The sequence below is a fragment of the Antechinus flavipes genome, chromosome 4 (assembly GCF_016432865.1).
Source record: "Antechinus flavipes isolate AdamAnt ecotype Samford, QLD, Australia chromosome 4, AdamAnt_v2, whole genome shotgun sequence".
NCBI lineage: Eukaryota > Metazoa > Chordata > Mammalia > Dasyuromorphia > Dasyuridae > Antechinus > Antechinus flavipes.
The window spans coordinates 130,751,991-130,895,838 of record NC_067401.1 but is presented as its reverse complement, the minus strand read 5'-3'; the positions used below and the strand labels follow the sequence as shown (position 1 = coordinate 130,895,838).

The window sequence follows — 143,848 nt, the reverse complement described above, 5'->3', positions numbered from 1 at the left end:
CAGTTTCAATAGATCAAGGATGGACAGAAGCAGCTACACCCAAAGAAAGAACACTGGGAAATGAATATAAACTGCTTGCATTTTTGTTTTTCTTCCTGGGTTATTTATACCTTCTGAATCCAATTCTCCTTGTGCAACAAGAAAACTGTTCAGTTCTGCACACATATATTGTATCTAGGATATACTGTAACCTATTCAACATGTAAAGGACTGCTTGCCATCTGGGGGAGGGGGTGGAGGGAGGGAGGGGAAAAATCAGAACAGAAGTGAATGCAAGGGATAATGCTGTAAAATATTACATGGGTTCTGTCAATAAAAAGTTATTTAAAAAAAAGATTTTATTTGGATTTGCTGTGAGGCTGATTTCTTTCTATAGGTTTGCCCCTTAGGCATCTCGGTCCAATGTATTTTCTCATAGTATCCCATGTAATCCCAAATTCTTTCTTTTGCTCATCTTAGCAGCTTCATTGTCTAGGTTGCCTATACTTAGACAAGTTCAAGTTTTGCATTCCTAAAGAGAATGGACAGGCCCTGCCTGGTTCTGAGTATGGAGGCCAACAAATCCACACACAAAGAACCACATGAACACATTCACAAAATGCAAATGTAAGCAATTGGGAGAGCTTGATTACTCATAGTTGAGCCATACCAATATAATAAAAATGACAATACTGTCTATGGGACCTAGCTCTATCCCGTGTTGCTCCAACAGACCTCAGCCATGACCAGAGAGGGGATTTTCCCAGCCTTTATTACCATGATGGTCGATGGTCTCCTCATCTTGCAATACTCTTCCATGGTGCTGGATTCAGTGGCTATAGAAGGGTGTTATCATTTCTCTTTAGTTTTCTTTATCATTTTCCCATCTGGTGCATTTTTAGAACTTTGCTAATGTTTGTGAGAGAAATAGGCTCCTTTGGAACCTACCTTTCATGATAGCCTCCAATAAAAAAGTTTTTTTTTTTTGTTTGTTTGTTTTTTAAATAACTTTTTATTGACAGAACCCATGCCAGGGTAATTTTTTACAGTATTATCCCTTGCACTCACTTCTGTTCCAATTTTTCTCCTCCCTCCCTCCACCCCCACCCCCAGATGGTAAGCAGTCCTTTACATGTTGAATAGGTTACAGTATATCCTAGATACAATATATGTGTGCAGAACCGAACAATTTTCTTGTTGCACAGGGAGAATTGGATTCCGATGGTATAAATAACCTGGGAAGAAAAACAAAAATGCAAGCAGTTTATATTCATTTCCCAGTGTTCTTTCTTTGGATGTAGCTGCTTCTGTCCATCCTTGATCAATTGAAACTGAATTAGCTCTCTTTATCGAAGAGATCTACTTCCATCAGAATACATCCTCAAACAGTATCGTTGTTGAGGTATATAATGATCGCCTGGTTCTGCTCATTTCACTTAGCATCAGTTCATGTACATTTCGCCAATCTTCTCTGTATTCATCCTGCTGGTCATTCCTTACAGAACAATAATATTCCATAACGTTCATATACCACAATTTACTCAACCATTCTCCAATTGATGGGCATCCATTCATTTTCCAGCTTCTAGCCACTACAAACAGGGCTGCCACAAACATTTTGGCACATACAGGTCCCTTTCCCTTCTTTAGTATCTCTTTGGGGTACAAGCCCAGTAGAAACACTGTTGGATCAAAGGGTATGCACAGTTTGATAACTTTTTGAGCATAGTTCCAAATTGCTCTCAATAAAAAAGTTTTTAAAGCCATTATAGAAGCATAGTTTATCTAGCCCTTACATGGCCTTGATGACAATCATTAATATGTTCACCTCCCTTTTTAATGATTTCATTTCCATCATGTAACTGTTTTTGAATACCAACCCATTTCTCCATGTATCTCCATACTAGAAGACTAAACCTCTGAATTGAGGATGATGTAGCAAAGAATTCCTCTCTAACCCTCTACTGAAGGAGAGCACTCAGACCTAGGCCAGCCATCTTTTCATTTCCCACCTGAGTACACACTTTTAGACTCATATTATATACCTTTTTTCCTCTTTGTTTCCCCTTTAATATAGCAATAGCAACTGGAAGCACATGTATTGTACCCTGGAAGTAGAAGAGGCATTTAACATATAGGTAGGGGTCAGATAATTTATTCCTAGATGCAAAAAGAAATGATCAACATAAAGAATCACAGCTAACCTTAGCAAAACTAAGAGAATTCTTTAACTATTTATAACTACAGTTACAGTAAACTGGAAGGTTCATAATTCTTATTAGAATTATGTTCTTATCAGAACAAAAAGCAATTAGTAAGACTGCTTATTTGACATTTTATATTTTAGCTTAGCATTGCACTATCCAATCACTCTCTGCACTTGTCTTCTGAGAAAACAGGCCATATTTGGCCAATCCCTTTCTAAAACAAAGTACTCTTGCCATCAGCTCACTTCTGCTCCTGCTGTAACTTACTACCTCAGTGATCTCAGGAGCTCCAGACCTTTCAAACTCACAAAGTAAATGCCAATTCTAGATAGATCCATTACGGAATCTTAAGATCAGGAAAGAAGAGTCACAAAAAATGCAAAGGTGGCTCACTGCTAAATGGAAGATGGATGGAAAAAAGGATGATCACCTTTCCCCCAGCTGACTTAAGTCACAACCAAAAAGAGTCCTCATACTTTGCTGCCAGAAAGGAAGTAGCCTTTATTCAATCATTAAGCTAATGCTCAATTATTTCTCATTGTAAAACCCTCAATATTGTTCTTCATTTACTGTAGTTACTATTTTTGATTCTGTTTTCTTTATATCACTTTATACAAGTCATCCCATGCTTCTAATTTTTCAAAGGTATCATTTTTTTTGTGTGTGGCCCAATAAAATTCTATTAACATTCACATACCACAACTAATTCAGCCATTCCCTAATCACTGAACACACAATTTGTTTGCAGCTTTTTGCTATTTCATATAGTGCTGCTGTAAATAGTTAAGTACTTATGAGACCTTCCTTTCTGTCACTGACCTGCTTAGTGTATAAATTTAATAGTAGGATCATTGGATATTATGAAGAGTTTATTTTTTTTGCACATTTCCAAGTATGAATTAAGTTAGTGCACCTTTATTGCTACCAGCTTTTCAATATTAACTTTTTATTTCTTTTCCTACATATGCCAATTTGATGGTACCTTGTATGACATTGTCCTCCCTCCCAATTGGGAAATGGTAAATCTAGGTTTTTGCTTCAGATAACATTCCCCTCATAATTCAATTCAATAAATATTTATTAAATATCTGTAACATGTAAGGCACTGGTACAATGAGATTCAATGAACTTAAGAAGCTTCTTTAAAAAAATTGTAGAGAAAAGATATGTACACAGTTAAAGAATATAAAGGAGAATTCAATTAGATATTAAAGGAAAAGTCCAGGTAAAATGATATGAGAAATCTGAGAAAGTAAAGTTCACTTTTACGTGGTCATGTCTTAGTATTCCTAGAGGAAATAGTATCTTAAAATATCATACAGATGCCAGTTATTTTGATAATTAGTAATATAATAGACATGATGGGTCTTAAGTGCCAGTGGAATAATCTGATAGAAATAACTAGCACATAGTAGAAAATACAGAACTCTTAGAAATTGGGAGTAGAAGAATAGAATTTGGGAGTCACCTGAAAAGATATAAATGAAATCATGGGAATGAGTTTGAAGAGAGAAAGGAAAATGTCCGAGGACATAACCTTAAGAGAATATTATCACAGAGTGTCAGGAAGAAAATAAAGAATCAGTCAAAGAAAGGAGTGGGAAGAGAACTAGAGAAGTATGTTAGAGAAAAAGGAACATCCAGGAGGAGGCAGGCAGTGCTTGATCACTCAATATACATTAAATAATACTAACTGTGCTAGGTGCTAAGGATACAAAAACAAAAAATAAAATAATTCCTATCTGGGGCAGCTAGGTGGTGCAGTGGTTAGAACACCAGCCCTGAAGTCAAGAGGACCTGAGTTGGTCTCAGACACTTAACATTTCCTCGTTGTGTGACCCTGAGCAAGTCACTTAACCCCAATTGCCTCAGCAAAACAAAAAACAAATAATTCCTACCTTAAGGAACTTATAATTCTATTGCTGCTTAAAATTGCATCAAGACTTTTGGATCTTGTTCTATATGAAGAATGTAACAATAAGGAACTACCACCTGATCCAGGAATGTAGCACTTTGTACCCTCTTCCTTTTTATTTTATTATGGGGACCCTCTGATCTAGAATCACACATGCAGTGATCTGATGCTGCTGGTGGAGTCTAGCCTCTAATTAGAGAAGTTAGATTCCTTTTATTACCCTCTTTGGATTAGGTTTGGCGCCTGTCCAGTGTCTTCCCAAAAGGCAGAAGTAGAAAGATGTTCAATGTACAATATAAATGACCTGTAAAACAGGCACTCATTACTTCCATACAAAAGGGACTTACACAAATGCATTGACAAAGACTCAAAACAAGATATAATCATTTAATTTTAGATAATTACTATTATTTAGGAGATTGGACCACCAAGTCATAAAGCATTCTGTGGGAACCAGGAGAATCATTATATACCTCAACAACAATACTGTTTGAGGATGTATTCTGATGGAAGTGGATCTCTTTGATAAAGAGAGCTAATTCAGTTTCAGTGGACCAAGGATGGACAGAAGCAGCTACACCCAAAGAAAGAACACTGGGAAATGAATATAAACTGCTTGCATTTCTGTTTTTCTTCTCGGGTTATTTATACCTTCTGAATTAATTCTCCCTGTGCAACAAAAAAACTGTTCGGTTCTGCACACATATATTGTATCTAGGATCTACTGTAACCTATTTAACATATAAAGGACTGCTTGCCATCTGGGGGAGGGGGTAGAGAGAGGGAGGGGAAAAATCGGAAGAGAAGTGAGTGCAAGGGATAATGCTGTAAAAAATTACCCTGGCATGGGTTCTGTCAATAAAAAGTTTAAAAAAAATAAAGCATTCTGTGGGATTGCTAACTTGGCATTTTACATTGCACCTCAGCCACACAGTATACAAACTCATTTAAAGTACATTATCTTCTAACTAACTAGTCCAGAGATCGAGCGCCTCTCTATTGGTGATTATTTTCTCTGAAAAAGAAACTTTCCTTGCTACAGTTGTAACCAAAGGATCCAGGATTTCCAACTTCTTGATCATGCAAAGTTATAGATCTCACTAACATATATATATATATATATATATATATATATATATATATATATCTCACAATTGCTATTCAAAGATGTGAGCAGAAAGAAAACTTATGCATCTAGGAGATCTAAAGTCAGGCTCTGTTTGCCTAGTCCAGACCCTGCTTTAGCTGTCACTATGATGCCTGCTTAGGTGGCAAGGCTATTGAGGGAAAGTTACTTGCCACGTATTCCAGAGACAGGAAAAAGGGGAGCTAGCAGGAAGCTATCTTTCCTTTTTAAACAGATGCTTCCCCTATTTACCTCATTGCCATTAACAGGACTCAGGAATCAATAATGGGGTTATTACATTACCCCAAAGCACCAAGTCCTTCATTTTGAGCCAGAATATGTGGTTAGTCAAAAGCAGATAGGGCTGTGATCATTCCATGGGGTACAATCCCTATTATAGGTAAAGAAGAAATATAAATATAAGGAAGTTTGGGAAGGAGGTTACTGGTAGTTGGGAGCATTAGGAAGGGTTCTGAATAGAAAGCACTGTTTTGAGAGGCATCTTGACAGAAGTCAGAAAGGGATTCTAAGAGGTGGAAATGATGAAGAGTGAGTTAGCAACCTGAGAGACCATTAGTACAAAGACGCAGAGATGAGAGATAAATCTGTGGTGAACAGAGAGAGGGAAGACCAGTACGACTGAACCACAGAATGGTATCTAAACAGCTAAATGCTGTTAGATTAAATTGAATTGAAGCACTATTCCATTGTTAAGGATTGGGATATTACACCCTATCCATAATGAATAGAACCTCATATCCCACTGTCCTTACTCATAAGGAATAAAAGTCTCCCTCTACTCCAACCCATACTTACTAGACAGAAATCCAATCTCACCTACATTGGACTCTTATTGGAGAGAAGACTCTTAAATCTCATACTTATTAGACATAAATCCCATCCTACCCCATGTGGATACAATCTCCCATCCCTACTTATACTAAAGAACCCCTACTTCTACCTAAAAAAACTAGAGATCCCTCCCATAGTCCCACATTTCCTAGACAGAGACCCAATTGAACAGAGCTCTTCATCCTACTCATACCTGAAAAAGAGGAATCCCAAATTCCATTCATATAGAACAGATATCCTAGCTACTTCTCTCCATCCCAAACATGCTAGAAAGGCCTTATTTCAGCTATAGTGACCTGAGAGGCTCCCCGACTCCATCTACATTGGGCAGTTAGGAGCTATTTCTACCTCTTCATGATAATCCAAATCAGACACTATATACAGGAAGATTTTCCCCTGCCTTTCCATTTCTCTGCCCTCTTCTTGGGTATATACATATTTTCCTCAGACAGGTAGAGGCAGTGAGGGCCCAACACTCACTTGTGATCACTCCCACACCCAATGGCAGAGCCACTGGCTGTGACACCTCTCTATGGCTGACCACTTTTCAGTTCCTGGTATCTTTACAATATTCCAGTCTTGCTCTGACTGCGGAAGAATGGAAAGTGTAAAAATGAAAAGGAGAATTGGGGTAGGGGCAGAGAAAGAAGGAAGCAGACACAAATATATCCTCATCTCTTCCTCCACTTCTTTGTACCAAGATGAATCTTTTTTTCTATTCACTATGGACCGGGATGGTGGGAGAAGGTGGAGAAGTAGAAAGGGAGGAATTGAGGAGAAAAAAACAGAGGGAGAAAGGAAAATTCAACTCTCTGGTTTGTCCTTCATTTCTTATCTTATATCCACTATGGAGAGACTGAGAATAAGAAGGCAACAGAGGCCAAAAAGAGTCCTCATTATCTTGTTAAAAAAGAGGAGAATGATTTTGCCTGGGATGATATCCTCAGTAAGATAACAGGGTCAAAAGATGCAGAGACCTTAAGGAAGATGAAAGGAAAATGGCAATTAACACTTAGGAGTTCATCTTTAACAACCTTAGAAATTGCAGTTTCATTACATTTGTGGGAACAAAAATATGTGACCTTAAGATTTTTGGGTAATTCTATTTCAATACAATTGATTTTTTAAAATAATCATTTATGTTTTATTTTATGCATTTAAAAACATTGTGAAAAGGGATTCATAGATTTCACCAGACAATGGGGTCTATGACAAAAAAAGGTAAAGTTTGGTTGTAAGAAGGAAGAGAGGATAATAATCTTTTTTTTTCCCTTGAAGCAATTGGGGTTAAGTGACTTGCCCAGGGTCACAAAGCTAGAAAATATTAAAAGTGTCTGAAATCAGATTTGTACTCAGGTTCCCTGAGTTCAGGGCTGGTGTTCAATTCACTGCGCCACCTAGTTGCTCCAAAAGGATAATATTTTAAAGGAGTAATAGTAAAAGGAAGGCGTTTTGAGATAGAAATTATATAAGTATGTTTGTAGGTCAAGATTGGAAGTGGTAGAAGATAAATATTAAAGATGTAGGAGAGAAAAGGAATGAATGATGGAAGAAAATAATGAAGGAGATGGAGAAGGGCAGGATTCTCCTAAATTATGAATTATTTTATTAAAGAACAAGGACAAATAAAGACAAGTCTAACAAGTGGAGAAATACTGCAAAAGAACTTATGTAAAACAGATTGAATAAAAAATTCTCAGTTTCAGACATGCAGTGACCTCTGTCTGAACTTAACCACCGTTATGAGTTAATTATATAACACCCAAGTGCTAAAGCGTGTGGGTGACACCTGTTGCAAGGTCCAACTGAGGAGATGGTTTCTAGACAAAGAAGTCAATTTCAGTAGAAAGTATTGTTTTGGACTAACGCAGCCAAGCTGATCAAGCCTGATCAAACCTATGATTCTGGGAGTTCCTCATCTGGCCATCCGGTCTCTTCCTCAAGTTGTGATTCTAAGTTCTCTCTGACCAACAAAATTATCAACCACAATTACAGAAAAATCATGATGAAATCTTCTGTCTACCTTAAGATAGAAAGCTGGTGGACCAAAAGTATGGACAAACAAACAAAATATATATATATATATATATACACACATACACAGGAAATGAAATTTTTGTTGTTTGACTATATATATTTTTAAAGGTTTTGTCTTTGTTTTTTGCTTTCTCAATGGGTGCAGGAGAGGAAATGGGATTGAAAAAATTTATTTGAAAATATAGTATAATATACTATTTTAAAATATACTATAATTAAATAAAATAATAACATTAACAATTGTATATAGGCTATATTTACTCATCTGTCAGCATGTTGTATTCCCCAATAGGAAATAAAAATAATAAAATTGATTTTTAAAAAAGTATAAGCACCCCACTTATCTTTTCTATTGTATGATAAAACTTTTTTTCTATGACATTGTAGTTAGAAGCAGCAAGGGTGGCAAAGTGAATAGAGTGCTATGTCTCAAGTCAAGAAGACCTGAATTCAAATCCCACCTCAGACTCTAACTATATGACCTTAGAAGCAAGTCATTAGCCTCTGTCTACCTCAGTTTCCTCAATTGTAAAATAAAGATAATAATAGAACCTGCTTCCCAGAAATGCTATGAGCTTCAAATGATATGTTTTCAAAAAGCATCTGTCACTTAGTAGATGCTATATAAATGTTAGCTATTATTATTCCCATGCCATAGTGTTTTCCACTACCACTATGCTCCTCTGTAGTTAGCTCCTCTGTAGTTAAGAAGTATCTATGCTGGAAAAAATAAAAAGAATATTGAAGGCACATGTTTTTCAGTCTGTATGAATTAAGAGTCATAGACTATTAGAGCTAGGAAGGATCTTCAAGGTCTCTCTTCATTCATCATCTATGTGTGTGTGTGTGTGTGTGTGTGTTGTGTGTGTGTGTGAGAGAGAGAGAGAGAGAGAGAGAGAGAGAGAGAGAGAGAGAGAAAGAGAGAGAGAGAGATCATACCAACATGAAATTCTGCAAAAGAGTTTATTTATGTAAAGCAGATTGGACAAAAAATTCTCAGTTTCAGACATACAGTGACCTCTGTCTTCATAATCTGGTTCCAGTCTATCTTTTCAGAGTGATGACCCATTTTTTGGTAGGCTCAAAAATATTTTATATTGTCTACAGTTATTTTATTTTTTATTTTCCCCAGTTACATGGAAAAAACAACTTTTTTTCGGTTATACATGTACATTCATTTTTTATATATTTCCTTATGAGAGAGAGAGAGAGAGAGAGAAAGAGAGAGAGAGAGAGAGAAAGAGAGAGAGAGAGAGATCATACCAACATGAAATTCTGCAAAAGAGTTTATTTATGTAAAGCAGATTGGACAAAAAATTCTCAGTTTCAGACATACAGTGACCTCTGTCTTCATAATCTGGTTCCAGTCTATCTTTTCAGTGATGACCCATTTTTTGGTAGGCTCAAAAATATTTTATATTGTCTACAGTTATTTTATTTTTTATTTTCCCCAGTTACATGGAAAAAACAACTTTTTTTCGGTTATACATGTACATTCATTTTTTATATATTTCCTTATGAGTCATGCTGAAAGAGAAAAATTAGAACAAATGGGAAAAACCATGAAAAAAAAACCAGAAGAAAAAGGAAAAAAATGAACATAGCATGCATTGTTTTACATTCAGTCTCCATAGTTCTCTCTCTGGATGCAGAGGGCATAAGAGGTTTACTGGGATTGTCTTGAATCATTGAACCACTGAAAAGAAGCAAGTCTGTCATAGTCTAGATGACCCATTATTTTCACTCTTGAATCTCATATTTCAGTACAGAGTAAAATAAATCAATGCATGCATATTGTAATCAAAGTAATTTCCCATCAGGGCACTAACAATTGGAGAAATTAGAATAGATCTCATAAAGGAGATGGCCCTTGAGGTGAGCTTTGTGGATGGGGTTCCATTAGATCATTGGAAAAATCTGAAAAAATCAGATTGTAAAGAATTAAGAAGACTGTGAAAAAAGAGAAAAACGCAGGTCCCCGTTGTAGATGGCCTTTTTTGAAAATTCAGTTACAATGGGAAGAAGAGATCAAGAACTATAGTTAGCAGGGGTAGAAGGATACAGTGAGAATTTTTCAGCATGTGAGATGTGGGGCATCTTTTAATTATTTTCTAATTATCCTGTATATAGCTGGCTTTGTAGATTGTATGTTGTTTTCCTCATTAGATGTAAATTCCTTGAGGGCAAGGACTGTAGTCATTTAATAAAAGTTTATTGATTGAAAAAAAAAATCTGTGTTTTATCTTCAGATACTTAACACTTCCTAGCTGTGTGACTCTGGTCAAGTCACTTAACTCCAGTTGCCTGGGCAATAAAAAAAGATTAAGTTGGAAGAAGTAGTTCTGGAGGGGTAGATTGTAATACCATTCTTCAAGACTCAATCTATAGGAATTTATGACCAAAGAAGAACTAGAGAACATTACAAAATGCAAAATGGACAGTTTTGATTACATTAAATTAAAAAGGTTTTGCACAAACAAACCCAACAGAAACAAGATTAAAAGGGAAGTATAAAGCTGGAAAAAAATCTTTATAGCCAGTATTTCTGATAAAGGTCTTGTTTCTAAAATATATAAGGAACTGTGTCAAATTTATAAGAATACAAGCCATTCCCCAACTGGGGGTCAAAGGATATGAACAGACAATTTTCAGATGACAAAATTAAATCATCTATAGTTACATAAGAAAATGTTCTAAATCACTATTTATTAAAGAAATGCAAATTTAAACAACTTGGAGGTACCACTTCACACTCTCAGATTGGCTAAGATGACAGGAAAAGACAATGATAAATGTTGGAGGGGATGTGGGACACTAATGCATTGGTGAAATTGTGAAACTCCATTCTGGAAAGCGATCTGGAACTATGCCCAAAAGGCTATAAAACTATGTATACCCTTTGACTCAGCAGTGCCATCACTGGGTCTGTATTCCAAGAAAATCATAAAGGAGGGAAAAGGACCCACATGTGCAAAAATGTTTGTAGCAACCCTTTTTGTGGTAGCAAATAAATGGAAAATGAGTGGATGCCCATCAATTGGGGAATGGCTAAACAAGTTGTGTATATGAATTGTTGTTTGATTTTAAAAAATGATGAACAAGCTGATTTTAGAAAGGTCTGGAAAGATGTACATGAACTGATGCTGAGCAAAACAAGCAGAACCAGGAATTCATTGTACACAGTAACAGCAAGAATGTGTGATGATCAACTGTGAAAGGTTTGGTTCTTCTTAGTGATTCAGTGATCCAAAGCAATCTCAAAACACTTTGGATAGAAAATGCCACCTTGCATACAGAAAAAGAATTAAGGAGACTGAATGTAAATCAACACATGCGATGGTCACTTCCTTTTTCTGTTTTTTTTTTGTTTGTTTGTTTGTTTAATCTCTCCTATAGTTTTTCCCTTTTCCTCTGATTTTTCTTTCCCAACATGACTCATAAAGCAATGTGCATTAAAAATAAACAAATTTACTATAATAAAAGAAAAAAAAAGACAAACTAAGACCCATATCTTCCATAAAGCGCTTTTAATTACTTACTGATTTCTCTTTTCTTTGAAACAACTTCCTTTTGTGAGTGAAAGTGGCTTTTAACATGTATTTTTAGGTTGAATTGAAGATTACTCTACTGTTAAAGCAGTCTCCAGTAGCTAGGTGGTACAGTGGATAGAGTGCTGAGTGTAATCAGGAAGAACTGAGCTCAAATTCAGCCTCAGATACTTATTAGCTGTATGATCCTAGGCAAGTTATATAACTCTATTTACCTCAGTTTCCTCATTTGTAAAATGAGCTGGAGAAGGAAACAGCAAATCACTACAGTGTCTTTGCCAAGAAAATGCCAAATGGAGTCATGTAGAGTTGGATATGACTGAACAAGAAAAAGTAGACTCCAAAATAGTCACAATGGAAACTGCTGAAAAATTTTTGCAACCAGATTTTGATATCAAAACTGCTGCTGAAGGCTAGACTCTTCAGTGCTACATTTATGCATCCCACTGTAATGGAACTTTTGTTCCTATGGACTTTGAAGCAAAAGGATAGTTTGATTGTACTATTAACCTCTCCCCTAGCCAAAAGAAGAGGATGGGGTATTTCATGGTAGAGACTTTATCCTGAAGTAATGTCTATCATTCCCTGGAATAAAACACTACTCTTTAATTCATTAGTTAAAGATTAACATCCTCGAAGTAACTGGCAATGTTTAGCTTAAGAATGTGAGAAACGTTATTAATCCTAATAGTCCTAATTACTAATAACTTCCTACCACTATAGACACAAATATGCTTTTAAAAAGTTTCTAAAAATTATTTTAAATTCCAAATTCACAAATATATTCTGTAAGAAGGCATTTGATGAATGTGCATCCTGACAGATGAAATACCTACAATAACTGATGTACAAATTGTTATTACTGATGACATTAATGTTCTTTATATTGGTATCATTATTTGCCTTTTGTAAGGTAATAAATAGTCCCAGAGTCCTGACAGGATGAGTTAAATGGATCAGTAGTACTTCTTATTCAGAATCTAAAATTGGGAAAGAGAAGGTAAATAGGTGTAAATATTGTATTAGGGATTTTTAAAAATGACCCTTTCTTAACAACCTGTTGCTCTCTTTTTGTTTTAAAAGGACAGCTATCTGATTGACATTAACTTAGACACCTAACACTGAATCCCCGGCAGGGGTCCTCAAACTACGGCGGGCAGGCCAGATGCGGCAGCTGAGGACGATTATCTCCCTCATCCAGGGCTATGAAGTTTCTTTATTTAAAGGCCCGCAAAACAAAGTGTTTGTTTTTACTATAGTCCGGCCCTCCAATAGTCTGAGGGACAGTGAACTGGCCCCCTATTTAAAAAGTTTGAGGACCCCTGGAGGGGGTAAACAAGTGTCTTTACTGTTTTGTAGAGACCATGCAAGATTTAATAGCCAATACTGCAATTTCATTCTGGAATATACAGAAATACTGCCTAATACAATTAGAAATGCCACTGTCCTTAGGACGGCAATGTAACTGAATCAGCTCCAAATGTAAATTTTTTTTTAATTTTTAAAGATTTTTTTCTTTATTTATTTTACAAAGTATATCTGTCCTTCCCATTGTCCTTCCCCACTGAACTCAAAGAAGAAAAAAAAAAGAAAAAGCATCATAATCATGAAGAGTCATACAAAACAAATCCCTACATTGTCCATATTTGAAAGTGAATGTCTCTCTCTATTTCAAGTTCATCATCCCTCTGTCAGGAGGTAAATGACATGTTCATCTTCAGGTTTTTATTTTGTAGTTGATCACTGAATTGGTTTTAAAGGATTTCAAAATTATTTTTCCTCTACAACTGTATCATTATGAAAATTGTTTGTTCTACCCACTTCTCTCTGACTTAGTTTGTAAGGGTCTCTAGTTTTCACTTATGTTCTCTATTTTATAATTTCTTATGATAACAATAATAATTCATTACATTCACATACCATAGTCTGTTTAGTCTGTCCCAGCAGAATACCCTCTTATTTTCCAACTTTGGGCTTTCCCAAAAAAAGCTGCTACAAGTATTTTTGAACACACACATATCCATTTATCTTTTTTCTTTAATTTCTTTGGAATATATCTCCAATAGTGAGCAAGTATATCTAAGCTGAAGGGTATATAGATTTTGGTAATTTTCTGGCATAGTTCCAAATCGCTATCCAGAATGATCAGATCAATTCATAGTTCCATCAACAGTATACTAGCATGCCTGTTTTTTAATAGCCTATCCAATATTTGTAATTTTCCTCTTTTGTCATCTTCATCAGTCTTGATAAGTATGAAAAAGAATCTCAAAGTTGCTTTGATTCACAAATCTCTAATTATTAGTGATCTGGAATATTTTTCATGCTTGTTGTTGTTCAGTCATTTCAGTCATGTCTGACACTTTGTTACCCTATTTGGGGTTTTCTTGGTGAAGATACTGAAGTGATTTGTCATTTTCTTCTTCATCTCATTTTAAGGGTAAGGCACACAGAGGCAAATGGGGAAAGCCCCCCCCCCAAGGTCACAAAGCTAGTAACCGTCTGAGGCCAGATTTGAAGTCAAGAAAATGAGTCTTCCTGAATTCAGTTTAGTACTATCTACTGTACAATCTTGCTGCCTTCACCCAATTGCAGGGTACACAAAGATTAGAGATGAAGATGTGATTGCAATATTATCTAATGGATCAAAGAACAGAAAGTACATTTTCCAGATAAGAAAAATATTAGAATATTAACATATGCATCAAGAATATCTATTTTGTTAAAGCTATAGCTAAGAGCTATACAAGTACAAAAGGGAATGATTCAAATGTATACAACTAATAGTCATTCCCCAATATATCAGTGGTCAAAATATATGAACAAAAAGTTTTCAAAGAAAGAAATCTAAGCTATCAACAATTATTTTTTAAAAATTCCAAATAAGCAATAATTAGGAAAATGCAAATTAAAGCAACTTTGATGTTTTATTTTACACAATCATACCTGCAAAGATGACAGTAGAGGAAAACAGCAAATGCTGAAAGGCTGTGAGAAACAGAGTGAATTGGGTTAGCCACATCTGGAAAGCATTTTGGAATTATGCTCAGAAAGTTACCAAACTGTGCAAATTCTTTAACCTAGGCCTACAACTACTAGGCCTATATCCAAAAGAAATCAAAGAACAATAACAGAATCTATATGTATAAACATTTATAGTAGTTCTCTTTGTGAGAGCCAAAAATTGAAAAAGAAGGAGGTTTCCCCCTATTGGAGACTGAATAAACAAATTGTGGTATATGAATAGATTGAAATAGTATTGTCATAAAAATTATGAAATGAACAACATCAAGGAAACAGGATAAACTTCTATGAACTGAATCAGAGCAAAGTGAATAAAAATAGAATAAGTATACAATGATAACAACATTATAGAGAAAAATAACTCTGAAAGATTTTAGAACTCTGACCAGTACAATGCTAAGCTAAAAGTTCAAGAAGACTAAAAATAAAAGATGCTATTACTCCCTAACAGAAAAGTAATAATGTTAAAAAGCAAGAGATGTACATTTTTTTTCCTGTGGGAGTTCATTTTGCTGGACTGTGAAGTTATGTATTGAGAGCTTCATTCTATATCTATCCATCTATCTATTTATCTATCAGTTAATTTTTTAAAAATGAAGAAAAATAGCTAATTTGCCTTAAATCAAACCACCTTAATCTCAGATTGCTTTGTATCAGTAAAATTTTTTTTTCCTGGTTACATTCATTGCTTTTATTTTTAGTTTCTAATATATCACAAGTAAAAGTTTTCAGTTGATTGACTGAACTTTGGACTGAATTCTTTTTTTTTATTGATAGAATGCATGCCAGGGTAATTTTTTACAGCATTATCCCTTGCATTCACTTCTGTTCTGATTTTTCCCCTCCCTCCCTCCACCCCCTCCCCTAGATGGCAAGCAGTCCTTTACATGTTGAATAGGTTACAGTATATCCTAGATACAATATATGTGTGCAGAACCGAACAGTTCTCTTGTTGCACAGGGAGAATTGAATTCAGAAGTTATAAATAACCCAGGAAGAAAAACAAAAATGCAAGCAGTTTATATTCATTTCCCAGTGTTCTTTCTTTGGGTGTAGCTGCTTCTGTCCATCTTTGATCAATTCAAGCTCTCTTTATCGAAGAGATCCACTTCCATCAGAATAAATCTTCAAACAGTATCGTTGTTGAGGTATATAATGATCTCCTGGTTCTACTCATTTCACTTAGCATCAGTTCATGTAAGTCTCGCCAGTCCTCTCTGTATTCTGTATCAGCAAAATTTAATAACCTTCTAGTTCAAGAGATTCAAGGTTTTTAATAATATATATATATTATTTTATTAAATATTTCTTAATTACATGTAAAAATGTTAACACTAATTTTTTTTAATTGAATTCTGCATTCTCTCCCTCCCTTCTAACCCTCCATCCATTGAAAAGGCAAAAAATAAGGTAGAGTCAAGATAGCAGAGCAAAGGTAGGGACTCGCCTAAACTCTCCCCTAAACCACTCCAAATTCCTTTAAATAATGACTCTAAACAAATTTTAGAGCATCAGAACACCCCAAAAGACGAACTAGAACATTTTCCAGCCAAAGGCAACTTAAAAGGTCTGTGACACAAGGGTGATAGTCCAGCTTGCAATCCTGGTACAGCCCCAGATCCAGACTTATTACAGCCTCAGACCCAGTCCCAGACTGGACCCAGACTTGTCCCTGGCCTCAGACCCAGTCCCAGACTGGACCCCAGCATCAGCAAGGTGGAGCCTCTGAATCAACAGCTGTGCTGGAGGCTTGTGGAAGTCTCTATCCAGGGACATCAGGGAGCACCTGGAAAGTCAGTGGAGAGGGTCTGTGGCAATGGGGTGGGAGTCTGGTGTGCAGTCCCAGTGCAGGCCTTCCCAGCACAGTCCTAACCTCAGTGGCCCCAGCAAAGCAGGGCTCTTGCTTTAGCATACCAGATCTTGCAGGGACATACCTAACAACTCCAGGGCAGAAAAGAGTGCTTGTGTTCAGATTTCTAGAAGGATCTCTGAAAACAACTGCACAAAACTCCTGAAGCTTGGGACAATGCACCTTCCACCATGGAAACAGGACCTTACTTCAACAAAAAGGTATAAGCCAAATAATAGACAAGGAAAATGAGCAGAAAACAAAAAAGTTTCTGACCATTGAAAGTTATTGTGTTGACAAGGAAGATCAAAACACACTCTCAGAAGATGATAATAAAGTCAAAGCTCCTACATCCAGAGCCTCCAAGAAAAATAAGAATTGGGATCAAGCCATGGAAGAGCTCAAAAGGGATTTTGAAAATCAAGTAAGAGAAAAAGAAGAAAAATTAGGAAAATAATTGAAAATGATGCAAAAGGAAATAAATAAGTTAATGAAGAAAAGAATGCTTTAAAAAGCAAATTTGGCCTATTGGGAAAGATACAAAAGCTCACTGAGGAAAAAGTCCTTAAAAATTAGAATGGAGCAAATGGAAACTAATGACTTTATGAGAAATTAAGCTACAATAAAGCAAAAACAGAAAAGGCAAGCAATATAATATCAATTATACATGTGAAATCATGCAAAACATTTTTCCATATTAGCCACGTTGCAAAGGAAAACACATAAAAGCAAGAAAAATAAAGTTTAAAAAATATGCTTCAATATGCACTCAATTTTAGTGATTGCACTCAATTGAGTTCATCAATTCTCTTTCTGGGAAGGGAAAACACTTTTCATCACTCATCCTTTGGAAATATCTTGAATCATTGCCTTTATCAGAGCAGTTAAGTTTTTCATAGTTGATTATCTTTACAATACCGCTGTTACTATGTACAATTGAACCCTGTGTTTTTGTCCCCACCCACTGCATAGCTTTCTTTATCTGTGTCTATTGATTATTATATATGTAAGACAATGTCTCCAACCCCATTGGCATTCTGCTATAGCTTCTGGAATGATTTTTGTCTTATTCATTATATTTTGTTATATTCATTATATTAAAGGTAAAATACTAAGGATTTCACACTTATAATGGACCAACTAGAAAAATGGATCTTGATCCTGAGGTATAAAATGAGATCCTAGAATTAAACAATAAGCCTAATGGCTTGAGATAAATTTATGCTGGGAACAAAACAGGGAGAATTGGAAGCTAACTCTTTCCTCCATGCCTGTTCCCTCTAGTAGGAGATGCAAAGAAAAACATTTTTTTTTTCAGTAACTTAGTCTGAAGTCTTTAAACTAACCATAAAAACCTTATCAATCTTTCTTTAGTTCTCAATTCTGAAACAATGTCTTTGAAATCTTTTTCTATCATTCTTATCAAAGGCCTAACTAGTTTCTAATGAGATCTTTCTAGATCAGCCCAGGGAGACCACCTACATAAAGTGATTAGGACAATGAGCAGCTTAAATAGGGGAATCCTTGGAAGGAGTGGTTGAAGAGGGATTAAATAGTTTTAGGAAAATTATTCTCCAAGGACGTGCCCAAAGTTAAGAAACTGTTTGTTCTGTTTGACCAAGCAAAATGCTAACTGAACTTTTACCTTAAAATTAAAATTACTTTAAAAAATCATTATGGAAATTTGTCTGTGTGAGAATACTATCAATTTTATCAGAATGATTTTTTTTTTCAAAGCTAAGTGTCCATTTATGGACATTTCCAAGCAAAACATGTTTAGAATTAGGTCAATATACAACAAAAATTTTTTCTGTCAAGCTTGTGACTACAACACACAGTACAGAATTTTCTTCTCACATGGCTAATTGAAAGTAGCTAGGGAATATCTGTCTATGCTACAGTGAATAGCTTTTTAAAACAGTTTTCCACATTAGGTTTGTACCTTTGAGTTCCCTTAACACACACACACACACACACACACACACACACACACACACCCTCAATTTGAGAAGAGATATAACCTGGATAAAAAATCTTGAAATCAATATAAAAATTTTACATTGCTCTTATATGTTTTAACTAACTTTGAAAATAGAATATAATCTAGACAAAGAACAGGGGTAAAGATTTAGAGTTGCTACTATAAACTATACAAGACACAGGATCCTAAAACTTAAAGAATTGAAAATTATTTCAGTGACTATCTAGTCCAATTCATAAGAAAAGTAATTCCCACTATACCATCTGGACTGTTAGGGGGCCTTGTGAATAGAGTACCAGAACTGAAGTCAGGAAGACTCCTCTTAGGATGCTTACTAGTTACCTAACTCTGGTGGCCTCAGTTTCCTCATCTGTAAAATGAGCTGAATTGGGAAATGGCAAACTAGTATCTTTTCCAAGAAAACCCCAAATGAAGTCAGGAAAAGCCAAACATTCCTAAAAATGATTGAACTGTGAAAATGGTCATTCTACCTCTTCTAAAAGGCTTCCAAGAAAAGAAAACTCATTCTCTCATGAGGTGCCCTGAATTATAGCCCATTCCATTTTTAGACAGGTCTCATTGTTAGGAAATTTTTTTCCTGACATTAATCCTAAATTAGTCTCTTTACAATTTCTAACCTTTGTCCTGATTCTGTCACCTGGGGCCAACAAAACAAATATAATGTTTTTTCCTTTTCTATAAAATAGCCTTTCAAATACTTGAAGAGAGTTTCATGCCCCTCTAGGGTTTTCTCTTTGCCAAGCTGACCATCCCCAGTCTCTTTAACCCTAACCTCATAAGGAATGGTCTCAGTGCCCTTCCTTATCATGGTTGGCCTTCTTTGTAAACTGTCCAGCTTGTCAATGTCCTTCTTAAACAGAACCATGCAGAACTGAACATGATATTCCAGATATGGTATGTCTGGGACAATCTGAAATGGTCACCCTACACTCATATCTGTAAACTGTGACTTCCTGTAGCCTAAGATCATATTTGGTTTATGGACTGCCAAGTCACATCAACTCATATTAAACTTGAAGTCCATTAAAATCTCCAGGTATTTTTCAGACAAATTGCTGTCTACTAGTACATCAAATATGAGGTGCTGATGGAAGGTGAGGTTTAGAATGTCAGTAGATGATAAGATGGAACTGATGTTCACAAGAGAGACAATGGACTTGATATATAGTCATCTGCCTGGAGATGTTAACTAAACACATGAGGGCTAATGAGGTCACAGAGAGCAGAGAGTAGAGACTCTCATCTTGTACCTTTTTCTTCTCGAAATCACTATAACTAACACAGTAATCTATTTATTCCCCTCATGTATCCATCCTCTCTGCCCTCTGGCTTACTTAGAATTTAATCATTGCCTGATCATTCACTTAAAAGGATCTGTGATCTCATTTTTTTTGGAAATGCCCTCCAGGGATGAAGACCAAGAGCCACCTATATTTACATCCTCTTCAACTCCTGCCAATGTTCTTCAGATTTGCCAAAGGGGATTCAGACAATGATTTGAGGCCTTTCTCCTGACACTGCAAAGGTATTAGCAGAAAACTCTGATTATTCACAGATCAGTGACCCTGTCTTCTCCATTTGACCAGCCCTTCTTCTCTTGATGACATTTTTATTCCTATTCTGTGGAGTTCTTTACTGTCGTAAAACCATTGTATTCCAAATCCTTATGCCATTCAGCAACACAAGTAGATTACTGATATTATTCCAAAGAACCCTATGAATTATTAAACAACTTTTTCAATTTCTCTAAGCAAGCTCTCCCTTGCCTTTCCAACTCTGTGTAAGAGACAGTGCTAACTATGTGCTCAGGAGATTTTAAAATATTATCAAATTTTCAACAATCCTGCAAAGTAAGTGCTATTATTATCCCCATTATATACTTGAGAAAAGTGAGGCAGACAGAGGGTAAGGAGCTTTACAAAATGTCATCAAATTTGACTCTTACAAAAACCTATTTTACAGATGAGAAAACTGAAGCAGACAGAGGTAAAGTGACTAAAATTAGACCACTAGTAAATAAATATCTGAGGTGGGATTTGAACTCAGATTTTTCCTGACTTAAGGCCCTATGCACTATTCACTAAGCTACCTACTTGCCTCTAATCCTTTTTCCCTAGAAGCTTACTGATGGACAATTTCTCATCCAATTGCATGCTATAATTGAGGCAAGAAATATTCTCCATTCATTTGTCTTTGTTCTGTAGATTGTCAGACCAGATTCTTGACTAATTAAAACTCTCTTTTGAAAAACTTTTCAATATTCTTTTGGAGCTTGATGCAATCAGTATTATGTCTTTGACAAACTGAAGACATTGGAAGATCTCACCATCCATGAGGAATCCTTCAACCTACACTCTGTCTTGAACCCTTTCTTCCCTTACAGTATTATCTGTCAAGCATATATCATCCTGTTTTTAGCAAATATTTATTATCATTATTATCACTGTAATACCTGACAATCAAATAGCCCAGGAAATAATGCTTCTTGTTGCTTTTAGGCATGAGACAAAACTCATGCTGACAGTCCTTTTCTTTGATTCTCAGCAGTGTATATGAATCATGCTTCAGAGTAGTTAGAACTTCCTTATTTCTTCAGATTCCATTTATAGTAAAAATATGATAGGATTTCAGTAGCACTGTCCACTCATTGGAATAGTACCTAACATTTAAAACATCAATAGCCAAATTAAGATTTATGGATAGTCTTAAAACTGTTGATTCTTAGAACTCTGCTTGATTTCTTTCCACACTGCCATTGTCACTGCAGATATGGAGATGGGAGAATAATGAAAACCAAGCATTACTTTAATTTTTGTTCTGTTTCATTGGCTGTGTAGTGTTAGGCTAAGATTTATGATTTGCTCTACAGAATGGCTCGCTCCCACAACAAGACCTAAGATACTAGGTTGTATGAAAATGTTTAATAACAATGAATTATAAAAAGGAAAACAAGAATTGACAGTGCAGTTCTTACAACAAAAGCACTTAATGCATCTTACGATTAATATAACTAGTACAATACAAAGAGTTAGACTAGTGGAGGAGAGAAGAAAAAATATATCACTCATTGATTTGGGGAAGCCCCAACTTTACAGACGTCAAGCTGGGGAATTCTGGCTTACATCCTGCAAGTCCCAGGCAGAGTGTCCTATCCATGAGTGAGATTCCAATTTGGTTATTGATCTATCCTGATTTAAATAGCCCAGGGAATAAAGGTGGCTAAATGTCAGCAATACTGACTTCACTTTCTTGAGAGAATCCAGAGCGGGGCCAGTCCTGCCAGAGTCTATCAAGAGTGAAGCTTTACAATTTGGAACTATGCTAAAAAAGCTATCAAACTGTACATACCCTTTGACCTAGCAGTGTTACTACTGGGCTTATATCCCAAAGAGATCTTAAAGAAGGGAAAGGGACCTGTATGTGCAAGAATGTTTATGGCAACCCTCTTTGTAGTGGTCAGAAACTGGAAACTTAGTGGATGCCCATCAATTGAAGAATGGCTGAATAAATTGTGGTATATGAATATTATGGAATATTATTGTTCTGTAAGAAATGACCAGCAGGATGATTTCAGAAAGGCCTGGAGAGACTTACATGAACTGATGCTGAGTGAAATGAGCAGGAGCAGGAGATCATTATATACTTCAACAAAAAATACATCAATTATAGATGATCAATCTACCGGTGAATTGCTTCTTCATACTTAGCTAAAGTTGGTCTTCAAAAAAATGAATGGGATCATGATCAAAAGCCTTTCCAGAATGGTGGAAACTGCTGGGATTTATTATTGTTCATCCTTCATTTTTGAAGAGGACCAATGACATCATGAAGCTGAGTTAAAATAGTGGATGATGGATGATATCTGATTTGTTTGTGAATAGAATTTAAGTGATATAGAGCTTCAAAAAATGATCAGCTTCACTCTCTCTTCCACAGTCATTGAAGTCCAATGGCAGAACAAAAGTCAAAACAACTGGAAGTGGCTCAGTATGCATCGAATGGCCTAAATGTCTTTTCTGGCAGAGGTATTAAGAACCTAGGGTCACCTCTGTACTATAAAAAGACATTGGATTTGAATTATTTGGAGGGTATTCATTATGTACAAGATAAAATAAAAATTGCTACTTGGAGTTTAGGCTTTGTCAAGCAATAGCATCTTAAGATAAATTCTATTCTTGTTTTTCCTAAGGAGCATGCAGACTGTATACATTTGTAACCTAATTAAAATATAGCAAAATGGCCCATTGGTGCTGTAAAGATGTGAACAATATTATCACATGACTTTCTGATTTCTATAATCAACCAAAATAAGTGATTAGTGATAAGTGATTGATAAAACAATTCATATTTATGTAGGGAAATAATAAAGAAAAAAATATACCTTAAAGCTAATTTAACTGTATTTTCTCCAATATTTGTGATACATCTAATTCTTATAACTGTATGTATAGCCCACATGATTCAGTATTATATAGGAATAAGTGTCATTTAATGCCAGACAAGGCTAGAAGTACTGGGGCACCCCCTCCCCATTTCATTCATGGGCTCATTTCCTTTCTAGGTCTCTCTTTTCCTAGATTCAAAGGCAATCTAGGGTATGCTCTGTAATAAGTTCAGAAATTACCAAAATTGCAGAATTTAGAAATTACTCTCTAGTGGTCATATAGTTTTCACTCTGGATTAGGATTAGGGAAATTTTCTTTTTCCACTGTTATCATTTAGTTTACTGTATCATCAGTATCAATTGCATAGAAAGTATAGATAGTAATACATTAGGCTACAATAAAAGTTGAAGTCAGTTTTTATTTTTTTTCCTTTCCTTTCTACTTCCCCACTTCCCAATGATCAGAGGAAGAAAGGAAAGGAAAGTAGAAGTAGGGTAGATAGAGAGCTTCCTTAGTGCAGCATTCCATAAAAGCAGAAGTGTGAAGTAAAAGCAGCTGTGGATCAGACTTTACTCATTTCACACACTATGTTCTATTTTTATTTTTATTTTTTTACCAATAGAGCTATTCTCTACTTCCAGTTTACCTGCTCATATCTGCTCCTGCTTTTGTTCTCATCTCCCCTCTTCCTCCTACCTCAATCACTAAAATCTTCTCTTGTCTCTTGATTTTACCTGGTATATATGCTTCTGCCCCTATATCATTACCTCTAATTATTCCCTTCCTTCACGAAAGCATGACCATGTGACATTGAAAGCTCTCTGCTGGGCTTGGCAAATCATTCATGGTACTAGACTTGGCCATATTAAGTTCATCTGTACAGTTTCTTGCGTCTGTACAGTTTCTAAAACAGAAGGTTATCCCACTAAGGCCAAAAGTTCTGAAATCTTGGCAAACTCTGGGTAATATAAATGTCATCCCATGTGTCACAGGCCAGTTCACTAAGTCTCCATGATGCCATCTCTAGGAAGAAAGGTTATATAAGTTCATCAAGGTTTTTGCAATCTGCTCTTTGCCACTAAACTCCTACACTTAGGAGTAATAAATATAGATATGCATTTATTCAGATATATCTGATATCATTTGGAATGTACAAGCTTAGGTCCAATAAATAAATTAAGGATTTTGAGCTAATTTTTACTTCTCGTTAAGTGGTTAGAATACTGATTCTATTCCATTAAATTTTGGCCTTCTAGGTGACTGTGATGATAGGTAATCCAGTTTGTATGTCAGTCTAAATATGGAACATAGAAAAATATCTTTTAATATTTATTCATTCAGGCATAATAATACTTCAAGCTCCTTTTTTGTAAGCTCTTTGAGGACAGAAACTATACCATTTTTCATGTTTCTGTCCCTAGTTATTTAAATATGTTGCTGTTTAATAAATGTTAACTGAGTTATTGATCAATTTCAGCAGATAAGGCTATAATAGATATTTGGGGAGAAATTCTGACTTCCATGAAAGGGATGATGGACCCTATGGCTCACAAAAAGATGATTTTAGATAAATAAAATTTAAAATTGATGGAGTTTTATTGCAGTTCTAGATCTATTTCAATTGATGTTATGTAATGTACACCACCTTGCAGCAGAGGGCACTCAGGGATTTCAGGCAGGTTCTCTCATGCTCTCAAGAGTAGCTGGTTGTCACACTGGCTTTGCCAACACATGGGTAGAATACACACACACACACACACACACACACACACACACACAGAGCAACATCCTGAAGTTCACTTCTCTATTGCTCCTAGCTCGGGGTAGACCAAAAATTGTACCAAATATTGACTTTGTTTCTAGGAGATTGTAGCTCTGCTCCCTATTTCCATCTTTTTTTCTCTTTTGCTATGATGTGCATACATTTACTTCTATCTCTGTCCCTTTAACATAAAGCAATTTGGGGAGGGAGGGAGGGAAGATGTATTTCTCCATAGAACATGCTTAGCTAGCTATCATACACAGTTCCATCAGGGGAGCCAGAAGGAACAATGAATGGGCTATTGTGAGCAGGTTGTCATTTATCCATGTCTTTTCATGTTCAAATTCAATCTTTCATTAAAACAAACAAACAAATAATCTATTCTATGCTTCTGACCAGGGTTCTGTGGGAGGAGTACCAGTGGTACAGTTGTAACATGCTGGTTATCTGAAGGATCCTAATCTGGCAATTCTAAACAAATGGAGAACAGCCAAGACAGAAAGAAAAAAAGAAGGCCTATGAGCAACCCAAATAGATGTCACAAAGCACACGTGCCAAAACTCATGCACTTTACTCATAGGGAAGTCCCTCAGGCCTTCACTTAGTACCTGTTTTATAAACAATTCTAATAAGCTTGATTATCCAGTTTACCAGCCCACAGCTGTTTGAAGCAGCCAATTACAAAGTTAAGGAGGAAATAGAAGAAAACTAAGAAGTAGGTATGGTGATAATAGTCATAAGTGGCAAAGAAAAAGATATAAAAGACAAATATAGCATCCCCTTATGACAAAAACCTGAAGTATTGGAAGAGTCTCACTCCTTCCTAGCACCTGGTATTCAACATGCTATATACAACACAACATGTTCATAAATAAGATCCTGAATCAGTTTGGTTCAACAAAGCACCTAAATATGTACAAGACACTATATTAGGTACTTTAAGAGATACAAAGATGAACAGAGAATAGCCCTTACCTTTAAAAGCTCATACTCTAGTAGGGGAGAGAGGAGATGTATGCAATTTTCTTTACAGGTAATTGGAGGAAGGAGAAATCTAGAAATGAAATCTTTTTTCCTTGTATCCCCAGTGCTTAGCATAATGCTTAATAGTAGTGCAATAAATGGTACAAAATATGAACTTAAGTCTTGTTGACTAACTCAGAACTCAACATAATAGAGTACAAATCTAGAAAGAAGACTTCATAAAAGAGGTGACATTTCAAATGGAATTTGAAGGGTTGGTTAAGATTTGAACAGGCTGAAATATATGGAAAGAGTATCCCAGGTATAGAAAACAGTAGGTATAAAGGTAGTAAGTTAAGAAAGCATAAGAATCATAATCCAGCTTGGTTTGAGTACAAGGTGAATGAGGGAAAAGGAGCAGAAGACAATGTTAGAAAAGTGTGCTGGGACCACATCATGGATCTTTGAATACCAGGTTGAGATATTGCAACTTTATGTACTAGATAATGAGGAATCACTAAGGGCTTCTGGGCAGGAGAATGATGTAACTGAACTTATTCAACTTATTTTTCTTGTATTTATGATTTCTTTATTTTTCTTCCCCCTCTTCTTCCATTCAAATGTGAGCATTTTGTGGGCAAGAACCATTTCTGCTTTTTCTTTTTTCTTTTTTGCTTAGCATAATGCTACATAGTAGTACAATAAATGGTACAGAATACGAACTTAAATTCTTGTTGACTGATTCAGAACTAAACATGATATAGTATTCCATATGTGTTATAACTATGTAATTGTCTCTTCCATTAGAATGTAAGTTCCTTTCAACATACTTCTAATTCACTGAGTGACATGAAACCCTTTTCTTTATGTATCAATTTTCTGTTTTTAACTCAAAAGTAGGAGAAAAATGTTATACAAATAGGAAATCAGGTCATTCTCCAGGGGTTCCCTAGAGATAGAATCTCATGGACAGTTACTGTGTTTGAAGTGACTCTGGAGAAGCAGATGACTAAATTTGAAGCTGGAAGCCTGAGAGTTCACTTTTCTTCTGTTTCTCAGATTTCTATTTCTAGGGTTCAGTGATTCCTTAAAGTCAACAATTCTTTTCTTCTGAATAGTTCAGGAGTGTCAACCTGGATATGAAAAGTTCAAGGATCATCCTTACTCATTCTACCTTCTCCAAGGAGCTGGTCTAAACACACTGAATAAGGTGTGTGTGTTTGTTTGTTTTTGCTTAAAAAGTCCCTTTTATTATACTCATTTCAATAATACTTTTCTAGACATTTGTAGTTTTTCCAGGAGCTATTTGGTTATGATCATGTCATGCATTTAAAAACATAACACATACTTTATAGAATAAAATTTCTCTCTTTTTATAATGCAAAAAATCCCAGGCAACTTTCCTTGTCATAGTCTATATGCTTATCATATTGCCAAACTTTAATTTAATTCAGGTTATTCTTGAAAGCTAAAATATGTAAATATGTAAAATGTAGCTCAAATACCTTTACAAAAGTATGAAACTAATTTATCCAAGGGGAAATGCAGTTATCATTTTTATTACTCATGTTGAAGAAAGAAAACATCCTCAAAATTCCAAATACATAACAATGATAAAAGAGTATGCAAAAATGTCCTGTTTATAAACTTAACTGTTGGTCTCAGCAACCATTTCATTTCATTTATGGGTAAAGTCTTCCATTGGTACTCGAAATTTTCTGTCTTTTTGGTACTATTGCCAGACTTTATGCTCTCAGATAAAGATTTAGTACAAAAGTTGACAAACAAAAAAAAGTCTTTTCTTTGACATTAGGAATGTTGCCTGTATTTCAAAATAAAAAATCCATGTGTATGCTGTACATTTTATTTTCTATTGTGGGCCAATTTTTATATTTCAGTTTAAGATCTACTAACCAAATCAACAGTATTACTGATGTTTGACTAATTCACAGTTTAATTATGAAGACTGTATTAAACTAGTCAAAGTAAAATCTTCTAAACAATTTTAAAAGCAAAAATAAAGAATTTTCATAAATACAGTATTTTTCAAAAGTATAAATTGTATCTGATTGGATCATCTGCAATTATGACAACAAAAGATGTCCTATTGTCTTTCTAAGTATATAAAGGAGGTTAATTTACAGAGGCGTAGAAAACCAAGACTTGACACAGTAGACTTGGTAAATGCTTAGTTACTTATAATGCATACTATGATATCACATATTTAAGTTTTTGGTATTCAGCTAAAAAGGTGTTTCTTTCCAAGAAATTGAACTTTTCTGTCAAATGCACATGACCGAATGGATGAATTTGGTTCATAAAGTGGATTCATTACAAATTTTATACATAAATCATATATATCACTAAAAAAGTTCTTTATTCCATCTTATTGTCTTACATTATGAAGTATAATAAATCTTACATGGCTTTCAGCAACAAAAGCAGAAACAACCACTCAATGAATTTGTCCACAGTTTTCAGAGACATATTGGACCCTAGGATGGCATTAACTATGAACTGGTTCAGATAACTATGATTATTCTTAGATTTCACTTTTCTAGATGGTAAAAATTCCATTTCAAAACCTGAATTATTAGGATAGCCTAAAATTACAAAGTAGAAGCTTCCAGACATCAACTTTGGTATAGGTCCTGTTGGTAGGATGTGGCACCTATGTTAACCTTAGCAGCCAACTTCTTTACTCAGCTCAGTGTTTTCTTGTAACAGGAAATAGGCAGTTTGGTGGCATTGTCCTATAATTCACTGATCACTCTCAAGCAATTAAATCAAGGCAGACTGTACAATCTGTTTGGTGAACACTGGGAAAGGAAGACAGGGACCCTCATTATTCCTCTCACATTTTTATTATATTTATCTTAAAATAGGAGTTTGTAATCTTTGCTGAGAAGCCACTTTTAAATATTATATTATGAGGGAAAAGGTGAGCTCTCAATGATATGATTACACAGTGTACCACATTTTGGTCACACACTGGCATTAGTCTCACCTTCTCAAGAATTATACCATCTTCAAGATCCTGGCAACAATTTCCTTTTCTTCCACCTTTCCCAGTCCTTCCCTCACACTAAAACTACTGTTTATCTTTATGAGATCTTTGGCATCTAATGTTTTTGATGAATGATCATCACTGAGTTACCACACCCTATTCTCCAAGTCCATCACCACCACTCTGGCTTCATTTTACCCCTAAAGCCAGTCTTTGTTCCAGGATGTACTAATTATAATGATTGAATAGTCACCACTGTAGTAGTTTTCATCCTCTTACCTTATATTCCTGATAAATCCTAAATTCTTCATGACCCTGTAACTATGATTTTTTTTTTTTTTACTCCTGATCCTGAGCTGGTAAAGGGCTCTGGAAAAGACAAATAGAGCTGATTGCAGCCATGTTAAATATATGGTGAATAAATTAGCTAAGTGCTAACTTCTGCCTGGCAACTTTAAAATTTAATTTTTATTGATGTGACCCACATGTGAAAAGACCAGGGAATGTAAATGATGAATGACTGAAACAATGGACTTGTTCTTGATATAAATAGGATGATGGGACAACCCCTAGATAACTGGTTGGAAGAGAGAAAGTTTAATTGGAGAAGAGAGGAGAGAAATATACATTTATTAAGTAATCAATTACTAAGTACCAAGCACTGTGTTAAGCACTTTACAAATGTGATCCCATATGATCACTCAAAGTAGGCTCTGCTGCTGAGACTTCAAGGGAACAGAAGTGGGGAGGTTTTCTGATTTTCTGTTGGCAGTCCTTTACTGAAGGATTTCATGTGAAACTGATGCTGGAGATAAAGGAGACTATACCCAAGTAGTAAAGCAAATCAGAGAAACAGTGAAATGAATGAATGAATGAATGAATGAAAAAGCACTTAAATACTTAGTATCGGCAAAATTCTGTGCTAAGTGCTGGTGATATAAAAAAATGCAGGATAGTTCCTGCTCAAAAGGAGTGTATATTTACTGTGTCCAGAAAGGAGACACCAGGATGTTGTAAGAAGGCATCAGGGGTCTGCTGTTATGCTTGATCTTTATACTTGTTTACTCTCCCCATTGATGATATGAATGTTGTAGAGAGAATGTGCTCCAGGTTTTAGAGGATGGTGTTCTAAAATTATGACTCCAGTATGTCTAATGGCTCTCTGTGAAATGTTAAAAATAGTGGGGACTCATGATTTGTTATTTTAGGAGTAGACCCACAGAGTAGCTTGAACCTAGGTTTATTATCCTTGACAAAGGGGAATGACATTGATTTCATTGATATTATGAAAAACCTTTACTACTGCTTCGAATGTAAATTCAGAAAAGTCTAGTTTCAATCATAACTTTAGTTGGAGGGAAGAGGAAAAAAAATTAAAACTTTGCTTTTTGAAAAGGATTAATCTTAATTAATTAATTTTCTAATTAAGTAAAATACCCAATTTCTAGGAAACTATTTTCAAGTAACACTAGAATCGAAGAAAAGGAAACTACAATGATACTTATATAAAGTGGACAACTAAATTATTTTAGTCTAATTAGAAAGATGAGTACTCATATATTCAATAACAGTACATAAGACTTAGGATGAATTTTCTGAGTAAAGTGGAACTCATTTTGTTTATCCCAATTTGTGCATGGATACCTGTTAGAAGTCCTGCTCTTAGTATGCCTAAATATTTCAAAGTTGTATCTACTAAATTAAAACTAGCTTTTCTCCTTCTCTGTTTCTAAACAGAGAACACAGTACCTTATACAGTGATTTCAAAATAAGAGGAAAAAACATACTTGACAACTTTATAATTTCAGTGCAAGTTAAGCCACTATCTTGATGCTAGATAAATTGAAATGAACTTTGCCTTTGGTTCATTAATAAAGAACTATCTTGAATTCCTTCCTTTTCTTTTCTGGTGCCCTTTGATCTGGGGTTGTTGCTAAGACTAGCAACAATACTATATATAATTCAGCTTCTGTGGATGACATTTTTCTTTGAAGAGGGGACATTCTGCTTTAGTGTTACACCACTCAATGCTATACTCCCAGCAGAACAGGTAGCCACAGCATGTAGCCATTACATATCTTTGCTTCTCTCTTCAAAGAGTATAATTCCAAATTCCTAGAAACAGATTTCTCTTCCACACAGCTCCTCTGGTAAGAGAAGTTGCAGTGTGGTTTTTATTCTTTCCATGACTGTGCCTCTTATTGAAGTCACAGATTTGTACCCTAACTAAAAGCATCAGACGGAGCAAGGATACCAATCAATCAGCCATAAATATTTGTTAAGCACCCACTTGCCAGGCACTGTTCTAAACATAAGAGATATAAAAAGAGAAAAAAGACAGTCCCTGCCTTTCAAGGAGCTTTCTGTCTAATGGAGGACACAATATGCAAACAAATACATAATGTATATAGGATAACAGAAAATAATGACAGAGAGAAGGCATCCAAATGAAGAAGCACTGGGGAAAGCTTCCTATAGAAGGTAGGATTTCAGCTGAGATTTAAAGGGATCCAGAAAGGTCAGTAGTCAGAACAAAGGAGAAAGAGCATTTCAGGTATAGAGGACAGCTAGAGAGAAGTCCAGATCTGAAAGATGGCGTGTCTTATTCATGGAATAGCCAGAATATCTTTTTCACTGGATCAAAGAATAAATAGTGGGGAATAAGGTGTAAGAAGACAAGAAAGGTAGGAAATAGCAGATTATAAAGGGCTTTGAGTGCCAGAAGATTTTGTATTTGTTCCTAGAAGCAATAGGAAACCACTGGAGTTTATAGAGTATGAGGATAACATTATTAAACCTGTGTTTTAAGAAAATTACTTTAGTGGCAGAATGAAGAACGATTGGAGTGAGAAAAGTTTTAAGGTAGGTAGACTCACCAGCAGGCTATTGCACTAATTCAGTCCTGAGATGATAAGGATCTATACTAGAATGGTCAGAGGAGAAAAGGGAATGTATTTGAGAGATGTCATAAAAGTAAAAATCTTGGCAACAGTTTGGAAAAGGCAGGGTGAAGATAGTGAGGAATACAGGATGGCTTCTAAATTGCAAGCCTTGGGGACTGGGAAGATGGTGTTGCCCTCTACAGTAACAGGGAAAGTGAACTGGGAAAAGGAGGAAAGATAATGAATTCTGTTTTGGACATATTAAGTTTAAGATGATTATTGGATATCCAGTTCATGATGTCTGAAAAACGGTTAGAGATGGGAAATAAGAGATCAGGAGAGAGAAGGGGCAGACTAGATAGATTTGAGAATCATCAACATAAATATGGTAATTAAATCCGTGGGAGCTGATGAAATCACCAAGTGAAATAGAATAGAGGAAGAAAAGAAGTAGAAGAGGAAGAACTCTGAGTAATGCCCAAGGGTTAAAATGAATGGTCTGGAGAAGCCAGCAAAGGAGATAGAGAAGGAATAGGCTGAATAGGGAGGAAAACCAGGAGAGAGCAGTGCCCTGAAAATTCAGAGAGAAGAGAGTATCAAGGTAGAAAGAGTGATTGACATTGTCAAAGGCTGTAGAGAGATCAAGGAGATGAATGGAATGGGATCACATGAACAAGTAAAGGAGTTAGCCCTGGTAAAAAGTAACGATTCTTCATGTAATAGAAACAAGGAGATAATGGCAGAAGGCACATGGGTGATAGGAAATGAGAAAGAGAAGAGGGACTTTATGGCGAATGGACTCCATTTTTCCTGTGAAAATGAGGCATGATTCTTAGAGTAGGGGGAAGAACAGTAGAGAAGGGAGGTTTGAGGGATGAAAAGATTGGAAGATATGCTATGGAGAGTGGGATATTGAGTTGATAAGAGAGGTATAATAAAATTGCCTGACAGCAATATAGACCCTGTTAAGGCTCTGCAATGTAAATTTTTATTGGACCCAGTTAAAATCCTGCATTAATTTTTTTTTCACCTTTATTCAATAGAAACACGTGTAGGTGCAAAGGCAACAAAGAGTGGGAATGATCTGATGCTGAGGTTTAGCTGGGTGTAGATTTGAATTGGTTCACCAAAGGATCAATACAGAAAGAAGAGAGAGTGACTAGTATGGTTTAAGATGGCCTCAAAAAGCTTATTACTTGAATGAATATCATGGTCATCTTAGAGAAATGTGCACATAGTGATAAATTATTCCCATGAGCCCTTTGACAAGGTGACTGGAGATGTAATTGATGTAGAATATGGATGCAAGATGATGCTTTGTAGTGAAATGCTATACTGCATATACTCGAGTATAAGCCGAGTTTTTCTGCCCAATTTTTGGGCAGAAAATCCCCTCCTCGGCTTATACTGGAGTCACTAGATAAAACATGTGTAAATATCCCTTTGAATGCCCCCCTGCTGTGTAGTATACAGCGCGAGTGCCGACTGTGATACTACAGGGCTGGCCGTTGCTACGGTGATGCGGCTGTTCCTGAAGTATCACAGTCGGTAACCGGACTGTATACTACTGCTGGCAACCGCTCTATATACGTATACCGGCACCCGCTCTCCTCCTCTGCGGGCACCGGTGTGCTACCTAACTGTCAGCCTCCTGTCTCCTCCTTTCCTGCTTCGGCCCATGCCACAGGATCAGTGATGGAGTGTACCTGTAGCCAGGAAGCTGACAGGCAGACCCATGCGGCATTGCGACTACCGGTAAATGTTCAAAAACCTACTGATATAATAAGTTTTCCCAGATTTTTGGGTTAAAATTAGGGGCCTCGGCTTATATGCGGGTCGGCTTATACTTGAGTATATACAGTAATTTAGTTGCTGTAGATGAACCTTTGCAGAGACATTTTGCCTTGATGTTAGACCAATGAGTGACTATTGCATTGTTCAGTCATTTGAGATGTGTTTGACTCTTCGTGACCCCACTTGAGCTTTTCTTGGCAGAGATATTGGACTTGTTTGCTATTTCCTTCTCCAGCTAAGTTGACAGATGTGGAAACTGAGGCAAACAGGATTAGATGATTTAATCAGGGGTTTACAGAACTATTAAGTATCTGGGATCACATTTGAACTCAGGTCCTCCTAATTTCTAGGAACTCTATCCACTGTACTATTTAGCTGTGCTATTAGGTGATACAATCCTACTAGAACAGGCGGCCCCACAATATGTGATTGTCACATTACTATGCTTGCATTTTTAAGAAGTATAAGAAGGCATGGAAGTGTCTTGGTCATGCACTGAAAATGTAAAGGTAAAGTATGCTATGAGTGACAACTTTCTTTCTTTCCTCCATTATAGTCATTTCTTGGCACCCATCAGGCTTTTACTGTGCTGTAACCCTATTGTTTTTCACTCATCATATACCAAACCATTTAGGATTATGATGAATGATCATTCAAAATATATTATGATATTTTAATAACAAAAAACCTACCAGAGTTTTACTCTGAAGGCCAGCTTGGGAATTATCATCCTTCTGTTCTGTTTGGGTTACTTCTGGTTGGGTGACAGGTGCCAAGGCTATGGCCGTGGAATTGCTCACAGATCTGCAAAGCTGTCTTGCTCTAATTCATGCCCACCAATATATTTCATCTTCCTATCACCTTTATCTCCACATATATCCCCTCTCCCAATTAACAAGTCATCCTTTTTAATGAATAATTTTTATAACAGGGGAAAAATTAGTTCGGAAAAACTAAACAACAAACATCAAAAAAAAGTACAAGTTTTTGCTGCATGGTCCTTCATCTCTGTAAAGAAGGAAAGGAGCTGTATTTTTTTCATCCCTTCTCTAAAATCAAACTTGGTTGATAAAATTGTATCATGTTCAGGCTTCTTTTATTTTATTCTTCCCATTTAAATTTTTGTGTCAAAATTGTTTTCGTGGTTCTGTTTACTTCACCTTGCATCAATTTATACAATCATATGTTTCTCTGGGTTCTTTATATTTTAAAATTATCTGACATTATTGTTTTAGTCTTTTTCTCAGATAATGAACATTTAAAAATTAATTTCTCCTCCCCATTTTCCCTCCCCCCCCATTTAAAAAATTATTCTCCTGTATCTGTAGCCAGGAAGCTGACAGGCAGACCCATGCGGCACTGTGACCACCAGTAAATGTTCAAAAACCTACTGATATAATAAGTTTTCCCAGATTTTTGGGTTAAAATTAGGGGCCTCGGCTTATATTCGGGTCGGCTTATACTCGAGTATATACGGTAATTTAGTTTATGTAGATGAAACTTTGCAGAGACATTTTGCCTTGATGTTAGACCAATGAGTGACTATTGGGCGTTTAATGTCATGTTTCATCTCTATTCTTAGAACTTCTGTTTGATCACTGGGAGATCAGAATTCTAAAGTTTTTCAAAGGTGTTTTTCCTTGGTAATGTTTTTATCACTGGATAAATTATTCTCCTATTTCTATTCCCTTTGTTCTGCATGAGTTCATAAAAGTCTTCTCTTTCTTTTGAAATTATTTCTTGTGGCACAATTATACTCCTAAAACATTCATATTCCACAATTTGTTTAACTACTATCTAAAAGAACACTACATTAGTTTCTAATTTTGCATTACTATGAAATAAGCTGCTATAAATATTTTTGTACATATAGATTCTTTTCCTTTTTCTTTGATTTCTTTGGCATATAGGAATGGGATATAGGTATAGCTGAATCAAAGGGTATGTAACTTTGTGGCAACTTTTTGGACAAAATTCGAAACTGTTTTGCAAAATAGTTGAACCAATTAATTCATAATTCCACCAATAATATACTAATATGCATCTTTGCCCAAAACCCCTTCAACATTTCATTTTCCTTCTTTATTCCTTAAAAATCTGATGGGTGTGAGGTGGATCCTCAAAGTTGCTTTAAATTATAGTATCTTAATTATTAATGATTTGTATTTTTATATGATTGTTGATAGTCTAGATTTCTTCTTTTGAAAACAGCTTATTCATGTCCTTTGATTATTTATCAAGTGAAGAATGTGCGGAATTATAAATTTGAAACAATTCTCTATATATGTTAGTAATGAGATCAGAGACCTTTTTGTTGCAGGTTTTTTCCCCAGATATCTGCTTCCCTTCTAATTTTTAATATATGAGAAATTTATGGAAAAAATTTTTATCATACATAATCATAGTTGTCCATTTAATCTTGTATGATATTATCATTTGTTTAGTTATGAACTCTTCCCCTTATCATAAATCCAATTACCAAAAGTTAATTTCTTCTTTGATCTTCTAATCTGTTTATGATGTGCTTTTGTTTACCTAAATCACAAATCCATTTGGAGTTTATCTTGGCATATGGTATGGTGTTGATCTGAAACCAATTATTGCCAAACTGCTGCTGTCAGTTTTCTGATAGCTCTAATCAAATATTGAGTCTTTTCCCCAATATACAGAGTCTCTGTGTTTATCAAACACCAAGATACTATATTCGTATGATTCTGTTATGTGCCTAATCTATTCCATTTACTGACTTGTCTTTTGTTGTATCAGTACCAAATTATTTTAATAATTACTGTTTTGTAGTATAATTTGTAATTTGCTACTGATAGATCTCATTCCTTCTGACTTTTTTCATTTTTACCCATTTTATCTTTACCTTTTGTCCTCTAACTAAATTTCATTCTTTCTTTTTTTTTTTTAAGTGACTTGCCTAGGATCACACAGCTAGAAAGTATTAAGCACAGCTCATTATCATATTTCTACCTCAACTATACATTATTTTGAGAATTTTGAATTGGCAAATTAATTTAGGTAATAGTGTCATGCTTACTATATTTGTTCATCCAGGTTTCCTGGGCGAAACTTGTATTTTCTAACTTCTGCAGTTATTTTGAATGGAATTTCTCTTTCTACCTTTTCTTGCTGGGTTTTGCTATAATATAGGAATGTTTACAGTTTGTGTGGATTTGTCTTATATCCTGCAACTCTATGGAAGTTTTAATTATTTCAATTAATTTTAGTTGACTTTCTAGAACTAAGTACATCATACTATCTGCAGAAGGCATTTATTTTGTATTCCAGTTACCTATGCTTATTCCCTCAAGTTTTTTCCTTATCTTACTGTTCTATCTAGTATCTTAGCACTATTTTAAATAGTTGTGATGATAGTGAGCTTGCTTTCTTTAGAAAGGCCTCTAACATTTCTCCATTATACAAAATATAATTTGCTGTTGAGCTTGCTTTCTTTAGAAAGGCCTCTAACATTTCTCCATTATACAAAATATAATTTGCTGTTGAATTTACACAAATACTCTATACTATCTTAAGGAAAGTTCCATTTATTCTTATGATTTCCAGAGTTTTTAGTAAAAATGAGTGTTGGATTTTGTTACCAGTCCTTTCAGTGCCTATTGATATTTATATATAATTCTATTATTATTTATTAACATGACTTATTGTATATGTTTTTCCTCATGTTGGACCAACCCTGTTTTCCTGGCATAAACCCAAACTAATTATAGCATATAATCTTTAGAATATATTGTTATAACCTACTTGCAAATCTCTAATTTAAAATGTTTGCATCAATATTCATTAGTGATCTAAATTTACAATTTCCTTTCTCAATTTTGTTTCTCCCTGTTTTAGATATCTAGATTATATTTGAATCATAGAAAGATATCGAAATAGTGCCTTCTTTTCTTATAATTGCAAATAATTTATGTACTGAATTTAATTGTTCTTTGAATGTTTCATAGCATTTAATAGTATTCAACTTGTATCTCATTCTGCTCTTTTTTTTATTATGATAGCTTTTTATTTACAAAACATATGCAGGGTAATTTTTCAATATTGACCTTTGCAAAACCTTCTGTTTCAACTTTTCCTCTCCTTTCCCCTACCCCCTTCCCTAAGTGGCAGGTAGTCCAATACCTGCTAAATATCTCATTCTGCTCTTAAAGTTATTTTCTTTTGGATGTTCATTTACACCTTGTCCATTTATTTATTTATTTTGCATTGATTTATTTCAATAGTATATTTCCTTTTTTTGTTATCTGGTTTTTTATATTTTTGTCAGTATTCATCTAGTTTTTCTAAGTGGTCAGATTTTTTAGCTGATAATTGAGCAAAAGAATTTTGAATAATTTCCTTTATTTTCTCTTAAATTGAATTAAGTTTTCATTTTTAATTTTTTAAAAGCTTTTTATTTTCAGAACATATGAATAGACAGTTTTCAACATTCACCCTTGCAAAACCTTGTGTTTCAAATTTTTTTCTCCCTCCTTTCTCTCCTTCCCTTCCGCAGGCAGCAAGTAATCCAATATATATAAAACACCCTCAGTCCCCACAGATCTCTCTCTGGGTGCAAATGGCTCTCTCCATCACAAGACCATTGGAACTGGCTTGAATCACCTCCCTGCATCCATTCATGATGCGTAATTGAAACATGCTGAGTACACTAAAATCCAACTAGAGAGCCAAATTTTTCATGGATTCAAGCAACCGTACTTCCCTCATATATAAGAAACGATCACCAGGATGATTTCAGAGAGGCCTGGAGAGACTTACATGAATTGATGCTAAGTGAAATGAGTAGAACTAGATCATTGTACAAGGCAACAGCAAGATTATACAATGATCTATTCTGATGGATGTGACATTTTCCAAAATGTGATGACTGAGGTCAGTTCCAATGATCTTGTAATGAACAGAGCCATCTAAAGCCAGAGAGAGGACTGTGGGAACTAAGTGTGGACTACAACATAGCATTTTTACTCATTTTATTATTGTTTGCTTGTATTTTGTCGTCTTTCTCATTTTTTCCCTTTTTGCTCTGATTTTTTTTGTGCAACATGGTAATTGTAGAAATATATATAGAAGAATTGCACATGTTTAACATATATTGGATTATTTGACATCTGGAGAGGTGGTTGGGGGAAGGAAAAGACAAAAATTTGGAACACAAGGTTTTGTAGGGGTGAATACTGAAAATTATCTATCCATATGTTTTGAAAATAAAAAGCTTTAATAATTTCTTAAAATTACATTAATTTCAAATTAATTTTAAATTCTGTGAGGACTCTTTACTAAACATAAATCTTATTGTATTATAATCAGTAAATAGATGTGCTGTCATTTCTTATAGTTCATTAATATTAAATTGTTTCCAAAGAAAGAATGATATTGATTGAATACAGACTGAAGCATTTTTCACTTTCTTTATTTCATTCATTCTTTTTAAAATTCAACTCTTTTTGTACAAAATTACTAATATGGAAATATTTTACATGATTGCATAGGTATGACCTATATCTGTTTACTATCTCAGGGAAGGAGGAGGAAAGGAAAGTAAGGAAGGATAAAATTTGGAACTCAAAACTTTTCTTAGAAAATGCTTTAACATTTAATTGGGGGAAAATAAAATATTATATTTTTAAAAATAATTTGCTTTTGTTTCCCCTCCATTCCTTTGAATATTCTTTCCTCCTTTGGTTTCTGAGACAATACACTTTCTTGGTTTTCCTACTTTTCTACTTTAATGGTTCCTCATTCTCTTCCTAGCTTCTTAAGGTAAAGGTTTCCAGGGTTGTATCCTCTTGTTACTTCTGGGTAACCATGAAGATGCATCATGGTTTCAACTAGCATACAGACAACGCAAATTTATATCTTCATCCTTCTCCAATTTGGGATTCACGTTTCCAATTCTTTATGATATCTATATGTTGTAGAGACAGTTAAAATTTAACCTGCTTAAAGTCTAGGCTACCTTTAGTTTTTATTAGTGACATCATCATTTACCCTATATCCTATGTTCAGAATCTTGATAATATTTTTCACTCTTTCCCATCATTTTTCATGTCCAATAAGTTGTCAAATCATGTTGGTTCTATCTCTACAATATCTTTTACAGTGTTACTTTTTCTTTAACTATAACAGCCTTCATTACCACCTCTCTAGACCTACTACAATAGTCCACTAACAGGCCTTCCCCTTCACTATTCTTCTTCCCTCTTCCAATTTATCCTTCACACGCCTTCCAGAATAACTTTTCTGATGAATTGATCTGGTCAAACCTTTCGATTTTCTCCCTAAGTTCTATGTGGCTTACAGCTGTAAAGTCAGCATCCTCTTAGTTCAGGTTCAATATTGAACAAAATGAGACACTTGTAAGTTCCTAAAACAAGGAAAAGTATTTTGCTTTAACACTGCAGGGATACAATGAGTACCATGGAGCTTCTCTGGATGAGTTCTTCCTCATCTCCAGTGGAAACATTTCTGGTCAGTCAGTCATCAGGGTTTAGTGACTCACTAGTCTTAGGCATCCACTATCTCTGAGAGCAAGGTCAGAGAAGCTGCATCAGAAAATCACCGGTCCTACAGCACTTAGGGTTATTCTTTTTAAACTCATCTTATAATTCTTCTGTGGTACTTTATTTTCCAGGCAAACTAGGCTATTTAAGGTTTCTAGTACATGACCTATACTTCTATTAATTACTTTATTAACACTATTACTTATGCCTAGAATGTCATCACTCCCATCTTCTCCAACTTTCTGCCTATTTAAATACTACATATTCTTTAAAAGTCCAAATGAACCGCCATCCCTTACATAAAACTTTTCCTGATCCCTCAGTCAATAATGACCTTAGTCCTCTTAGGCAATATATAGTACTTTGTCATACCTCTTCTTATGCACTTTTGTGTTATTTCATATGACATTTATATATGTGTGTGTATATTGTTATATATATGTATGGTGAATATTATACATTATATCTAGGACAATAGCTTCTTTGAAAAGTGGGGAAAAGCAATTTAGAAACTTTTTGATAGTACAGGCAATATTTCATACCCATAATATTGCCAACAAGAGAAAGAGGTACATTTTCTCAAAACTTCTACTCTATTAGTAGTTTGATAGTACCTGTTTCTTTTGTGATTATTCTTTCCTGAATTCTTTTGAATTGAATTTTGAATTTGGAAGCCTATTCAGGGCTAAACTCAATCAAATTATGACACTGAATTTCAAAGAATCATATGAATTATAAGAAACTCCCTCAGCAAACGGAGTCAGCAGCAGAGATCACTGGTATCAGTGAAAAGTGTTTCAGTTCAGGGAGGAATACCCTGCTTGATCCTGCCCAGCAACAGGTTAGCCCATTAAAAACTTCCTGTGCATCAATATGTTAGCCCAACTGTGTAAGAGAGCAACTTATTCATTTACACTGCAACCAGAAGTGAATTTGTGTGGTGAGGAACATCAAGACACCTCTCACTCACACATGTTCTTTGCCTATAAGCTTTGTGTTTAAATCTCCTCTCCTCTGGGGAGACTGAGCCTTTGAAACGAGGGGGAAAAGATATTTTAAAACTTCTGTCCTTGCTACATCTTTTCAATAAATATTCTTTTATGAAAACTAATTGATATTGAGGGAAGTACAGCAGATTAAAGTTCATGAGTAGAACTATTGGAAATCCCAACTCCTCAGGGTTATCCCTATAACCATGAGGAGAGCAGTAGTCAACTATTCTTTGAAGTCTTAATCTATCAGCCCAAATAGGAAGGGAATATATATATTTATTAAACCCCTACTATGTGCCAGACATTGTGTTATGCATTTTATAAATATTAACTCAGTGAGTATTGAGAGAATAAATTCAGAGTGGGATCTTTGGCAATTGATTAAATGTGAGGAAGAAGGAAAGGTCAAGGAGGATCGGGACGTTATGAACCCTAGGGTAATAGTGCCCTTGGTAGAAAAAGGAAAAAATTGAAGGAGGCATGACTTTTTTGGGGGAGAATGAGTTGTGTACTTTGCACATGTTGAATTTAAAGTCCTGACAAAACATCTAGTTAGAGATGACACTGTGGTACAAACACTGGCATTGGAGTCAAAGAATCTGGCTTCAAATCTCACATCTGTCACCTACTACTCACTACTTTGGGTAAATCTCAATCTACCTGGATCTTAATTTCTTCATCCAGAAAATGAAAGGGCTGGACTCAACAGTTTCTGAGGTACCTTTCAGGTCTAGAAACAGAATTCTATTCTCAAAGGTTAATCTCTTGTTAAGCTTCCATCTCTCTAGGAACTCCCTGTCCCTCAGCATTTTCAGGAGATAATGTGACTTTCAGTCAAATTTATTTTCCCCACCCCATCTTCTCTGGCTTCTTCCAAGATCAGTACTTAGAAGAAAGTGCCTGAGTAAACTTCCAATTTAAGCCTACTTTCTTCTGAGAAGACTTGAAATGAGGGAGAGACGTTTTCAAAGTTTCATCATGTGACACTTTCTCTGCAAATTTTCTTTCATAAAAGCTAACTGATGTCAATTAGTTAACTGATACTTGCGGGGAGGGGTTATACCAGATGGGGATTCATCAATAGCAGTGTTAGAAATCACAATTGTTCTTTCCCTCACTCTCCTAAGTCCCTCTTTTTTCTTCTGCCTCTAGAACCCTGATGGATAACTGGGCTTAAAGGGGGAAGAGTAGGAAGAAAAGGGAAGTTTTGGTTTGCTGGATGATGACACTAGGAAAACAATCCCCTCCCTCGGTCAAGCCCATCCTTTCTCCCAGGGGACAAATTATAGTTAGTATAAAACAGTGTTCTTCACATACTTTAAATAATCTTCCTCCTTACCAACCTCTAACAGAGAGCCAAAGGACACAGGGAAAATATGAAGCCCATTATTATAGCCCCTTACAGTAACAAAAAACCTCATGGAAAGTTGTGGATAGCCTTGAAGTCAGTATGTAGTCTGTCCACTCTGGGGACTAGCTAGGAGTCATGCAATGGTACATGTAGGTATCCCTCTGCATATGTGTATTTTTTTTTCTGGTATATATTAGCTATATATTGGCCACTCTAGACTACTTCCATATCCTGATTCTGCCCACCAACTCACCCAAGTTCCTAAAAATCTTCAAGTGATCTAGGAATGAAAATATACTTTCTACCTCTGAGTGAGAACCAATAGGTCATGGCTTCCAGTGAAGATAACTAAGAAAGTGTCCTCTAAATCCAGCAAAAGTGAAAGAGTGCCAGATGAAACAAAGAATCAATAAAATTAAAGAAGAATACCAGGAAGCTTCTCCACCCTATTCAAGACAATACAAGAAGACAGCCTAAACTTGTAGATATTTGGTCAGAGCCATTGAGGCCACCTGGATGTCAGTCTGTATTTATAAGAGAAACAGTTGAGAACAAAGCTAACTCTCAGTAGAAAACTGTGCCTCAGGGAAATCTAAACACAGCAAGATCTTCCTTATGACTTTGACTTGTTTGGGTCAGGAGAGATGAGAAAGCTAACTCTGTAGAATACTTTGTAAGGTTACTGAGACAAAGCAGAGACTATCTTACAGTGAGGCTATGAGGAGCTGGAGACAGAAGGCAGAGAATAAGGCAGAATATGAGCCTTAGTTCTAGCTCAACGTATACCTACCTCCCCATGCCTAATCAGGTGTGTTGAAAAGAGTGGAGATGAAAAAAGAAGGGGATGCCTTTCATAATTATGAACAGGAGATTTTGTAATCAAATATGTGATTGAAAAGAGAATAGGAAATGAAATGAGCAATTTGATTACACAAAACTTGAAAGATTTTGCATATACAGACATAAAAATGCAGTTAAATGAGAAGGAAGGAATAAACTGAGAGAAAATGTCTGCAGCACATTTCTCTGATATCTCCAAAATATATGGGGAACTGATATGCAAATATATGTGTTCAAAATATTCCTCAACAGATATATGGTCTACAGAATATGAGCAAATAAAAGCAAATATGTGAATTTTGTGTGAATTCTACAAAGTTGAAAGTTGGAAGAGGCAAAGGCAGAAACATTGAAATGTAAAGGGAAACTAATTTTAGGCATAAATGAAGAAAACTTTAAAAAGTGTAATGCCATAACTCAAATATCTATGGAAAGGCCAGCAGAAATAATGAACTTCCAGGGCATAGATTATTTCGCCATACTTTTGAGTCCAGCCATTCATCTACCTAATATCCAGAGGAAATCTGAGAAGACTATTTGGAGGGATTTTCATAAGTAAAGGTGGAGTCCTTCAACAAAGGAAGCCACTTCTGAACCAGGAAGGATTGCCAAACAGGAGAGACTAGATCTCTTCCATCTCCTGCCTAGAGGTGACAAACCTCAAAAAAGAAGGTTCTGCCAGCCTAAGTTGAAGGCAACATTGCACTTGCTTTTTAAAAAAGAGCATTATAGCACCCAGCTGAGCCCAAAACTTGAAGTAGTGAAGACTGACGTTGTTCACCAAAGAGGACCCAATCTGTAGAAATACTACACCCTGTAAAGAGCCCAGCGGCTAGGCTAAGCAAATTGCCAAGCCCACTAAAGAGACAGCTCAGCAGATGAGCAATCTGACACAGCCCAGCAGCAAACTGTCCCATCTGGCTAGGATGCCACACCCTACCAGGAGCAAACCCAGCTCAACTACCCACTTAGCAGAGATGCTGTGCCCTGCAAGGAGCCAGCCCAGTCTAGCAGTGGAGTGACTCATACATCACTGTCACCAATACCCCACCCCACCATGAACTTCTCCATGAGGAATATCTGGAGAGATAAAAAGGCAATGATCCAGAACAGTGGATTTCCAGTGCCAGGGGAATTGGGGAGTGAACCCAGACAAGCTGCTACCCAAGTTAGCAACATATGTGTGAAAAAGGTCCAATTCACTAATAAGAGACATACAAATTAAAGTCACTCTGAAATTCCAGCTCACATCCATTGGATTGGCAAAGATGACAAAAACTCCAAAATGACCATTTTGGATGGGATATGAGAGAACAGACCCACTTATGCATTCTTGGTGGAGCTCTGACTTCATTGAGCCATTTTGGAAAGTATTTTGGAATTATACTCCAAAAGTTACTAAATTTATGACCAATAAATGCCTCCATGAGAAAGATATACCAAAGAGAATGAAGAAAGAAGGAATGAACCCATAGGCATGAAAATGTTTATTAATGGTACTTTTTATTGTAGCAAAGAACTGGAAATGGAGGAAGTGCTCCTCAAATGGAGAAAAAGCTGAACAAATTATGCCATATAAATGTAATAGGATATTATATACAATAAGAAGTGCTAAAATGGATGAATTCAGGGGAACCTCTGAAAAATAAATAAGGAGAATAATTTATATAAGGACTATTGTGAAGAATAACAATGTTTAAGAACTGTTGTCAATGTAATGGCAAATTACAATTCTAGAGGAAAGAAGTTAAAATATAGTTCTCATACCTTATTGGAGAGATAATAGACTAAGAATGTAGTGTGGGAATTTGTTTTGCTTAATTATTCTTGTTAATAACAAGGAAGAGGGTTTTTTTTTTTCATTTTTTCCTGCTGAGGGAGAAAAATAGATTTTTTAAAAATAGGGCAATGATAGTGATGCAAAAAAGGATAAAACCATAATTTTAAAAAAAATTTAAAGCACAGAGAAAACTGGGTCTATATCCCCAAGAGATAATAAAAAAGGGGAAAGGACTCATATGTGCAAAAAATATTTATAGAAGTTCTTTGTGTAGTGGCAAATAACTGGAAATTAAGTAGATGGCCATCAGTTGGGGAATCGCTGAATAAGTTATGGTATATGAAGGTAACAGAATATTATCATTCTATAACAAATGATGAGTGGGTTGATTTAAGAAAAGCCTGGAAAGACCTACATGAACTGATGCTGAGTGAAGTGAGCAGAATCAGGAGAACATTGTACATAGACTTGATTCTTCTCAACAATTGTTGATTCAAGGCAATTCCAATAGACTTGGGATGGAAAATGCCAATCATCCAAAGAGAGAACTATGACAATGTAATGTGGATCAAAGCATTGCATTTTTACCTTTTTGTTTGTTTGTTTCTTCTTCCTAGTGTCTTTTTTTTTTCTTGGTCTGATTTTTCTTACACAAAATGACAAATAGGGAAATATGTTTAAAAGAATTGCATATATTTAACCTATATTAGATTGCTTGCTGTTTTGGTAGGGGGAAGGTAAGGGAGAAAGAAAAATTTAGAACACCAAGTTTTACAAAAATGAATGTTGAAAACTATCTTTACATGTATTTGAAAAAATAAAATACTATTGGAAAAAAAAAGCACAGAGAAATCGAAATACTCTGAAGTTTCATTTCACATTCAACAAACTGGCAAAAAAGAGAAAAGATGGGAATACTCTATATTGGTGGGACTGTGGAAAGGCAGGCATACTAATGTATTGTTGGTGGAACTGTCCATTTCTTCAATCATTCTGGAAAAAAAAAACTGAATTATGTACATAAGGTAATAAAACTCTTTGTATCTTTTGACTGTTAGGCAAATATTTCCAGAGCTTAACATAGTAGGTGCTTAATACTTAATAAACGTTTATTTAATTTAATTGATCTTCAAGGAGATTATTGAAAAAAAGAAAGGCTCCATACAAACCATAATAATCACAGCATAATTTTTTATAGTAACCAGAACTGAAAATAAAGTGGATGTTCATTAATTAGGGAACAGCTAAGCATATAATGGAATAAAATTGTGCAATAAGAAATGATAGGTATGATGAATATAGAGAAGCCATATAAGACTTATATTAACTATTACAAATTGAAGTAAGCAGAACCAAGAAAACAATCTATAACGAAAACTTGATCAATGGAGTCCTACTCTCTAAGGCTGCAGAATGTCCTCTGCCTGTTACCCATCCAAGTGGAATGGACTTGGGAGACTTTCAAATGCTTATTATGTATAATCTTCACTCAGTAGAATATAAACGCAAATCAATGAGTAGAGGGATTGATTTGCATACTTGCATTTGTATCCGCAACATTTGCAAAGTACCTGACACATAGTAAGTGCTTTAAAAATTTTTATGCAAAGAATGGTAATACATAAACTCTAAGAAGATATTTAGCAGTACACATAGATAAGAATTCCAAAGTAAAGAGAAAAACAAAAAAAGCCATTTGTATAAACAAATGGAAAGAAAGGATTGATGCTGCCAGATTCCATACACAGGATCACAGACCTAGTTAGAGCTGGGAAGGGCTTCAAAGACCACTCAACAGGTAAAGAAATTGAGGCTCAAAGAGACCTGTTTAAAGTCATAGGTACCAAATATCAGAGTTTGGGGTTTGAATACAAGTCTTCTGATATTAGAGGACCATGTTCTTAACACTCTTTTTAATTATATCATGAAATAATCTTACTCAGAAGTACAACATTTTAATGTTAATGGAAACAACAACAAAAGTAAATGTAATGTAACTATAGTAACCAAGCTTGATTGTAGAGAAGATGAACAAATAACTTTCCTTTCTTCTTGGGGGAATGGGGGTTGGAGGGAGAAGGGGAAGGAGAAACACATGTGTGGAATATTTCAAAGTACTGGGTAGCTTTGTTGAACTACTGTTATTTTTATCCTTTTAAAATTTGTGTTGCAGTGATGATGTTATCTAATGTTCTTAGTTAAGTACTCCTATCTGTTTTTCTCACTTTAATACTGACACACTGATTAAATGGGATTTCCCAGTATATAAACTCTTCTATTCTGGGAAATTATACTAAAGGATCACCAATATTCTGTCTCTCCTGCTCTCTCCCCTACATATTCACACACAAATATGGAGCCCCATATACATGTATATACATAATATATGCATAAGCGTGTGTATGTGTGGGTGTATGTATGTATGTATATAGCTCTGAGCTCCTAGCCTCTGGGGTTGTTTCTACCCTTAACTGTTTTCTCTCAATTGAATTTCCAATAAACATATCCAAATAAGCAAAAGCTTGTGGTTGATACTGTTTATAAAGAGAAAGTAAATGTTTAAAATGAAGAAAGATAAACAGACTTTGGCCAGGCTCAAATGGAAAGATTTCAGGCTTCCATGAAAGAACCTAGGAGATAAAGGAGATACAGAATCACTTCCTTTGGGGTCTTTAGGTGGGGGTGGTTAGTAGGTTTCAGCAATACAGCATCTGCCTAGTACTCATGTATTAAATCCTATACATTCTTAGTTCCATAGTTCTGGTCTCTTTGTGATGAATATGTCTGACCTTCCTTTCACTCTCCCAAGTCCCTGTGGAGCTTCTCCTAACCTTTCTCTACAGGTCCCTGAATCTGCTATGTGTTTTGTCAGAAGCTAGGTTCCTCTTGAAGTCTGACTCAGTTCAGAACTAGCTGAACTGATTTTTAAAGGTTATCTGGGGACACAGCTGATCATTGAGATAATATATGTCTTTGCAAATGTGAGCTTTGCAAATATTAAAGTGTCTTATAAATGCTAGCTATAATTATTATTATTACTATCATTGTTTATCATGTGTGCCCTTTTCTAATTTATTCAAGGAACATGTTTCCACTTCATAAAGATGAGATTGGATTTTTGGGCTCCTTTTTTCTGATTAGAACCTGGGCTTTCAAAGATCAACTCTGTTACATTTGTTACAAAGTTCCTTAGGTGGGGGGTTGTAATCAATAAAGATTTTAAATCTGAAAAAATGGATATAATAGAAAATTACATGGGGAACAAAACAATATTAAATACCAATATTTAATTTTATCTTTATTAATCAATTTAACAATATACTTAAACTTATAAATTTTACTGATAGTCATTAATAACTCATTCTATAATCTTTCTAATCTCTATGATTATACATTGTGATTTGTATAAATATCAATATTAAAATAATTATTTTTTATAATCTACCAAAGATTTTTATTAACTAACTCCAACTGGCCTAGAAAAGCTACATGTTTTTCATAGAGCACAAATTAGCATCAAATGAATCAAAATGAACATACAATTTCAATATAAATTGCAAGAGTATGGTTCTAAAAATTGATGAAGGCAACAATTTTGGACCAAATGTTTATAAGAAGATATAAGAAATGATAGAGGATATCAATTTTCTATCTGAAACAATTTTTTAAAGAAAGAAAGCTATGAGAGTTTTGTGAAAGAAATAACAAAATTATAAGATAATTCAATCATGAAAAGTTATTTCAAAACTATAAAACAAAAATATATTATGAACTAACACAAAACAAAGTTAAAAGGGGAAAACAATATATTTAATACAAAAGAAAGGTAAATGAATGAAAAGACATTTATATTTATATATATCATATACATATTTATATTATATATTTATGTTGTATAATTATATTATATATATGCTTATCATGCGCCAGGTACTATGCAAGCATTGGGCATATAAATACAAAAATTCTTCACCCATAAGAAATTTACATTCCATTAAGGGAAAAGCAGAGGAGTTATGGCAAGGAAGGGTATTTTGGACTGAAAAATTAGATGATGAGGGAAGAGGAGAAAGGGAAGGAGGGTATTTGGTCTTTGGTAAGGCAGAAAAATGGCCTGATTATAGCATAGTATAACATATAAATAATTGGAGATATAAATAAAATTAAGTGGATTATTATTTCAAAACTGCCACCTCAAAAGATTTTCATTTAAGCACAATGTAGATGATACATTGGACTGAGGTCCAAGAAATATAGGATCTAGACCCAACTCTGCTAATAAATGAGCTCTCTAGGCCTGATTAAATCAAAATCTTTTGGGGCCACAATGAAATGAAAATTACTAATCCAACTCATTTCTATAAGCTCTAAAATTTTAATTTAATTTAGGTTCCAGCTTAAAAATAAGATTCATAAGTCATAGTGATTTGAACAAGAAAGAACCTTAGAGATGGTCCATCCTACCCCTCCCTTTTTATAGATGAAAATTTCAAGGCTCATTGAATTTAAGTGATTTATCTATAGGCCTAAGCAAAGAAACCAGATTCATACCCAGCTTCTCTAACTGGAAATCCATTGCTCTTTCCACTATACTATGCTATATAATAATTTGAGGTAAATATCCTCCCTTTCAATTCCTTAATACATAATTTTAAAATAATTAAACTATGTTTTAAGTGAAATATCACACAAACTTAATATATTTCTGGTTAGACTATAGATACTGGCTTTCATTTTGAAACTTAAACTACATTAAGTAGTAAATCAATTATCATGTAACTAGTTTTCTTCCCATGATGTTTATTTTGTTTCTAACCCAAAGTTATACTTTCATTGTGCCATCTCTCCCACATATTTATTTAGTGGTGGGAATTTAATAAGAGTTATCCTTATATTTTGGGTACACAGAATGCAAATTACAAGAAATGTTAAATAAAAGGTAAAATGTCAGGAAAGTGGGGGAGTCAGGTGATCACTAAGGAGATGATTTTCAACAGCAAGATTTTATGATCCAAATCCCAATGTAGTTTTACTTTAAAAGACCAGGTAATCCAAGAGATTCTAAATGCAACTCTGAACAAATTAAGTGAAGCTTATAACTATTAAAATTTGATCACAGAATTTTAGATATGGAAGAAGGCCAGAGAGATCTATTCGCACTAATCCCCTGATTTTAGAAATGAGGAAACAGAAGCTTTAAAAGCTTAAGTCAGGTGTCAAACACAAAGCCTCCACAGTACAGCTTGAACTAGATTAAAATGTTATTGGGAAATATTTTAATAAAATAAATTAAAATACAATAAAACATAAATAATGTTAATCTGTAGTTTTTTAAGTCAATATACGCTTGCAAGGAAGCAGGTTTAGAGGTCCCCATTTCTTTTTGAATTTGACATTATTGGTTTAAGTGACAAAGGTTAAGTTTAACTTGATGTTAGTCAGAACAAGGCCTCTCAGTACTCACTCCAAGTAGATTACCAAATAATTCTTGCTTATAAGTAAAAGGGATCACTACATACTAAGATAAGACTCACTGTACATTTTCTGGGTGGATAACCTATAGGTACTTCAAAATTAACATCTCCAAAAGAGAGTTTTCTTTCTTTTTGTTAAAATTCTTTTTGAATTTGTTATCTTCACCGCCCCTACCAAAGTTTTTTGTGACTTCTCTGTTTATCAGAAGGCATCATTATACTTCCAAATCATATAGACTCAAAATCCTGAAATCATCCTGCTCTTTCAACACCTATATCCAATCATTTACCAAGTGTTGTCAATGATAATTTCATAAAATCTTTCCTATCCAGATCTCTCTTTCCACACACCTAGGCCAGGTCTTTCAACTGGATTATGACAAGAGACCCTTAATTAGACTTCTGGTTTCCAATTTTTCTCCTTTCTTCCCTTTAAGTTTGACCACATTCTTCCTGCTATTCAATGAAGAAATACCTTAAATGACTCCCTATTATCTAAGATGATAATAATGAGCATTTATATATCACTTTAAGGTTTGCAAAGTTATGCTTAATAAATGCATTCATTCTTATTATTCATTCATATTATCTCATTTGAGCCTCACAAAAACCCTCTGATGGTAGGTACTATTATTATCCCCAATTAACATGAGGAAACTAAAGCCCAGAGAGGTAGAAAGACCTACTTAAGCTCATGGCTGAGTTAGGATTTGATCTTAGAATTTTATGATCCCAAATCCAGCTTTATATTCACTATGCCCCATCAGCATGCCTTTACCTTTATAGGCTCACTGAGTATAATCCTCCTTCACTCACCCTCTATTCCAGTCAAACTGTTCCCCATATTCAGCATTTTATCTTCCACCTCAATATTACTATATAGACTGTGCCTTGTGACAAGAATAAACTTTTAAAACTTGCTTCTGTTTCTTAGAATCCCTAATTTCTTTCAAGGTATAACTAATGAACCACTTGGTATGGTAAACTTTTACTGTTCCTAGTTGTTAGAATTCTCTCTTTCCATTCAAATCATCACACACACACACACAAACACACACACACACACACACACACACACACACCTGTTCATGTGTTTTATCTCCTTCCCTTTCCAAGTAGACTATAAAATTCTTGAAAACAAAGATACTTTTTTATCTTCTCTGAATTCCCAGGTGGCAGTTAATAAATAAATGCTTATTGGATTAGATGAATAGAATACTATGATTTGATTTGATTTTTTTTTTTTGCCTATAAGCTGTTACTAAAAATATTCGTATTCTTCTTAGAACATGGAAAAGTTATGATCATAAGGCCCGAAAGATAAGGAGGCAATGTAAGCATCAATTAATTCAATTTTCAGTCCTATTATTTATAAAATGAGGATAATACATAGGCTGCTTTCTTCACAAGGTTGGTTCTTTATAAATGTTAAAGCTCTATACAAATTTGAATCATTACTTTTAAAAATAATACTCTTGACACTGAAAATCAGATATTAAGGAAAAATTATTAAAGAATCTGAAGGAATCATCTTAAAGGTTTCTGGCTAGAAGCAGGCCCCACTCCTCTAAGGGAAGAGGGAGCACTAAGTACAGAAGTGGGGGAACCTTTTACTTGCTCAGACGCAGCTCCTCTCTTCAGAGAAGGGATTGCTTTGTTTTATCCTGGTCATAGTCCTTCTGATACGCCCATTATATGTTTCCCCTTAATATGTATAAAACATGTTCCCTCCCTCATCATACAAAAAATAGTGAAGTCTTATCTATTCACACCAAAGTTCAAATTATATAATCTTCCTTTGAGATGACAATGTCCTATTTCATGTTTGTATCCCCAATACTTAGCATAGTGCCTTTCTTGCACATACTTGGAGCTTAATAAATATTTTATACATAACAACTAGAGCCATTTCCCAATAGATAAATTGGTTAAGTGATATGAACAGAAATTTTCAAAAAAAAAAAAAAGGCAAGCTACCAACAACCATTTGGAAAAGTTGCTCCAAGTTACTAATAATATATTCCAAGTAAAACAACGCTCCATGTCACATCTATTAGATTTGTGAAGATGACAAAAAGGAAAGGAAAAGCATTTGTAAGAAGAATTGCAGAGAACAGGTACATGAATCCTCTGTTGCTGGAACTATAAATCAGTTCAGCCATTCTGGAAGGCAATTTGGAACAATACCCCAAAAGTTACCAAACTCTTCATAACCTTTGACCTAATGACTAGGCAAGAAATCAAAGAAGGAAAGGTCTTATGTATACTAAAATTATCCATAGCAATACTTTTTTTTGATAAATTGAGGAAGGCATCAATTGGTAAATGGTAAAACAATTGACATATGAATGTAATGGAATATTATGGTACAAGAAATGACTAAAGAAGTGAACTCAGACAAACTTGGAAAGTTTTATATGGGAACTGATATAGCAAAAAGTGAGCAGAACCAGAACAGCTAGAAGAAAGATAACACTCAAGACTTTCCCTTAGAACTCTAAGGAGAGCAATAGCAGTTATTCTATGTTTATAGCATTGTAAAGGAAAACAACTTTGAAAGATTTAAGAACTCTGATGAGTCCAATGACCAACCACAATTTCAAAAGACCAAAAAGTAATGTTTCTCATCTTGTTACAGCAAAGTACTAGACTAGAATGTGCAGAACAAGACATCCATTTTCAGATATACTTGTTACAAGGAAAGGCTTTTTTGAGGTGAGGGCAAGATAGTGATTCCAGTAAAAGAGAGAATAAATCATTTGAAACAGTCTAACAATACTTAGAAGAAAGCATATGAATAACAAAAAGCAACAAAAACAAGCAGGACAATTTTAGAACCAGTTTATTATATGCTTAAAAAACAAACTGTACATAATACAGATCCACAGTTTTATATATATAAACGTTTTCTGTTCTTTATCTATGGAAATGATCATTCTTATTGTCATGTCAAGTTTATAATTAAAATAAAGTTTAAGAGTTTGCTAAATTTAATTAACATAATCACTTCAGAGCTCTCTTTATCCCATATCTTAACTCTGGACATTTTTATTATCTTCCATTCCTAGAATGTTCTCCCTCCATACCTCTGCCTTCAGGCTTCCTTCAAATTCCAGCTAAATCTTATCTTTTACAGGAATCCTTTCTTGATTCCCTTTAATCCAAGTGCCTTCCTTCAGTTGATAATTTCCGATTTGTTGCATATGTGTGTGTGTGTGTGTGTGTGTGTACACCAATACACACATACAGAGAGAGAGTTCACACTTGTTCTTACATCACTATTTACATGTCTCCCCCACTGAAATGTAAACTTCTGAAGAGCAGGGACTAACTCAGTGGTTCTCAAACTTTTGTTTTCAGTATCTTTATCCTATTAAAAATTATTGAGGATCTCTCCAAAGCGTTTTTTGTTTATCTGGATTATATTTATAGACATTTACCATATTGGAAATAAAAACTATTTTTTAATTTGTAGACCCTCTAAAAGGGTTTCAGACATCCTCAGAATTCTCTAGACCATACTTTGAGAACCACTGAACTAACTTTTCTTTGTATCCTTCCTTAGCCCTTAGCCTTCTAACTTTTTGCAGATCAACTGTGTGACTGAAACTAAGACAGGTAATATAGAGCTGCAAAAAGCATGAAAGGGATGGGCTAATCTCAGTGTTCTATATGGTAGCTTCCTATTTTAATTATTCTTGCTAAATAGGTCCTAAATTCAATTGTTGTCACACAGCCAAAGCACAGCAAATCCTCTAAGTAATCTCTAAATTCCTTGCTTTGGAACTTATCACTGCCCACTATGGTTGCATTTCTAAGGAAGAAGAGAGGAAAAACAGTGTAATTATCAACTTAAGGATGAGGAGATAAGGAAAAGGATGTAAGGGGCAGTTAACATCTCAGACTCTCTATCACTAAAAATGAAGATAATAAATGCATTGATTACTCATAGGCTAACATAGAGAAAGCTCCCAAAATTTGAAAGTGATATACAAAAATGTGAGTTTTATTATGGGAGGTAGGTCATGGAGAAGAGTGGGGGAAAAAAAGGAATGGAATTGAGAATCAGAAAGAAAAGACATTTATTAAGGGCTTATGATGTGCCAAGTCCAAAACTAAGTGCTGGAAACAAACAGAAAAGCAAGAGGGTCTTTCAGCTCTCAAGAACTCATATTCTAGTGGGGGGAGGCTCTTGGAAGGAGTGTGTGACAGTACAGATTGGAGTTTTCAGCTGCAAGTAAGATGGAAAAGTCTTCCGGTTCAAGGCATAACAAAGGCCCTTAAGGCAGACATGCAGACATTATGTACCTTCTCTAGTGCCATTCCCACTGATAGAATCTTATCTGTTTCTGAAGCTGATCCATCTGATAAAACTCCATCATCCTGATTTCAAATTCTCATCATTATTTGATGTATAATTTAATGAAATTTTTAAAGTGTCATTTCTATTGATAAAATCGTGTTTTTAAAGTGGATACATCTTCAGGTAACTAAGTAAAAATCCTGTTTTATTACTATTTATTTTATAAATGTGTCATTTTCATTGATAAGATTATTTGTTCCTGAACTTGAGTCATCTGACAAATTATAACGTCCTGATTTCAAATTCTGCCTCTATTATTATTTGATCTATAATTTAACGCAATTTCTATGGTGTCATTTTCATTCATCAAATCATTTATTTCTGAAATGGGTATGTCTGACAAATGCCAGGTAGGTAAGTTAAAGTCCTGCTTCTATCATTGTTTGTTTTACAAATGTGCCATTTTCATTGCTAAAACTATTTGTTTCTGAAATTGATCCACTTAACAAATTCCAAGGACCTGAGTTCAGATCCTAACTTTTTTTTTTTTTTTTTGAAGTGCTTTAATCCTGCTACAGAAATCTCTCATAACATTTCCTTTCGGAAATTATAGTTGTAATTCTGGCCCTTGAGGGGGGAGGTCAGGGGTCATTTACCCTGCCCGGGTCTCAGTTCCCTCCTCTGTAAATCACAGGAGTTGGTCTAGCTGGGCTCAGAGTACCTTGTAGGGGACCAATGGGCGGAGGGGACAGGGCAGGGCTCAAGGGGTACGCAGGCCAGACTCGAGGCCCTTCCCCCCTCCCACTCCCCAAGTACCGACGGCTCCGTCCCCGCCCCTCCGGCTACACCTACCGGGTTGCAGCCGCCGACCCTAAGAGCCGGGCAGGTACTATCTTCAGTCTCGGCCCACTGGGCCGGCGTTCCCATCATCGGCTACTGCGCAGGCGCTAACCCTCAAGCTCTGATCTAACCGCGCCTGCGTGGATCCTGGCTCCTTCAGAAGTTAATTACGGTGCGGTCCAAATATATCATAGACAGGAAGGGGAAAGATTGGGGGGAGAAGGAGAAGTGGAAGGGAGAAAGGAGACTGACACATGCGCAGTGAGTGGCCTTTCCCTGGCTTCCCGAACTCGTCCAACTAATCCGCTGGGAGTATAACACAGCTGGAGGGGCGGCTAGGTTCGGCGCATGCGCCCGGCGAACAGCTGGCCGGCAACCCCGCGGGCGGTGGCTCGGGCTGATCTGAAGCGCAGGGATGCCGCGGGAGATCATCACCTTACAGCTGGGCCAGTGCGGCAACCAGAGTGAGAGCCAGGCCCCTTGTCATCCAACGGATTTCCTCTGCCGGCCCGCTCTGAAGTCGTCCCCAAGTCCTTGCCAGCCTCCCAAGGCAGCATCCTTCCGTGGCCAACCCCGACTGCGCCCACTCTAGAGAGTCCCGGGGGGTGGGGGAGGAAACCTTTCCTTCTGCACCGGCTGCGTTGTCCCCGAGAGTAGGCTGGTCCTATTAGGACCTAACGCTCCGTGCACCAGCCCCCAGGCTGTGACCGGTCCCATCCGGACTCAGCGTCGCTTTCCTGAGCCCTAATTGGGGTGGGGGGGAGGAGGAGGAAATGACTGGTCCCATCAGGACTCAAGGGGCTTATAGGACCACCCAAAGGTACAATTGGCTTATTCAAGAGATATTGGTATTCTGTCATACCCACAGTTGGGTTCGAATTCTGGAAACAGCTCTGCGCTGAGCATGGCATCAGCCCGGAGGGCATCGTGGAGGAGTTTGCCACTGAGGGCACTGACCGAAAGGACGTCTTTTTCTATCAGGTGCCCCATCACGTGCACTGGGACAGAGAACTGGGCACCTAGTGGGCACGGGGGCATAAGAGGGAAAGGACAGGATCTGGCCAGGGGGAAGCAAAGTGCTTGCCTGGACAAAAGGGCCCCGGTGTCTGGCAAAGAACAGAAAAGGGCTAGAGCTGTAAGGGAATTAAAAGGACAGAGATCAGGCAGGTCTTGGATGATGAGGGTCTCTTGTCTCCTATTTTTCTGTGACAGGCAGATGATGAACACTATATCCCAAGGGCTGTGCTGCTGGACCTGGAGCCCCGAGTCATCCACTCCATTCTCAACTCTCCTTATGCCAAACTCTACAATCCTGAAAATATCTACCTGTCTGAACATGGTGGAGGGGCTGGTAACAACTGGGCCAGTGGCTTCTCTCAGGTACCTGATGGAGCATCACATAGAGAAGTTCTCTCTCTGACGATCATTCATGCCCCCTTCCTAAAGATGGGTATCCCCTAGTAAGACCTCTCTATTAATGGGGGGGGGACCAACACATTATTTCTCAGATGGACATAAAAACCAAAATGAGGATTGCCCAGATCTGCAGGAAACATAGTATTACAGAAGCACTGTGTGAGACGGATAGGGACTGAGTTGGAGTTTTCTACAGTAAACATCTCCTACTTGGAATCAGCGGCTCAGGATTTTGTTGCAAAAAAAGTCATTTGTGTCGGAAGGAAGAGTTTTGTGTTCTGTGAGGAGAGATTGAAGGTGGATATTCTGTGTCCAAAAATTTTTGATTTTTCACACGTCTTTACAGGGGGAGAAGATTCATGAGGACATCTTTGATATCATAGACCGGGAGGCAGACGGCAGTGATAGCCTAGAGGTAAGGGACCCAAAAGAACCTAATAGAAGCATAAACAACATGATATGACTGGGAGGAATGGGCAGCATCCAAAGTTATCATCCCTTGTCTTGATACCCCCAGAGACTTTCTTTAGTTTTCAAACCTTTCCCATATCACTGGATAGAAATAGGACCATGTTTCCCATATGCTGACACCTTCTAGAAGCAGTGTTGGGCTTAGGCATGAGGGTTTGGGAAGGACTGTGATTTAGAGATCCTCCATTTTTTACACAGAAAATGATCATCTCTCCACTCCCTCTGCATCCAGGGTTTTGTTCTGTGTCACTCTATAGCTGGTGGAACTGGCTCTGGCTTAGGCTCCTATCTCCTAGAACGGCTCAATGACAGGTGAGTGTGTAGAACTCTTATCTCCTAGAATGGTTTAATGAGTGAGTGTCCTTTTCTGGATAGATCCATGGGAGCTGGCACATGTTACCTTTATCTTGGAATAAAGGGTTAGCTCTCTCCTTTCCTGGTAAGGGTATTGAAGTTAGCAACAGAAGATTGGATTATGCCTCAGGAATTCCCTGGCGGCTAGCTTTCTAGGAGGAGTGAGTAATTCCTGAGTTCTCCCTTTTCCCTGGGTCTTTGAACACTTTTCTGCCCTCCCTTAACACTTCCCCTTTAATACAGTTAGGGAATGTAGAGATTCGTCTTTATTAACTCTCTTCTGCATCACTGCCTCCCAGATACCCCAAGAAGCTGGTACAGACATACTCTGTATTTCCCAACCAGGATGAGATGAGTGATGTGGTCGTGCAGCCCTATAACTCACTGCTAACCCTCAAGAGACTGACACAGAATGCAGATTGTGTGGTGAGCCTTGGGGAGAGAAGCCAGGGTTCTCCCTTGCCTGCACAAAATCAGTTTATCCTATTCAGTGAGTTCAGCTGTACCCACTCCTCAGTAGTCACTAAATCAAAAAATATTTATTGAGCACTCACTGAATGCTTAGCATCTTAGAGATGCTGAGAACAGGATGGAAAAGAAGGATAAGATTTAAGCATTAACCCTCTCCCCTACACATCCGAGAGCTTAAAAATCATATGGGATGCATAATACAACTATAAAAGGATATAAACAAGTACTATTTCTAGTGAATAGAGCATTAGGCCTGGAGTCAAGAAGACTCAACTTCCTGAGCTCAAATTTGGTCTCAGATTCTTACCAGCTGTGTGACCCTGGCCAAGTCACTTAACCCTATTTGCCTCAGGTTTTACAGGTTTCTTATCTGTAAAATGATGGGGAGAAGGAAATTGCAGACCACTCCAGAATCTTGGTCAAGAATACCCCTATGGGGCCATGAAGAGTTGGACGCTACTGAAAAAAATTATACCATTCAGTGAGCCTTCCCTATCACCACCATGGAAGAGCTCAACATGTTTTCTGACAATTTGGGGAGACTTAGCCCATTGTTTAAGCAAAGCTGATCTTTAATCTGATCTTCACCCCTCTTCAGGTGGTTCTGGATAACACAGCCCTGAATCGAATTGCTACAGACAGACTGCACATCCAAAACCCATCCTTCTCCCAGATCAACCAGCTGGTGAGCAATCTTCTTTATCCACTCACATGGGTCTTCTTGATTTCAATTGTTTCTTACTGTGGGATGTTGCTGAGGTCCTTCATGATCTGTGGCCAGTGCTGCAACTCTGCATTTTTCTGGCAACTGTGTTCCTGGTTTTCCAGACTTCAAAACTATGACCTGCTCCCCTTTCCCTTCAGCTCCCTTTGGTGCTGTCTTCCCCCATTAGAATGTAAGCTCCAGGGCAGCTAGGTGGCACAGTGGATAAAGTGCCAGCCCTGAAGTCCAGAGAACCTGAGTTCAAATCTGGCCTCAGACACTTAACTCTTCTTAGCTGTGTGACTCTGGCAAGTCATTTGACCCCAGTTGCTTCAGCAAAAGAGAAAAGAAAAGAATGTAAGCTCCATGAAGGCAGAGAATGTTCTTTTTGCTTGTTATTTGCCTCTCCCTGTCCCTCCCAATGCATTTACCAGACTGTCTGGTGCCTAGTAAGTGCTTAATTCATCCTTTCTCTCTCATTCCCTCCTTCCTTCTTTTCTTCCTTCCTCCCTTCCTTTTCTCCTTCCTATCTTCTTCTCTCCCTCCCTCCCTCTTTCTTCTCTCTCTCCCTCCCTCCTGCCTTTCTTCCTCTATTCCTCCCTCTTCCCTCCTTCCTTCCTTTCTTCCTCCTTTCCTCCCTTTCTTCCTCCTTTCCTCCCTTTCTTCCTCCTTTCCTCCCTTTCTTTCTTCTTTCCTCCCTTTCTTCCTCCTTTCCTTCCTTTCTTCCTCTTTTCTTTCCTCCTCCTTCCTTTCCTTCTTCCTTCCTTCCCTCTTTCTCTCCTTCCTCCCTCCCTACTCCCGTTCTTTCCTTCCTCCCTCCCTACTTCCCTTCTTTCCTTCCTCTCTTCCTCCTTCCCTCCTTTCTTTCCTCACTCCCTCCCTTCTTTTCTCCCTCTACTCCTCCCCCTTCTCCCCTTTCCTTCCTCCCTCCTTCCCTCCTTCTTCTCTTCCCTTCTGTCCTTTTCTCCCTCCCCCTCTCCTTCCTTTCCTTCCTTTCATCCTCCTTCCCTCTCCCCCCCCCCCCTTTTCCTGCCTCCCTCTTTCCCTCTTTTCCTTTTCTATGTCCACAGGTGTCTACCATCATGTCGGCCAGCACCACCACCCTGCGCTACCCTGGCTACATGAACAATGATCTCATCGGCCTCATCGCCTCCCTTATCCCCACACCCAGGCTCCACTTCCTCATGACTGGATACACCCCCCTCACCACTGACCAATCTGTAAGCAGCTGCCCTCTCTCTTGACTCCCCCTCCATGCAGGATCCCATCCTCCCCGCAGAAAGTCAGGATTATTGCCCATAAGGCAGAGACTGAAGAGCCTGACCACGGCTGTTCTCCTCCCTGCTGTGTGCCCTGACCCTGCCTCTGGAAGCAGACCCCAGAGGCTGTGGGCTCAAAGCCTGGAACAAAATGTGCGACTGTCTCTCTCCCTATCCCCTCCATCTTTTTCCTCCCTGCAGACAGAAGAGCTGCACTGGAGTTTATCTTTTCCTTTCTAGTTTTTGAGTCCCAGACCTTGGGCTGAGGAGAAGTGAATCTTTTCCCTGTGCCTGCCCCTCATAGCCTATAGTGCCAACTTTAGGTAGTCTAGGTGGCAGCCCCAGTTTTCTGAGGTTTTCCTAGAAATAATACTTGGGTTCAAATCTTGCCTCGTTACTTTGTATCTGTGTAACATTGGACAAGTCTTTTATAGTAATCCCCAGTTTTCTCATCTGTAAAGTGAAGGTTCTACCTCCAAATCTTTTCTTGTACAATACTATTAGGAAGGAAATCGACATTTATTAAGGATCTATGCCAAATATTTTATAAATATTTCTTACAACTACCCTGGGATGTAAGTATTGTTATTATCTTTACATTTTACACTTGATGCTTTTAAAAAATATTTTGTTTTATTTTATTTAAAAATAACTTTATATTGACAGAACCCATGCCAGGGTAATTTTTTTTTACAACATTATCCCTTGCACTTGTTTCTGTTCCGATTTTTCCCCTCCCTCCCTCCACCCCCTCCCCTAGATGGCAAGCAGTCCTATATATGTTAGATATGTTACAGTATATCCTAGATACAATATATGTTTGCAGAACCGAACAGTTCTCTTGTTGCACAGGGAGAATTGGATTCAGAAGGTAAAAATAACCCGGGAAGAAAAACAAAGATGCAGATAGTTCATATTCATTTCCCAGTGTTCTTTCTTTGGGTGTAGCTGCTTCTGTCCATCATTTATCAATTGAAATTCAGTTAGGTCTCTTTGTCAAAGAAATCCACTTCCATCAAAATATGTCCTCATACAATATCGTTGTCGAAGTGTATAATGATCTCCTGGTTCTGCTCATTTCACTTAACATCAGTTCATGTAGGTCTTGCCAGTCCTCTCTGTATTCATCCTGCTGGTCATTTCTTACAGAACAATAATATTCCATAACATTCATATACCACAATTTACCCAGCCATTCTCCAATTGATGGGCATCCATTCAATTTCCAGTTTCTAGCCACTACAAACAGGGATGCCACAAGCATTTTGGCACATACAGGCTCCTTTCCCTTCTTTAGTATTTCTTTGGGATATAAGCCCAGTAGTAGCACTGCTGGATCAAAGGGTATGCACAATTTGATAACTTTTTGGGCATAATTTCAGATTGCTCTCCAGAATGGTTGGATTCGTTCACAGTTCCACCAACAATGCATCAGTGTCCCAGTTTTCCCGCATCCCCTCCAACATTCATCATTATTTTTTCCTGTCATCTGAGCCAATCTGACAGGTGTGTAGTGGTATCTCAGAGTTGTCTTAATTTGCATTTCTCTGATCAATAATGATTTGGAATCCTTTCATATGAGTGGTAATAGTTTCAATTTCATCATCTGAAAATTGTCTGTTCATATCCTTTGACCATTTATCAATTGGAGAATGGCTTGATTTCTTATAAATTTGAGTCAGTTCTCTATATATTTTGGAAATGAGGCCTTTATCAGAACCTTTAACTGTGAAGATGTTTTCCCAGTTTGTTGCTTCCATTCTAATCTTGTTTGCATTAGTTTTGTTTGTACAAAGGCCTTTTAATTTGATATAATCAAAATTTTCTGTTTTGTGATCAGTAATGGTCTCTAGTTCATCTTTGGTCACAAATTTCTTTCTCCACAAGTCTGAGAGATAAACTATCCTATGTTCCTCTAATTTATTTATAATCTCATTCTTTATGCCTAGGTCATGGACCCATTTTGATTTTATCTTGGTATATGGTGTTAAGTGTGGGTCCATGCCTAATTTCTGCCATACTAATTTCCAGTTATCCCAGCAGTTTTTATCAAATAATGAATTCTTATCCCAAAAGTTTGGATCTTTGAGTTTGTCAAACACTAGATTGCTATAATTGACTAAATTTTGTCTTGTGAACCTAGCCTATTTCACTGATCAACTTATCTATTTCTTAGCCAATACCAAATGGTTTTGGTGACTGCTGCTTTATAATATAATTTTAGATCAGGTACAGCTAGGCCGCCTTCATTTGATTTTTTTTTTTCATTAATTCCCTTGAGATTCTCGACTTTTTATTGTTCCATATGAATTTTGTTGTTATTTTTTCTAGTTCATTAAAATATTTTCTTGGAAGTCTAATTGATATAACACTAAATAAACAGATTAGTTTAGAGAGTATTGTCGTCTTTATTATATTTGCTCGGCCTATCCAAGAGCACTTAATATTTTTCCAATTATTTAAGTCTGACTTTATTTGTGTGGAAACTTTTTTGTAATTTTGCTCATATAATTCCTGACTTTGCTTTGGTAGATAGATTCCCAAATATTTTATGCTATCAACAGTTATTCTGAATGGAATTTCTCGTCGTATCTCTTGCTATTGGATTTTGTTGGTGATGTATAAAAATGCTGAGGATTTATGGGGATTTATTTTGTATCCAGCTACTTTGCTAAAATTATGAATTATTTCTAATAGCTTTTTAGTACAATCTCTGGGGTTCTCTAGGTATACCATCATATCATCTTCAAAGAGTGATAGTTTGGTTTCCTCATTGCCTACTCCACTTGATGCTTTTAAATGGCTTGTCGAGGGTCGTCACATCCCCAGGGAGTATCTGAGACTGAATTGAACCCAGGAATTCCTCACTCCAGGTCCAGTGCTCTACTCACTGTGATACCTAGCTGCCTTTGACTATCACCCACTAATACTGGGCCAGGAGACAAATTGGAGACATTGGGTTTGATTGAGTCCATGTTCCCAATCCTGAGGTCTGAGTTTCCTACCACTAGATATGTATTCTGGGTTGGGTCTGGGGAGAGGCAGTTGGGGCAGGTCACAGGATCTCTCACTCTAGTATATAAGTGTATATACCCTCTTCCTGGCCAGCCCCTGTCTCCCTGTACTCCTAGAATGCTCCCTTATAGTCTCCTCCTTCAGGTGGCCAGCGTGAGGAAGACAACGGTGTTGGACGTGATGCGTCGGCTGCTGCAGCCCAAGAATGTGATGGTGTCCACAGGTCGGGACCGCCAGACCAACCACTGCTACATTGCCATCCTCAACATTATCCAGGGAGAGGTGGACCCCACCCAGGTCGGTAATTTCCCTCACCTAAATGACTCCCTCTCCTTAATACTACATAGAGGAGTCTCAGGATCTTCAGAGGCTGAGATGAGCAATTGAAAATGCCTCCCTCAAACTTTGGTTCTCCCCCATTTATGCCTTAGGTCCACAAAAGCCTGCAAAGGATCCGGGAACGGAAGTTAGCTAACTTTATCCCATGGGGCCCAGCAAGCATCCAGGTGGCACTGTCTCGGAAGTCTCCATATCTGCCATCTGCCCATCGAGTCAGTGGACTCATGATGGCCAACCACACCAGCATCTCCTCTGTGAGTCTACTCTTTCTCTGCCCATACCCATGTTTCCTCCCACTTTTTCACCCTTTTATCATTTTACTTCCTCCATTCTAAATGTAAATTATGGGAGAATTATGAGAGAAGGGAAAACAAGACAACTTCCATTGCACTGTCACCCACCCACCCCTAGACCAAGACTGCAGTGTTCACTTATTTCTCTGTGTCCCTTCCTCTCCCACCTCCATCTCAGCTGTTTGAGAGCACATGCCATCAATATGATAAGCTGCGGAAGCGAGAGGCCTTCCTGGAGCAGTTCCGCAAGGAGGACATCTTCAAGGAGAACTTCGATGAGCTGGACACCTCGAGGGAGATTGTGCAGCAACTCATTGATGAGTATCACGCTGCCACTAGGCCTGACTACATCTCCTGGGGTACTCAAGAGCAGTGACCCGCTGACTACTCCAAGGACAGCGGCTCCCACATTTCATAGACTTTAGCCTCTATGGCATTTGTGATCTAGTGTCCCTTTGATCCCTTCCAAAATCCTGAATTCCAGCATGGATACATCAGCTTTTTCCATTCACATCTATCCCCTTTAAGGATGAACACAGGGAAAATCTAACGGTACCATTATGTAGTCTTTTTCTGTGTTGACCATCTCCAATAAAACATTAAATGAGAAGTATGAGGTGTCTGTGGGCTCTGCCAAAAGGGATTTTGGATGCTGTCTTACCTGTCACGGAGAAGCTTTGGGTTTGTATTCAGGTCACTAAGTGAGGTTGGGCAAGTTCCTCAACTATTCTAAGCCTCAATTTCCCCATATGTAACATAACTAGCTTTAAGTAAACCCCAGATTTTTTTAAGATAGAGGGAAGCTCTATGGCCATCTAGTCCAGCCTTCCAAAAAAATCTCCACTAGAATATACCCAACAAATGTCCATCCAGCTTTGGCTGAAGATTTCTGAGAGGGAATTCTCTACCTTTTGGTATGGCTCATTCCACTTTTGGGTAGCTAAAATGATGTCGAATCTAATTTGTCTCTGCAGTTTCTACCCTCTACTCCAACTTGTCCGTTATCAGGCCAAACAGAACAAATTTAATCCCTCTTTTACAAGAAAGCCTTTCAAGTGCCCAAACTTTCCCTAACCTTCTCTTCTGCAGGCCAGCATTCTCAGAATTCTTTCAATTGATCTTCATGTGGATCCTCAAGGTTCTCTCTATAAATTCTATTAGCAAATGATTCAGTGGGGACTAGGAGTGGAAAATGTGGGAGTAAGGGAAACTGGTTCGAGTAAGAGGCAGCCAAGTGAGCCCACCTCTATTTGATCTTCAAATTCTAAGTAAGTAAACAGACTGGGGCATCTCTTTCCTTCTTAAAGACTTCTATCTCTGGCCCTTTGAGGAAAAGGCAGGTAGGTAGTACAGTGGGTAGAATGTCAGGCCTAAAGTCAAGAATACTGGTCAAATCTGGCCTCAGACACTAGCTGTATAACCCTAGGCAAGTCAGTTAACCCTGTTTGCCTCAGTTTCCTCCTCTGTCGAATGAACTGGAAAAGGAAATTGCAAGCCACACCAGTATCTTTGCCAAGAAAACCCAAAATGCGGTCACAAAGACTTGGATACAACTGAGCAACAACAAAGGGCAAAAGGCTGGCCACACACTAAGCAGACTTCCTTTTGTTGATGGAGCTCCCACTGTGTCCCTATTCGTTATTTTGACACCCCTTCTCAGTCTAGAGTGCTTCCCTTCAGCATATGGTGGGGTTAGTACTGCCCTGCCCTTCTTTCTAATAAGGAGAACTCAGAGGTGCTAGAGATGAACCAGCAGGGATGCTAGTCATGATCACAGGGTGTAGGCAGACACTGGACACCTGTGCAGGAATTTGAAAGTGTCGATGCTAGTGACTCAGCCTCCCTCCAGCCTCAGGGACGCCAAAATACCACCCCCACACCACAAGGAGAGGGGAAGGGGAAGTAATTAGCTTCTGCTAGTGCCCTACTGCTCCACCCACTACCCTTGGAGCAGCATCTTGGGCTGTCAGAGGTTAAAGTCAGAAGGTCAAGATGGGTGGTGTCCCAGCGGTGTCCAGGGTTCCTGGCAAAAGCCCAGAACATGGGGGTGGGAGGTGGGGCCCGATCCCAAGGGAGCAACTGTGAGCCACAGCTTCAACTAAGGCAGTCATGGACTGCTGACATCACTCACATAGGAGGAGTTTGTGTAAATAAAGATTTTTTTTCTTTTCTTCTACAAATAAATTAAGAAACAAACTAGAAAATTGTCCGTGCTTGTCAAAATCCTGGCCCCTGGGTGCAGGGAAAAGGAGATGACAAGGGGCCCTGTCCCTGCAGGGCTCGTGTGTGTGGTAGGGTGAGTCAGTGGTTCTCGGAATCCCAGAGCAGTCCAAGACCCAGGTATGGTGACAGATGTTCATGTGTGGGCAAGCCCCGATTCCATCACTGTCCCAAGTCTCTCAGCTGCTGATGGCCCAAACAGGCAGATTATACTTGGTGGTCATCAAGGCTTGGATTCTGGCTGACAGGGGAGGGTGTGGTTGGCAGGTCTGGTGGGGTGACAACGCTGCAAGATCTGTCAGGAGTAGAGCTGGCCAGGTAGGCGTTCACTAGGTGCACAATCTCTTCCACCTGGAGAAAACCAGAAAGAAAAGGACACTAGATACCCGGGTAGATCATTACTCCCATCTTTCTGTACTTCCACCTCCAGGCTCCCTTTATGGCCCTTCTCTGCCTCCATTTCCAGCTTACCTGAGGGCTCTGCAGGAGCAGCTGGCTGTCCCCAACCTTTAATGCCAGAGTGTGTGGGCCAGTCAGCTGGCAGGCAGCCACATGACCATAGCTGACATTATGGATGGGCTCAGTCTCCCCTGGTCGAGACAGGGACATGGTCTTGGCACCCACACCAAGGCAGAGCTGCTGGGGAACACCACCCCCACTCTCCTGGTGGACAAAAGAAGGCATAAAGTCAAGGAGGAGGGAACTCTCCCATCAGGAAGAGAGCAGGAAAATGGTTGAGTTCAGAAGGGGACGGAAGCTCGGAGAATCCTGATCCAAATCAGAGGGCTCCTACAGGAAGGTGGGCACCCGAGGGCGGTAGAACTCTGGGGACAGAGGAGGACTCCCTGCTGGTCCTCACCCCCTTGGAGGAAGGGAAGGGCTTCCCTGGAAAGGAGGTACCGGGCACCCATGGGGCTCTGGTGGGAGAGCGGGAGTCGAGAAAAAGGTAGAGGAGGTCTGGGTGAACTTCTGCTGTTTTCTCTGCCCTCTCTTCTCACCGTGCTCAGTTCCAGGACGTCATATCGGGCAGCACCAAAACCTGGACACTGGGCAGCTAGAGCCAAGTAGGTCGCCATCGCCTCGGCCTGGCCCATGCCCCGCAGCTGCTTCCACCCTCCCAGGACAGCCGCAGCAGCCCCCGCGCTTCCCCCATCGCGGGCCCCGGGGCCCGCACTCCGGACCGCGCCCCCTCGCCTGGCCCGCTCTGCCCTCCTCTTGGCCAAGCCCGGACTCCAGAGCGCCCCGGCCAGCAGGGCGGTGGGGTGAGGAGTTCTAGGGGCTGCGCGGGGCGGGGTCTCGCGCATCAGGGCCGCAGCGGGCAGCAGGCGGTCTAGACGCGGAAGAGGAGCCAGAGGAGAGAAGTCACGATGGAGACTTTGTAGGCGCAGGGCGGCCAAGGCCCTCAGCGTGTCCTCGGGCGGGGGCGGCCGGCCCCGCAACAGAAGAGCGTGGGCCTGCAGAGGTGACACCCGTGAGGGGGTGGTGAAAACAATTGGGGAGTGGGGGGAGAGCGGGGCTTCTGGAAGGCGGAGGGAGCCCGGGAAGCAAAGCATAGCAGAGGTGAGCCTGGGGCAGGATGGGCAGCCGGCTAAGGGGGAACCTGGGGGGAGGCTCACTGGCGCCGGGATCCGCGCGCGTTCACGCCCGCGGCGCCAACATTCAGGAACCCACACCTGCTCAAATAGGAAAGGCAGTTCGTGCCCGTCCGGAGGCAGCCCCTCAGGATGCAAAGGTCCGTGTAGACGCAGACACAGTCTCCAGCCCGAATCTGGAGATTCTGCCTCCTCTGCAGTCACACTGCGAAGCAGAGACAGACAACCAAAGCTTAGACGGAGGCCCGCGGAGAAACTAAGCCAGCAGCGGGCCGAGGGGAGGGGCTGAACTGGATGGGGGCGGGGTCCACGTGGAAGGAGCTGAGGCAGGGAGGGCTCCAGGGAAGGGCTGATTGTGCCTGGGAGGAAGGGCGAGGGCTGGAAAAGGCAAAAGCTAGGACAAGTACTGGACATTTACTTCTCAAACCTGGTGAGTACGTCAGCCACGAGGGCCCCTCCGGCCAGGGCCCGCTCCTGGGAGCCCCTCTGCTCGTAGAGCGCGAACGCGTTCCGGCTCCGAGACAAGCCTAGCCGCCCCACGAGTTCCCGCGCCACCTGGGGGGAGGGTAAGACAGGCCAAGAGAGGTGGGCCAATGTCTCCTGAACTGGAAAATGCAACGCCCTCGTTTTACAGAAAAATAAACTGAGACCTCAGAAAAGTTAAGTGACTAGACCAGGTCCCACAAGGTACTTAAAGAGGCAGAATCGAGAAGGTTCTTTCTTCACTTCAGCTAACTGCCCCAAACTCAAAGACCAGAGGTCCTACCTCCACCTGACTGTCAAGGAGTAGTGGTGTCCTAAAAAGTCATAGATTTATACCTGGAAGGGATCTTAAAAGTCATTTTATACAATTCCCTTCCATTTTCCAGATGAGGTGTGTGTGTGTGTGTGTGTGTGACAGAGGCAGACACACACACAGACAGACAGGGAGACAGAGTCCACCTGTCCGTGGTAGAACCAAAATCTCAAAAATCCATTCATTTGACCTGAGGAAGGGGGCAGGTCTTTGAACCCCAGGTTTAGAATAACTCTTAGTCTCTCATCTCTAAGACTCCTTCCAGTTGGGTACTTGATGAGTGTATAACTGCTTCCTGTTGGGTTTATAGTGTCCATAGTCATAGAACACTGTCCCAATACTCACCTCCGAAGCAGTAGTGTGTGAGTCAATGGCCACACTGCAGGCTCCTGCTCCTGGACAGTGCACAGTACATAGGAGTTCCTGACGCTGGCTGAGAGCAGAGATTTCTGCCAAAGATGGCACCAGCTCCCGGCCCCGAGTCCGTCCCAGAGCCTTCCTGATGAACCGTGTATATTCAGCCAGCTCGGTGTCGGGAAACGCTTTCTCTGTCCTGAGAAGGACATTCAGGTTCAAAACACTAGCAGGTAGGTATCCCGTCCTGGCTCACAGGAACTCCTCTTTCTCCATTCTATGGCCTCTAGTCTGCACCCTCATGGTCTTCTCTCATCCTGGATATTCCTGTTATCTCTAAACTTCCTATCGCCATTCTTCCATCTATTCTCCCCAGCTTTCCTTCTCTGACACAATCTCTACAATTCTACACCTTAATATGACATTATCATGACATGGAGCTAAAGTCTTGTTCTGAGATTAGCTGAGTGCCCCCATCCTAAAGGTCTGTCTTTGAGAGAGTCATCATTCTCTGACTACCCTGCCCTCAGTCCTTTCTCACCTCTCCAGGTGCCCCAGCAGATGCCCCCGAACGACCCCTCCAGGCCGGAAGGTGCAGCTCATGCAGCAGAGTAACTGCCAGTATCGAAGGGCAGCCGGGCTGTTAGGGGAGGGGGGTTCTGGGGGCCCTGCAGGGCCCGAAGTTTGCTTGGCCAGCTGCAGGAAGAGTTCATCCCTGAGCGCAGGCAGGTCCCGACAGGTCTGGAGCACACCCTGCATTAGCGGCCCAGGACGCCGCGCCCCCTCTAGGGCCTGCAGGGCCAAGAACAGCCGTACGGCCTCTTCTCGAAGTGGCGCATAGCCCGGACCTGGTGGGGAAGTGATGGGAGGTGGGGATAGGGAGGTTGAAGACGCATCAGACTGGGCTTGGGGACCTATAGGAGGAGAAACAAGGGGTCCAAAGGAGTGCTGGGTGAAATCTGGAACAAACTACACAGGATTGGGAGAGGCTGGCAGCCGAAGAGAAATCAATTATTCCTAATGAAGTATAATAATAACTTAATATTTACAGAACTTTGTCCTAACATCTCTGTGACTTGGACATAAAAAGTACTATCATTATCCTTTCATAGATGAGGGAACTGGAGTTGAGTTTAAGTGGCTTGCCCATGCACATGTGAATGTACACATTCACAATAACAAGAAATATTATAGTCAGAATTTGAACTTCAAGTCCAGAGTTTTCCATTATGCTTGGCAATTTCTTTTTTTCTTTCCAGGGATATCCATTTATTACCATTCTTGGTGCCCCAACTATGGAGTATTATCTTTTTTTGGGGGGAAGATCAAATTCCCCTATCTCCCAGTCTTTGCATCTCTAGCTTACTCACCTGGAGGGCCAACCCCATAAGGCAGAGGTAAGAGTGGGGCATAAAGGGCGCTGCTGGTGTGCCTCAGGATTGGATTCCGAAGATAAATCAGGGCCACAGCCTCAGAGTCTCCACTACTCTCCTGGGGGATTGGAAAAGGGAATAGATCACTTGATGGGTGCTGGATTGAGAGGGGAGGGGTGTCACTCTGACCCTTTCTCTCTATTTGGACTCTGACCCACTATTATCAATCTGGTATCACAACATACCCACCTCCTATCCAAATTCTCTGATACCTGAATATCCCGAAGTAGGAGCTGGGTGGGAGTCTCTAGGGGTGCCTTCCCTGCAATCACACTGCGAAGTGCTGCACCCCAGCGGGCAGCCTCAGCTAGTCGAGAAGAGCAGAGTCGGACACTGTGTTTTCTGCCTGACACTGTCACTGACCAGAGACCTGAGGAAAGAGGGCAAAGAAGGATCCCCATCTATTCATTTACCCCTCATCAAAGAGCACTGGGGGTGGGGGGCAAGCAGAAGCACGGGGGCATCCAAGACTAAGATGGGAAGAGGAAGGTGTTTGGTAGATGGAAACTATCTCAAGTGTCTCTCACCAGTTTCCTTGGGCTTTCGCTCAGGACCAGACACAGAACACAAACTGGTCAATACTAGACTCCCCAGCCTCCGGGCCCCACGTCCACTCCCGCTGAACTGGTCTAAGGAATCCCGAGTGAGCACGAACCAGGCCCTTCGGGGGGGCAGCCAGGGCCGGGCCCCCCCTACCCGAGGCTCCCTCTGCAGCCAACCTGGTGAGAAAGGAAGGAATAGGGGAAATCAGAAAAATGGGAATTCACTGGTGAGGGTATTGAGAGTTCAGAATTGGGAGTGTTAAAGTGGGAATTCCGAGTGATAGAGGGGATCCCCCACCTTTGACGATGATGTCTGGCTCCTCTTCAGGGGGACCCCGCTCAGGTATAAGGCTTCTCGTCTCCTCTGAGCCCTGCAGCCTAGAGAAGGTGAGAGAAGTGATTGACTAGTAGGTCTGAAGAATTCCCAGAAAGAAGAGGACCCACCTAATCCAATCAGATCCCATCCAGACTCTGTTCCCTTGGCAAGGAAAGGATCTGGAATTCCCGTAGTGGGCGGGGGAGGGAGCAGAGACAGCCATGTCTCAATCAGAGTCCCTCCCCTCCCAGGCTGTGGGAACCGCTAGGCAGTTCTGACCTCGCTCCAGAAATAGCTCAGACCACCAGCCCCCCTCCCCAGTCCCCCGCCAGACCGCCTCTCTTACTATCCACCCCCCTCTCGGACCCCAGCCAAACCACAGCGTCCGGCTTGGAGCTGTTTCCTTATTGCCTAACCCGATGGGAGGGTGAGGGCTAAGAGGAATTGGGGTTTATGGAATCAGGGACCTTGGAAAAAGAAAATGGGTTCAGTACGAAATGAATGCACTTACCTGTCTGAGCCCGGCCCGCTTCTCCCGGGCTGTGTTAATGTCACCTCCAGTGAGCCCTGCAGCGATGGAAAAGAGATGCCGAGGAATCAGAGGCCTGGCTACACCGCATCCCTAGACTTTGCCTCAGAGGCTCCACAAGTTAAGGAGTTAATCAACGAGAAGTACGTGGATATCGCTTCTCCCCGGGTAGTCCGGAAATGGAGATCCTCTGCTTCCCCCCTCCCTTCAGTCAGAATGTGCTACAGTCCTGGGGTCTGGAGTGGGACAATAAAAAGAAAGTTTAACCCACTTTTGTCCTTTACCCCTGTGAAATATATTCACAAATATAATCCCCTTTTACCAATCTTCCCTTCGTTCCCTTTGAATAAGTTGGTGCAAGTTGCTGCTGGTCAATCTCAGGGAAGGGAAGAAGACAAAACAAGGGGAAAGAGACTCCTACATATAACGCATAAAGCGTACTTTATTTCATCACTTCCCACCCCTGGCCCAAGCCTGGGAAGAGTTTCTCTACTGAAGAAATCCCGGAGGGCACGCATTGGGGTAGGACACCAGCAGTCCCCTTTTCCTCCAGATGAGCCTGGGCTTCTAGGCTCACCCGCCCAGGACACTTCCCCAGGTTGTCCACCAGCTTCCTGGCGCTTCTGTCAAGACAGGGGCTCAAGAAAGAGTCCATCAACCCAGCCGGGAACCTCGCCAAGCGGGAACCGTGCCACGGTACCAGTGCGCCCCAGGCTGGGCAGCAGGGAGAGAAAGGAGGGAGGGGGAAAGGAGTGGAAGGAGACCTGGGACACCTGTCCTCAAAGCTCCAGGGGGTGAGGGAAGAGAGACAGACAGACAGAGACAAAGAGAGTGAGACACAGAGAGAGACAGACGCAGACAGGGACGACCCTATCTCGGTTAGGAACTTCAGGTTCGATCGTCTCTGAGAATGCTTAGGTACCCTCTACTAGGAGAACTTGTTCTTGTTGGGTTCTCAACCGAAATTTTTGGGGACCAAAGCGCAACCTAGCTCTCAGTTCACAATCAATCTCTTTCTCTCTGTCTCTCTCTCTCTGTGTCTCTCTCTCTGTATCTCTCTCTCCCTCCCTCCCTTTTTCCCTCCCTCCTTCTCTCTGTCTCTCCCCTCTCCACCCCCTGTCACTCCCCGCCCCTCTATATTTATCCTCCCTCCGCCTCCGCCAGGTGCTGGCGCCGGCCCCGCGGTGCAACCCGCCCCACCCGGGCACTCAGCCACCGGGCCTGTCGGGGACCCCAGGGCGGGTGGGAAGAAAATGCTTAAGAGAACGGGAAAGACCCCCACTGTAATAGAAAGACTCGGTTTATGTCAGTGACATGGGAGTGAAGGTTCAGAGTCTATCCCCTCTTTGCCTCAGTTTCCCCACAGGGGGAGAGTCAAGTGAGTCTTCCCTTATTCCCAGGAGGTTTTTCATTGGATCACCGGAGGGGAGGCGAGGGGAAGAAAATCTCTGTAGTGTGTAGATGAAAAGTGTTCAAGGGTCCATGACAGTAGGGACCCTAAACCACAACACAAAACTCAGTCTCAGGTTTCTTCCTACCCCGCCTAGTTCCCCCAAGGGAGTTGCTTTGCCTCTGGCAGGCAGGGAGCGGAGCGGACTCAGGAGTCCGAGTCGCCCAGCCGGACTCTCCACATTCCTCTGTGCCGGCGGAGGCGGAAGGAGACGGGACGGGACACGAGCCAGGAGGAGAAGGGAGAGGCCGGGCCAGGCAGGGCCACGCGTGACGCCTCCCCTGCCTCTGGGCCCCAGCAGGTGGACAGAGCCCCAGAATGCTGCGTGGGGCCGTCAAAAAGGTCCCGCCTGGGGTTGACCCTCTGCTCCAAGCAGGGAAGAAGAGAGAAACCCTAGGACTGGGAAAGAAGATTCCACCCCCACTCCCACCCCCGCCCACTTTGGCCTCTCAAAGGACCGGGATGGCACAAGGGTCTAGAAGAGCAGAAAAAGAGAGAGAAAAAACGGCTGACCTCTCGAACTCACCCTTCCGCAGCTCGCCGAACCCGGGGTCCGAAGCTCAAAGGTCTCCTCGTCTTCGTCCTCGTCCGCGTCACCACCAAGCTCTCCGTCCCCGTAGTCCCTCCGCAGTAGAGTGAAGCCCCGACGGCAGCAAAGGAGCCACCAGAGCCCCCCTGGGAGAGGCATCCGGGCAGCAAGGGGCTCGAGGACGCAGGCGGCCTCGTCGAGCCGCAGGAGGGGTTGATAGTTGGGGGTGGGGAGTCGCGGAAACAGTCAGGTCGCGGGACTTGAGCCAAGCAAAGAGGCAGCGTGCGGGGCCGGGAGAGGTGGAGGTGCAGGGCAGGGTCTGAGGTTGGGGTGCAGCAGGGCTCTATCCAGAGCCAGAGGGAGATTCAATGTCCGGGGCCGGGGGGGGGGGGGACACACTCCGGGACGGGGTGGGGGGAGGAGGTAGCAATGTCCGGGGCTGGGAAGTAGTGTCCGTTGTAGTGTCCGGCCCAGTGGGGGGCAGTGTCCGGTGCTGTGTCCAAAGTGGGCAGTAATCCAAGCTCCAGGGAGGGTCGTGTCCGGTGCAGCGTCCGGTGTCCGGGGCCCGGGCCGCGCGCGTTGCGCTCCCTGCAGCCCCGGGACTGGCGCGCGGGGGGCGCGAGCTCAGCGCCTGGGCTCCGCCCCCCCGCGCGATTCTTTTGCCCCCCTCCCCCTTTCCCTTCTTTTTTCTCTCCTCCCCTCTCTCTGAACAAGGCAAGGTCTGGATGTCGTCACAGACTCTTTCGACCAATTCCGGTGCCTGGCGCCGGGAGCTTCAGCCAATTGGGTGATGGAGGTAGCGGCGGGTTGCATCATGTGCCCCCTGGCTTAGTGACAGCCGGGAGGGGAGGGTTAAGGCGAAAGAGAGAGGGAGAGAAGGAGCTAAGAGATGTTAACCACGCCCCAGTCTCTGAGGTCCAGAGCTGGTTGTTCAACGCCTGGACAACCCCGCCTCCACGCTCTCCTTTTAACCCTGTAACTTCTTTCTCAAAAAGCTTGAACTTGATGAGAGGGGAGCGAAAGGTGATGGAGTCAGGGTTTAAGATATTTTTTGGACAATGCAGGAATTTGTTTATGCATAATTTTCAGTATGCATATATGTTACAAAGGTGTTTTTTTTCAGTGAGGAAAGGGAGATGGGAAAGAGAAAAGGTAGTTTTTTTTTTTTAAATGGAAAAAAATTAAAAAATAAAATGACAGTGAAAAAAACCACCTGGAAGAGGATTATTCTTGGAGCAGATAGATTCTCCAGTGTCACGGGAACAAGGCGCTTAGGGGGCAAAAGATAGCCTAAAGGAAGTGCAGAGTACTTTTCTCTGACCCCACTAGATCTGAGCCTTGGTCCCAGGGGCAGTTGTGTGGGAAAGCTTTCCCGAGACTCGGGCCGGTTTAAGTGGAAAGGGTATTTCCCTCGATCGTCTGTAGAAGGAAGACACATGTTGCTCTCGCCCGTGCCCATCTCATTTCTAGACTGGGGGAAACTGAGGCAAGCATTTAAGCTACGAAGAAACGAATCAGAATTTTAGAGCTCAGAACTTCCCTTGAAACGGGCTGAGAAGTTGACTCCTGCATTTGGGGGGGAGCGGAAATAAAAGTCCTGGAACTCAAGGTTGGAGTAAGAATGACTTCCCAACCCCCCAATCCCCATCTCTAATTCCATCCCTGCCATCTTTTCATGTTCATGCGGTCCAGGATAGGAAAGAGTTAACCAAGTCGCTAGGTTGGGAGAAGGGGGAAGGCAAGGATTCTGAGGGAGGGGCCCAGACAGAGACCGGGCGTGCACAGGCGAAGGGTCGGGAGCGCGCGCTGCTGACTCAGCAGCGCTTCCCGCAGTCTCTGGGTGAAGGGTTCGGAACTCCAGCCCCCAATGGCTGGAGTGCGGTAACCTCCCTGGGAATCAACGAGTCCTAGCCCCATCTCTACCCCTCTCCCTCCCCGTGCAGGGGACTGAGATCAAGCTTGGAGCGGCTTCCTAAATCTAAGCTCCAGTTGGCCGTAAGAGGTCCCAGGAGCATAGACCTGCGGGACTTAACAGGGAATACTGGGGAGGGGCTCCGCAGGGGCTCCGCCCAGACCCCACCCCTCCCCGCCTCTCCTCGTCCTCTGTGGAGAGCGGGCTCTGCCCTAGACTGAAAAAACACCCCTGGGGTCGGTCACGTGTTCCTCGGAGGTTAGCCTTTGGTTAGAGCAAGACTTAAAGGGACTTTCCCCAGAGGTCAGTCGATGACCTCCGCCAGAGATCCCTCCCTGCCTTGGACAGACAGAAGGTGGCCTTCTGGGATGGAAACACTCGTCACCCTTATCCTCTCTTTTCCAGACTTCTATCCTTGACAGTCAGGAAGTTTTTCCTCTCTTGCAGGCTCATCCCTTTCCTCTGGCCTTGTGCTCAGAAGATTGAGAAAGAGCCGCAGGAACTCCGGCCCTCCCTAATTGAGACTTAGGAGGATGGTCACTTTTCTCTATCTTGATTTGCTTTTCTGTGAAATGAGAATGGAACCCTTTCTAATTGGAATAGTCAATGAGGCAGTCTGTTTTAGAGACTTGAAAGCCCCTAAGTGCAAACTGTTTGCTTTCAACTTGTTTTATTTACTATTTTGTTTTCTATATGAAGCAATCTGTCCTCTCTCTTGCTCGATGCAGTTTCCACTCCACCTTAACTGTTTCTTTCCCTTTACCTCCCTTTGCCTTTCTATTCCGGGCATAAGGGGCGGGGAAGTAATCTGTCAGCCCAGTCATTTCCAAGTTAGTGAATGAAAAGCCTAACAGAGGCAGCCTTCTTTGTAGTGGCCAGAAACTGGAAACTGAGTGGATGCCCATCAATTGGAGAATGGCTGAATAAATTGTGGTATGTGACTATTGTGGAATATTACTGTTCTGTAAAAAATGACCAGCAGGATGATTTCAGAAAGGCCTGGAGAGACTTACATGAACTGATGCTGAGTGAAACGAACAGGACCAGGAGATCATTGTATATTTCAACAGCAATACTATATGATGATCAATTCTGATGGTCGTGGTCCTCTTCAACAATGAGATGAAATCAAATAAATTCCAATAGAGCAGTAATGAATTGAACCAGCTACACCCAGCAAAAGAACTCTGGGAGATGACTATGTAACACTACATAGAATTCCCAATCCTTCTATTTTTGTCCGCCTGCATTTTTGATTTCTTTCACAGGCTAATTACACACTATTTCAAAGTCCAATTCTTTTTGTACAGCAAAATAACTATATGGACATGTATACATATATTGTATTTAACTTATACTTCAACATATTTAACATGTATTGGTCAACCTACCATCTCGGGGAAGGGGTGGAGGGAAGGAGGGGAAAAGTTGGAACAAAAGGTCTTGCAATTGTCAATGCTGAAAAATTATCCATGCATATAACTTGTAAATAAAAAGCTATAATAATAAAAATAAAAAAGAAAATCCTAACAGATGTTGATTATCTCTAATTTTCTGATAATCTTGCTTGCTCTTAATCAAGTTAGATTTTGAATTTTAATCTCAAAATAAACAGAAGAAATTCTTTTCAACACCTACTTGTGTCCCCATGCTCTCCAGTGTCTTCTTCTTCCTTTTCCCCAGTAACATCCAATATCCTGTACACACATACCCATTTCCCCATCTCCCCCCACTCCCCCATACACCTACCCCCAGTTCCTCGAAAACAAGAGTTCGCTAAAAGGAGAGACTGTGGGTCTCTGTGGGAGCCGAGCACGAAGAAAGCCGGGGTCGGCGAGGACAGCGGCCTCGCTGACTGGAGCTGCGTCGGAAGCACCCACCTCCAAGCAATCTCCTGAGATCCTGCCGAAAGCGCAGCCCCAGGAAGGCGTAAAGTATAGGATTGAGTCCACAACGAGCCAGGGCCAGACCACCGGTCACCAACAATGCCATATCCTTGCGCTTGCTAGCTGAGCAGCTTCGCTCTCTGGCAGTCAGCAGGTCGGTGGTATCCAACAACAAGGCTAGGCTGTAGGGTAAGTGCAGGACCACAAAAGCCACCACCAAGGCCACCACTACGCGCAGTGCTCGGCGGCGCTCTGGCCCTCTGGCGGCCAACAGTGTCCGGCCCAACAGGGCATAACAGGCCACCATGACTGCGAGGGGCAGCGCAAAGCCCAGGATCACTTGCGCCACGGCGCTGGCCCCCTTGACTGCCTGGGTCAGACCCTCAGGAAATACTAGTCGGCATCGCCTTTGTCCGTCTCGCTGCCCATCTTGACCATAGAGTAGAGAGGGCAGCGCCAGCACTATGGAAAGCAGCCAGATTGCTGCGGAGACCATATGAGTCCTGCCAGGGGCTGGGGGCCTTTGGCCCCCTGGGGAAGCCTGTGCTATGGCCACGTATCGATCAGCACTTATGCAAGCCAAGAAGAGGAAACCTGCGTGGAAGGAGGCAGAGTAGAGGCCGGAAACAGTTCTGCAGAGCATGCTGCCCAGTGTCCATCCCTGCAGAATTCCGGCTGCTGCAAAGGGCAAAGTCAATGCCAGAAGTAGGTCCGCTAAGGCCAGTTGGAGCAAATGAGCTGAGGTTGGTGAGCGGGCTGCCCGGTGGACAGTGAGGTGGGTGGCCAAGACAAGGCCATTGCCTGCCAGGCCAAAAGCGGCCACTATGAGAGAAATACTTGGCTGAAAGACTCTGCTGAAAGACTGGACATCCGCCTTATGGCATAGCTCTGGTAGAGGCACTGACGGGTACACATCATCATTTTCCCCAGAGTAGAGGCTCCACCAGGTGACCTAGGGAAGAAAGGGAGGAGATGGGGATTGAACCAATAAGACATCCTCCCCCAACGCATTTGCTACCCCTAAGAGCTGCACCTAACACATTGTAAGCTAGGGGCAGTATTAGGATATTCTTCTCAAAACTAGCCTGAATAGACCGCTGATGCCAGACCACAGGCTGGGCATGTCTAGAAACATAAAGCTCTAGAGCCAATAGGGCTCAATTAGCATTTGTTGATTAGACTTAATGTTCTATCTCCTTGATAGTGGGTCAATAAGGATGGTTACCCCCATCAGGCTGGAGTCCCAAGGCTTGGAGGAGGTGGGTGGGGAATTCTGCATATTCTGTTTTTGTCTCTAGTTCTTTTTTTTTTTTTGGTCGGTCTTTCTGCTCCTCCCCTCCCATTCCCCACCAAGACAGCTGTTCTGACCGCTGGCTCTTGGGTCTGGTTTATCTCCCGGGAATCACTTGATCAAAAAGTTAGGGGATTTCCAGGGTTCAGGCTTCTTCAGATACGAACTACTCTGTCTTAAGCATGGCTTAGTGACGCCTCTCACCTTCCTATACCAAATAATTTTAAATCGTTTAAATGCCTGAGATCAATACAGGAATCCAAGATCATGAGGCAGTGACAAGAAAAAAAGTATCCACAGCCCCTGCCCAGCTTAGCAATGCTGGGAGCACCAATGACCAACTTCTGATTCTCTCCATACCCCAAGCCAACCCCCATTTCCATCCCTCTAGCCTCACCCCAAGTCCCACCTGTTCCAATGTTTGAGTCTCCATCTCCCCCGCGAAACCGGTTTTCGAGGTGGTCTGGTTGGGGGAGAAGTTAAAACTTGTGGGACAGGAAGGAAGGGGCGGAGAGTGAGGGTGAAGGCGGGGAGGCTAAAGATCAGGGGCCCTTTAGACCTGTTGATCCCATGTCTCTTCTCTCTATCCCCTTTCCCCCTGTTTTCTCCACTCCCCCCTTTCCCCTTCCTGTTCCTGACCTTGGCATCCTGTTCTTCCAAATCTTATCCCTCGTCCTCCCCACCCGCATTGCACCTTTTCTCTGAGCCTCCTAACATTGTGTGTGTGTGTGTTCCCTGCCTCTATCTCGGAGTTTTTGCCCCCTCCGAGTTGTTCTTCAGGAAAGTGCTAGGAATTCAGCTTTTACTATTCTTTTCAGACTCTTCCAGTGTACTATACTGTACTATACTATACAGGGGTGATGCAGCTTCCCCTCTTTTCCAATTTCCTTTTGTTCCCAGGTCTTTGTTTCTCCTTTATATTATTGTCTTTAGAGACTTCCCCGCTTCAGCTCTCCTAACTGCCTCTCTCATACCATTTCCCGCTTGTCCGTGTTGCGTGCGCGCGCGCGAGGTCCTGGGAAGCGGCGCGTGAGGTGGGAACGCGAACCGGGCGGGGGAGGCTGGGGGATGTAAGAGGAGAAGACAGGAGAAGGCTGGGAGGGGGGAGAGAGGTGAGAGTGGGCAAAAAAAAGGACAGAGATCTGGAGAGAGGGAGAAGGGGAGTAGAGGGAAGAAAAGGAGAGAAGTCTCTGGATCCTTAAAAATCGCGAGGGAACATCTGAGAGCTGGGCAGAGCCCAGGGCCCTTCTGGGCACTATGGGCATCTCGTTGCTCTGTATTCTGCTTGCAGCGGTCACTGGAGCCAGAGGCTGGGGCTGGTGTGAGTATCGGGCGGAGAGGGAAGTGCAGGGGGACCAGCAACCAGGAAACCGAAGGATGCTGGCGGGCGGATCTGGGATCCAGCCGCATTGCGGTTGGGGAATGGTGGTGGCGTGTTGATAGTATAGAGGGGAAGCCTCCTTCCCACTTTCGGGTCCTATTCCCTCACGTCCTCCCTCTCCCTTTCCCAGTGCCTCTGCAATGCAGCTCCGAGACAAGGACCCCAGTTCTTCCGCATCCCTCCCTTTTCTTCTCTACCCTTTTCCTAAAGCTCCCGAGCTCCTCTGAGTTCTGGGGCTCTCTTGCCCTAGGTGTGGGATCTGGTTGGGAAGCGAAATGACTGTTAATCCTCCTGGGCTGTGGGGGTTCTGCTGCAGCAGAGATCAGGACAGGGTGGGGCAGGCGGGTAGGGCTCTGGTCTCAGACTGGCTCTGGACGCATCGCTCTGGAGTAAGGGGACTTTCTTATCCTTGGAGCACCCGTACAAGGGGAGAAAGGAAAAGACACTAAGGACTAAAAGCAGAAAGATCGGTAAGGTTAGTGGAGAGTCGACACTGAGTCTCTGATCTCCCGGTCCCTCAGATGGCTGTGATGAAGAACTGGTGGCCTCGCTGTATTATCGCTCGCTGGGAGCCTCCTCCTATTACGGCTTCTTCACTGGGCCCCGCTTCGCTCGGCTCCACGGTGAGGAGCACCGGGGCTCGGGGACACGGAGCCTCTAGTGCATGCAAGACACCTAAGTGCGTGTGGGAAATCTCCCTGAGTGGAGTTGGGCAGGTATCAGGTGGCCTCCTGATTTATGACATGCACTTTTTTGGGGTCTGCAGGCACAAGTGGATGGTCGCCTGCCATTGGGGACCGGAACCCCTGGCTACAGATTGACTTGATGAAGAAGCATAAGATAAGGGCTGTAGCCACGCAGGGCTCCTTCAACTCATGGGATTGGGTCACACGCTATATGCTACTTTATGGCGACCGCATAGACAGCTGGACGCCCTTTTACCAGCGAGGGCACAATTCGGTATGGGTGGTGGGAGCTGGAAGGCAGAGGATTGTTCGGTGGAAAGCATTCTGGTGTCCTTAGTCCCTAATTTCGGTGTCTCCCTGTCCACCAGGTGGCCTTAGGGTGGGGTCAGCAGGTGGAGGGTAGGTGGAGATTAGGGGAAAGTGCCTGTAGCATTGTAAGGATACGAATTCATTAATCCTCTCACGGGCTCTCCTTTCTTTCCCCCAGACATTCTTCGGGAACGTGAATGAGTCTGCGGTGGTCCGGCATGACCTTCACTACCATATAACTGCCAGGTACATTCGGATTGTGCCCTTAGCCTGGAACCCACGAGGCAAGATTGGTCTGAGACTTGGACTCTATGGATGCCCTTACAGTAAGTAACAACTGAAGAAAGAGTACTCTGTGGGTCTCCAGATTTATGAGCCAAGATGGCAGAGGGGGAAAGAAAAAGGGAAAAGAAAGGATAAGGAAAAGAGAGTTCAGTGGAAGAGGCTCAGTTGAGGGCTTCAAGGTCTTTGAGAAATGGGAGTTCCCCGACTGTGATTGGAGACTCTGGCTGGGAGCTAAGGATGGGTATAGATAGATAGTGGATTGGGTCTCAGTGTTTAGGAGTGCTGCAACAGGAAACAGGTTGGGGGGTGGGGAATTGATGGGGATCAGTGGGTGAGACAGTCCTGGACTTGGAATAAAGACAGACTGGGTTTCCTAATGGAATTCTGACACATACATACTTATATGATCTGGATGGGTCTCTTAAACCTTTCAGATTTCACTCAGTCTTTGTGAGGGTCCAAGATTAGGCCGCAATAGCATATTGTAAACCTTCCAGTGCTGGGTGAATTTAGTTACTGCTCCTTTCAGAATCAGACGTGCTGTACTTTGATGGGGATGATGCTATCTCCTACCGATTCCCCAAGGGGGTAAGCCGTACCCTATGGGATGTCATAGCCTTCAGCTTTAAGACAGAGGAGAAAGAAGGACTTCTTCTGCACTCAGAGGGGATTCAGGGTGACTATGTGACTCTGGAGCTCAAGAACGCTCAACTGTGGATGCACATGAGCCTCGGTGAGTCTGCCACCAGGAGCTCTACTCAGGACTGCCTTCCCTAGCTCTCATCCCAGAATAGTTGAAGCTGTCTCTTCTCCAGATATCCTAGGGAAGATTTGTCAGTTCTAACTGCTCACACTTGACTGATGATTTCTCACTCAATCTCCTTTATCCAAAGCCAAACCCCTGCTGTTCACTGAGTTTCTGAGCTGGACTTTAGCCTTGACCTCTTATTTACCTTTTTTTTTGGTCACTCTCTAGGAACCCCTTGGTCTCAGCTAGTCCAGTCAACAAGTGAGGTGTAATGGAAGGAGCATGAAGTTTGGAGTTAAGAGGATCTGATTAAAAGCCTGCCTTCATTCTGTATAGAAATTCAGAGAAATCATTTCCCAGCTCAAAACCTCAGTTTCCTCCTCTGTAAAATGATATAGCCAGACTGAATGATCTCTAAGGTCCTTTTTAGTTTTAAATCCTTGCTTTTTTATGTGTCCTCAGTCACTAGAACAAAGTTTGGCACAAAATAGGAGCTTAATAAAATGCTGATTAATTGATTAATGGGGATGTGAGCATGGTTTATGATTTGTATTTATTTTTTCAAGATTTGCAAAATGCTTCATTAGCATTTTTGCACTTGCTCCTCACAGAGATCCAATGAGATAAAAGTTGTTATCCCCATTTTACCAGATGAAGAAACTGAGGTTCAGAGTTGTTAAGTGACTTGCCCAGCATCTGAGATTGGATTTGAAAGCATCACAGTTGTTTCTCTTTATCTCTCTCTCCATCCATCCACTCCCAACTCCTTTCAGGTAACAACCCTATCCATGGCAGCCCAGGCCACACGACTGTATTCGCGGGTGGAGTCCTCAATGACTTGCACTGGCATTACTTGAGATTGGACCGCTTTGGTAGAGATGTCAATTTGACTTTGGATGGTGAAGTGCAGCGTATTCTGCTCAACGGAGATTTTGAGAAGCTAAACCTAGACACAGAGGTGATGAGGGGAGAGGAGGAGGAAGGGATACAGACAAACTGGGGGTGGGGAGGGAGGTTGGAATCACACTCTCCAAAGATGGGAGAGGTTTGAAGATACTAATGGGGGCAAGGGCATGGAGAAGAGACACAAAAGGGTCCATTTTAAGAAAGGGGGTATGGCCAGGACATCTGTAGAGTTGAGGTGGGACGTGTGTAAACACCAGAGTTGTACGCCTGTGACACATCGGATAAATCTGGGATGCTATTGGAGCAAAATTTGCTTCCCCTGAAGGCCCCTCCTAGGGTGGGGACAGCAACTAGGCTGATTTGAAGTGATGGACACCCTGGCATCTGTACACTTCATTTTCATGCAGATGTTTATAGGAGGCCTGGTCAGGGCTAGACAGAAAAATCTGGCTTACCGGGAAAATTTTCGGGGCTGCATAGAAAATGTAATCTTTAACCGAGTCAACATCGCCGACCTGGCTGTTCGGGGTCATTCTCGGATCACTTTTGAGGCCAGTATGGGGGAGAAATGGGGAGGGCGGGAGAGTAGACCCATGGGACCCCATGTCGGGCTTGAGACTCATTAGGGGATATGGGGAAAAGAGGAGATGGGGTCACGCCCTGAACTGGAGGAAGGCGGTCTCCTAGGCAACCCCATCGATCTACGATCAGGATCGATACAGGCTGACTCAGCTCCGTTTTCTCTCGGGACATCACAAATAGCAGATGGGGAGGGAAAGGAAAGGAGATTAGCGGACCGCTAATCTCTCCAATGGACCTGGTGTCCAGAAGGCAGGCAGAGAACCAGCCCCTCCCCACCCCAATCCCTGACCAACTGGAGGAAAAACTGAGTCAGGGAGCAAGGGGGCAGTTGTCGGAGCCTCTCAGATGAAGCTGATGGGGCGTGGTTTTCACACTCTCCCCGCTGTAGGGCAAGGTCGCTTTCCGGTGCTTGGATCCAGTCCCGCACCCTATCAATTTCGGCGGCCCACACAACTTTGTGCAGGTGCCCGGCTTCCCCCGTCGCGGCCGCCTCGCTGTTTCCTTTCGTTTTCGGACCTGGGATCTTACGGGGCTGCTGCTGTTCTCGAGCCTGTCAGACGGGCTGGGCCACGTGGAGCTGATGCTCAGTGACGGCCAGGTCAATGTGTCCATTGCTCAGCCTGGGCGCAAGAAACTACAGTTTGCTGCGGGTGCGGGCGGCAGGGGAGGGGGTGGGCGGGGGAGGGAAGGAGAGCCGGGGGGGAGGGGGAAGAGAGGCGTCCCAGGACACTCTCAGCCCCGAAGTAGTCCCACCTGGTCCTAGATAAGCCCGAAGTGGGGAGGATGCCCGACACTGTGGAAGAAGCCCAGGGGGTCGGAAGAACGAGGTTAGAACAGTATCAATACGGCCTGAAGGACCTTTTAACTCTGAATCTGGCTGGGAAAACGGTGTTACCTCTCAGAGTTGTTAAGAGGAAAGCATTTAAAAAATGCCACAGTGTATCACTCCTATAATTGTTAAAACTTCGAAAGGCATTTAGCCGTGCGGGAGAACGGAGGGCTGGCTGCTGCCTCGGGAAAAAGCCGAGATCCCAAACTTCTGATTGGTTTTAGTCACAGCCTCGGGCAATTCTCTGGTTATCAGTCGTAGAGAAGTTGCTGAGTGGTAGAAGATATTTCCATACTGGGAGTTCCCGGAACCAGTGAAGTTGCGAGTCTAGGTTTCTTTTTTTTGTTTGTTTTTTGGTGGGGCGGGCAGAGTTTGGAAATCTCTGCCTTGTTTACGATTTATTCTCTGAATAACATTCTAGAGCTGCAAGTGGTTTTAGCTTCTGCCTCTTAACACAGCCTCTACTTCCCTTCCCCTGAAACAAGACTGCAGAGATAGCTGTCAGTATCAGTGATATGAAGCTTTAAAATTCTAGATTTCTTTCAACCTTCTGAGGATTTTTTTCTTCTGTAGCTGGAGTTTCCTTTTATTATTTACATGGAATGGAGGCTAAGTTAAGTCTTCAAAGGAGTGAGTGTGGGGGAAGAAAACTTCTAAGAATTAGGGCATCTATCTGTTCAAAACTTGTTTCTGTCACTAACTAGTTACGCAAACTAACACAAAATTTCCCCAGGCATTGTAGATATAGTGATTTAAGAGATCGTAGAGGCCATTTCCTCCTCCCCCCTACCTCCAATTTAGGTGAGGAAATCAACCCACTGAAGTTAATTAAATTGCCCAAAGTCAGGAGGAAATTAGGCTGGGGAATTTGTGTTTTATCTTTGAAGCACAGGAACCTCCAAAGGTTTGAAGAGAGGAGTGACTTGGTCAGATCTGTGTCTTAAGAAAAATATTTTAGCAACTATGTTGATGTATAAATTGATGAGGGGAGAGGCTTGAAACAAAAAGATTAATTAGGAGGTTATTGCAATGGGTAAGAGGGAGGAAGGGCCTGAACTAGAATGGTGCCTTATGTGAGTGGGGGTTCTAGAAGTAGCTCCAATAAGACTTTAACCCTTAGGATACGATGAGTGAGGGAGAAAGGAATCTACTGAGACTAAAGAAATCATCCTTGCCTTGCCTACTTCAAGGGGTTGTTGGGTGATTATGATGCATATAAAACATCATCTGATAATGACTTATTGGGAGCATTCCCTCTGACTCGTGGTCTCTCCCTCTTGCCTGAAGGATACCGCCTCAATGATGGGTTCTGGCATGAGGTGAATTTTGCAGCACAGGAAAACACAGCAGTCATCAGTATAGATGATGTTGCTGGGGCTGAATTCCGAGTCTCACATCCCCTTCAGATCCGTACTGGGATTTCATATTTCTTTGGGGGTGAGTGGTAGCCCAAATTGCTGACTTCTTACCTCCCACCCCCCACAGATACCTAGGAAAATTTACAAGTAGGACTAGAGATTTCCCCAATGTCCTGCCTGACCTTCACAGGGTTGGCTGGTGGTTGGTTTTTTTTTGTTTTTTGTTTTTTTCCTTTGCTATTGGAAGGCATTTTCCCTCTAGAATCTGCAGTATCTTCTCCCCAGATGTTTGTGCATCTATGGATAAGAGAGGAGAGGTGGGGAATGGGGTGCCCCATGTTATTTAGTCTTCCCTGCCCCTTTGCCCTCCAGGGGAGAATGGATGGCTGGTTGTTCCTGGGGTGCTCACAAGGATGTTTGGTTGCTCCAGGTTGTCCTAAACCAGCCAGCCTCTGGGGCTGCCATTCCAACCAGACGGCGTTCCATGGCTGCATGGAGCTGCTCAAGGTGGACGGGCAGCTAGTCAACCTGACCCTGGTGGAGTTCCATCGGTTGGGAAAATTTGCTGAGATCCTGTTCGACACATGTGGCATCACTGACAGGTGCACACAAGCCTCCCTTTCACAGAGGAGACCAACTTCCCCAAACCCTGCCCCCAAGTCTCAAAATGGAAGTGATTGACCATGCTCTCTTCCTGCCCCCACTCTCAAGATGAATTTCTACCACCTCCCCTTATAGGATGATTCTTCTTCTCCTGTCCTGTCCCTACCTTGAAGTGACATATGCAATGGGGCCAATGGGGCATTTGCTCCATTGTTCCTGGGAGAGAAGTGGGGGACTGGGAACCTGTCTCACTTGTCCTTTTGGTAGGAACAAGGTAGGAGCAGCAGCAGCCTGAGTTCCCAGAGACTCTGCCATACCTTGCCTTGGCCCTGGGCAGAGTGTGCTCTCCCCTGGCTAATCATTTTGTTTTTAGTGTGGAAATAGAGAAGTTGTGTTGGGTGAAGGGGACCCTTTGGGCCACCTTATCTCCCACGATGACCATTCTTCTCTGCCTGGTGCTGTTCCACATGCCAGGTGCTTCCCAAACCCGTGCGAACACGGGGGCCGTTGCTATCAGTCCTGGGATGATTTCATCTGCTACTGTGAACTGACAGGCTACAAGGGAGAGATCTGCCACCAGCGTGAGCCAGGCGGTCAAGGAAGGGCGGGGTTAGAGGGCACCAGAGGATGGTCTGGTTTTGAGCACTTGGGGAAGGGAGCTGGGAGGGCCCAGGGCTGCCTGGGGTGGTCAGAAGCTGCTTCTCCCCCGATGCCCCTCACCCTGGGCTTGCCTCTTTACTAGCCCTGTACAAAGAGTCATGTGAAGCTTACAGGCTCAGTGGGAAGACCTCCGGGAATTTCACCATTGACCCTGATGGCAGTGGCCCCCTAAAGCCATTTGTGGTGTACTGTGACATCCGAGGTAGGTGGGAGCCTGGAGTGGAATGATGGGTCAGGAGAGCGAGAAGAGAAGTTTGGCTATCAGAGATGGGGAATGGGGATTTGGCTTAATAAGGGATTAAACTGCAAGCAGGCAGGGTACCAAGATTTAGCAATCTAGTTTTGCAGATAACTGCTAGTCTTCCAGCCCCTTCCAGTCCTATTCCCAACTCCAACTCAGATACCATGTAAAAAATTCCAGTTTTTACATGGGGCTGGAATTCTATTCTTGTCACATTGCAATTATTCCTCTAGGATTCAGTGTGGGAAAGAAAAAGGTATCTTTAGGAAAGGGCCACATGTTCTCACTCTCACCCCAATTCCTAGAGAACCGGGCGTGGACAGTGGTGCGCCATGATCGGCAGTGGACGACTCGGGTGACAGGCTCGAGTCAGGAGCGCCCATTCCTGGGGGCTATCCAGTATTGGAATGCTTCCTGGGAGGAGGTCAGTGCACTGGCCAATGCCTCTCAACATTGTGAACAGTGGCTTGAGTTTTCTTGCTACAACTCCCGGCTGCTCAACACTGCAGGTGAGAGAAGATATAATGAAAAGAACTAGAGCACAATAGTGGAGGAATCTGAGTGGTAGAATGGGTCAATAGCTGTGAACCATTTTGTGTGTGGGTAGCATGGTTTCTGTTGGCAATTTGGGGAGGCCTATGGAAGAAATTTTTCCCAGCATAACATTCTCTCTCTCTCTCTCTCTCTCTCTCTTTTTTTTTTAAAGCTTTTTATTTTCAAAACATATGCACAGATAATTTTTCAACACTGACCCTTGCATTTATAGCCTTGTATTTCAGATTTTCTCCTCCTTCCTCCCACCCTTTCCCCTAGATGGCAAGCAATCCAGTGTATGATAAACATGTTAAAATATGTGTTAAATCCAATATTTGTAAACACTTATACAATTGCTGCACAAAAAAAATCAGATCAAAAAGGAAAATAAATGAGTAAGAAAACAAAATGCAAGTGAACATCAACAAGAAGAGTGAGAATGTTACAACACGACATTCTTATAATCATAAAATATATAAGATTACAGAGGAAATCAATTGTATTAATTATGTATTGATATAACAGTTCTACATATATATTATTTTTTATTTGTTGAAGTTTTTTATTTTCAAAACATATGCAAGGATAATTCTTTTGAACATTGACTCTTGAAAAACCTTGTGTTCCAATTTCCCCCTCCCTTCCTCCCACTCCTTCCCCTAGATGGCATGTAATCCAATATAATACATATGCTACATGTAATCCAATATGTAATCCAATATAATACTTTATTAGAAATACAGTTATCAAAATACTAGAAGAACAAATTCATAGACCTCAGGTTAAGAACCTTTGATCTAGTCCAACCTCATTATCTTTATAGAGGGAAAAATTGAGTGATAGAGGGATGAGGTGATTGCTCAAAGTTATACTGCCAGTTAGTAGCCAAGCCAGGATTAGACCCTGAAGAACCTGACACCTGTTGCTATTGTTCTTCCTTTGTGTCCAGCTCTTAGTGACTTTTGGGTTTTCCTGGCAAAGATACTGGAGTGGTTTGCCAATTCTTTCTCCAGGGAGCCTCTATTTTACAAATGAGGAACTGAGACAAATAAGGGTTAAGTGACTGACCCAGAGTCACACAGCTAGTGTCTGACCAGATTTTAAATCAGGTCTTCCTGATTCTAAGCCCAGTGTTCTATTCACTGTTCCATCTAGCTGCCCCCTAACTCTTTGTCCAGTGCTTTTTGCATTTTCTCTTCTAGTGGTTAGTCTGTATGCCTGATGACATGATGACAAAGAGCATAATAGGAGGGACTAAGGAAAGATTATGGAGGAAAGAGTGTGTGTGTGTTGGATAGAGAGAGAGGAAGCTTGGGTGGGGATATCCCGGGAGACCAAAAGGCAATAGTACCTAGAGAATGCACCCTTACTTCTTCTCTCCCTCTGCAGGCGGTTACCCCTTCAGCTTCTGGATCGGTCGGAATGAGGAGCAGCATTTTTACTGGGGGGGATCTCAGCCTGGGATCCAGCGCTGTGCCTGTGGCCTAGATAAGAGCTGTGTGGATCCCACCCTGTACTGCAACTGTGATGCTGATGAACCCCAGTGGTGAGGACGACAGGGGTAGAATCCTGAAGAGTATCAGGGACCTCCAGGGGAGGCAAAATTTGAAACTTGGGGAAAAAAAATCTAGAGTCATTTCCTGATTCAGCAAGCATTTATTAAGCACTTAAAAATACGGATCCTTTATTAAGCACTTAAAAATACCATCTCTTTGCTTAAGAAGCTGACATCTTAACAGGGGGCTAACCCAATATCCCCTCCCTCTGTCCTAACCCTTGGTCCCCTCCCCTGCAGGAGAACAGACAAAGGACTGCTGACCTTTGTGGACCACCTCCCCGTCACACAGGTGGTTGTTGGGGATACGAACCGATCTAATTCAGAGGCCCAGTTCTTCCTGAAGCCTCTTCGTTGCTATGGTGACCGTGAGTGCCAGCCCTGCAAATGGGCATTTCTTCAGCTCTCAAATCCAAGCGTTTCCTCCAGATTCCCCAAGTTCTTCCATGACTCTTATCTCATGTCTTTTCCGTACTTCCTTCCACTGATCTCTCTCCCTCTCCGAGACCCTCCATTTCTCTCCTATTTCTCCCTGTCTCTAGAAAACACTGTGCCCTGCTGATCCCCCCTCCCACCCCCTGTTCTTCCCCCCCTTTTACTCTTCCACGTCTCTCTCTCTCCTTGCATCTCTCTCTCATCTTTTGTTTCTCCACCTATTTCCTAAGAAACCCTGACAGCTTCCTTGCTCACCACTGGGCTTTCCTCTCTGTGCCCCTCAGGGAACTCGTGGAACACCATCTCCTTCCACACTGGTGCTTCGCTGCTCTTCCCTCCCATCCGCGCCAACTACAGTCTTGATGTCTCTTTCTATTTCAAGACCACAGCTGACTCAGGTGTCTTCCTAGAAAATCAGGGAGGCCGCCCTTGCCAGTGGCGACGACCGTACCTTCGACTAGAACTCAACAGTGAGTGGGTTATGGTGTGGAAGGACCCGGGAAGGCTGCGAGGAATAAGGACAAGGGCTATGGGAGGGATGTGACCGAGACCTCGGAGAAAGAATGGGGGGAAGTGTCAGAGGGAAAAAGGAGTTCAGAAGGGAGTTGAGGGATTATCTCGACTGGTGCCCAAATGTTTTGAGTATGAGAAGCAACATAAAATAGGATAGTATCAATCTTCAGAGGTGTTGCTGTCTCATCCCTTTGTGAGTATTATATACACGACAATAAATGTTGTATTGGTAACTGTTGATTGAGAAAAAATACTTGACTGGATAGGTATCTCTTGTAATAATTCTGACCCAGAAGCTGAGAACCAAGGATCTGGTCCAGCTTCCTCATTTTAGAGTTGAGGAGAAATTGCCAATTTTTGTCCCAATTTTTATGGGTTACAGATTTACCCACAGTAACAAAAGGGAAATTAAACTGAACCTCCCTCTAGGTAGAGATAAGCTGATAAGTTTGGGAGAGAATTTATGACTAGATCTGGGAGTACTTAGGGTGTTTAGCGAGGTTCAGGGGAGAAAATATGTTGAAATCTTCAGGGGTCTGGGAGGATCCCTATGGATTGGAATTGGAAGAGGTAACTGTCGTACTTTTTCCCTCTTCTCTCCATGCTCTAGCCACTCGAGATATAGTTTTTGCCTTTGATGTGGGAAATGGTGATGAAAACCTTACAGTCCATGCTGAGGACATAGAATTTAATGATGATGAGTGGCACCTGGTCCGGGCTGAGATCAATGTGAAACTGGCCCGGCTCCGAGTTGACCATCGACCTTGGGAGATTCGACCAATGCCCCTTCAGACCTACATCTGGCTCGAGTATGACCGGCCTCTTACTGTTGGTGAGCAGAGACCCCTGTTTCTAGAACTAAAGCAGTCTCTTATCTTGCTCATAAACAATCCAATATCCTGCTCCATATTTCCTAGCATTTCAATTCCTTTATTTTGTCTTTGTTTTTTTAAGCTTTTTATTTTCAAACCATATGCATAGATAATTCATTTTTGCAAAACCTTATGTTCAGATTGTTTCTCCTTCCTTCCCCTCACTCCCTCCTCTAGATAGCAAGTAATCCAATATATGTTAAACATGTGCAATTCTTCTATACATATTTCCACAATTATCATAGCATTTCAATTCCTACACTTCTCTGTTTATAACTAGTCAAAGTCCCTTCTCATTCTCTAAAAGTGCAGTCCTTCCTTCTCTGTTCCCTAATTTAGCCACCAATTCCAGTCCTTAGAGAATCAGAGATCCATGAATTTAGAACTACAAGAGAACTCAGAGGTCATCTAGTCTAATAGTCTCATTATATAAATAGGAAATCATGATCCAGAGAAGTTACAGTATTTGCCTAAGGTCTCATGAGTAGTCAGGTCTGGGATTGGCTCCATGTCTTTTTATTCCAGAGACAGCTTTCTTTCTGCAGTACCCCATTGGCTCTCTTGGTCCTTTCCCTTCCTATCATCCCATCCATCTTGTGAAGATATATGGGTCCCACCAAATCTATTGATCATTTTGAGATTTACTCTACAGGATCTACTCATAATTCTTCTTAAAATTCAGTTTATATGTGGAATTGGATCAATTTAATCCCCTATGGTTCTGTTGCCTTTGCTACATCCCAAAGGGGGGTAGCCACTACCAGAATATCTTGAGTGTTGTACATCTGGGGTGGTTCTTTTTTCTGAAACACAAACTACAGGTTGGGTAGCCAGTGGACTTGAAACCAGGAAGGCGCAATCTTCATGAATTCAAATTTGGCTTCAGATTCTTTACTTAACTGGACAAGCCACAACCCTCTTTGCCTCAGTTTCCCCATCTATCAAATGAGTCGGAGAAGGAAATGGTAAACTAATCCATTATCTTTCCCAAGAAAAAACCCAAATAGGATCACACAGAGACAGGACAGAACAACAGCAACAAACCACAGACCTGCTAACAAATATGTGGGAAATAACTTATGAAGTTAATGGACATTAATTAACTAGCTAGCTGATTGGTTAGTCTGGGGACTGGCAATAGTCGTCTTCCTGGTCTTGGCTAAGGGAAGCAGGTCTGGGATCCAGGAGGCTCAGCTGGCATCTTTGGGCCAGAGATATGAAGCAGCTAGTCGCCACAGTAGACAAAGTGTTAGGCTTGGAGTCAGGAAGAAGTGAGTTTAAATCTACCCTCACACATTTACTAGCTGGGCAAATCCCTTAGCTTCCTTCGGTTTCAGTTTTTTCACTTGTAAAATGAGAATACAGTTGTTAAGAGGATAGTATTTGTAGAGTGCTTTTAAGCTTTAAAATGTTAGCTATTACAGTTACATAGTACCTTCCTTTTCCAATTTTTCCACTGGATTTTTCTCTCTGCCTAAGAAACCTAGAAGTCTTTCATTCTGTCCTTCTATATCCCAGTTATACCCTGTCCCACAGGTAGTCATTGATTATATCATATTTTTAGAGTAGAAAGAGGTTTGAAGAGCTTATCTGATCCAATCCTCTCATTTTACAGAGAAGCAAGCTGAGATCCCTACGAATTGATTGATTTCCCCAAGAACAGAACAGATAGGGGAACTTGATTTCCTCATTTGCAAGCCAGTGCTGTTTCTGCTATGCCGGAGTGCCTTTCCATCATTATTATTATTATTTCCATTAGGCTCTCATGAGGCTTTAGCCCAATGAATGACCGAGGCTTTCTGGGAATATCCAGAGGAATAGAAACCACGTGCTCATTTCTCCGTGTTTCTCTCCCAGAGGAAATACCTCATCAGCCCCTTCCCCCTCTCTAAGTCCTAGCTCCCTTCCCCATCTGACCACTTGCAGGCTCTGCAGAGCACAAGAGGCGCCCCTTCCTGGGCTGCTTGCGGGCAATGCGCCTAAACGGAATCACCTTGAACCTGGAGGGCCGGGCCAACGCCTCTCTGGGCACCTCGCCCAACTGCACGGGCCGCTGTCTGCACCCGAAGCTCCCCTGCTTTCACGGCGGACGGTGTGTGGAGCGGTACAGCTACTACACGTGTGACTGTGATCTCACAGCCTTCGAAGGGCCCTACTGCAACCACGGTCAGTGCGGGTCCGGGCCGGGTCTTGGGCGGCCAGGCAGCCCGGGAGGGGACTACGCAGACAGGCCTCCCTTCGAGAACTGAGCGGAGGGCCTGGGGGCTCTCCCGGTGGGGGGGCTCCGGGGAAACCTGTCACAGCCCTCTGATAACTCGGCGGCCCTGGGAAGGGGACGGGACAATCGGCAGCTCCCCTAAAAGCCCTAAAAACTCCTCTCCCCTCTCCCAACGATAATGCATTCTAAGTTTCACCGTCACCAAAGCAAGAGTAGCTCTGACCTTATGCAATATGATTGTGTCTCAAGGCTATCGGGTGGCCATCGGAGGGGAGAGGTGGAGAGGGGTGTGAGGAAATGGCGGTTGAGGTGGGGGGATCTTGTGCCTGAGGGAGGGGCAGAGGGAGTGCCGCGGCGGAGGGACCCGAGGAGGGACCCGAGGAGGAAGCCTGAGGAAGGGGGGCAGGACTGGGGGGGAGGGGGTCCCGCGTCCTGCGCTCCGCGGTCTGGGCCGAAGGCCTCTGACACGCCGCCTGTCCCTAGACATCGGCGGGTTCTTTGAGGAAGGCACCTGGGTGCGCTATAACCTGCAGTCCGCCCTTCGCTCTGCCGCTCAGGAGTTCTCGCACATGCTGAGCCGCCCGGTGCCTGGTTACGAGCCCGGCTACGTCCCCGGCTACGACACCCCTGGCTACGTGCCCGGATATCACGGCCCTGGCTACCAGCTCCCCGACTACCCCCGGCCCGGTCGGCCCGTGCCTGGCTATCGGGGGCCGGTCTACAACGTCACTGGGGAGGAGGTGTCTTTCAGTTTCAGCACCACCTCGGCCCCAGCCATCCTCCTCTACGTGAGCTCCTTTGTCCAGGATTACATGGCCGTGCTCATCAAGGAGGATGGTGAGTGCTCTGGGGGCGCCCTGCCCGTCCCTCAGTCCCTCCCCAAGCTCCTTAGTGCCTCCGGGCGGCGCTCCGCCCGCACCGGGGACCGGAGTGCCCCTTGTCCGTGGGCGCCCCCCGGGGATGGGGGCGTCCGGGCAAGGGGGGGTGCTGGCTGCCCAGATTGGGGGAGTGGTGTTATGTTGGCAGCTCCCCTCCCCTGCAGGGACCCTGCAGCTGCGTTACCAGTTGGGTACTAGCCCTTATGTGTATCCACTGACCACCCGGCCTGTCACTGATGGTCAATCCCACAGCATCAACATCACCCGCGTCTATAGAAGCCTCTTTATCCAGGTGGGCAAAGGAGGGGAACGTCGGGGTGTGGGGGGGGAGCATTGTCTGGGCAAGGGCTGGATCTGTTCAGGAGCTTTCAAATGGGTAAAGGCTGATCTCATCGTTGTCCCGGTGAAGTAGCCTGAGATCAGGTGTTTTCTCTGCCGTATTCCAGGTGGATTATTTCCCAATGATGGAGCAGAAATTCTCATTGCTTGTGGACAGCCAGTTGGACTCACCAAAGGCATTGTACTTGGGGCGAGTTATGGGTAAGGGATAACGGAGACTCTGTAGTTAGGAAAGGGGTGGTGGCTCTTCTTGGGGAAGAAGCCAAAGCAACACTGAACTAATAAAGCATGAGTTATGAAAAAAACAAGGAAAAGAGGCAAGACTAGAGTAGGCAACTGGGGCCTACTAGATAGAAGGCCGATAGCATTGATGATCCTTTAACAAATAGCATAAAGATCAATCAGTGAGGCACCTAATTAGCAAGGAAAATTAGTTAACCTAAAGGTGCCTGATAGTAGGTACTTCTTTCCTCTCCCTCCCATACCCTAGGTGCCTCCTCGTGTCTACTGTGGTGGAAGACTTCTTGGGTTTTGGGGTCTCTCCCCAAAGCGTTTGTTGTCCCTCTGAATTTGTTTTTAAAAAGTGGTTTTGGGGATGCTATTTTTTTTTTTTATCAGTGCTGAGTCTGAAAAATACTAGTTATAGCTCTTCCAGAAGTGATCACTCCCTTCCATTCATTGGGGATTTGCTCCCTTCCTTTCTTCCCTCTCCAGAGACAGGAGTGATTGACCCCGAGATTCAGCGCTACAACACGCCAGGATTTTCAGGTTGCCTCTCAGGTGTTCGCTTCAACAACGTGGCCCCGCTCAAGACCCACTTCCGGGCCCCCCGACCATTTCCCCGTGAGATTTCTGAAGCCCTTCGTGTCCAGGGGGACCTGGCTGAGTCTAACTGTGGTGCTATGCCCCATTCTGGCTTTGAGGTGCCACCTGAGCTTGACCCTTGGTACCTGCCACCAGGTGAGTGTCCTAGGGGTAGGGGCAGGGGCTGGGGCTTCCTCCTGAGGAGCCCTTAGAGTTCCCAGTGACTAAACATCTCGCCCTCTTACAGACTTCATCTACTATCACGATGATGGCTGGGTCGCTATCATCATAGGCTGTGAGTAGCAGTTATTGGTCTCCATTCTCCTAACACATTCCCTTTTCTTTAACCTGGAGGTCTGGGGATGGCCGCACAGGGGCAGGGGCCCATTTGAGGGTTGGGGACTTTTAAAGCATGTGGAGATTTATTAACGACTGTTTCTACTATGCCAGACTTGTTTTCCATTATTATTATTTCCATTAGGCCCCCATGTGGCTTCAGCCCAATTAATTGCGGAGTCTTTCTGGGAACATCCCAGGAAATAGAACCGCATATGCTCATTTCTCCATCTTTCTTTTACGCGGCCAAGGCCGCGGGATGGCATGGAGTAAGAAGCTGGGATGAGGAGTAGAGCCTGGAGTCAATATTAGAAATTGGGGATTGAGGATATTAAGCCTCCAAGGAAGTAGTTCCTCCAAGTGTTAAGGAATAGTTGTGTAGTTTTAGTGCAGGTTGGGCAAAGCTATGTACATGTAAAATGCCCAGCACCCACAATAACCTTTTTCTTTTCCTCTAGTTGTGGTGACTCTCTTGCTGCTGGGGCTGGTGGGACTTCTGGTCCTGTTCTACTTGCAAAATCATCGATACAAGGGTTCTTACCATACCCACGAGCCCAAGGCCACTCATGATTACCATGCTGCTGGCAAGACTCCTTTACCCCCTTCTACTCCTGCCCGGGCTCCTGCCCCACAGCCTCCAGCCCCTGCACCTGCCAGGGACCAGAACCTACCCCAGATCCTGGAAGAGTCTCGTTCTGAATGAATCAGAGGAAGGGGTCTGTGGGGTAAAGTCCCTCTCCCCAGACCCCGATGTCGCCCTCCCTTTGTTTTTACCCCCAACCAAGGGCATGAGGGCTCCTTCCCTGAGCTGGCTCTGTCCACCCTGAGGACATCTCTTCCTGCCCACATTCCCAAGCAGAGCTGTTGGGACCAAAGGGAGAGGCAGAGCCTCACTGCCTGGAGCCAAATGCCCATCCCTTTCCTTGTCCTACCCAGCCTCTCCCCTCCCCCACTCACTCAGGCTCCTGGCCCAGTGCCTGCCTGGCAGGAGATGTATAGGGCAGAGACGGGCACAGGCACCTCCCACCATCTCTGCCCAAGCCCCATCTCCAGCTGCTGCAAGGGATTATCAACTGTGTGCAGGGGGAGATTATCTGCTTTCCCCCACATACCCGATATCAGCAGGAGCAGATGTGGGGGCTGCCCAGGACATGGGGGGAGGAGGCTGCTAACTCATTTCCCCAAGCCTCCCCTTGGTCCTGCAGAATGCCTTCCAGCATAGTAGGGAGTAAGGAGGTCTCCCTCCCCCTTTTTTAAAACGAGTCCCCAAGCTTCAGCTTAGCACCTTAGCACCCCTGCTACATCATACTTTAGCCAAAGCCATAAGCCAAAACATGCAAGGTAGAGAAATTTAGGCAGACCCTTCAATAACCTTATATTCCCCTTCCACTTTCCCAAGGATGTGCAATAACTTTGGTGTCTGCTTAAAGGCCCATACTGCTCTCCAATGCATGAGGAGCACCCTTCCCTTCCACGCTCAAATGCTGCTTAATGTGCCCAGGAGATCATGTTCTTTATATATTCTTTGTTGCAAAGTCTCTCCAGAAGATCTCTATATTACAGTAATTTTTTAAATTCTTGGTTTATATATAAAAACAAAAACAAACCCAGAGTCAAGTGTTGTGTCCCACGTTGCACCCTGTGGTCTGTAGTTTGCTTCTCTTATACTGGATGTCTCAAAAAGTTCTGCTAGTCACTCTCCCAACCGGGACCCTTCCCCTCCATACTAAGACAGATCTTGTTATGTTGACAGACTCAGAGAGCTGTTCCAATAAAGAGAGTGACAGAGCTGGTCTTCGTGTGGTGGCAGATGCTCCAATTGTTGGGGAGAGGAGAGGTGCGTGAGAGTGGGGAGGGCTGAATCCAGGGCCCCTTTTGAGCAGGATGTCAATCCTCTGTCAGAGATACAACGGGGGACCCCATTCCCATACCATCTCTAGAGGACTTGGGAGACCAGAAGATGCTGGAATCCACCAATGTGAGCTGTGGACACATTGCCCACCACTTCCCCTCAGACCGAAAAAAAAAAAAAATCGCTCAGCTCACTACAGAATAGTTTCTACCACTTTATTCTGATGAAGGGTCACAAGCCACAGGATTTTAAAGTGCGTGAGAGTCACTGGCAACAAAGCCACACTGATATCAAGCCTCCCTACCCATTCCTGACAATAAGAAGGAAATTAAAATAGAGATTGTGGGTGTAGAGAACACTAAGGATGTAAGGATTGAGTAAGATAAGAGGGATAAAACCCAGAGACTGAAAACCAGAGAAAGCCTGAAAGAAGTGTGGTAGAAGTTCCTCCAATCCTAGCACATAACAACCTTAGCCCACCCCAAGAAGAAGGGGTGGCCACCATATGGCTGCAGAGACCCAGAAACCACCACCACCCCTCATCGCCCCCCAAAACCCACTCCAAAACAACAAAAAAGTTGAGCTGTTCAGGCTTTCTGAACTTTTGCCAAATGTCTCTGGTTTTCCCTTCTAATCTATGAGCAATTCAGTGCCCATAGCAGTCTGTGGCAGTGGGAAAGGGAGTGTTCCCTTCATCACACAGCAGGGGTAGACTTAAGAATCACTGCTGAGGCTGGCTGGCTAAACAGCTGGCCCCTGCCAAGAGCTGGCTAGGAATGTCTGAGGAGCAGCTGGAGAAGGGGATAAGAAAAGGGGGCAGATGGCCAGCTGAACTGGCTGGGAAACTTCTTTGAGAAATCCCCATGGGAAGGATGGTAGCCCTCGGCTAACATGGCCTCGAAGGAACTCCACCCTAACCTAATGTGACACACCTAAGGGTATAAGGACAGGCAGAGGATGATCAGCCCAGATCAAGAAGAAAGGCACTCACTCCCTAAAGAGACAGGGTAAAGCCTTGCACCCTTGTTCCAGACACTCCCACGGCCAGCCCGGACTTGCTCTTGTCCTTTCCACCTAAGCACAGGCACTCCCCAGCTCCCTGCCAGCTCAGCAAACCTGCCAAACATGGGGCTGCTTGGTTGGCCCCATTCTCACCATGACTAGACCCCTCTGTCAACACCGATACTCTTCGCTCCCCCAGGGATACTGGATGGAAGGAAAGCAATTTTCCTTTCCTCAGAAACTAGGGTTGGGGTGGGATCCCAGGGACCACGGCTTAATTCTTATACCCACCCTTCAGGTCTTCTAAAGGAAACAGTTAAAGTGCTTTGCTGGCAAGTTTCCTTAGAGAGGACCCAGCCGCCTCCATACTGAAAAGCGGCAGAAGATCCAGTAGCCCCACATCCATGCATTGCCAGTTTATAATTAACATGTATGGTCACCTCTACACACATGCATGTTAAACCCCATCCCACCCCCTACAAATCTACCAATACCAAACAGAAGGTGCCAGAATCAGGAAAGCAAATTATATCTGCATCCTCTGTATCCTCTTCCCCTACCCCCAACCTGTATCTGGGCCTTCCCCCCGACGAAATACTTGACCCTGGCCCTTTTAGTGTGGTCTGGGGGAGGAGGGACAGAAAGGAGAAGGAAACTAGAACAAAATAAGTAACCAAGACACCCCCCACACACCCATGCCCATACATACACATACACTCACACACCCACACCCATGCCTCTGTTCACCATTTCAGCAGCATGACACCTCTAAGAGCCTGACAGGAGGTAGCAGGGGACCTTATATTCCTTCCTGGAAATCTGAAAATACCAGTCCATCTGCATGGACAAAACTTTCTTCAAAGGCTCCTGTCTTCAAGCCCTGAGATCTTAGCTCCTGCTTTTAGCACAGTTCTCCTTCCCCAAATAGCAAAAAAGTGAATACAGGCCCTCTCACGTCCTGCATAACTAGTCAAAGTAGCAATATGTTCTTGTTGGCAACTGGACTATTGGTCAGATTTAGCAAGCCTCTGACACTAGGCAATAGAGAAGAAAGTTAAAGAAGGAGTGAGAAGACTCAACCCCCTACTTAAATTCAATCTATGCTGTCAGGACATACTTTGCCATGAACTCACATGCCAATAACTCCGGTTCCCAATCCCATTCATTGCTACCGGCCCTTCCAGGTTCCAGGGTCACGGATGGGGCCAGGAACTACATGAAAGATCTTGATTTAGGGATCTAAGATAAGAAAGTGCATTTGCTGACTTTTTAGTCCCCATAGATACTGCCCTGGGTCTGGCCCCCAGCACAGGGAGCTAACAGGAAACCAAGTTATCAGATATCAGCCCCTAACCTTTACTGTTTGCCTCTGAGCTGGGAGGACATACTCCCCCTCCTCCCTGCCTTTGTCTCTCTCTTTCCTGAGAATCCAAGCCCTAAATGCTCCCTGATTTCACTCTGAGACAAAGAACTTCTCCCCCATCGCCTATAGCTTAGGCTTCACTACAGAAGGGGTAAGAAGAGAGGGTTTCTGGGTGTAGAAGACAGTGCAGGAGACTGAAGCAGCCATGATGTGAGCACAAAAGCAGAGGCAGCGCTGCTAGAGGTACTGGAGGTTGGGGCACAGGAAGACTAGAGGACATCTGTCTCCCTCTCAATTCCCACATACTTGAGGGCGTCAGCTTGACTGTACCTGTCATGTCAAGGAAAGAAGAAAGGGGGAGTTTGGTTATAACAGCAGAACTTTTGTACTCAACAAGACAGTGCTCCCCCTCACACTTTCCCTTTCCACCTTCAAGCCAAGCCTCCCCAGCTCTCAGCCCTTCCAGACCTGCCTCTCTCAATGGCCTCACCTGTAATCGAAGAAGAGCTCTTCCCCAGCCTGAATTGCTCTTTTGGCAAAGATTCCAATCCGATGATCTCCATTCACCATCACCACTGAAATAAAACAAGTCAAAGGCTATTCCTTTGGCTCTTGGGCCAATTCTTCTAGCTTTTTAGTGAGATACAGGAACATTTCTCTCAGTGCCTTTAAGTTCTGCAGATGGTTCCTCAAAAGGAAAACTGATCCTAGTGTTAGGCACTTCAAATTAAGAAGTAGTCGATGAGGATATCTATTCTCAAGTGGCCTTAGATTTTTTTTTTTTAAGCCTCCTGATGAATTTAGAGATGGGCTGGGGTGGAGAAAATACTCTTCAATGGCATTTATCTATGGGAGAGGGATCTCTGTAGATGGACAAAGGAAAGGATGAGAAAAGCTCTTTGGAGAAGGGAAGAATCATCCTGAATACCAGGGACTGCTATATCCATCAACAGAAAAGGGATCTATGTATCCCAGAACTCAGCCCACCTCACCATCTACTCCATAAAGCCTTTACCTTTGGCATAGCAATTGGGATTCACTGAGTGGTTTGCAAATCGAATTTTATTTCCTTTCCGGGTGGCATCTACCACAAAATCTGTGTGGTGATAAACAAAGAAAAGACATGAGTTCATCATTCTGTCCTACATATAGAGAACAACTCCTTACGGCCTTTTATGTTTAGGTCTCAAGTAGCTTCCCCAAAGCAACAGAAATTTCGATTCAATGGCAACTTCATATATAGATAAGCCTCTCAGGATGGGAGAAGGCATCTTACTTTTTCTGAAACCCTTTTCAGGTTCCCACTTTTCTCACTTTAAATCTCTGAGACCCTTACTAGTGATAGTGAGGCTTCTGCTGTGCATATCATGATATAAACAGTACAATTGGGGAAATGTTTATTGCGAGCTGGTAAGAAGTGGCATTGGTAAGAAGTCATATCAAGACCTTTTTCCAATAGCTGCCTGTGAGAGTTTAATGGATAGGTCTATGATTAGATATGGAAGCAAGAACCAAGAGGGAAAAGGGCTGACCCAATACTACTAAGGATGAGCAGTAACAAAGTCTCCTACCATTATTGAGGTTGAAGAGAAAGCTGGACATGTACTTGTCATAGACCTTTCCCCGTCGGTCGGCCTCATCCTGAGAGATAAGCTAGAAACAGGAAGAGTGAAAAGGGAGGACATAAATGGCAATGTCTGCTCAGGACAACCCTTTCAATGAAGGAGGCTGGATTACACACAAGAAACTAGAATCCCAGAGAACCACAAGAAATTATTGCATAGGGTGATTCCATTTCCCACCCATGCCACCTAACAGTAAAATTAGTGAACCTATTTGACACCTCCCACTGCATGAGCTGAATTGCTTGGGAGTTGAGGAACAGTGGTTTGTTTCAGGTCTGCAGATGGTTCATTGGAATCCCTAAGAGAGGCCACATGAGAGCTGAACTGAAACATTTAGGGAGTAATTCATAGCTGCCCAACCCACAGAAAAATTAGGGGGTGTTATCAGCCTCACCCACTGTGAGAATTTGAGTCAAACCTGCAGGGCTCACCTCACCACAATATTCAGATATGAATTCATTCTTCTGTACAGACTCCTTGATGAAGGTGCCCCATCCAGCCACATCTGAGGGGGCCAGCAGCAGGTGCTAGGGAGGAGGCAGTCAGATTTCAGGTGACATGGCAGGCATTGTGGGGAAGGGCAGAGGGTTGAGACATAGGGAACAGCACTGGGCAATTGTTGAAAGGATCTGAATGACAAAAACCTGCCATATTCTATGTGGGGGATGAGGAGGAAGAGCAAACAAAACATGAGGGGAGTGAGTTCCTTTATCTCTCCCCCCTTCCAATTTAGAGCAGGGGTGGGTTTCTTTAGTTCTGAGGCCACAAGAACTTATTGCCATTTGTGAAGCAGAAACAGAAGGGATAAGCAAGATCCTACTTCTCTGTTCTGCTTAAATTTGTCAGGTATAAATGGACTGGCTCTCTGAATGATTCCCTATTTGGGGAAAAAGAAGATAAAAAGGACAAATATCCTTCAAAGTCAACTCCTGAGGTGTGGAAGCTACAATGAAAGAAGCCCCAGGGAGTTGAAAATGGAAACTTTTTGAAAACCATTCCTCTTCTCCCATGTGTAAACCCCAGGCTCTGGAGAGTCAACTGATGAAGTCCACACCTTCTTAAGACCACGCTGGATGCTGCAATTTTTGCAGGAGACCACCTTGCAGTCCCAGTGCTCTGAGGCCCCACAGGTGAGACACAGATCAGGATCACATTCCCGAACAGCGAGGTAGCAGGGACACTGTTTGGTGTTACACTGGGTCTTGCAGCGGCAGCCTGGGAATCGGTTTTGACCTGAGAAGGGCAATGGGAAAGCAGCTGGGATCACCAGGTCACTGTACCAACCCTGAGAAAATAGCCCTCTTTGGAGTTTGGTGGTTCAGAGGGCAGCAGTGAGGCAAATGGAATGGGTTTGAGGATGTGGGGGGGCAGCAGGGTATATCTACCATTCCACAAAATAGCTCAGACTAGAAGAGAAGCAGTGAGGGGGAGTAGCAAGAGTACTGGAGCTGGAGCTAGAAGACAATGGTTCATAATCCAGCACTACTAATTACCTACCTATGTCCCCTTCTACAAGGATACCAGATATTGTCCATTTAGAAAACAAAGGGGCTGAATAATTTAATTTCTCAGTTCTATGATCTAGTATCTGTGTGGGGGACAACTGGGTTTGGGATCAGAAGACTTAAGTTCAAATCTCCTCCATTCAAATCTTGAGTGAATCATGTTTACTTCTCTGGGCTTCAGTGACCCTGAAGGCCCTTCAGGCCCTAATCCATGATCCTGTGACTTAGATCTCCTTGACCCAATGAACTGACGAGTTCATTCCCCAGTATCATCCTTCCCTCTGCTTGTGAGGCCTGGGAAGGGGGCTGAGTATATCCTGGAAAGAGCCCAATCAGTGCTCCTCACTGGTAAATCCCTGCCTGAACAGCAAGTATCATTTTGACAGTACCATGCATGCTCTCCGCTCACCCCCCTCCTCCACCTACTGCTCTACTCAGAATGATCTGCTGTGGCCAAGATGTGTATCTGTTGTGGGCAGAAGGTACTCATATCTTGCACTGCCTGGCCTCCAAGCTCTGCAGGCTCTGACTTTGATATCTATCAATCAGCCCACTGTGGTCAGAACTGATGGTAAACTACGACAACAAGGGACAGGGTGGTGGAGGGGAAAGAAGCATTGTGGGGAGAGGTAAGGGAAAGGACTATGCAAGCAACCTGTCCTCCCTCCCCTTGCCACCCTCCACTTTGTGCTGTCACCAGATCCCTGTCTCCTACCAGATTACATTAAAAAGAAGTGAATTTTAGTGAAATTTTAAACATACAAATTTGAAATTAAATTTTTAAAAATGCCCTGTGAAAATAACAAGACCCCTAAATGAAGGGTTGTGGAATACACTGAACAAGAAATGTCCAGAGCCCCCATCTTACCACTTGAAGGTAAAACAGAGGAGGGCAGACAAGATCTATAGACCTACAAACTTAAGACTTTCCAGCGACTTTCAGTCCCTTGTTGACCCCAGGCAATATGCCTGATACGACAAATACTGAATGTAAAAGGGTCCAGAGGCAGCTCAGAGAGCATGAAAAGGAAGGGAAAGCTGGGATATGTGTGCCAGTAGGGGTATATGCAGTGCAGGCTTACAGTCTGGGTTGCACTGGCAGAACTTCTCACAGAAATTCTGGGTCATGATGCAGGGGCAGGTGCTGTCGCAGGGACGGTCTGGATGGTCACAGGGTTGGTAGTTGTACACCTGTGTGGCGGAGTTATCTAGGAGATAGGGAATAGGCCAATAACACAGCTGTGACTATGCTTTCTACCCCTCTTCCCAATTCCCAATACCCTAAACCAAAGAAGCTGGATTGCCACAGCCTTGGAGAATTCAATTTAATTCAACAACCATCTACTAAATACCTACGATGGGTGCAAAGCCCTGTGCTAGGGAATACAAAGACAAAAACTAAAACAGCCCTGGCTCTCAAGGAATTTATATTCCACTATGTGCTCCTAGACTTAAGAAGAAACCAAAAATAAGGGTAACTTCCAGATCACTTTGGGATATAACGGGGAGGAAGAGGAGACCAAGAACTACAGAGCATCTATTTTAAAAATGAGAGCTAGACCCTAGCAGATACCCCACCACCAAAGAGACATAAGCCACAGCATCGATTCCTAAGAGCAAGGCCGTGACCTTAGCTGCAATGAGAAGCTGAGCTCCTCTGAATGACTGCAGAGTAACTTGTTGTCTGTGGGAACTGCTCAGGGTCTGCAAGTGCAGCTGCTTACAGGGTGATGTGGGTGGGTGGCCACATGAGGAGGCTGATGACTGAATTGATGGAAGCAGGCTGAGAGACAACATACCTTTCTTGAGCTGAATCTTCCTGCAGTGTGCAGCCCATAGCCTGGAAGAAAAAGATAGGAGTAGGGCCATAGTCCTGAGGGGCTGTGCAGATGCAGCTGAATAAAACACAACCTATTCTGAGATACTGTGGTTTGATAACTAGGGGCTTCTTATGAAAATTAGATATGAGGCCTGGGCTCTACACATGAAAGTGAGACACCTTGATTTAGCCTCTGCTGACTGCTGACTTAAAAAAAAAAACCAAAAAAACACAACCTTTATTTCCTTCATGAGGTTACTAATTCCCTTTGGGGGCAACAGAATGTGGATAATGGAAACAAAGATGGAAGGTGGAAAGAAAGGGTTCTAGATCAAGAGTGGAAGGGGAAAATGTGTAGGAATCTGAAACATGGAGTGTTCTGCTAAATGTTATGAGACTGTATACTTTAAGGGAAAGAACCTGAGAGAAACATACATAATATAATGGAAACAATATTGGACTTAAGAATCAATATCTGGGGTTTGAATCCTGGCTCAACATTCACTTAGCTGTGTGACCATAGGTAAATCACTTCACCTTTCTGAGCCTCAGTTTCCTTGTCTATAAAATGGGGCTAATAATATTTGCATTACTTACCTCATAGTATTATTGTGAGGAAAGTGCTCTGTAAAGCTTAGTGCTGGAGAAATGTGAACTAGTCTTATTTCTTCCATAACCCAAAATTGTTTGCTTCTACTGGGTAATGGTCATCAATCAGGACAACAAAACCGGGAGAACATTTTTTAAAAAATTCCAATTCTAGGCAAATGCTAGAAGACAGTGCTATTACACAACCCAGAAAGAAAACAACCAAAGCTGCCAAAATCCAAGAAAGAGAATGCACTATAGTCAGAGTTGAGGAGGGGCTAAAATGGTGACTAACCATCCAGCCAGGAAGGACTACCCTCAGGGGAATAGAGAGAGCTCCTTGACTAAGAGTTTAAGTGTAAAGGTGGTCTACCTACTAAAGACTGAAGAGCACCGGCGGGGAAGGAGAGGGGAGAGAAGGAGGAGTGCTCCAAGGCCCCAGGGAGCATGTGCAAGCTCTCCGAAGCTGACCGAGAACATGCTGTTTTGGCTGACTGTGGGGAGGAACGCAGATGGGAAGTCTAAAGGGAGGCCCAACACAGGGAGCAGAAAGGATCGATACCCATCCCGGCCACAAAAAGTGCTTTGTTCGACCCTTGCCTGTGTTTTCTTTTCTTCTTCTGCGAGGGGTTCATGAGCTCATTTGTTGGCAACTTCAGGATAAGTGACTCTTTGACTGCAAACTGAAAGACCTGGAAGAGAAATCCAACAGGCCCTGTCACTCTCCCTCGGGCCGAGTGGCCAGACAAAGGGCCCCAGCTGGTAGCCAGCTAGAGTGGGTTCAGAGGCAGCTGGCTTGCTCATCCCTGGGGGTCCCAATTACTCGGGACATGAGGTCACATGGCTTTACAGTTTAATTCTCCAGCTGGTGTCCTGACTGAGAGGGAGCAGTACTGACCATCGGCATGTCTGCTTCAATACTGGCTTTCCCTTCAGGTTTTGCTCCAACAGTTTTTACGGGAAGATTTGTTGTTGTGGATGGTGGTGGGATTTTTTTTTTAATTCTTAACTCTCCCTCCACAGATGTCTCTCCTCACCTAAAGAGCAGCTTTATAAAATTCTCCTTTGGACAGAGATTGAGATTCAAAGTATTACCTGGCCCTGAGCACGAGCCCCCTCTGTTGGGGGAAAGATGTAGAATCACACCAACAATGTTACAGTTGGAAACTATCTTAGCAGTTATCTAGTCTGTCCCTTTCATGTAGCAAAAGAGAAACTGAGGCTCAGAGAGGGAGAGTCACTATTTCTCCCCATTCCCTGGGTTACAAAATTACTGAGCTGGCAGGGACATTAGAGGTCATCTACTCCAAACTCCTCATTCCACAGATTAGGAATCTGAGGTCCAGACAACTGCTTTTCCAAAGTCACACAGCTAGTTAGTGACAGAACTGGGACTGGAACCCAGGCCTCCTTCCTACTCTAGAACTTTTTCAGATTGATCCCATGACCTTAATATTAGATTTCACTTTGGTAGGGCATCACCCCAACCTATCAGCTTTGAATGATAAACTCGATAGTGAAGGGATTCTGGGTGTGGGAACTTCACAGGCCCCACTACTCATAAAGTAAAGGAGTCAGAAAGGTGACTCGCCTGGGTCTTTGAGGTTGGACTCTGCTGCCTCTTTTGTAGCCCAAGTGACCCATTCCCAGCTTCCTTTCTCTGACCTTCCTGAATCCAAAGCATCAGCAGCTGCTACTACACCTTTGCTGGAGGGTGCACGGAATGGGTATGTTCTACAGATTTACTCAAAGAGGAATGGGGAAATAAAGAGAGCGGCTGATGGGCCAAGGGGACAAGAGAAGAGCTAAATGAAAAGCCCTTGAAGAACAGGAGAGCTTGGTTACTGCCTAGAATAGTACAGGAATGCCAGTCCCCTTAAGAAAGGAGATTTCTGAAGTCAAAGATGAGGCGATTTCAGCATTAGTTAAGAAAGAGGCTACAGCACCCTAGTGAGGGTCACTTGAATTCAAAGACATCTAAGACAGAAGGAGGTGTGAGCACAGAGTATTCCCTAGAATGTACACAGATGGAATCTACTCAGACTCTGTGCCTCAGGGCAACCTATGGCTCCCTAAGACCTTCTCTGGATGGTAAAAGGGATAATGGCCCAAGGTGAATGAAATATTCCTTTAAAGAAATGCTGCAAAAAGAAAGAAAGAAGAAAAAGAATCTAGAGGTAGATGGGAATTCAAAGCTGTAGCAGGAAGCTGGGAGAATATGACATAAAGAAGAAAATGAAAAAGCAGGGCATGTGGGCTCTTGTATCAATGAGGCCATTCCCAGGGAAGATGAAGGCAGACTCTAAGGGGAAAGCAATTTTCTGTGTAGTATCTAATGCTAATCCCAGGAAGAAACATTGAGCTCCAATGGCTGCCCTGCTAAAGGATACTGAGAAAGTCCTATGTCAACCCAACACGAATGGTCAAGTTATCTTCAGTTGGTCAATAAGCATTTATTAAGTGCCCACCAAGTGCTGTTCACTATACAAAGTACGGGGGAAAAACAAAGGCAAAAAACAATCTCTACCCTAGAGGAGTCCATAGTTTAAGGGAAATGGAAATTTGGGGGATGGTGAGAATGTTCTTAAAGTCACATAGAGGTAGTACCACTGAAACTCCAGTCCTCTGGCTCCAGAACTGGTACACTTTATGTTGCACCAAGTCACCACCCCAAAACATGTCTTCTTGGAGCATTTATCTAGGACATGAAAGAAATTCGCCCAATTCTCCTCAAATCTAAAAACCATTATCTACTTCTGAGATTCATGTGGAAACAAAGGTTATTGACAGAAGGAACTCAGTAAGCATTTTTCTTGTTTAAATCTCAGGGCAGAGCTGGGGTGTAGCTCAGTGTTGCTGATTAAAAGAGTTGGGGGAAGTGAAGGCTGGTTAAGAAGACAGTGATGGAGGAATAGGACTTAAATTTCTAGACTATAGATAGAGACAGGAATGAAGGGCTTATGGCCAGGCTAAGAATGACTCTAATGAGGGCTGATAAAAATATTTTTGCCAAGAGCACTTTGGATCTAATCAAGAAGGCTTTAAACCAAAAATAAGAGAGAGAAAACTGCCCACATATATACATTTAATTCAAGAAAAAAGAAAGAAGATAGAAGGAAGGTTAATAGAAGGGCCTAATAACTCACAAAGCCAAAAAAAGAGGGACAGAATAATTTTTAAAGTCTCATTTTTATAAAGTTGCACAGAGTATAGATAAAAGGGAATTAATTATTTTAAAGCATTGAGATAAATATGATCTTTTATGTATCACTAAGTCTTGGTGAGATATAAGTCATAATTAAAAGTATGGTATACTTTATTCAAAATGACAGATTAGATAATAGAGGCAGTAAAGTTGCATGAAATATCAAACAGGATAAACTCATGTGAGGAAATCTATTAATGGGTGGGAGAATATAGTCAAGATCATTTAAAGAGTTTCAGTGGAGGAAGAAACAGCAACAATACCATGACAGAATATACTCCATACTAACCAGCTAAAAATGGATGATGAGTTCTGGTAGAAATCACAGAGAAGCAGATTTTCCTCAATATAAGGAAAAACTTTCTGACAATGAGTTGTCCTAAAAAAGAGGTAAGTTTTCCATTGGATAGGGTTCTTCAAATAGAGGCTGAATGACCACTGTGGGATATGAGATAGTTATGAGAGAGAAGGGATTCCCAACTGAATACAGGTTGGATTAGATGATCTCTGAGGTCCTTTCCAACTCTTAAGATTAGATTCTATAACTACACATACAGATGCTTGGATCTGAAATAAACAAACATCTGGAGGAATCTTTCTCTAGACACTTAGCCCTAGGACACAGTCTGGGGGATGGCTGACCGATCAGTTAGATAGACTCAGTCACCTACTGCTGTTCTTCTCCATTTTCAGACAGTACCTGCTTGCACGTTTTAGTTCCCAGGAGCCTGGCTATTGAACAGAAGTTGTTGAAGTAGGTACCATGGAACACTCTGAAGAGGGACTCCTCAGCCCCAGTCCATTCCACAGGTTCTAGAGGTGCTTCCACTACACATAACTGAGGTGGGGCAGGGCTAGCCTTCTGTTTGGTGGGTGTCTGACATCTAGAGTTGGCCTCTAAAACAGGAAGAAAGTGATGAAGAAAGAGCAGGCAAAACAGAAAGTTAAGGGCAACGCCCTACAATTTTAGTAGCATTATACTCTTATCAAGGAGACAGTGAGGAACAAGAGTGCTTCCCATGTATAGCAATACTTACAGTAGATCTCTAAAAGTGAATATTTTCCCTCAAATAATTGATATACTTGAGAGTCCAGGAATTGCTGTGCAGGTTATATAATGAAGGCTCACATATTCTCTGTATGGTTACCCATTTCATTTCATAATTGGTGTGAACAAAGTTCAAAACTTCATATAACTGTTCTTCTTATTACTGCCAATAACAACATGAATAATCCCCATGCTGTAAATACAAACTACCAAATATCCTTCAGAATTTAACAAATAATCTGAACTGGAAATGGAGCATCATCATAAAGAAAGATAGTGCCCACAACTGCCTGGACTTATGTAATATTAACCAATACAAATTTAAGAACTAAAGTTTTTATTAGATGTTGCCATGTTGAATAATTATATCTTCCACTACGTGGCATGAAAATCTCACTATAAGGTAACTGGATGAAGTACTTATGTCCATTCTCTTCCTCCTACTGGAATTGTCTGAAGATACTTTTAGTGAGCCTACAGAAAATGAGCTGATATCCTAATATTTTTTAATCACCTATAAAAGCAATTATTTTATGTGCCTGGAAAATAGTCTGCCTAACATTAACCACAAAAGAATAGGATGGCAATTTGCTCATAGAAGAACAGAAGATGAGAAGAATGACAATAACAGTAATAATTCTGAGGACAGGAAGTAAAAGTATATTAAAAATCCCCAATCTGCTCATTATACCTGAAGAGCTGGAGGCCCAGTCATTTCCTGTGTCCCTGTCACTGTCCCCCTCTTTTGTCTCAGTCACAGCAGAGGTGGATGTGTTGGAAGAGGAAGCATTGACCACTTGGTGCCGACGTCTTCGACGACCAGAGCACTTGGAGCGTGGATTGTGGAGCATAGCATATTCCTTTGCTCCTTCCTGCAATGACAGTGTAGTTAGGACACAAAATCCTTTAATAATCGTTTTCTTTTCCTAAAACCTTGTGGTCCTTTAGTCCTAATACAGGCAATCATTCACCTCAATTACCAAGTTTAAGTGCATTTATAGTTTAGTGTCATTTACTTTCTTTTTTTTTTTTTAATTCGAGCTTTTATTTTTCAAAATATACACGTTGACAATTCTTCAACAAAATCTTGTGTTCCAATTTTCCCTCCCTATCCTCCTTTGGATGGCAGTAATCCAATATATGTTGAATATGGTAGAAATATATGTTAAATCCAAAATATGTGTATATATTTATATAATTATTGTGCCACACAAGAAAAATCAAATCAAACCAGTATTAAAAAAAAAAAAAAAAAAAGAGAAGCTGTGACGACCGTACTAGCACCTCAGAATCAGCTGGAGTCAGGATAAGCAAAAGTCCTTAGTCTTTATTCTTAGTCTTTATATGCAGGATTGAACAGGATGGAAGCAGAATCTGTGACCGCCTTCTTCCTCATCTACCGCCAAAAAAATGACTCTGGCTAGTCTTACTCCACCCCCAAGTCTCTCCTACAATCCTCTGTATACACCAACCATTGAGCTAGCACAGGATAATGGGCAGGACCATTTTCCAAGCATATGCCCATAGAGTATTGTCCAATCAGTAATTAGCCCTAAGTGCTTGAATCGACCCCAGTGCAATGACTCAAGAGTTTCAGCCCTCTACAAGAAGCGAAATAAAATGCAAGCAAATGACAACAAAAAAAGTGAAAATGCTATGTTGTGACCCACACTCAGTTCCCACAGTCCTCTCTCTGGGTGTAATGGCTCTCTTCTTTACAGAATAAGTGGAACTGGTTTAAATCATCTCAATGTTGAAAAGAGCCACATCTATCAGAATTGATCATCATATACTCTTGTTGTTGCTGTGTATAATGATCTCCTGTTTTTGCTCATTTCACTTAGCACCAATTCATGTAAGTCTCTCCAAGCCTCTCTGAAATCATCCTGCTGGTCATTTCTTACAGAACAATAATATTCCATAGCATTCATATACCATAATTTATTCAGCCATTCTCCAATTGATGGATATCCATTCAGTTTTATGCCACTACAAAAATGGCTGCCACGTAAGATGACAGGAAAAAATAATGATGAATGTTGGAGGGGATGCGGGAAAACTGGGACACTAATGCATTGTTGGTGGAGTTGTGACCGAATCCAACCATTCTGGAGAGCAATCTGGAATTATGCCCAAAAAGTTATCAAATTGTGCATACCCTTTGATCCAGCAGTGTTTCTATTGGGCTTATATCCCAAAGAAATACTAAAGAAGGGAAAGGGACCTGTATGTGCCAAAATGTTTGTAGCAGCCCTGTTTGTAGTGGCTAGAAACTGGAAAATGAATGGATGCCCATCAATTGGAGAATGGCTGGGTAAATTGTGGTATATGAATGTTATGGAATATTATTGTTCTGTAAGAAATGACCAGCAGGATGAATACAGAGAGGACTGGCGAGACTTACATGAACTGATGCTAAGTGAAATGAGCAGAACCAGGAGATCATTATACACTTCGACAACGATATTGTATGAGGACATATTTTGATGGAAGTGGATTTCTTTGACAAAGAGACCTGAGTTTCAATTGATAAATGACGGACAAAAACAGCTACACCCAAAGAAAGAACACTGGGAAACGAATGTAAACTATCTGCATTTTTGTTTTTCTTCCCGGATTATTTATACCTTCTGAATCCAATTCTCCCTACGCAACAAGAGAACTGTTCGGTTCTGCAAACATATATTGTATCTAGGATATACTGCAACATATCCAACATATAAAGGACTGCTTGCCATCTAGGGGAGGGGGTGGAGGGAGGGAGGGGGAAAAAATCGGAACAGAAACGAGTGTCAATATAATGTAATTATTAAATAAAAAATTAAAAAAAAATGGCTGCCACATTTTTGCAGATGTGGAGTCTATAGTGTCATTTTCTATAGATCAATGTATATTTTTAAATAAATGCCAACAGACTTACCTGTTTCATGGACCACTGTCACTAAATGACCACTAAAAGGAATTCATCTCCTGGGGGCTAAACCTCTGGAGACAAACTTTTTTACAGCAATTTGTCAATAGGTCTATAATTTTTAAAAATATTTTTAATATTAAAAGCCATTCTTTGGTGTAATCTGCCAGTGCTTGTATTCTTTGGCAAAGGCTTAGGAAATCTAAGACACCTCCATACTGTGGTATTGGAGTACTTTTTGAATTGTCCATTGTCTGGCTATATACATTTAGGCAGCACTCAATTTATAATTGGATTGCATTCCAAAAGCTCATCTATAAGTCAGCTGCTTGAATGTAAAAATGCATTTTCTTATAGAAGCAATCTTAAAAATGGTATAACCACTAGTTTCCAGAACAGTCAACAAAATCCTATTTAATCTATAATGTTACTGATACAAATACTCTTGCTTTTGGGGTTCTGGAAATAGGCTCATACAGAACAAGGGAAGGGTTTTCTTTCTTCTGATGTGGAGCCAACGCTAGGCAAAAAAAAAAAAAAAAAAGTTTGGTTCCTCTTCTTTTTATGTCCAGCTCTCCTACCTCCTGTTGTCTGCATTTTCAACCACATTAAAATTAACTGGAAAATATTTAACAAAATAAATAAAACCACAATAAAACATAATATAATATTTTAAAACTAAATCAATATGTGGCCCACAGGGATCTTTATGCACAGATTCATCTGTTTCTATCTGAGTTTGACACTGCTGACCTAGAATATAAAAAGGCCAGCACATTAAGAAATCAGTATCTCTCAGACTTTGTGGTTGTCCACTGTTTAGTGAGTCATTATATCCACCTGACTCAACAAATCCTGTTAAGATGAATTTCTTTATGGAAATGGGGAAGGGGCCCTATAGCGCCCTAAAGCAACACTATAGCCTTTCCATACAACTGATGAGCACATTTTTTGTTAAGTGTTAGATGGTCTACAAGTGTCACATCTCATTTTAATTCCAAACTGGAATCGGTGAAACAACCTGAATTAGGCCTACTGTACAACATTTGGTTTAAAATCAACTTGTGAGAAGAAAGCGTAATGGTAAGGAAAGAAGGCTCTAAAAAAGGAGTCTGCTATCGCTGTCTTGGGTGACCCCTCTCAATGGGACAAAAAGAGGCTCCCACTGAGCCAAAAGGATTAGGTCAACAGGTGATAAAGAAGTTGACTAATAGTGATAAGGAAAGCATTCCTATACTTATTCTTAAAAGTTACAGAAAAGCAGATCACTAATATAAGAAAATTAAGTGGTTCCTGTGTATTTGAGTGACTAAAGACATCTGAGTGCATAAAGAAACGGCTAATGCATTTAATGATAGCATTAGAAACAAGGACAAGCCTGTTATGGGGAAAAGACTAATGGATCGTAGGAAAGTATAGTGCCTGACCTTGAGATCATTTTGGAAAATGAATTGAATACCACTGAAATCAAAGCCATAATGGAAAAGTGGGAATGGAAGGGGAAATGAGAATTAAGAATCTGTCTTGGTAGTATGAAAGTTCTGGAGTTTACTACTACCTTTACAAGTAGCCTGATCACCCTTTTGAGTCACTGGAACAATGGCTATGGCACACATAGTTCGCTAGAAACAATTTGGAGTCTTTTCCTGTGACAGTATATCTGTATGGAGAGCTTAAAAAGACATTTTTGTAAAGCCAGTTAAATTGGAGGCCCTTTTCTCTTTTTAGGTGGCTATGATGCTAAATATATATATACCTGGCCCCCAAAAGATGAGTTCCCATTAAAAGTGATTCTTCAAAGTGGAGCTGAAAGGATGTGAAATTCCTAAAAGAGATGGGCTTGATAAACTGTATCTGTCACTTTCCTATAGCTTACTCATGTCATGTGATCAGCCTGTGTTACGGGAAATTAGATCCTAACTTTGAATTTTGCTATATGCTTTCCCTTCTACATATACGGCCAAAAAAGAACTGGTGAAATCTGGAGACTGGGATAGCTAGTTAAGTGGGGTCTTGTAAATAGGTTTTCTGGAGATGCTCAACATTAGGTGGGAAGAAGGTTACAACAATCACTTGCCAGCAAAGGGTACAAGTAAATTTTACTATGACATCCAGTACCAGGGCAGTAAGCATCCCTCAATCTCATTGAAACCTAAATTATTTCCTAAAACCTGTGTTCCATTTTGAATTTAAAGGGCTAATGGATAACAATCACTTTACTTACTTTCATACCAAACACACTAATGGGTCTATCAGGCTATTCAAGCTTCAAAGGGAAGTTGTGGAGTGCAGATAATAAAGGAAAAAATCCTTATGAGTTCCTAGGATTTGGTACACATGGCTAGTGTGACAACTTCTATGTCATTTATTGTAGGTAGAGCCAAATGGAAATTCTTCTAATTATCTGAATCATCCTATTTAGTTAATACTAGGTAATCAATGAATCAAGATAAGGAAACTGAACTATTTCATCATACCAGTTCTCTTTACAACCCCATACTGATTGTAGGGGAAGGCAAATGATAATTGCTGGTTTACAATGGATTTTAGGGAGTTGATAAAATTGTAATAGGAAAAGCTGAGGTCATTCTTTCTAAAAGAACTAATGACAACACTAATTAGGCCAGACAAGGCAATGGCAGCAGGGACTCAAATCTGATGGTCCCTATGAGGGACAGAGTCAGGATGTCAACTCAAAGGTCCAAACAACTCAGTCAAGTTTGGGGAAATATGGTGGATAAGGAAAATTTAGATGATTCTAGATATAGTTCAAACAAATTACAAACAGCCACTTCATCAATCTGGTACTTAGAAAATGTTTACTAACATTGATTTTTTTTAAAAACTCAGAGGCTTATTAGATTCTTTGGGTTCTGGAGAAATCACATTCCTAATCTAAGCATCCTGATGTCCCCAATTTGCCGAGTATTTTAAAATCTGCCTCTTTTTACTCTGAGTAACAAAACAAACTATAGAGTTGGAAGATCTAAAATAGGAAATCTAGTAGTCTCTTCTCCTGCGTCCTTATTACCCCATGGAAGCCCGTGTTTTTAGAGATCCCAGTCTAAATGAAATTTTCAGACCAATCAACTATCAAGCTTCTGTGGTTGAAAACTCCATGAAGCAGGCAACAGGAATTTTGAAAAATATTTTAGAAAAGCAGTTTTTCACTTTTCCCAGCTGTTAATGGATGATGCAGTCATCCCACTGCTGTTCATCCAATTACTTCTTATGAGTTGTGTGATGCAAGATACTTTACAAAATTGGGTAAGAAAATCTTTATTGACAAATGAAAATGGGATTTGGCACCCTTCAGGAAAAGATCACAATTGTGCTAGAGGTCTAGGCCTCTAGTCCTACTTCAGTACCCCGTTTCTATCCCTAATCCAGTGGACCTGGCTTCTTAAGAACAATCTGTACACTTTGAGAAAATTATGAATATACTGGATTTCATGGACAATTGTTCTGGCAAGTCTTTCAATTTGATTGAGTTATAAACCTCATAACTGGTGTGTGAGGAACTCTTGAGGGATGAGGCAGGTAAGATTTTAAGCTACAATGATTCCTGAATCCTGTAGCAATACCTAGTAGGGTCCCTGCCATATAGACTAGGTTAATTTTTTCCATAAAAGAAAGAAGTCCTCAAATTTTAATAGACTTGGGGTTAAAAATTTAGTTTCCTCAATACCTAGCCCATAAAAAGGCCAGTCCATGAGGAGTCAGTGTCTGTCAGATTTGGTCACTGCTGAGTCATCATACTCACTTAACCCAAACACTGCTGACAAGATAAGTTTTGTTATAGAGATGGGAGGGGAGGGGCACTATAACTATCTGAACCAGCACCCTATACTGAGTGTCCTTTCTAAGCTACCATTAAGTAAATTTCTTTTCAAGTCTCATTCCATTCCAATCCCAAGCCTGAACCTGGATCTAGACTGAATCAGGCCTGAACTACAATCCTTTCTGGGGGTAATAACATTTGGGGGGGGGGGAGGGAGAGGAACACTTTTTAAATCTTATTTTTATTGATATCTTGTGGTTTTTACATCATATTCACTTTTGAATACAACCTTTCTCTACATCCCAGTGAATTAGGAAAAAAAAAAGAGAACAAAGAGTGCTTAGGAAACTTGGATTCAAATCCTAGCTTCTATACTAATTAAATGTTTGACCAACAAGTCCCTTAACCTCTTTAGTTATCATTTCAGTGTCCGTAGCATGAGAAGATTAGATGATATGATCTCTAAGATTCCTTTCACTTCTATCTAAATATATGTAATTGTCAAGAGTAGAAATGTTTTATTTAGCAAAGCTGCCTCTGTAAACAGATAGCACCCCCAAACGGTGCTAAATAATCTCTTCTCACTCACAGCTTTTTTTTTTTTTTTTACTTCTTTACATTGCTGCTCCTATCAATTAGAAATTTATTTGCGCTAACAACTTCTAATTGTAGAGCATCCATATGAAAATCCATTTCCTTCTTTTCTGAACATAAATGAAGAATAATAGTTGTACAATATTGCATATACTGTCAGATACAATTGCTTTGTTGGTTATTTTTTGTTGAATTCCTTTTTTTCTCATTAAAATCTTTTTTTCCCCTACCGCTCTTTCCCCTCCGATTGTCAATTAACCACCAACTGCCATAATAATAATCCATCCCTTCTTCTCATCACACTTCTTTTATGACATCTTTGACACCTCTCAGACTCTGAAGTTCCTTAATGGTTCTATGCTGCAGTCTATTTACATCTCCATTATTCTCCATGGGATATGCATTTTTAATTCTTCAGAAAACTTTTTTATCCAAGTAGAATACTTTTGTTGTTGCTGTTTTTAAATGAGTCTATTTCTAAGAAGCTAAAGTAGGAGCTATGAAGTTTCCTAAAAGTAATCCAACTCATCCTAGGATCAATTCATTGTCCATTTGTCCAAAATATAGACATGCACATACACAGATGGACAAACTCTACAGATGTCCATCTAAATGCATATTGTAATCAGGGCAATATACACTCTTCACCTGTTTGGTCTTTCTCAAGTAGATGGTCAGGCCAAACTTTTGAGTAGTTATGGATTTTCTTCCAAGAATATTCTATGTTCTATGGCTAGATATACTCAGTATAATGTCCTCCACAAATAGGAGTATCTAGAAGAGTCTACCATCCACAGGGAATCTTCAAAATCTCCTCCATCACAAAAGCAAACAACTTAGGCAAAACATATATCTCCCTATTTTATGTACCAGTTGTTTATGATAGGAGGATGGTTAAACAGTTATTTCTATTGTTACATCTTTTAAGGAATTTTGAATAACTTTAATCACAGTGAGATTTTATAGTCCCTGTGTCAGTCAACTGTTAAAATGGTAAATTTTAGTTCACTGTTGGGAATACTGCTTATGAAACCTGCTTATTTCCTATTAATAACCTCTTCCAGGATATCATCAACTCCCGTATAGATGACTCCCAAAGATTTTGTAAAAGTGACAAAAGTACATTTTTGGTTTACCATGCTTAACATTTTCTCAGTTACCTGCTTTTTTGTATTAATAAGATTTAAGCTTTTTTCCATGCCTTTGATATGTTCTTTTCCTTGTACATTAATTCCTTATTGCCTTCATAATTGTGCTGTTTGTAGTATTGATCTCTGTATACAGTTAGTCCGGTCTGGTTGCTTTTCTCAACTTTTTTCTCTTTGGTGTCATAAGAAAATCATTATCATTATTTTGAGAGGCAGCATCATCTATCAGGTAGAAAGCTGTTCTTATGGCAAGAAAGACCGGGTCCCTACTCTTTCCCCTGATATATACTGATTAGGACCTCTAAAGAAATCACAACCTTTCAGTGCTCCAATAAACTCTCTTAAGATTATAAATTTCAGGGAAGATGCAAGATTAAGAGAGAAAGTTTCTTCACTTTCAAAAGTCTGAATACCAAAGAAATTGCAGGCCCAATCATTCTTATCATTATTTTAGTTTTACATTGTTTCTAACAACCTTTTTACCCGATTTAATTATTCATTTTAGTTCACTAGATTAGGCTGTAAAACATTTTTAAAAACTATTACCCAAACAAATATCAATCTTTACTTTCAAGAGTGCTCATTATTATAGGCACTCTCAATAGATTGTAATCTCTCCATACTTTCCCATCCTATATAGTACCCATCCATGTTCTATTATAATTCCTTCAAAGACAATCTACCAAATAAGTTTGGATCTTTATATCTGCCTTAAAGGATGAAAATATATCATCATTGCAGGTATTTGAAAGACTGTGCTACATGTTCTAGAACAATCTCAAAGAATTTCATTTCTCACAAGTGTGAAAAATGGCAGCATTGTTGGAATAAGGACCTAGCCTCTGAAGGTGATTACTTTGAAGTGGACAAGTCATTAGCATATATAAACTGGTAAAAAATTCAGTTATGTTACTTCATAATCACACTTCAAGAATGTACACATTACAATATATCTTTTCATCATTACTACATAAAGGCCAGATTCATTCCCTCAGTGCCTAATAATTGCAGCTCCATGCTATCCTTCTCAATATAATCCCTCTAAGGAAAGGGCAAATAGTAAGATGTGACTAACTGGTCCATGGATAGACTTCACTGCTCTAAAGTAGAGTCCATAACTGCCTATACTTGTCTCACTTTCCATCTCTTCTACTTCTAAGGCCAGATTGAGGCTAAGTTTTGAAATTTGTATTTGGCACATCTTATATCCCTTTTCAGCAAGTTTTTTCCTTTTTCAGGCCTTGCTACAGTCTTTCAATACCCTGGTTTTTCTTTTTTGGTCATAACCTATTAGTTCAATTAAGGCATTAGAAACTGGGCAGCTAGGTGGTACAGTGGATAGAGCACTAGCCCTGAAGTCAGGAGGACCTGAGTTCAAATCTGATCTCAGACACTTAACATTTCCTAACTGTGTGACCCTGGGCAAGTCACTTAACCCCAATTGCCTCAGCCAAAAAGAAAGAAAGAAAGAAACTTAATGTTTTTCTCTTGCCAGAGGGAGTTTTAAGGGCAATATTAATCCAAAAGAATGACATTAATTTTAATTATGGAATTTCCAGCATTGTAGCATCTGGTCAGCAAATATTTTGAGCAGGGAGACCTTCAAATTTCATTGGAAAAGTGACTACCTACTTCTATTCACCTTGGTTCTACCCATTCTGGTGTAGGAAACTCTTTGAAGACAGGATCCAAGTTTAATTTGTACTGCTCTATAGATGTGAGTCATAGAGCACTATAGTTTTTGGTTTAAAGCTGGAGTTCACTAAAAGAGCAATGAAGACGCATATGATGAAAATGATGCACTGAAGGATACTACCAACAAAAAAAAAAAATCACACAGAAGAAACTGTCAAAGATGTCCTTAGAGACCTTTTTTTCTGAAAAGGAGGGAGGTGTGCAGTTACAATTTTAAAGTAAGGAATTACTTCCAAACCACTCACATGCTCCACTAGTATTCAAGTGATATTAAGAGAATTAGAAAGGACAAATATGATGAGACAGATTCCCCCTGCCTCCTTGAGGGGAATTACTGGGCACATGGATCTAAGTTACACCAAATGAGAATGCGTGGATGAACTGTCATCAGTATATTCCACAATGAGATCACAGAAACTATAATGTATAGAAATCATACAAGAATATGCACAAGGGCACTTTGTTCTTTAGGAGAATGCTGATACTTATCACTAAAACCCAACTCACTAGAGGCAGTATCCTGCTTCTGAGACAATTCCCCCACTTTCCCCCACAAGTAGAACTTGCATTTGAAACCAGTAAGTCTATTCATGCTCTCAAGAAGTATACTAAGAGCATAAGAATTCTGGTCACCTTAAGAGAGAATATTAAATCAACAAGGCAAGAATAGCCTGAGGATGTACCTACCAGCCACAGAAAGCAGTCCAATCCACATGGATCTGGCTCAATCCTGATTTCTTTGTTCTTGCGTTTGTATACATTAGGAGTGGCATGAAAAGCTGGAAAACACAAAACAGTCCTGTTTCTCATGCCTATCAAGACAATGGAAAAAGACCAAACTGAACAAAGTTATGCAGCTATAAGAGAGCTGGATTTGGCTGTACCAATATAATTATCATCAGGGTAAACTGAGTCTGACAATCCCTGACATAAAGAGATTGTCAACACTCCAACTCTAGCAAGGAGGTGATAAAGAGAGGATGATTGTGGTTATTTTTTTCAAATAAACACCGCTACAGACCAAAAAGCAGAGCCATTGCTAAACAGATGGAAATTGAACCAGCTCTTTTTATACCAAGTTCAAGGGAGAAACTGAAGGCTCTTCATGGATGCCCAATGCCTTGTATAGAACTTAAATATAATAAGTGTATGATAGTGCTTACTGTCTCTCAAATGGAGTGGAAGGAAAAGGGAAGATTGGGAGCTAGGTCAGAGGAAATGTCCTCACTCACGGTGAAGGAAGCAGTCATATTTGAAGCAGCGTCGGCAGAAGAGTGTGTGGAAGGAATGCAGTGACTGTTCTCGCTGCACAGACTTGGCACAGGGGCCATCGATGTTTGGGGTGCACTGGGGAGGCAAAACATTGGGGTCTGACACTTCTGTGAGTTCTCGATACCTAAGTGAGAAAAGGAAGCAAAAGTTCTTTTTAAGGATCAGTCTTCTGGACAGAGGCAAAAGGGCTCTGTTGAGGGAGGGCTTGAGGATGACTTCAGGAAAGATCTGTCCAGGGAAAATTAGCATATTTCCAGATCTGTTTGGGATTGCTGCAATACTATAGAACTGTCTGGGAATGGGGAGAATATATGCTACATCAACTACTAGAGGAACATTACAACAAACAGCTCATTGTCCACATTTGTCCAAAAGCCTATAGAAAATGATCTTCATTTATGAGGGATCTTATGACTCTATTATAGGGAGATGAGAAAGTGTACATCTTTATTGCACATTATCTACCAGATGTGGGCCTTGTGATGATTTTGAAGAATTCTATTTTTTCAATTTCTGCTCTTGAAGGATGGCTTACTGGATAAGGAAGGATAGATTCATAAAATAAATATGATAGAAAAACAAGAGAGAACAAATTTTAAAAGTTTGTTGTAAGGAGGTAACTGTGAGGAGGTAATCAAAAGTGTAAGAAAATCATCTATTGCAGCCATGTAAACAGGGCTTGTTTTGGGAACATAAGTTAGAAACTGCCACAATTATTTCCAGAGTACTTTTGGCTAGGTTGATTCTTTATATTGATCATATCCTAATTTGTCTCAATTCCTGATGGGAGAGGCTATATTTCCTTCCATCTTTGTATCTCCATCCTGCACATGTTAAGAACTTAATAAACAAAATGAATTGTGAATTATTGTCATTCAAACATTCCCAAAGAAGCTCAAGATGGCTTATCCTACCTCTCTTTCATATCATCTGGAACACCATTCTCAGGAAACATGGAAGAAATGGCGCTGAAGATCATGTCATTTGGAAATTGTTTCTTGGAACTCTTTTTGTTGCCTGAATAAAAAAATGACAGAAAATTTCTGGTTGTGGGGGGAGAGGCATTATCAGAAACTGGGGGGGAAAGCTCTTTTCCCTTTCACATATACTTTGTGATTGGAACTACTAAATCTGATTCCTGACTCCACTGAATCATGTAGAAAAAAAGTCACTCCTGTATGAACTTTTCAAATAATAGACTATACTGCCAACAAGAGTAGTCCCAAACTCAGCAACATCTCTGAACAAAAAAGAATTTACAATTAAAATAATCCAAGTCAAGTTTTCAGAGATTTTAGAAAAATAAGAGTACAGATGAAGCCAGGGTCAGGAAGAGAGCACAACATAGATAGCAAGGGCAATATATTGGGAATCAAAGAACATGAATTAGAATCTTGCCTCTTCTATTTATTGGATGTGTGAACCTGGGCAAGATACTGTCTCTAGGCTTCTATTTCCTCATATGCTAAGTGAAGGGGTTGGATTCAATACATTTTAAAATTATTATCTAGCTCAAAATCATAGGATCCTAAGAATGACACCTAACTACAGCTATCATTTAAATACGGATTAAAGGTTTGCAAAGCACTTTATAATTATCTTAGTTGATCCTCACAACAACCCTGGGAGGTAGGTTCCACTATTATAACCAGTTAACAGATGAGGAAACTAAAATGGCAGAAGTTGTGACTTGTCAAGGGTCACACAACTACTAAGTATTTTCTGCCAAGTATTTTCTCTAAATTATGCCTCTTTTATCCCCTGGAAAGGTAGGATATACTGTTTTATACTGCCAGGAATTCTGAGCTTCCTTAAATTTAGTCCAGTAAAAAACCCATTCACCTCTGATAAGCAATGGCCCTTTGCAGCTCCTGCATATTCCTTAATCTAATCATTTTGTTGGTGGAATGCAGGACTCCAGCTACCTTCAATGGTGAGTCGTTTTCTCTTCCTAAGGACTGGCAACTCTTCCTTGCTGTCTTCCTGTTTCCCTTCAGAAGAGTCATTGTTGTGCCCCTCTTCTTCCTCATCTGAGTACTGATTCAGGGCATCTACCAACTCCAGGAACACAGCATCACTGATCAGGACAGAACCTGGGATCATCTCTGAAAAAGGAGTGGTGTGAGGGGAGTTTCACATTCCACCTGGCACCAGCTACCCTAAGAAAACTTTATTAGAGCAACTCTCCTGAGACCATGATGTTCGGGTTATCCAAGACCAAGCAGAATTTTCATTATGTAGCATATTAAACACTTTATCCTATGTAACACAAATTTAAATTCTGATAAGATTATTTAAGAAATTCAATCTCTTAATTTCTTTTTTTGTTTTTCCTTTTCTAAGAACAGTATGATTAGCTTAGCTAGTTAGAACATGATGGGTTTGGATTGCCTTGATTTAAAATTGAGGACTACATTTCCAACCTTAGCTAGTAGTGTCATAAAAATGTAGCTTTGGGCAAACAGTGAAATCAGGTAAAGAGTATAGATGGAAATTTATCCCATACTTGGCACGTATCTTACCGATGAAGTAGTAACCGGCAAACCAATCAGTAGTAATAACTCTATATCTTACTCATAGTAGAAGATATTACAGTTTGTAAGCATCCATATTTTAACAGTAGGGGGAGCTATAAATCAGGATTGAATTATAACAACAAAGTTCACTAATGGGTGATAATCCAAGCCCTTCCTCAACTCCTCCCTAGTCCCTATCACCCTCCTAATTCCACTGGCCTTTTTTAGAACTCCAAATACCTTGCTTTTAAGAAGCTCAGATCACCATGACAACTTCTTTACATATATATATATTTGTTCTAAAGGTCATTGAGGAGGTACCTAGGTCAAAGAAGCATGATAGAAAGTTCCTTCTCATCATCTTGCTCAAGCTAAAAAAGGCCTTAGTTTTTTTTTTAACCTACAGAAATCTCTTGATAATTTTGTGTTAAACTGATTTTAATTTCCCCAATCACCCACTGGAATACAACAATGTCCTTTGGTGCTTCTTAAATTTCATTTGGGAAATACTTTTAAAAAACCTAAAAACTTCTGAGTCTTGCCACCACACAGCACCACTGCATCTTTGGGGTCTCAAGGCTTTATATCTATCCTAGTTGAACTTTCTTTTATATGGTTGTTTTTCTCACTTAATTTTTCTATTTGTATTCTCAGAATATAGCACATAGTAAACATGTAATACTTTAAATTCATTCATTTAAAGTTTTGTTTCCTGGGTACACAATGACTCCCAAATGCAATGTAGTGACTATTTCTTCTATAAAGATTATGAGACCAAGAGGTCATGTACCCCCAAACCAGGCATTTGCCCCAGAGATACTATGTGTCTACCTTCTTCCCCATGAACTTTCCCATCATAGTTATTGATCAGTTCTTCAATGAAAGTTTCATCTTCTTCTTTAACCTCATCTCCCATATAGGGAATATTGCACAGAACGGTCTCATCTTCTACCTGCAAACAAACCAGACCAAACTTATTTTACTAAGAAAGCATTTGTATTCCTGTAGTAATTAATTCCTCTGGGGAAATCTGCTGAACTTCTTCAATAGAGAAGAGGGATATGGGAAAGAAGAAAAAAAAACTCAAGATATTTTTGATCATTCAGAATTTTCGGTGTACAGAGAGGTATCTCATGTGGTACTGAATGGAGCCATCTGAAAAGCATATTTACTTATACATTGAGAACTACCAAATGGTAAGCTTAATCTATTAGTATTATTAGTAACACTACCACCTAAGTCACTTTGGGGTAGACACTTATTTTTTAAAGGGTTTCCATCCATAATCTCACTTTATCCTCACATATCTATGTGGCAGGAAGGTAGTGCAAGTACAAAGACACTTTTCAACAAATAGAAAGAGAGAAATGAAAAGGAGACACCCCAAAAATCTGAAGCAAAATAGGCATTCAGATGGCAAAAGCTGAGTAAACATATAATTTCTGAATTATCTATAAAATAATGGAGAAAAACTAATTTTATCTACAATAAAATGCTTATCACTAATCACTGCCAACTGAAAAGCACTGTGTGTACCAGAGAATTACAAATGGTTTTTAGTTATAAACAACAGAGAAGGGCCTCTTAAACCATTTCCTAACTACTAAAAAATATTCTCTTAGGTTTTGATTTCTTCTCTAAAGTACCCTCCTAACTAAAGTAGGATATGGAGTTACAATTTCTTACTAAACAGATATGCAATTCTAGAATTAAAGCTGAGTACAAGGTTGGTTTTATAAATTATCTGAATAGAAATAAAAGCACAAAGAGAGCAAATGAAAGAACTTATGTATAGCAGTTATTTTCATTGCTTTCATAGTCTTCTGTTGTTATGCAGCCCAGGAAAGATAGCTCTCATCAGGAGTTATTATTTATACCTCAGGGATCTGATTTGTTGGAGAAATTAACATTTGTTAGGAGTTCTAACACTGGACCAAGAAAACCAAAGAAATTGGAATGTTATTCAGTCATTCTTCACAGAAAACCAATTAGAATAATAATTTTGGAATATAGTTCTGAAAGTACAGAATAAAACAAGAACAGTTCGTACTTTTGCTTTCTCAGGAAGTTAATAACATTCTGTTTTGTTCATCTATGGTGTATTAAAATATTAGGAAAACCTTCATTTTCAGTGGAGCATTGCTAAATCAGCATCAATTATTCATACACTTTAATCACATCATGACACTTGTACTACATACCATGAAATTTTGCTGGAGTGGAGACCAGGAATACATGATGGGCACCAGGGCAACTGTATTCAGAGATCTCATTAACATATCCTGGCTGTCAAATCCTGGGAAATTGCTTTCTACAGTACACTGGAAATCAAGTAAGCAAAGGCACAAAGAAATGATACATACAACCCTTGGTGACCACTGGCATTTCCTTTTATACTGACCCCTCTAATTTTTTAACTTTCCTAAATGTACCTATAAGAGCTTTTGCAACAAACTGTTTCTAACGTTGCCTTGCTGATTCAAATACCAATAAACAGTTTCTTCCCTGGGGATCTAAGCAAGTAAAATTGGGATAAAGGTCTTATCAATATCTTAATTAATCTGAACTGGGTGCCTACTTTGTATTAAACATCAGATGATACAATTTATAATGCAGTATGCACAGCAGCAAAACAAAGAATTGTAAAGGTAAAAACCCCGAGTGTCTCAGGAGGTAAACTTTGAAATGCTTTCTTTGAAAAATAAAAAAAACAAGGTTGGAAGGCCTTTGATTATAATTGCCTCTGGCAAGTGCCACTCATAAATTACTTTTTTTGATGTCCCCTTTTTATATAGTAAGCTTTGATTATCAAAAATTGACATGTATTTGTCTTAAAAATAATCCCATTCTTCATGCCATTCTAGTTAATATAAAACTATTTTATATTAGTATATTACATATATACATATAAAATATATAGTTAACATAAACTTTGGGAAATGAAGTTAGCTTTTCCAGTTGTGGGCAAAAGTACCTTTTTGAGGAAAGGATGCCCACTCACAGGCTTCATCAATTGAACAGGCTGGATTCGGAGCTTCTTCCAGTCTTCATTGAGTATCTGAGTTTTTTCTTGAACTTTTGCAAAATTGGCCACAAACAGAGCCTAGCAAAGCCAAGGGTTTATTACTTTATTACTTAAATTTTCAAAATAGGAGGGAAAAAGAAAACAACACCCTGCAACCACTCCACACTAGCTCAGTAATTCAAACTTAAAAAATAAACCCTTAGTAGCTATCCAAACATAACTTCAAATTTGACTTTTTAAAAAGATCTCTTTATAAGTATTTTTCTTCCTTTACCTTTGCACCCATATTTGCCTGAAACCGTTTGAGCTGTCGAAGTCGCATGTACTCAGACTTAACTTTTCTCTTCCAATAAGTAATGCATTTAGAAGTAGGGGAATTTGGGATATCCATTTTGCTGTAATGCAAAGAGACATACATCAAGGAATGAACATTTTTGTTGTCCAGAAAATGGAATACTCTACCTAAAGCTAAACAGGTGTGGCGGTCATGTTTTTATTCCTAATTCAATTTATCAAAAATGCTAATTATAGACACTTAATCCAGGGGGTCCAATTAAAACTGTTTCCATTCATAGAGCTGTTCTTTAATCATGTCATAGATAGGTTTAGTTCACATTTTTAAAAAGGCCCAGCTCTTTTCTCTTATTTCAACTGCTGCTTCTTTCCATTTACCTCAAGAGTTTCTCTCACAGTAAGCAAATTATTTTTAAGTTTAATGGCCTACCCTCCTCAATAACAAGATTCCTTAGTAAGCGCTGATTAAATATCAAAGCAACCTAGTAAAAGAATATGAAGCTCTTCATGCCATCACCCTCAAAAAACACACTGATATTAACTCCTTAGATGTCAACAATAAAAATAATATATTATAAAAATGGTATGATCTTATTTTTCACTTTGAAGCTATATATATGACAACACAAATTCATGTTTTGATTCAGAACCAAAAGGCTAAGTTTTGATTACCAGCTCTGCAGTTATTGATTTACCTGTTCAACTTTGGGCAAGCCACCTTCCCTCTCTGGTCCTCAGTTTTCTTACCTACAAAACAAAGGAGCCTAGATTACCTTTAAAGTCCCTATGGGTTATTTTGGAAACTGGTTTCCAGGAATAGATAGATGTTAGGCAGCATAAATTGTTGGAAGTAGTAATCTATAGTGTCTCCTATAAACTGCAATACTTTCTACTCACCTCAGCGTGGCTGCAAGGAAAAGGGGGAAGTTTTATAGGGTGACTTGGGATCTTCAATAGCAAAACAAGATATGAAGATAAATCAAAACTCAAAGAATTCAACTCTTAAAAAAAGGAGGGGAAGGGGGGAATCTAGCTACTCGAAATAGAATTGAATCCAATATTCACCAGATTTAGATTTCTACCCACTATTCTTCTTGCATGTTAAGTCAAGACTTCAACTATTCTCCAAGAAATAGGCAAATATCTTTTACTTATAACAAAAGGTATTTCCAACTATATATGATTAACCAACTGCAGCTACCAACCTGGCCATATTTCTCTAAACCAGGGTGTTACATGCCCCATCATTGTCATAGAGCAGAAGTAAACATGATCAGCTAGCATAACCTTACTAGAACTTAGAGAATAATTTATGTCTAGTTAGATTTCCCAAACTACTACTAACTACTACTACTATTAACTACTCCACAAGTTGGTTCATTTCATCCTAAAGTATCTGAAAACATAGGCATCAGCTTCTGAAAGATTGTCGGCCTTAAAGAACCACTAAGATTTTTACTGTATCAGGGTACTTAGCTGAATGGAAACATAAAGATAAGGACATTTCTGTCAGACATAATTCCAAAATACAACAAACTTCAAAGGATATCAGATTTTTAGGTCCAATTTTTTTCTTATAAAAGTTTTTTTTTTTTTAATTCTACTTCCAATTTCCCATAAGGTACTGAAATTACTAGTACTTTCTCCTACCTAGAAAATAACTAACACCCAATAAAATTATAAGATTTAAAATACACGTTCCACTTAATGCTTCAAAGACACAAATTATTTTATGTATTTTGATTTTTTCTTTCTTGATTTAAAAAAAAATAGCTTTTTATATATGCACACACACATATACAAAAATAGTTTTCAACATTTACCCTTACAAAATTTTGTGTTCCCAATTTTTTCTCCTTTCCTTTCCCTCATCCCTTCCCTTATAAAGCAAGTAATTCAATATATATTAAACATGTGCAACTCTTCTATACATATTTCCACAATTATTCATGAAAACAACAAAAAAGGTGAATATATTATATTGTGATTCACATTCAGTCCTCACAGTTCTCTTTCCGGATGCAGATGGCTCTCTCCATCACAAGTCTATTGGAATTGGCCTGAATCACCTTACTATTGAAAAGGACCATATTCAGCAGAATTGATCAACATATTGTTGTGTTATGTATTTTCTTGTTGTTCTTCTTGTGTTATGTATTTTGATTTTAAAAGAGATATAATTATACTGATGAGTCTAATATTATGGTAAATTTGGTGAATTATGAAGAAAGCAATTTTTAAAGACACCAATCATGAGCTCAGATTAATTCCTAAGTAAAAAAATAAAATAAAAAAGTCAGATTTAATTTCTTAATAATATAATCTCTCTTCTTTCCAAACCCTTCTCAAAAAGATCAAAACAAGGTAAAGAATGAAGTAGGTTTTTTCCAAGTTAAAAAATTACTGAAGTATTAAAATATTTGCCATTCACAGTAACTTCTGTTTCCCAGAATTAGCTTATCATGCACTTCTTAATAGGAACAAACACAGTGACAGACTGTGGTAAATAGTGAAAAAGTTAGAACCTGTATTCAGGATTGCTATTTTATTAAATGTGATCTTGGACAAGTCACTTGACTTCTTTTGGCCTCATCTTTTGGCAGGATTGGACCAGATGATTTTTCTAAACCTCTTCAATTCAAAATCCTATAATCCTTAATTCTGAAAAAGTACAGAATAGTTTTCCTCAAAAATCCACTTATATACAGCCCTTAATGTCATCATTGCACAACAAACACAATGGCTCCCCAAAGAACTGATTTCAAATTTATATTTCACAAATATTCCTTTTGGAATTCATTTCCCCTTTCTGAAGTAATACAACTAATGCAGGATGCAAAGGCTAGCAGGGATCAAGTCACCTAAGGGGAAAAAATGTGTCCAGCATCACTGAGGCTGACATAAAAATAAAAATAAACAAACAAATAAATAAATATTGTTTGGAACAGATGCCTATTACAGATTGTGCCACAGAAAGCCAACAATGGCAATATTTTTGCTGAAGAAAGAAGATGGCTGAAAATTATGTCATAAAAGAAATGTGACTTTTTAAAGTTAGGGAAATTAACAAGACATAGTAAACACAATGCAATATCCAGCAATGAATATTACCAGTTTTATTTTTAAGAAAGAATTTTATTAGATATGAAAACATATAAATATGTCCATGAGCTTCAACCAACCACAATATAAACAAACACATTTCCCCTTTCACAATTAAAATTATACTCCAATCCTGTGTTCATGAGTCAATATTTAATTGATTTGTTTTTATCTGGGTCCTCAATGTCCCTAAAAGTTGATTTGGCAATTAATCCCCCACATAACATTCTAGAGAAGGAAAGCCATTCTGTTTTGAACAAATAGTTTTAATAATGAAAAACAAAGGAAAACAAACCAACATCAAACAAGTCAATGTAAAGAAAAAAAAAAAAATCAGAACTCCAAACTCAAACTGTCATTAGAACAAAGCTAATAAAAATAGGTACACAAATAGCACTTCATATTTCAATTATATACATATGAATATATACATTCACTTATTAAATTAAAAAACAAACTCCAAAATACAGTGATTGTAGTTATTTAAAAATATGAACTAGAAGTCTGTTGTTTCTAGCCAAGATTTTCAAGAAACATTTAATTTTACTGTTAAAGCCAGGGAAATGCAAATTAAACATGATAATAAGAAGACCCATAGTTCTAATTCTATCTACAAGGCAACTCTTAATAGGAAAAAGAAAACTTTTATTCCCCAACTTGTAAAAACTGATGACTTCCCAGCCAAACACTAAATCTGAAAAGGAGTCTGTCTTGCCTAGAGTTAGAGAGAGATTTCTTGAAATTGTTTGGGAGCATACAATTAGAAAGCAATAGTATAAATTTATATAATATGTGACAACACATACAATTTTCAAAATTGAGTTTTTTGTTTTAAACATATCCTTTGTAGGAATACTTTCTTTGGCTTTAAGAGCAGATTAATAACATTGCTACTTTTTTGCTGTTTTAAGGAATTTTATTATTCATCAAGCTAAGGTCATGCCATTTGAACTGTCAAACTTAAAAAAAAAAATTTCCATTTCATTCTTTCTTCATTTCTTGGTAGTTTCAGAACTGTGTCATGGATCTTTCTTGAGCCAAACAAACATGACCCCCAAAGGACAAATGGTACCTGCAAAGAGCTCTAATACCACACAGAATTAAATAATTGTGTAGCATTCACCAGTTATAATATTCCCCAAACAATTCTAGCTATGTGTCCAACATATCTTTAAAAATAATTCTCCAATATGATAGATGAATCTTTCATAGTATACCATCTCCTCCTCTGAAATCACATATAATAAAGGAGCTCTAAAAGTATATCTCAAAACTTAAGCTTGTGATCTCTATACAAAATGATTCTTTACTAAAATGAGTCATAGAGTAATGGAGGCACTACTACTTGCTGCTTAAATATTCTGTGCTTCCTTTTTTCTCATCTTTACAATACATACACACCTACATCACAGAACTATTGTGATAAAAGAACTCTGAAAATCTTAATGTGCTTTGTAAAGAAATTCTAATGATGCCATGTGCACTAAACATTACTATACTTGGAAAAAAAGATACAAAATTTAAAGTAAGATTTAGATCAGAATACAAAAGTTCAGAAAACAAGAGTAGGGAAATCTTGGCAGGTACAAAGTGATATTCAGTACAAAGTTTAATATTTACTAAGTGATCATTATTATTCAATGAATAAAGAATTTTCATAAGTTCAGCCAAAGAAATTCATACGTGCCAGAGAAAATGGCACAATAAAATGATTAAATCCAAACTACCTTCTAAGTGAAACTCTTACTCTAAGACTAAAACATTAACACTCCAACTTACAAGAGAGAAAAGGCAGAATGCTCACATCTTTTTGTTAGGTTCAAATTTCCATTTTCTTGGTGAGACCTCCATATAAAGACAATTCAATTCTCAGAGGTACCTTTAAGCCATATTCCTTCTTCCTTCCTTTTTCTTAATTTTCCTGTTGCTATTGTTCTACCCTCCAAACTGGACACCCAAAGATATGCCTAGGAGAGCTAAGTCCCTCTTCTGTGAACTCTCTTATATCACTCTTCCTCAATGTCACCATCAGCAGTCTTCATATCTTTCTCCTAAGAAGTGGAGAAGGAAGATCAAGGGAGTGTCTATTGTTCCATTTACCATTTATAAGACTTCCCAGAAGCAGTGTGGGTTCCTCCATTAGAATGTAAACTCCTTGAGGAAATGGACTACCTTGTTCTTCTGCACAGTGTGTAGTAAATGCTTTTCATTGATATATTAATTCATTTAATTTCTAATGCTAGATTTCAAAAATGTATTTGGAAAACAGAGCACAAAATTTAGGTTCAACAGTTCTGTTAAACCAAAGGAAATAGGTCTGGCTATATATCTCTGACTTTCCATTCTCAGATAACGTGTGCAAAGCACTTTATAAACCTTAAGATGCTACACAAATGTTAACAATTATTGTTATCATTATTTTTTTCCTTTAGACTGTAAGGTCACTGTGGGCATGGCCTCAATGTAGGCATTTCTTTTTATTAACTGTAAGCCCAGCACTAAGGACTTGGCACATAGTAGGCATTTAGTATTTATTGGATTTGATTTTCTGTCTTAAAATGACACAACAGTTATAATAATATTAAATAAGCAACCCTTGCTTATAAATTGTAAACTTGTAAAATTTTAGGGCTGAAAGAGATCTTGGTGGTCACCTAAGAACTAAGCCAGGACATCTATGCTCTAACTCCAGCTGAGCTATTAATGAACTCTGGAACTAGACATGTTACTTCACCTCAGTCTGTTTCTTCATTTATAGAAAGAAAGGATTAGATGCAGTATTCTCCCTTTTGCCTCTAAGATTTCTATTCTATCTAGTTTTACCCCTTGATTTTAGATGAGAATAGCAAAAGCTGGCTCTTCTACAACCATTTATAAAAGTATCTAGCACAGGCTTTGACAATAACAAAATTATATTTCTGTATACTGCACATCCTGGGTATCAAAAGCCTCCCCTCCAAACACAACTGTATCCTCCCATGTGTAAGGACTCCCTCTAGTGCCAAGACAACTATAATCTTTCCAGGGTTTGAAATGGGAAGAATTCTTACAAAGGCCTCAGATCATAGAACATTGCAAAGGGATTAGAAAGCTGATAAGAGAATCTTTCTCTTTATTATCCAAAGCCCTGGAAAAGTATAAGTGTTTATCTTTAGGGAGAGACTCCCTAAGTCAATCTAAGGAAGGGAACATACCATTACAGTCAATCATTGTGCTGACCCAGTGTGCTCAGGAAGGGGCTTACCTATCCCTCCCCATTTTAATAAACATTAAGTTCCTGCCTTGCACAAAGCAATGTGCTAGTTACTGACAACATGTACACCCTCATCACCTCAAGACACATTAGTACAACAGCTTCCTGATGGGTTTTGCTGTCTCAAGTTTCTCCCCATTACAATCCACTCTTCAGGCAGCTATCAAAGTAATTATTTTAAAGGGTATGTTTAACATGTCACCACCCATCTACCCACAATAAAATCTCTAGTTGGCACTTAAAGCCCTTCACAATCTGGTCCATCCCTACTTTGCCAGTATTTTTCTACTGTCTGTGCATTCTATAATCAACTATAGTGACCCATCAAATCCTCAAATACAACATGCCACCACCAAATCTGTGCCTCCTCCCTAGAGGTGGAAGTTGTCCTCTAAGTTTGGATCTCCCTCTCTTGGCTTTCTCTAAGATTAAATTCAAGTACCATCCTCTTCAGGAAGTCTTTCTGGGCGCCCTCAGTTACTAGCATACTTTCCTTCTGGGATTACTTTGCGGTTACAGTACATGTATTTTCTAGGTCAACAATTATTACTTGATGGTAAGAACCCTGTTTTAACCTTTCTTTGAATCCCCAAAGATACACTGTGCTCTTGGCAGAGTGCCAACTCATAACAGTCACTTAATATATATTTATTAATTGACTATAAAGAAAAAAACCAAAATAGTCTCTGCTGTCAAACAGTCCACATTCTATTAGGGGATACAATATGTATTCATCATAATTTCTTTCTTTCTTTCTTTCTTTTTTTTTTTTTTTTGGCTAAGACAATTGGGCTTAAGTGACTTGTCCAGGGTCACATAGCTAGGAAGTGTTAAGTGTCTGAGACCAGATTTGGACTCAGGTCCTCCTGACTTCAGGGCTGGTGCTTTAACAATTGTACACTGCCCCATATTCATCATAATTTAAAGGAAGGAATAAGAACAACTTGGAGGGTTCGGGGAAGGCTTTTAGCTAGGTTATGCCAGGGCTTCTTTAACTTTTTCTACTCACAACCCCTTTTCGCCTGGAGAATTTTTGATTCTGGGTATATAAGGTATACAAATCAAACATTTATTGATAATAAATCATAATTTCTCAACCTCCATATTCAGTTGAGACCCGATACCTGTCATTGTTTAAGAAGCTGTGGGTTATACAACTTTATATGAACCATGAAGGAAGATAATTCTTCTGAGTCACAATATAGGAACATTCAAGAACTAAGAATGAAGGACAATTGATGGGAATACACAATAGTAGGAGATAAAATGCTGAGTCTGGAAAGCAGATAGAAATAGCCCAATTTGGCTCTAATGTAGAGTAAATGAAATGTGGTTAGAAAAGTAGACAAGCCAGATAATGGAGGATATTAAATACATGGTTTAAAAGCTTGCATTTTCATCCAAAGAGAGGACTATGGGGACTGAATATGAATCACAACATAGTATTTTCACCTTTTTTTGTCGTTGTTTGCTTGTTTTTTCTTGTTTTTTTTTTCCTTTTTGAGATGATTTTTCTTATGCAGCATAATAAATGTGGAAATATGTACATCAGAACTGCACATGTTTAACTTACACTGGATTGGTTGCTCTCCGGGGGAGGAGGAGATGGTGAGGGAGAAAATTTTGGAATAAAAGGTTTTTCAGGGATGGATGTTGAAAACTAACATAACTTATTCTGAAAAATAGAGAGCTATTACGTTATTTTTAAAAAGAGCTTGCATTTTATCGCCGAATAATCTGATCTTTATGGCGGTTTTATTGATAGCAGTGTAGAAAAGAGATACTAGCCTTAGGGTTATTCAAGGTTCTCTCCTACTCATGTGTTTTCATGTTGCATGCCTTAGAAGATTGAGAGCAAGAACTGTTTTTCATTTCAAGTCTTTGGATCTTCAATGCCTAAAAGAATGCTTTGTATATTGTACGCGTGTGTGTGGGTGGCAGGAAAAAGTCAGACCTATCATTTCACTTGCAATTATCATTATTTCATTGGTGCAGGAAACTCACACAATATAAAAAATTCTTCCACCAATGTCAATCAACTACTCTTCGGGACACTGAAGCTAATTAAAGGAATGATGGTCCAGCCGGCAAAGACCAAGATACCAAAGCTGCTGCTCTATTATGCCAAAATGCTTCTCACCTAGTACATAGTATGTAACATTTGTTGAGGGAGACCAAGTAAGACAGAGCTGGCTCTGTAGTCAGGAAAACCTGAGTTTAAATCTGACCTCAGATACGTGCAATCTGGCCTCAGTTGTATGAACCTGCGTAAATATAGGTCAGCAAAACGGGCGTAATAATAACGCTTATATACCAAGATCCTGGCAAGAGATGAGGACCTAAATCGAGGTGGTCAAAGTCCAAGTTTGAGAGAAGGGGGCTTAAACAACATTCATACAAATCTGGTAACGATTTCATTCAAAGTCTAAACATATACATCTATTCCTAGCATACACTCATCTTTTACTGTCTTGCACCTCAAACTCTCTCAGAGAAAACTCCTTATCCCCTAAAAAAATCCTCATTTTTCTATACGCCCCACTTTTCCCCTCTTGCTCCCTCCATAAGGATTTATTTCCTAAAGTTATCCAACCCCGCCAAACAGCGGATGCATCCTTTCCAAGGGACGCCCGAAGGCTTGATACCTAAGAGCACCTGGCGCGCCCCGCCCATCCCCCCATCGTGGACTGTCCACACATCCCCTCCATTTTCCCCTCCCCAGATTTATCCTCCCCTCCCCCCATCTAGTGCTCCCGACTTCAACTTGCCCCTTCTCCCCACGGGTGTTCCCAGACACCAGGCACCTCCTCCACGCCCCTCACAGGCCCTCCTCCTCCCGCACTCAAATGATTTTTTTCCCCCTTCCCACTCGCGCGATCTTCCTCACAGCCCGGAGCCAAGGGGGGGCCTTCCCACAAACGCGGCCAGGCAGGCTGTCACCCTCGTCCCACGTCCCCACCCTCTCTTCACCCCCAGCCCCTCGGCCCCAGGCGACGGACTCCCCCGCCCCCCACTCCTCCCGCAGAGCCCCAGCTCGCCCGGCCCCCGGACTTGTTTACTCACTCATCTTCCATCCCTAGGCAAGGGAACCCAGCCGCCAAGACGCATGCGTAGTGCTAGCCGCCTCGCCCCGCCCTCCGTGCAGCCCTTCTTCCTGCGCTTGCTCAGGAGCCTTTTTGCGCCTGCGTCCTGTGAGGCTGGCTTGGCCGGCCTCTTTTTGGGCGCAGGGTATCATTAGCGCGTGCTTGCTTTGCACTCAGTGTACGTCGGGTCTCTGGCGCGGGCACGTGGCACTCCCACTCCCACCTTGGGAGGGTGGAGCACGTGAAGCGAGACCGGTTGTGCCGAGTGGGAAGGTTTACGATTTATCAAAAAGCCCACTCGCTAAATTCCTACTTTAACCGAATACACGTGATATGATACCAGAATGTGAGCTTCTTGAGAGCAGGGGACTGGCTCATTACTTTTCTGTTTATATCCCCAGTGCTTTGCACATGGTAAGAGCTCAATGCTTCAGGAAGGATATAAGTGGAGGGTCCCATGTGTGTAGTGGGGCATTTGGGAGGTCAGCACTGTCTTTGCGAGTGATTGATAAAACAGATTAGCTAGTTCCATGCTTTTCTCCCCCTCCCCCCTTCTCCAAGGGCGATTTTCATTCCTGCCAGTAGGGGAAACAGGAGGTTGGGACTCAGGACCACTCTCCTAGGAGACCGGTGGGCGAGGTGTGTGTGTGTGTGATATTTGTGTATGTGTCCCTAAATATTTTTTGGCTAGAGGATTTGATTTGTCATTTGGTAGAGGAAAGTGGACCCCCAAACCCTGTATCTAAGACCCCTTGCCCAAATGATTGGGTTCTTCACAGTGAACACATACAGTAACTAGCAAAGGAATCCATTTATCCAAATCAGTATCAAAACAGAAATTAAGGAATACACAGGAAAATATGTACTAGACAATACTGAATGAAAGAACTCTTCCATTGGAAGGAAAATAACTCAAGAAAGAGGATCCTGAATATCATCCAAGGGAAAACTTCCTTGATGTCTCTAGAAGATAAGGAAAAATACGCACTCCTCACCATTACTGGGTCTGTATCCCAAGGATACATCCCTTTAGGAGGGAAAAAAGACCCAAACGTGCAAAAATATTTGTAGCAGCTCTTTTTGTGTTAGCAAAGAATTGGAAAATGAGTAGATGCTCTTCAATTGGGGAATAGCTGAACAAGTTGTGGTTTATGAAGAAAATAGAATATTATTGTTCTATAAACATGATGAACAAATTGATTTTAGAAAGGCCTGGAAAGATTTCTACGAACTGATGCTGAAAGAAACAAACAGAACTAGGAATACATTGTACACAATAACAGCAAGAATATTCCTGAATCAACTATGAAAGACTCAGTTCTTTTCAGTAGTTTAGTGATCCAAAACAATCCCAATAGGCTTTGGACAAAAATGTCATCAGCATCCAGAAAAAGAATTATGGAGACTGAATGTAAATCAACACATGTTATCTTCACTTCTTTTTTTCTTTTTTTATTTCTCCAATGGTTTTTCCCTTTTGCTCTAATTTTTCTCTCCCAGTATCTTATGGGCCAGAACTTGAAACAAGGTGCTAAGTTAGTGGAATTGATAGAGACAATGATTATTTAGCATGATATTTAACAGTTCTCTAGTTCAGTACATGTACTTAGTACTTACTATAGTTCCACAAGATTCACACCTTTAAGAGAGCATATATAAGCTAGAAGTCTCAACCAAGATTCAGTCAGGCAGAACTAAGGAAGACAGAGAGGTGGTAGCAGGCTGTCCTGTGGAGAACACTGAAACCAAAATCCGGAATGCTTCCAGAAAAACTAGCTGAGCCCCAAGTGAAGGAGACAAGACTTTGAAGGAGACAATAAAGGATTTGGACTTTAACACCTGGCTGCATTTGGGGTGATTATTGAACTGAAAGGAAGGCTGCTCCCAGAAGCCCCCCAAGAAACCTGCTCCCAGAGAATATTACATTTTAGAGAAGAATATTACACCAGCATAATTCATAAAGCAATGTGTATTAAAAAATAAATAACATTTTTTAAAAAAGTATATGTACTCTTCTTATGTCTTCCCCAAATCTTTTCCTTCAGCTACTTGATATGGGGTTGGTTTCTTCCATCTTTTTAGAAGCTGGAAGCTAACTCAGTCTGATTTTTGATTGAAGACGGGTAATCCAAAGTAAGAACCTTGTTTGGAGAATCCTAAAAAAATCTCAAAGGGAACTTTGGAGAGTTCCCAAAGAGGGAATGTCTGAAAATCAAAGCTCTTGCCTCTCTTCAACTTTGCCCCACCCCTTATGAAGGACAGGGTCTTCATCTCTATCAAAGAGGAAATAGTCCCATACCAACCAGCTTTGGGACAGGGGTTAAATTTATCATGCATGCATTCATTTACTCATTCATTCAAGTCCCTCCATACCTAACACACCCGCCACCCCCTTCTTTTCCTGCCACTTATAAGCTCTTTATAATGGAGCTGTTATGGAACATTTGAAGGCCTAAATTCAAGTCCTTTTGACACACTTGCTATGTGAATATGGACAAATCATTAAATCTCTCAGTGTTTTGGGCAAGTCTCTAAAACCATAAATTGTAGAAAATGTGCTGATCTTTATTGGTAGAGGAAGTTTCCTCATCCCAATAAATTCTATTCCAATAAAATCAGTTCAATCTATATCCCTACTGAGCAGTTATCTATGCATCATTAACCTATTATTGCTTCCAGTACCACAATAGCTACAAATATTTAAGTGCCTACAGCACACGAGTTACATTCCAGAAAATATGCTGAATAGTCTGTCAAATTAATCTTCCTATAGAATAATTTTGCATTCATTTTGCTCAGTAAAAAAAAGCTTCCATGGATTTAATTACCATTTCTATATTGATGATTCTCAAATCTACCCCAACCTCTTTGCTTGACCTACAATGTCAAATCTCCAACTACTCCAATAGATATCTCTAATTATATGTCCACTAGAAATCTTAAACTCAGCATTTACAAAACCAAACTAATTATCTTTTCCCTTAAACTCTTTCCCCTCTTACCTATTAATGTAAAAAGCAACAACTACCTTCTGGCTCACAATCTAGGAGTTATCCTGGGCTTTTCACTGTTTCTCACCACCCCCACCCCCATATCCAAATTGTTGCCAAGACCTCTTGATTTCACATTTGCAACATATCCCCAATATACTTTTCTCCTCTGACACTGTCATCAAATAGTACAGACCCTCACAACCTCTAGTCTAGACTATTTCAATAGTGTGCTGTTGGGTTTTCCTATCTCAAGTCTCTGTCTTCCATCTTCCATTTGGCCATGAAAGCTCAGTTTTGACCTTTACTCAATAGACTCTAGTGGCTCCCAATTGATTTCAGTCAAATACAAAATCTTCTATTTGATATACAAAGCCCTTCATGAACTTAGCACTGTCCTAATTTTTCAAAACATTCTTACACTTTATTCCCCAGCATATACTCTTTGATTCAATGACATTGGACTCATGAACAAGACATGCAATCTCTCTGTTATGGGCATTTCCCCTGGCTGTCCCTCATGCCTGAAATGCTCTCCCTTCTTTTTTCTATCTAGTGGTTTCTTTGGCTTTCTACAAGTCCCAATTAAAATCTTATCTATAGGAAACCTTTCCCAACTACTCAATTCCAGTGCCTTTTCTCTGTTAATTATTTCTGTTTTATCCTAAATATAGCTTATTTGTTTGTTCGTTTGAAAACATACATATTAAATAGTACAAAGACTTTTGTCTCTTTTTGTATCCACAGTGCTTAGCACAGTGCCTGGAACAAAAGATACTTTTAATAAATGCTTATTGATTGATAAAGTAGAACTCTAACTAATGCTTAAAAACTTCAAAGACTCCCTATCACCTATAGCATGGTCTAAACATCTTAGAAAAGCATGATAAGTTCTCCAGAGTTTAACCCAATTTATTGACCTCGCTTTCCCTTACCTATTGCTGAACACTATGCTGCTTTTGCTGGTCACACTATTTTCACTCTTCAATCCACACCCCTTTTCTTCCATCTTCATTTATCAAAATCTTCTCCATTCTTTAAGGCTCAGTTTTTTCTTGTTGTCCCACGCAAAAGCAATATCTTCCTCCTTTGATTCATCACATTCTACTTCACATTATTACAGTTATTTGTTGTACTTCACTTATATCAAAGCTTCTTGAGAAGGTATTTCTCAGTCATTTTTCTATTCTTTAAATGCCTAGCATAGTAGCATATTTATTAAATAAATGAATTTACTGTTTTAGAGTGTAGTTACGAATATATATTAAAACATCTCAACTCCTGGAGATCAGCAGTTATATCTTATACTTCATTGATTCTCCCACAGTGCCTAGCACAGTGTGAAATACTTGTTAAATGAATCATGATTGGTGACTCATCTAAGTAAGAGCAGTGGTTTGCAAAAAAATTTCCAGGAGAAAAAAGATAGATAAAATTTCTAATCTTGGTTGCTGATTCTTGTGGATTTAAATTGAGTCAAAGGAATGGAGAAAACCAGAGGATGATTTCTGGCTCTTAAAGAGATAACGATGTGTTATTACATCATCAAATTCTTTTGAGATCAACAGGGTGGGACTCAGGTCAGACTTCCATGTGTACTACACAAAGTTTCCAGGCCTACTTCAACCTGCTTGTATTTTTCCAACTCATTGTCTCTCCTCCCTCCCTCCATTTCCATTTTTTGGGGATATATTTTGTTTTGACACAACAATTACTTCCAAATAAACACCTCCCTCCCAAGAATTTTCTCTTTAAAAGACAGTTAAGCAAAACTGTCTAATCACAGCAACTGGAAATGACAGCTCAAGTATTTTTCCACTCTGAGAGCTTACCATTGGTTTTTAACTGTCTCTGAAATAGTTACTTTTGAATTGGGCCTGAATTCTGTTGCTTTTCATATAAACTTCATATACATTATTGTAGGCACTATATATATTGGGTTGCTATTTTTCTTCTTCATTGCTTCATACCAGTCATCCCATATTTCTATGAATTTCAAGTTCTTTATTCCTTGTAATGCCAGTAATATATTATTACATTCATGAAATTTGTTCAGCTATTCATTCCCCAGTCGACAAATCCCATTTTTTGCTATTTGTTAACTCTTCTCTTTAGTTTGACATTAAAAAAAAAATTGTTTTAGTACATTTTAAGAGAAAACTGAATTTCATGATTTGAAAGGACACATATCATTATTGACAGCCATGACAGGAAGTGGGAAGACAGAAACCTTATCTGAATTATCATAATTTTAAATTAGGTTTTCATCATCATTATTATCATCTTAGGTAAAAGCACTTAAATATACTATAATTTATAACCAATTATTATATCCATTTATTACCACTCTTGATAGGCTAATAAATCAATTGGCAACACTTAAAAAAACCAAACAAAAAAAAACAAAAAAACCTCCTATATGTACAGTCTTAGGTCCTTACAAATGCATGCCATGATTTTCTTTTTCATTTTAAAATCTTACTGATATCTTTATTTTCATCAAAACATGAAATAGTTTGAGGAACTGCTAGACACATATTTCACTTTCCTCTTGACTTTGCACAGGAATATTAATATATGTACTTTAAAATTATGAAACTGAATTTTTCCTAAAATGGGCAAGCCCAAGCTTGGGCCAGTCCTGTCAGTGTTCTTCTCATAGATTGCTATGGCTTCATTTACCATCTTTATGCAGATGACTATCAATCTATTCCTCTAATGTTAACTTTTATTCTGTAGTACAGACCTGATCTTTTGTTTTCTTTCTCTCTCTCTCTTTCTCTCTCTCTTTCTTTCTCTCTTTCTCTCTCTCTGTCTCTGTCTCTCTCTTTCTCTTTCTTTCTTCTTTCTCTCTGTGTTTTTCTGTCTGTCTCCCCCTTTCTCTCTCTCCTTTGTCTCTGTCTCTGTCTCTTCTTCCTCCCCAACACACACACAGTGGGTGGATGAATGTTTTAAACTCAATAGAAGTTTAGAAAGAGGAAATAGAAAGGAGATAGAGAGAGGAGAATTTAAATTGGAAGGTAGAACCAAGATAAGATCAAAATGGGTCCATGATCTAGGCATAAAGAACGAGATTATAAATAAATTAGAGGAACATAGGATAGTTTATCTCTCAGACTTGTGGAGGAGAAAGAAATTTGTGACCAAAGATGAACTAGAGACCATTACTGATCACAAAATAGAAAATTTTGATTATATCAAATTAAAAAGCTTTTGTACAAACAAAACTAATGCAAACAAGATTAGAAGGGAAGCAATAAACTGGGAAAACATCTTCACAGTTAAAGGTTCTGATAAAGGCCTCATTTCCAAAATATATAGAGAAATGACTCAAATTTATAAGAAATCAAGCCATTCTCCAATTGATAAATGGTCAAAGGATATGAATAGACAATTTTCAGATGATGAAATTGACACTATTATCACTCATATGAAAGAGTGTTCCAAATCACTATTGATCAGAGAAATGCAAATTAAGACAACTCTGAGATACCACTACACACCTGTCAGATTGGCTCAGATGACAGGAAAAAATAATAATGAATGTTGGAGGGGATGCGGGAAAACAGGGACACTGATACATTGTTGGTGGAGTTGTGAATGAATCCAACCATTTTGGAGAGCAATCTGGAATTATGCCCAAAAAGTTATCAAACTGTGCATACCCTTTGATCCAGCAGTGTTACTTCTGGGCTTATACCCCCAAAGAAATACTAAAGAAGGGAAAGGGACCTGTATGTGCCAAAATGTTTGTGGCAGCCCTGTTTGTACTGGCTAGAAACTGGAAATTGAATGGATGCCCATCAATTGGAGAATGGTTGGGTAAATTGTGGTATATGAATGTTATAGAATATTATTGTTCTGTAAGAAATGACCAGCAGGATGAATACAGAGAGGCTTGGAGAGACTTACATGAACTGATGCTAAGTGAAATGAGCAGAATCAGAAGATCATTATATACCTCAACAACGATACTGTATGAGGATGTATTCTGATGGAAATGGATTTCTTTGAGAAAGAGACCTAATTCAGTTTCAATTGATAAATGATGGGCAGAAGCAGCAACATCCAAAGAAAGAACACTGGGAAACAAATGTGAACTATTTGCATTTTTGTTTTTCTTCCCAGGTTATTTTTACCTTCTGAATCCAATTCTCCCTGTGCAACAAGAGAACTGTTCGGTTCTGCAAACATATATTGTATCTAGGATATACTGCAACATATTTAACATATATAGGACTGCTTGCCATCTAGGGGAGAGGGTGGAGGGAGGGAGGGGAAAAATCGGAACAGAAGCGAGTGCAAGGGATAATGTTGTAAAAAAAATTACCCTGGCATGGGTTCTGTCAATAAAAAGTTATTATAAAAAAAAAAAGGAAGGTAGAGTCACAAACAAACCAAAATTCAATTTTAGAAGGTAGATGTTTATGAAGGGATAATTTATTTATTTTGGGTAAATAGTATTTTATATTTTTCCAATTACATATAAAGATAG

General features: G+C 40.5%; 5 protein-coding genes and 1 pseudogene across 13 annotated transcripts; 2 read left to right on the top strand and 4 right to left on the bottom strand.

Annotated features, from left to right (window-relative positions):
* Positions 1–27,888: 27,888 nt before the first annotated feature.
* On the bottom strand, positions 27,889–28,284 carry LOC127560117 (trafficking protein particle complex subunit 2-like; annotated as a pseudogene).
* A 27,375-nt stretch (positions 28,285–55,659) lies between these two features.
* On the top strand, positions 55,660–64,370 carry LOC127560111 (tubulin gamma-1 chain-like). The gene is made up of 11 exons (XM_051994418.1): positions 55,660–55,903; positions 56,308–56,420; positions 56,652–56,819; positions 57,202–57,270; positions 57,559–57,638; positions 57,980–58,106; positions 58,750–58,836; positions 59,925–60,074; positions 63,273–63,425; positions 63,560–63,721; positions 63,939–64,370. The coding sequence occupies exons 1-11, from the start codon at positions 55,855–55,857 to the stop codon at positions 64,134–64,136; spliced, it is 1,356 nt and encodes a 451-aa protein (XP_051850378.1). The 5' UTR covers positions 55,660–55,854; the 3' UTR covers positions 64,137–64,370.
* A 1,531-nt stretch (positions 64,371–65,901) lies between these two features.
* PLEKHH3 (pleckstrin homology, MyTH4 and FERM domain containing H3) lies at positions 65,902–74,141 on the bottom strand. Of its 7 annotated transcripts, none has more exons than XM_051994397.1 (13): positions 73,519–74,139; positions 71,525–71,580; positions 70,996–71,075; positions 70,683–70,874; positions 70,368–70,525; positions 70,093–70,213; positions 69,264–69,636; positions 68,714–68,921; positions 67,991–68,127; positions 67,654–67,777; positions 66,979–67,434; positions 66,452–66,643; positions 65,902–66,331 (listed from the first exon to the last, which is right to left on the bottom strand). In XM_051994397.1, exons 1-13 carry the CDS (start codon positions 73,678–73,680, stop codon positions 66,188–66,190), a joined length of 2,403 nt encoding a protein of 800 aa, XP_051850357.1. In that variant the 5' UTR covers positions 73,681–74,139; the 3' UTR covers positions 65,902–66,187. The 7 variants fall into 7 exon arrangements, with proteins under 7 accessions (XP_051850357.1, XP_051850358.1, XP_051850359.1 ...); XM_051994398.1 differs by having other exon boundaries at positions 69,264–69,570; XM_051994399.1 differs by having other exon boundaries at positions 68,000–68,127; positions 69,264–69,570.
* A 2,608-nt stretch (positions 74,142–76,749) lies between these two features.
* Positions 76,750–79,617, bottom strand: CCR10 (C-C motif chemokine receptor 10). The gene is made up of 2 exons (XM_051994420.1): positions 79,020–79,617; positions 76,750–78,271 (listed from the first exon to the last, which is right to left on the bottom strand). Exons 1-2 carry the CDS (start codon positions 79,041–79,043, stop codon positions 77,210–77,212), a joined length of 1,086 nt encoding a protein of 361 aa, XP_051850380.1. The 5' UTR covers positions 79,044–79,617; the 3' UTR covers positions 76,750–77,209.
* Positions 79,618–79,699: 82 nt separating this feature from the next.
* CNTNAP1 (contactin associated protein 1) lies at positions 79,700–97,471 on the top strand. 3 transcript variants are annotated; one of them, XM_051994392.1, is made up of 24 exons: positions 79,710–79,931; positions 80,513–80,614; positions 80,758–80,951; positions 81,165–81,312; positions 81,801–82,004; positions 82,793–82,977; positions 83,333–83,476; positions 83,896–84,157; positions 85,624–85,773; positions 86,125–86,296; positions 86,772–86,878; positions 87,040–87,159; positions 87,504–87,707; positions 89,122–89,278; positions 89,528–89,655; positions 90,007–90,192; positions 90,846–91,067; positions 93,034–93,273; positions 93,809–94,162; positions 94,368–94,495; positions 94,650–94,743; positions 95,257–95,502; positions 95,594–95,641; positions 96,141–97,471. In XM_051994392.1, the coding sequence occupies exons 1-24, from the start codon at positions 79,868–79,870 to the stop codon at positions 96,383–96,385; spliced, it is 4,104 nt and encodes a 1,367-aa protein (XP_051850352.1). In that variant the 5' UTR covers positions 79,710–79,867; the 3' UTR covers positions 96,386–97,471. The 3 variants fall into 3 exon arrangements, 2 of the variants coding, with proteins under 2 accessions (XP_051850353.1, XP_051850352.1); XR_007953275.1 differs by lacking the exons at positions 95,594–95,641; positions 96,141–97,471 and having other exon boundaries at positions 79,700–79,931; positions 94,456–94,495; positions 95,257–95,355; XM_051994393.1 differs by lacking the exons at positions 94,650–94,743; positions 95,257–95,502; positions 95,594–95,641; positions 96,141–97,471 and having other exon boundaries at positions 79,700–79,931; positions 94,352–94,489.
* Positions 97,472–97,735: 264 nt separating this feature from the next.
* On the bottom strand, positions 97,736–136,404 carry EZH1 (enhancer of zeste 1 polycomb repressive complex 2 subunit). The gene is made up of 21 exons (XM_051994411.1): positions 136,344–136,404; positions 127,621–127,672; positions 126,906–127,026; positions 126,581–126,709; positions 125,808–125,927; positions 124,438–124,558; positions 123,016–123,195; positions 122,005–122,107; positions 121,051–121,214; positions 120,506–120,597; positions 110,381–110,561; positions 109,342–109,538; positions 106,037–106,128; positions 104,829–104,869; positions 104,112–104,237; positions 102,579–102,757; positions 101,956–102,051; positions 101,471–101,552; positions 100,915–100,995; positions 100,390–100,474; positions 97,736–100,229 (listed from the first exon to the last, which is right to left on the bottom strand). The coding sequence occupies exons 1-21, from the start codon at positions 136,345–136,347 to the stop codon at positions 100,169–100,171; spliced, it is 2,307 nt and encodes a 768-aa protein (XP_051850371.1). The 5' UTR covers positions 136,348–136,404; the 3' UTR covers positions 97,736–100,168.
* Between the last annotated feature and the right edge of the window lie 7,444 nt (positions 136,405–143,848).

Excerpts from the sequence above, each read along its gene's own strand:
- LOC127560111 (XM_051994418.1), top strand. The coding sequence starts at position 55,855 with ATGCCGCGGGAGATCATCACCTTACAGCTGGGCCAGTGCGGCAACCAG. Across the intron at positions 56,820-57,201 it reads GGGCCAGTGGCTTCTCTCAG|GGGGAGAAGATTCATGAGGA; the intron begins GTACCTGATGGA and ends ACGTCTTTACAG. Across the intron at positions 63,722-63,938 it reads ACCACACCAGCATCTCCTCT|CTGTTTGAGAGCACATGCCA; the intron begins GTGAGTCTACTC and ends CCTCCATCTCAG.
- PLEKHH3 (XM_051994394.1), bottom strand. The coding sequence starts at position 73,680 with ATGCCTCTCCCAGGGGGGCTCTGGTGGCTCCTTTGCTGCCGTCGGGGC. Across the intron at positions 71,076-71,524 it reads AGCGGGCCGGGCTCAGACAG|GCTGCAGGGCTCAGAGGAGA; the intron begins GTAAGTGCATTC and ends CACCTTCTCTAG. Across the intron at positions 69,637-70,092 it reads TTATGGGGTTGGCCCTCCAG|GTCCCCAAGCCCAGTCTGAT; the intron begins GTGAGTAAGCTA and ends CTCCTCCTATAG.
- CCR10 (XM_051994420.1), bottom strand. The coding sequence starts at position 79,043 with ATGGAGACTCAAACATTGGAACAG. Across the intron at positions 78,272-79,019 it reads AGACTCAAACATTGGAACAG|GTCACCTGGTGGAGCCTCTA; the intron begins GTGGGACTTGGG and ends TTTCTTCCCTAG.
- CNTNAP1 (XM_051994392.1), top strand. The coding sequence starts at position 79,868 with ATGGGCATCTCGTTGCTCTGTATTCTGCTTGCAGCGGTCACTGGAGCC. Across the intron at positions 91,068-93,033 it reads TGACCGGCCTCTTACTGTTG|GCTCTGCAGAGCACAAGAGG; the intron begins GTGAGCAGAGAC and ends GACCACTTGCAG. Across the intron at positions 94,744-95,256 it reads GTACTTGGGGCGAGTTATGG|AGACAGGAGTGATTGACCCC; the intron begins GTAAGGGATAAC and ends TTCCCTCTCCAG.
- EZH1 (XM_051994411.1), bottom strand. Across the intron at positions 123,196-124,437 it reads GAAAGTTCATGGGGAAGAAG|AGATGATCCCAGGTTCTGTC; the intron begins GTAGACACATAG and ends CTCCTTTTTCAG. Across the intron at positions 120,598-121,050 it reads ATATGACTGCTTCCTTCACC|CTTTTCATGCCACTCCTAAT; the intron begins GTGAGTGAGGAC and ends TGTGTTTTCCAG.